This window comes from Colossoma macropomum, unplaced genomic scaffold, assembly GCF_904425465.1.
Source record: "Colossoma macropomum unplaced genomic scaffold, Colossoma_macropomum, whole genome shotgun sequence".
Classification (NCBI taxonomy): domain Eukaryota; kingdom Metazoa; phylum Chordata; class Actinopteri; order Characiformes; family Serrasalmidae; genus Colossoma; species Colossoma macropomum.
The window spans coordinates 42,725-157,806 of NW_023495123.1; the positions used below are offsets into that span (position 1 = coordinate 42,725).

Below are 115,082 nucleotides of genomic sequence, written 5' to 3' on the forward strand. Positions count from 1 at the left end.
CAATACCCACTATAAATGTTTGACATGGTATATACGGTCAATAAACTAAGGCTGCCAATCAGAACCATCTCAAGACCTGCCCCATTTTCATCAGCCCTCCAATCACTTCTTAACAATCATTGCTAGCTGCATTTCAGTGTGTACATTTTTATTTAGGTCAAGAGATGTGCCTGTGTAACATTTAAAGTACACTCCATACCAAGACAGAGGTCTGTCTTCAAAGCCTCAAATAAACTTTAAAAATGTCAGCTTTGGAACGGACTTTGTGGTAAACTTGTGTGGATTCCAGACACACCAGTTTTCGTTTGCAAGTCATTTCATTCGTTTTCGTTTGCGAGACTGAATAATAAACAGTCTGACTGCACATTGGAGTGTGAAAACCCAAAGTGTATTATTCAGCTGAGTTACTGTGTTTATGCAGATTATGCAGAAAATTAACTTTTAAATAGACAAAGTAAACAAACCCACATCAAGGCCAGCAGAGAGTGCCAGTGTGGCTTCAGTGTTGCACTCTGCAAGAGCATCAATGATCAATTATTTTTCATTTTGCCCTTATTAATGTATGGAATGTCTGAATCTAGGGCTACTAAAAATATCCAGGCAGTACATAATAAGTTATCTCCAACACAGCCTAACAAACATTGTTCATAAAGTGATAAATGAGCAGACCCAAAGAACAAGTAATTGAATTTTCCTTCTCAGCCACAGTCTGTTTGTATTAAAAGCTCCAAAAGTCCACATACAGTTGCTAGAGTACCCTGTTAGCGTTGCACTAGCCTGATACTGTGAATCCCATAAGGGGCCTTTTGGAAACTAGCATTATTGCAGTGATGTAAATCAGATAAATAAAGGCTGCTTATGGAGCACAGTTCTGCATTACACATTGCTGTGTGATGACGTGGTCAAAATTTGACTGTACTGGACTCTCAGTGTAAGCAAAATTTACCCACCTGCCAAAACTCTTCTTTTGGCTCTCATTTTTTAAATAACTGTAGGAGCTTGGCTATTAATGGTGTATAGTCACCTCAAACAGAACTAACTTCTTTTTAGCAAGATCACCATCCTATCCTACTGAGGCACACCCCACAGAGCCCTACTGAAGCACGTTCCACAGATCTCTCCCCATAGAAACATGGTGAAGCTGGTCTGGTGGTAGATAGGAAGGAACCAGTTTGCAAAACACATAATATCTATTAATATAGAATATCTATCTATCAGAATAAGTATTAAAAAATGCTAAAATTATTTTAAACATAATTTAAAGTTTATTGAATTATACAGATCTTTTTTGTTTAGTCATGCATAATGTCAGTAGATTAACAGTTGTGTGATGTAAATTAACAACTAAATTTGTTTATGTAAACAAGCGCATTCTCACCATACTAGATTGTATAGAATTATGTATTGTTTTCCATCAGACCCTATAAAGTTGCTTGTGAGGCTTTTAAGCCCTGAACAACATCTCACAGGCTGTTGCACCTTCCAGGCTACAGCCCCCCCTGCTGGAACTCAGCCAATTAATAATAATAATTAATAATAACCACCCTCCCCAGGAATACAACCAATCAAATCACACAAAGCAGTAATCCCGCCCCTAAGAACAGAGCCAATTAAATCACATTAAAGGAACTTCAAGCTTTTTTTTTAAAAAAAATAAGATGGAATTTTCCATTGCAGCACTTAACACTGCATTTGGATTTTCTATACATTCTGCAGGAGTTAGAAGACTATTCTTAGCTCAGGTAATGCTCTGATTAACCAAGCTAACATTTGTTGGAGACTAGTAAATATTTTGTTAGCTTAAGAGCAGTAACTTTTACTTAGCTTTTTTAAAGTCCATTAAGTGCTGGAGATTAGCAAATGTTTGTTTCTTAGCAAATGTTAACTTGCCAACATTTTGGTGTTGTTAGCTGTTTCATAGCTGACCTTTAGCAAGCTATTCGCAAGAATCAATTACAGAAACTCTAGGAGACTTGGTTTCTTGACAATAATTTAAATATGAGCTCTGGTCAGATTTTGTTGTAGCATTTGGAGTTTTGTAACTTTCTGCAGATTATCTGTTGGACTGCCCGCTTCCAGGCAGTTTATCCACTATCATGCATTATGTTATGTTTTGCAGACTAGTAAGGAAGCTTCTAAATAAGTTGAGTAAAAAAGCTTGCTTCCAGGATATTCATCAGCCTTTGTGCTTAGTGTCAGGCCAAACAAGGATGAGGCAGTTTGCTGTGAGGCTTTCAGTTGTTTACAGCCTCACAAACAGATAAAGATGTTGATGCCTCTGTCGATGTTTACTGACAATCCATCCTTCTAGGCTGTTCATCAGCCATTGTGCCAAGAATGAAACTGAACGAGGGTGAGCTAATTTCCTGTCAGGCTGGCAAGTGTTTACAGCCTCAGAAGCAGGTAAAGATGTTTAAGTCTCTACATCTATTTCTTAGCCAAAGCCTCCTTCCAGACTGTTTGTCAGCTATTGTGCTTAATGTAAGAATGAAACACAGGTGACCCCATTCCCTGGTGAAGACGTTGATGCCGCTAATGCTGTTTTTCAGGCAATGTCTCCTTACAGGCTGTTCATCAGCCAATGCGCTTTGTCAGACTGAACAAAGGTTAACTTTTTGTCTATTAGGCTTGCAAGTGTTTGCAGCCTCAGAAACACATAATGATGTTTATGCTTTCAATGCTGATTATTAGACAAAGCCACCTTCCAGGCTGTTTGTGTCAGACTGAATGAATGTTAACTTTTCCCTGTCAGGCTGGCAAGTGTTTGGAGCCTCATAGGCAGGTAATGATGTTTATGCCTGTAATGCTGTTTACCAGACAAGGACACCTTCCAGGCTTAATGCCTCTAATGCAGTTTTTAGACAATGTCTCATTCCAGGCTTTTTTATCAGACACAGTGATTAGTGTCAGATTAAACAAAGGTTAGTCTTCTGCTTGTCAGGCTAGCAAGTGTTTACAGCCTTATAGGCAAGTAATTATGTTAATGTCTTCAATATTGTTTATTACACAAAGACATCTTCCAGGCTGTTCATTGGCAGTTGTGCTTACCATCAGACTAAACTAAGGTCAGCTCTTTCTCTGTTAGTGTTAGATTAAACAAAGGTTATTTTTTGCCTGTCAGGCTGGCAAGTGTTTGCAGTTTCAAAGGCAGACCTGATGTTCTTGCCTCTAATGCTGCATACTAGACAATACCACCTTCAAGGCTGTTTGTCAGTGATTGTGCTAAGTGTCAAACTGAACAAAGGTGACCTAGTTTCTTGTCAGGCTGATAAGTATTTGTATTGTTGTAAGCAAGTAATGGTATTAAAACCCCTAAATTTATTACACAAGCTTTTGTTCCAGGCTGTTCAGGTGAGACAGTTTCCTGCCAGGCTGGCAAGTATTTACAGCCTCAGACACAGGTTAAAGATGTTTGCTTCTAATGCTATTTTTAGACAAGGCCTCCTTCCAGGCTGTTTCTCAACTATTTTTCTTAGTGTTAGGCTGAACAAGGGTGAGCCAGTTTCCTGGAGAAGAGGTTGATGCATCTAATGCAGTTTTTTTCTCCTATCAGGCTGTTTATCAGACAAAGTGCTTAGTGTCGCATTAAACAAATGTTAGCTTTTTACCTGTCAGGCTGACAAGTGTTTGCAGCCTCAGAGGCAGGTAATGATGTTTGTCCCTTGGATGCTGTTTACTAGACAAAGTCACCTTCCAGGCTGTTTGTCTGCTATTGTGCTTAGTGTCAGACTGAACAAAGGTGAGCTTGTTTCCTGTTAGGCTGGTAAGTGTTTATAGTTTTGTAGACAATTAATGATGTTTATGCCTTTGGTGCTCTTTTTTAGACAAAGTCACCCTCCAAGCTGTTCTTGTCAAACTGAACAAAAGATAGCTTTTTCCCTGTTAGGCTGGCAAGTGTTTGCAGCCTCAGAGGCAGGTAATGATGTTTATCCCTTGGATGCTGTTTACTAGACAAAGCCTCCTTCCAGGCTGTTTGTCAGCCATTGTGCTTAGTGTCAGACCAAACAAGGGTGACCCAGTTTCCTGGTGAAGATGTTAATGCCTCTAATGCAGTTTTTAGACAATGTCTCGTTCTAGGCTTTTTTATCAGACACAGTGTTTAGTGTCAGATTAAACAAAGGTTGGTATTTTGCTTGTCAGGCTAGCAAGTGTTTACAGCCTTATAGGCAAGTAATTATGTTAATGCCTTCAATACTGTTTATTACACAAAGACATCTTCCAGGCTGTTCATCAGCAGTTGTGCTTACCATCAGACTAAACTAAGGTCAGCTCTTACTCTGTTAACCTGGCAAGTGTTTGCAGCTTCAGGGACAGGTAATGATGTTGTTTATGCCGCTAATGCTATTTACTAGACAAGGTCACCTTCAATGCTGTTTGACAACTTTTGTGCTTGTGTCAGATTGAACAAAGGTGAGCTAGTTTCCTGTCAGGCTGTTAAGTGTTTATAGCCTCATAGGCAAGTAATGATGTTAAAGCCTCTAAATATGATTCTTATGCAAAGTTTTCCTCCAGGCTGGTAAGGTGAGATAGTGTCCTGTTAGGTTGGCAAGTGTTTTTTAGTCAATGTCTCCATCCAGGCTGTTTGTCAGCTGTTGTGCTTAGGGTCAGATTTAACAAAAGTGGGAATTTCATGTCAGACTGGCAAGCATTTACAGCCACAAAGACAGGTAAAGGTGTTTATGCCTCTAAAACTGTTTATTACACAAAACTTTGGGCCAGGCTGTTCATCAGCCATTGTGCTTAGTGTCAGACTGAACAAGGATGAGAGCTTCCTTTCAGGCTGGCAAGTGTTTATAGCCTTGGAGGCAGGTAAAGGTGTTGATGGCTTTGTAAACCACTCTGCTTAGTCCCAGGCAAACAAAAGTGAGCTGTAAAGTACTTTTTACAGGCTGGTTATCAACCACTGAGCTCAGGCTAGTGTTTGCAGTTCAGAGTCATTATTTATGCCTCTTAGTCTTTTTTAAGTAATTTCAAAGTGTTAATCCTTGTCACATCTTCATACACAACAAAGGTGTGGAAATTTGCTGTGAGGTTAATATTAGTCTCAGTATTATTAACAGTCTACATACATGTCAGAAACATTGCATTTTATTTTTTTTACCAGCAAATGTTTCAGTTTGGCCCAGTGAATTTAACCAGCAGATCATCAAAATTATGGAGGGTGATCTCACTAGAGACCACCTAGATGCAGCTGTTGAGGCCAGTAAATTAAATGCTGAATGCACTGGGGTATTTAAACAGTGTTCAGCAGTGTAATCAATCAGTGAGGTCATCATCATACTGAACAAGGTTGAGGTAGATTCCTGTTAGGCTACTACAGTTTCTAAGCAGCTTTCAAGACAAGAGCACCTGCCAGTGCCTCCAAGGCTACTTATGAAATGAAGACTACTTCCAGGATATGTTTACTTAACTGGCTTAATATCAGGCTTCATTCCAGATTTCTGACAGGCTGATTAAAATCAGTAGATCAGTAGCAAACCTGGTTCAAAAGGGGATATAAACTCATGTGATTTTATAGGTTAAAAAGGCCTAGGCCTGTACTTCTTTTGCTTGTCTGCCAAGTTTGGATGATCATGGAGAGTGTTTTTTTACAAGCAGGAGCTGCTTTTGCTGATATTCAAACCAGATTCAGCTGCAGTTGTTGTAGTTGATAATTTAGAGGACAGTTGAGAATGTTTATGAGCAATTCTCAACTTTTTGGAGATTGCCAAGAATTGTTGAGCGTTTTATGTTTATGTCCTGGCTTATTATGAAAACAACTTTATTTTTTTCTTAGATGCCACCCAATAAAAAGAAGACAGCTGGTGAGTTAATTTTGCATATAATGTCACATTTTTGTGTTTTTCCTACTGTACACACCTGATCCAGCCTACAAGGTGCTTGTTAATAAATTAATGTGGTGAATTAGTGTGCTAGATGACAAAAAACTGCATAATGTGGGGCTGCCATGACTGGAAATGGTAATCATGGCAAAAGAGGCAATGTGTAATTAGAATATTTTTATTGTTTGTTTTCATCCAGTCTGCAGTGCTCAGCCAAGAACAAAGGAAGAGAGGGGCCTCCTCTAATTCAAAAACTCACTCATCTCCTGAAGTCCCACTGCCCATCCCTACTCCTAAAACCAAAAACCCATCCACATCTACAACTCAGACTACCCCACCCACATCTACAACTCAGAGTGCCCCACCCACATCTACTGCTCAGAGTGCCAAACTCATATCTATCTCTCAGACTACCCTACATACATCTACCTCTCAGACTACCCTACCCACAGCTACTTCTCAAACTGCTCCATCTGCATTTACCTCTCAGACTTCCCCACCCATATCTACCTCAGATTACCCCATCCACATCGACCTCTCAGACTACCCCACCCACAGCTCCTTCTCAAACTACACCTTCTGCATTTACCTCTCAGACTACCCCACCCACGTCTACCTCTCAGACTACCCCACCCACGTCTACCTCTCAGACTTCCCCACCCACGTCTACCTCTCAGACTACCCCACCCACATCTACCTCTCAGACTTCCCCACCCAATTTTCACATTTTATATATAACATTGACCGCTGGGACAGGCTCCAGCTCCCCCACGACCAAGAAGAGTAAGAGGCTTAGAAAATGTGTGTGTGTGTATTTTATATATATATATATATATATATATATACATATATATATATATATATATATATATATACATATATATATATATATATATATAAACACTGTATCATGTAAAAATTTAATTTCTATGCTAGGGCTACACAATATGACCTACCAAGCTTTTTATGTCATCTTTCTAACATAAGATACCAAGTGACAGTGGATGAGTTGAGAAGAAGTGTAGGGGCCCCGGAAAATATGTCCACCAATACCCTTGTCTCCTACCTTCGAGTTGATAAGATCAAGAAAAGGGAGTTAAAACAGCGACTTCATGATGCTGGTGTCAGCCCTGGACCTACAACAACTGTGGTGTCAATGTGCTCAAAGTTGACTGAGGGTATACAACTCTGAGCAGTAGCTTCACTTAAAACTATTTAATCAAGCCGATGTGTTCATCAGCAATAGAACAACAACAACAACAGTATAATATAGAACAGTATATAATTATAGATTACAGATTTTACAAACCAAGTAGACATTAAATGCAGGAATAACTGAAAACTGTGATACAATGTACTACAGGTTTCAGTTGGATAGTCAGACATCACGATGTGTCATTCATTTTGTTGTCTTTAAATTTTATTGCATAAGCTGAAGCTGGAGAGCTGGCAGACAGCTTGGGGAAGATGGCAGCTACCTACATTCCCGATGACATCCACTTCATGGACTTGACCAATAAGGATGTTGCTTTGGGGAAACTTGCCTTTTTCAAGTAAATATGAAAACACAAAGTAGAATAAGGAGTATGCTAATGCATTACAATCATCTTCATTTAGCATTTTGCTGCTTGTTCCATGTACAGTAATAATAGACAACATGCAGGAATATAAACTACCAACTTTATGTTCTTTTAGGAAAATACTGAGGGTATTACCAAGAATATTAGAATACTGGGTGCTAGATATTAAAATGAAAGCTGTGTTTTAAGTTGTTCTGTCTAAACATGCACAGTCTGAATGAAGCCAAAACCCAACAGCATGAAAAAGCCTTCAATTTAGTCACTCATGGACTTGGCCTAAAATTGTTTGATGTCTTTTGTTCAGTTTTGGTTACTCTGAGATAAGAAAATGTAGTGCTGGAGACTGAGGCCTGCATTGTATGTTTTGGAACAGTTGAGGTCTTGAATTCGGTAAAGATTGCCAACTCTGAGATAATGGAAACACAGTGCTGGGACTAAGGCCCGCAGTGCAAGTTTTGATACTGTTAACTTTACGAGATTAGTAGTTCATAGTTGTTCATTTTACAGTTTGACATAGTTCATTGAACTATGAACTGAACTGCAGTCTGACCACAGCTTTCCATATATATTTAACTCTGGCACCTCTGTGTTCATATCTCTGACAACTATTATCTGCATATAATTGCACTGGTGGTTACAGAAGATCACAGAACAAAAAACAAAATTAGTGAGTGTGCATCATAAGTTTCAGAAAAATGTCATGTGTACAATTGTAGCATGAAAAGCTCATTACAGTTTTTCACATTGACACACAAATACCTAGCAAACTATTGATTTACTTTAGTTTCGATACATATGTACATATACAGTCATAAGCAAGTTTGAACACCCCTAACAAATGGCATGTTTTATTGATTTTCTAAATGAAAATGACTAACACTTACTCTATAGAGAACAAATTTAAAAAAACATTTAAATATGGCATTTGTTCTGCAAAGTTATTTGCTGGATTAAACATACTGGAAAAAATAAAACAAAATGTGTGATAACTTTTGCACTGCCCATATTTTCTGTTTTATTCTTTATGTATGTTAAATTCAGCAAATAAACAATAGTTGTGTATTAAAATGTACAGAAGTGTGTTCTCTATAGAGGATGTGTTACACTTATTTACACTTAAAAAACATTGCTAGGAGCACCCAAACTTTTGCACATGACTATTTATTCGACACCAGTAGAGACACATACATAACAACAGACATGCATCTATCTGATGGTCCTCCGATTTGCCCTTTTTCTTTTGAATGCTCGGTCACTGTGCTGAGTTCGATGTCTCTTTACCCTTTCAGAAAATGAATAATTGTGCATGTCATTAAGACGTTTCTTTGCCAAGTCAATGTGTCTCCTGAAGTTGTGAAGCCTCTCAATTTTTCTCTTTCTCGATACTGCTGTGTAACTTCCAAATACTAGTTGGTGCACATACTTAACACCTGAATAAACCTCTAGTGATGTTTTATAGTCAGCACTATTACACCAAATGTTCAAATCACTAACCATGTCTTTTATGCACCTCTTTGGCATAAGATGCCCTTCTGAATTGGTTGGCTCTGTGACAGTGTCACCCATATCTACTTCCTCATTGTTGCAAATGTTTCCAGCAATTTTATGTGCCAGATTCAAGCACACACAAACCTCTCCATGACTATTTGACAAACAAGAACACTGCATGCTTTTCACATTCACTATGACTATGTGGCCATTGCAGTGCACCACAATTGTTGATTTATCATGCACATATTCATTCCTAGAGTACAAGAAGTCTGCCTTCGTTTGACGTAACCTGGTTATGCCTACCTGACTGCTTGCTGACACAAACTTTGCAAGTAATATATGTTTGCACATGTTGCCAGGGTTTGCATAATCACAAGTGCATGTAGTGTACACTAAATCTACCACATACATTCGACCAGGTACTGTTTCAGAGGGCACACTGAAAATTCCCTCACACTGCCAGATGACACCCTGGTCAAGTCCACTTGATTTCATCCTCTCAGCTGCCAGATTGCATCTGAAGTCTTCACTTTCAAACATCCCACTGCCTTCAAAGCATCTAGGTGACTGACAAATAGAAATGAAGAGATATTAGCAGTCTGTCTTCTAAATTTGCCTTTTTTCATTCACCACATGTCCCTTAAAAATATCACAGATGCCGTGGTGTATAACTAACCTGTAATATCTAACAACATGGTTGTTAAGAACAAGAAGATCGTCCACTCTTTTATTGGCATATCCAGCAAGGAAGTTATACTTCATTCCAAAAAAAAATCTATGAATATAAAAATATTATTATTCCAACACATAGCTGCATCAATATTAAAAACAGGCAGAAAACTGATTCTACTACTATTTTTTTTTACAATGGACAAGGACATCAGGTGATTTCTGCATGATTAAATCATTAAGATGTAAACAAAATCATTCAGTGTGGCTTCATGGGCTCTGTTCCAGAGTCAGACTTGTTCACAGTGGTGGTGATAGGAACCAGACATCTGAATGTTTGAGGCATCTAAAAACTATATAAAGTGTTTATGAATATGTTGCCTGATGCCTAGGAAATTGTTTTCCCAATAGTGTTGTCAGAGGTTTTTGGCTTAAAACATTTATATTTCCATTGCATTCATGGTAGAGGGATATGTGCCATGTTCTAGGGCAAAATAGTCCTAAATCCAACTGAATTTTTTCCAGATTGACCACTCCTTTCCCCATCATCAACATTCCATATAAACTCAGAAGACTCGTGTAGGTTCACTGGTGGTTCTGGATAGTAAATAAAATGTCTATATTTGTCTTGTAGTCATGGCGACCCCTGGTTCCTATCACCACCACTGTAAAGACATCTGAACCATTTCACACCAAACCACTCTGAATCTCTCTGTTTACATCTCAACCATTGAAATATGCAGAAAATTTTAAAAATCAATGGAATTCCCTAATAACACCAACTTTGTGTGCACAATACTAAATATACTATGAACATCAAAAAAAAAGCAGGCTTACGTATTTATGATTCAATTTACCTTTCCACTACATTGTTGGTCTCACTGTGGTGATGGTAAACTTGGCGGCCAAAGTTTGACCACATGACACCATTTTTAAGCCAATGTTCCTTGAGGTAGTCACACACACGAGCACTTTTTGTCTCATTCTTGATGTCTGCCAGAACCTTTAAGGACTCCTCTTGGAACTCCATCTCCTAGGACATATAACAAGACCACATTAAAAAATAATGTTGCATTTAAGTAAACCCATTGGGCTTAACAGGAACAAAAAACAAACTACAATTATGAATTGCAGTAACATACAACCTCAGGGCTCTTCTGGTGTTCACACCTATTCTGTAATCTCTGATGACAGTCATAAAAGACTATTGTATCACACTGCTTGAGTAGTAAAACTGATCTGAAACATTAATTTTTCATTTAAGGACACTTTTCCAAAAATTAAAGCTATAGGACACTGTATGCACACCCTATTTAAGAGAATGTTCTTAGGCTCTTGTTTTCTTATTAAATCTATTATTATCCTATTATCTTATTAATAAACTTACTGTTTTGCACTGCTTCAGAGACACCATTCCTCTTATCAGAGTGTTCCTTACTGATGGATCTCTAAGATTTCCTCCACCTTGTCTTATTAACCAACAATGTACAGCCTGTAATAAAATGAAGTACAGATTTTAAAGTAATATTTTTATAAGCTGCTCTTTTCATGGAACAACATTTTAAATTCTTGAAGTACATATTTTTATTGATTAATCTGTCAGACAATATTTTCAAGCATGTTAAGTATCTTAACATTTATTAAAAATCCATTACTTACTTGTAGCACATGAAACCAGCAAAGTAACACTGCAGAGTTTGGGAAGACCCCTTTAATTGCCTTTATTTCTTTCATGTCACGGTCAACCATCACACATCTGCAAGACATATTCAAATATGGTTACCATATTCACAATTATGGGCACTGATTTATAAAAAAAAAAGACTGCCACTGAATTACCTTGGTGTAAAACGACCTGCAGCCTCATGCAGCTTCTGAAGGCAAACTTTTAGTATGCCTGAAGACTCCTCACTTACAATGAAAAAAGAAACTGGTATCCCTTGACCGTCTGACTTCTTTACCAGTACAGCATAAAAAGCGAAACCATACTGCGTGACACCTTTATAAGTTGCATCCAAAAATATGATGGTAGGTCCAAATTTCTTGCATTGTTCTAACTGCCAAGGAGAACTATACACAATCACGAGTGGCTGTTTCTCAGCATGTGACAATGGTTGATAATGAAGAATGCTGTCCTGTAAATCTGATTTGATCAATTTGTCCACAGAGATGCAGTCATTGCCATCCATTCGTTGCTCCAAATTAAAGCTCTTTCTGATGTGTCTGATGTCCTGAGGTGTGACATAATATCCTTTATCCAAGAGATTTGATTTCCCATGTTTGGTTGCATATTCAACAGTTTTTAACAGAATAGCACCATTGGGAAGCCCTTGTAACAACCGCTCATAAATAAGCTGGTGTAGGCCTTCATCAGTATGGCTGATGGATTTCTCCTTGTGATTATTAAGATCATGGCCACTGTGTTCAAGCAAAGCTGAAATGACACATAAGCTGGGCAAGAATTTGCGCGAGTTGAATGGTTGGAACATTCACACCTCCACTGTATAACATTTGGTCTGTTCTTCCTGTAAGTAAAGTTGCCCTTGTTCTCGTTTTTTACACACATCAAATGATTCTTCATAAAAGTGTCTTGTGTTTCATTCTTCATTACTTAAATGCTTCGTTGAATTCGAGGATCTTTGTCTTTACGGATTTTTTCCATTTACAGCCTTGACCCAAAACTCATCCATCGTACTCTGAAAAATAAAATGTTATAAACATTAGTCAAGGTAATAGCAATAATTACGCTTCAATGTATTGTGAAAGGCAGTAACACGTTCAGGTAACAGTGAGAATGACAGTAGTGCCTTTAATAATCATATTCTCACTCCAACAATAATGTGACAGACAGAGAAGAATGACATAATAGTAGAGCTGCAATTCTATCAGGCATACCTTGTAATTTTTTATTGAGTACCTTAGGTACCTTGTTACATGTATGCCTCTAAGACAGCGTTTAAGACAAAGTCTCCTTCCAGGCTGTTTATTTGTTATTGTGCCTTGCATCAGACTGAAGAAGGGTGAGCCAAATTCCTATCAGGCAAGCTTGTTTTTGTGGCCTCAGAGGCAGGTACTTTTATGCCTCTGAGGCTGTTAACAAGACAAGACCTTCTTGCAGGCCACTTGTGTATTTGTCTTTAAGATCAAAGACAGATGAGCTCCTGTCAGGCTACTTAGTGTAAACAGCCTGAGAAGTCTATACAAGCTAGCCTGACAGCAATCTGGCTCACCCTTCTTCAGTCTGATGCAAGGCATAATAACTGATAAACAGCCTGGAAGAACGCTTTGTCTTGCCTGCCTTTGGAGGCATAAACATTTTTTTCTAGTTTCTAAGGCTATTAATACTAGCAAGCCTAACAGGAATCTTGCTCATCCTTCTTCAGTCTGAAACAAAGCGCAGTAACATAAGTAGCTTGCAATAATGTCTTGCTTTGTTGACAGGCTAAGAAGCATCAACATTTTATCTGCCTCTGAGGCTGTGAAGACTGTCTAGCCTGACAAGCACCTAGCTCACTCTTGTTCAGTCTTATACAATAACCTGACAAACAGACATATACTGTCAACAGCCTTAAAGACACTGGTGCTCTTTTTTGCCTCTGAGGCTGCTAATGCACTAGCCTTACATTTCTCTGTGTGATGCCTCTCTTCATGGGCCCACTGGCAAATAACCTACCTTAAAAAAGAAATCACCTTATAACATCTTGTAAGAATAACAGCCACAGTTATAAATGTAATGACACAGACTTGCCTGATAAACATTGTGGGAGAAGAGGCTAATAGGCCTGTTTATTTACCAGCCTGTCAGGAATTGAAGATGTTCTTTGAGAGTCTATACAGCACACTGCTAATGTGCCATTCAGTATTGTCTGAAGTGGGACAAAGTTTGAGTATAAATCTTAATGACCGCTAACAACACCGGTTTCATCATTCTCCAGTTTAACTACATAAACCTTAGTGCATGCATCATCTAGCTAATATCTAACAAACACAAGTCTTCCTGCAAGGTAGTCTGAGAGGCAGCACCTGCACTAGATTACAAAGCTCCTAATACTGCTACAAAACCTGATGAGAACTTATATTTAAACTTATATTAAAACTTATAACAGCATTTCTCTACTTTGAGAGTCTCCATAATAATTGTTTTTTCTTTTGTTTGTTTGGTAGAATAAACTTAGGGAATGACTACATTAAACTAGCCCAGTTATTAAGCAAAGATTACCTGTTCTGTGCTGCTTCCACACACGATCCTGTAAAAGCTGTAGAATCGCCAACTGCAGATGAGCGCACTGAAACGGAAACTTGTTTGAAAAAAAAGTCTTCAAACTCGCACCAAGTTCCTTGATGCGATTTGATTGGCTGTGTTCCTGGAGGAGGCGGGATTACAGCTTCTTGCGAAGCTTGGATGTGTTCCAGCAAGGGGGGTCTGCAGCCTAGAAGGCGCGACAGCCTGTGAGACGTTGTTCAGGGCTTAAATGCCTCACGAGCTATAAAGTTTCTCTCTTTTTTCATTTACAGTGAAGCTCAGGGCTGTTGTTCTCTGTGAGTGGTCTGATCTTAACCTAATTTAGGATCTGCCCAGAGACAGGTGACATTAGAAAACCTGATTGGCTACTCTCGTGGGTGGTGTACAATAACATGCACTCTTCCTTATACTGAATTCGCCCAGTTTCACAGAAGCAACGGTCTGTATTGACACTGGTTCCTTACAACAAAGCTATTTAAAAGATAATCGACTGAGGACCCTGAGCCACTTACAATGAAGAAATCAGCCTTGCTTTGTGCTTTCTTAGTGCTTGGTGTGATTCTCCCAAGCCTTGGAGGTAAGTGTAAGATTTGTTTGAGACAAAACAGCCAATACCTAAGTGAAAGTAAAATTCAGGAAATCACGAGAACACATTTTTGTCTGTGAGTGAGATTAGTAATAAGAAAAATAGGGTGGCAGGTAAATTATGAATGATACATAAAGATAGGAAAAGAAGGCAATAGAATATTAGCCATTATATCAAAAGGACTTAAATAACTGTAGTGCAAAACTTTCAGAGGAAGTGAGAGATTCTGAGAGTGTAATGAACTGATGTGCTGTGTGTATGAACGATTCTGACTGATTATAAGTTACTGACTGTCAGGATTATGAAGTCACTATTTGCATTTTTAAGTTAAGAACAACTTTTCAGAGAACAATTTAGCTTTAGACTTATGGAAATTTAAGGCTAATTTCTAGGCTAACATTTAGATGTAAAAGGCTAACATTTAGACGTAAATGTAGATTTAAATTAAATTACATTAAATATTTAAATTAAAGATTGTGAAAAAATGGCCTTTTAAATAAATAGTTGTAGAATTGCAAAATATGATCCCAATTATCTCCTGAAATAAACAGTAAGAGGTACATTTCTTGTAAATGATGGAAACATTAGTAGCACTCCCTAACGGTTGATCCATTCAAATGTACAGATATTAAAGATGTACAGAGTCAGATTTTGGGTAATAAAAAGGGCAATAAACAGTTTCACATCATCCTTAGTTCTATCTGTTTCTTAACAGAAAAGTGCTCATTATATTTAACTTATGTAACGACCATCTGCACTTAAAAATGTGTTTTTGCATGGTTAACTCCTCTTGGACGGCAATTTATGTTCATAGACTGATTTGTATCAAATGTGTAACTATAGTGCAGAGTTCATATTTTTTCATTGAAAGCACAGCCTTCTCGATACATCCGGAAAAAGTGACATGGGGCACTACGTACTAGCTTAGTTTTGAAATTTAAGAGTAAATTTGAACACATCATGGTCCAATATACTAAAATATGCTAATGAGAGTATTATTGCCTGTCAACATGAAACATACTTACGCTGAATTCACACCAGATGTGGCGCAGCATGCGTGGTGATCTGGTAATCTGTGTTATTTTACACTGGATGTGACACAAATAAATGTATCTAAACAAACAACAAGTTTTATACATTACTGTGGTTTACTAAACTGTCCCACTCAAACGTGTCCTCACTCTTATTGGTCTACTATAACTCTTACTTTCATATCACTACTAGTGTATGTGTGTGTAACAACAGATGTTAGTGAATGGCATAGATTCAAAAGCAGAGTTAAACACAAACAAACTTAAAACAACAACTCCAAAAACACTTCACTAACTCCGCCACATACACAAGAAAGGAAGAAGGAAAGAGTGCAGGAAAGCAGCAGATCAAGGAAGATTTCAGTGTCGACAGCATTATGTAGAGAAGGGGTGTACGCCTCTTGTCCTGGAGGGCCGGAATCCAGCACACTTTGGTAATGATTAAACACTCCTGATTCAGCTCATTTGCTAATTGCCAGGTTTAGTGAGTGTGTTTAAGTAGAGGAACTACCAAACTGTGCTGGACATGAGCCCTCCAGGACTGGACCTGATGTTGAGTGTATCTATACACACACACAAAGCAGGCTAATAATGTTCAGCAAGATACAGGGTGGTATCGTAACAACAGCAAAACTCTTTTTGGTACTATATAGAACCATTTAAACCATATTCTCCACCAATTTGAAGAACCATTTCATCATGCTAAGAACCATTTAAGCATGAAATTGTTCTATATGGAACTCATGGTTCTAAACAGAAGCATTGCCTTAATTAAAGAACCTTTAAACAACCATATTTTTAAAGCGTGTAAATCATCTTAACTGGTAGAGAGAGTGTTCAGTGTGATTCTCACTCTACCATTTAAGAATTATCTTTGTTTGCTTTAAATCCAAACATCTGGCAACCTACTCCCCCATGACATGGTTTTCTAGCATGTTCTTGGGTGCTGACATTTCTGTTACCTAAAGGAGATCTTTCTAATTAGCCATCTGAAGAATCAGTAAACCTATGTGGTCTGTATCTGGTGGTAAGGATGGATTCTGCATGCTCTGTGTGTATACTTTCTGAATAATTTTGCATTGACAAGATTTAAATACACATTTCGTCTTTTCAAATAACAAATATGATGCTCAGCATATGGTATTCAAAGGATATCAAATTGCACTCATTTTTGTTTCTTTGATAATCTTTACCATACAGCTGTCTCTGGCCTGCATGTTGTGAAAGAGCACCAGTTTTGGTTTGCCATAAGTACTGCAATACAAATTAAATTACAAAATGAATGTATATTATACAAGTATGTATATGCAGTACAATATACACTATTTCCAAAAGTATTCACTCACCCATCCAAATCATTGAATTCAGGTGTTTCAATCACTTCCATGGCCACAGGTGTATAAAACCGAGCACCTAGGCCTGCAGACTGCTTCTACAGACATTAGTGAAAGAATGGGTCACTCTCAGGAGCTCAGTGAATTCCAGCGTGGTACTGTGATCGGATGCCACCTGTGCAACAAGTCCAGTCGTGAAATTTCCTCACTACTAAATATTCCACAGTCGACTGTCAGTGGTATTATAACAAAGTGGAAGCGATTGGGAACGACAGCAACTCAGCCACGAAGTGGTCGGCCACGTAAAATGACAGAGCGGGGTCAGCGGATGCTGAGGGCCATAGTGCGCAGAGGTCACCAACTTTCTGCAGAGTCAATCGCTACCGACCTTCAAACTTCATGTGGCCTTCAGATTAGCTCAAGAACAGTGCGTTCAGAGCTTCTTCTTCTGGAGGGGGATTATGGTGTGGGGTTGTTTTTCAGGAGTTGGGCTCGGCCCCTTAGTTCCAGTGAAAGGAACTCTTAATGCTTCAGCACCAAGAGATTTTGGACAATTTCATGCTCCCAACTTTGTGGGAACAGTTCAGAGACGGCCCCTTCCTGTTCCAACATGACTGCGCACCAGTGCACAAAGCAAGGTCCATAAAGACATGGATGAGCGAGTTTGGTGTGGAAGAACTTGACTGGCCTGCACAGAGTCCTGACCTCAACCCGATAGAAACACCTTTGGGATGAATTAGAGCGGAGACTGCGAGCCAGGCCTTCTCGTCCAACATCAGTGTCTGACCTCACAAATGCGCTTCTGGAAGAAGGTCAAAAATTCCCATAAACACTCCTAAACCTTGTGGAAAGCCTTCCCAGAAGAGTTTAAGCTGTTATAGCTGCAAAGGGTGGGCCGACATCATATTAAGCCCTATGGATTAGGAATGGGGTCTCAATGTCATATGCACGAGCGAATACTTTTAGAAATATAGTGTATATTATGATGTACTTTGATATACTTGATGAACATTGTCTTCCCTGTGTCTGTTCCAGACCTGCCTATATATGAATTAGACTTACTCCTGTCCAGAGACATCTCTCTTCAGAACCTCTGTGAGTTTGCCGCTAAGGGTGTCCACAGTAATCTGCAGATATACAACCATAATGTGACTAACACGAGGCAAGCTGGAAATGGGATTACTGAAGCCCTACTACGCAGGGAAAGAGTCCAAACTTTTAGAAGAACTATTCGGAGGCGCTTGATGCACCATTTGTCCAGTGAGTCTAAATTCTTCTCACATGCTTGTAAACTTCATTTTGTGATACATACTACTAAGATGTATTAGAAGCTGGTATATTATGTAGCCTTACATTCTTTTGAAGATAATTCAGTAACACTTTCTATAAATTAGGCATCAATAATGCAGTATACACCCATCAGGCATAACATTATGACATTGTTTCCACGCTCATTGTCCATTTTATCAGCTCCACTTACTATATAGGTAAGGAACTATATAGCAGCACTGCTGTGTCTGATCCACTTAGACCAGCACAACACACACTAACACACCATCACCACGTCAGTGTTACTGCAGTGCTGAGAATGATCCACCACCCAAATAGTACTAGTGCATTCATAAAGCTATATAAAGCATTCATAATGCTTTATAATGGTTAATATAAGCTTTTGTAACTGTACATAAATGTCACATACGTAAAAATGTTATAATACCACAGTATAAGGTTTCTTGGCACAAAGTGACATAATGCATTATAATACATATTTTTCCTGTTCTACTCTGACTTGCATACTCTCTGATGTTCCTCACTATCTTCAAAATGAAAATGATTTTGTAAGTGCACATAACATTTAACAAAAACCTACAAGCTTTCTTTACAGACTTTAGGTAAAGTGATGATATTGATCAGCTCTATAAAGCAATTCACGCTAATAAAAGCACATACCAACTTATCAAAGACATTAAGTGAGATTCCCTAAGTAAGAAGGTTAAAACAGCAGAATACCAGATTTGCTAGTTTGTTCTTTAAACAAGGGTTCATTTATTGACAAAAAAAAGAAACTATTCTTTCATTTTTTTCAAACAAATTGAATTTTTCCAGTATAACAGATTCTCTGATGTTACGTTCTTAAAAGTTTACTCAAAACAAAAGTAACTGACACAATCTCAATGCCATTTACTGTATCCAAAATGTATCTACAAACATAAAAATAAATTTAATGCTTTTTTCAATAACCTAATGAGCATTAGACTGCTTGGACAACATTTCTTTTAGCCTGATATTTTTAAATAAAATTAACTTAACAAAACAAGTTTTCAAGACTTCAAGAGAATCTGGAAAACCTGCTCCCTCAAAAAGTTCTGCACATACTTTCATCTGCATGATTTTCTCCTTGATTTCGCCATTTGCGGCCTCTCAGCACAGTACCACAACACCATCTCCAGGACCCATTGCTAAGCCTGACCTAGCAGCACCTGGTGTCTTTCAGGCTCTGCCCACTTTGTGCTACAAAGCCTTATACTGTGGTGTTATAACATTTTATATGTGTGATTTTGAACATTTATGTACAGATAAAGGCTTATAATCAACCATTATAAAGCATTGTGAATGCTTTATAGAGCTTTATGAATGCATTTATACGGCATTATTGATACCTGATTCATAGAAAATGTAACTGATAATTCTGGGAAGATATTGGCCTGTTGTGCTTTTGCTGAGCCTCTCTGGGCTATTAAGGGGTCTGTGTGGGTGGTATACAATAAGACTGTTCCTCACAATGCTCACATTAGTCCCCCTGATTCAGCAATAACAGAATTACATGAAGGCCTAAAGATTACAGACACACATTAATGTAGAATGCAGCTCTTGTAATGCAGCTCATTGTAATGGAGAGCACACTCAATGATTTCCACATGCTTACAATAATACAAACACTGAAATGAAATTTGACAGGAAATTCAAACATGTACCAAGTATCACACAAGTATGAGAAAAGATAACTCTCTGTCTCTCTCCTTTTACACAGACAGCACCACACCTTAAAAGTGCAACATTTATGTCTTATTGAAGATGAGCCAGAACAGAAAAAGGCAGGAGGCATGTACTCACAAAACAAAAAACATTTCAATATTAGGAATATACTGTTTGAAAAAAATGAAACAGTTAATAAATTAGTCCATCTCTATCAAACATTAAATACCCTGAGAGAGAAGAATGTGTTATTTTAAACCATTTTCAAAACCAATAACAAATAAAAACAGAATGTCTGTAAATCATACCATCATTAATCGTTTCAGTCATTCATAGATTTAAAGAAGTTTGCCCCATGATTATGAGGTGTAGGTTATTTCATACTGTATGACACTGATAAATTATATAAAGACGCCGAATAACAATGACTTTGGCTTTATATGGATTTTATGTTTTTACATTGGGTCTTACTGCATTGTTATTGTTGTCCAGTCAAAAAGCCAGATTTCCATATGGTACAATTTTGTTACATCACTAGGTACAATAAACAGGGATACACAGAACCATGACTTCAGTGTGGGTTGAACACTAACGTTAGTGGTGGAGATAACAAATAGAATTTCACACTAAATTATGTAATTGCAGTACAGTAAGAAGGAATATGAAAATAATATTTTATGTTTACACATTTTACCTTGATATGAACTCCTTGTGTGCCTATATTTTCCTCAGATGAACACACACGGAACAGTGTATGGAACTTGCTCTCTAACCGTCGCTCTGTTGAGAACATCTACGAGTTGGTTCATACAGGAACATTCAATCACCAAGGGAGTGACAATGCTGAGAACCAGACTAATGTTTCTACTCAAGATCATGTGAGGAGGAGAAACCGCATAGTCCTAAATGGAACGCAACTGCAGTCAGAGCATCTCTCTGGTAAGTCTCTGATATCTGCCATGTGCTCTCTGACCTGTGCAGTATGAATCCATTTCACTCTAATATATTTAAAGTGTTTATTAAAGTTGCATTTTCTTCAAGATTTATCATAAATATTATTCTTTTAAAAATGTATTATTTTATTTGAGGTCTTTAAAAGTTTGAGGGATTAAAAAGCATGAAATACGATTATCAATCATGCCACAACACAATTTAACAAAGGCTGAAATGAGTACAGCTATGATAGAATTAATGCCTGTTACACTATGCTTTTAAATTAGTAACCGAGACTAGTAGGCTAGAGTTAATAATAAAGAGTTGTTAATAAAGTGTTACTGCTAATAAACTGCTACCAAAGTCCAGAATAATTCAGACACAGGGGTGGCATCACACCTTCAAAATGGTGGGGTAAAATGTAGCTTCTAAACAAAATAAAAAAGGCTAAAGGAACTGCAGCTGAGTGACTGACAAAAGACAACCACAGCACTGACAATCTAACTAAAACCTAAAGCTTTTTCAGCATTATGTATACAGTCACATGGAAGAGTTTGGAAATCCTTGGTCAAATTATTTTATTGATTGGTGAAGTGAAAATTTGTTGTACAAGGAACAAACTTAAAGATGACATTTTTCTGCAAGTGCAAGGCTTTTAATATTGGAAAAAAAATAAAACTGTAAGGGTTGGCTCCAGGGCTAGGCCACCGCCAGCCACCAGGGGGAGTCAACGACCCAAATGAGCTACACCTGCTCAGGGGGCTTTATAAGGGCTGGGAAGAAGACACACTTTGCTGAGTCTTTGTTTCAGAGTTCTGGCAAACAGACCGGCCAGTAATCTCGGGTAGAAGCTCTAGAGAATTTCTCTTGAGCTTCTTTCTCTCTGTCACTTCTCGAACCTATCCTCTTTCTCGAGAAAGAGAAGACTAAATGTAAAGCTAGAGAAGGGACAAGTTTGTCCCTTTCTCCTCCTTCGTGCATTCTTTTCTGTTGGGAATCTGCAGGGCTGCTGCTTGAAAGCCAGGGAACACTGAAGGAGGAAACCCCAACATCCTCCAGGATCCCCAGAGTAACGCTCTGGTGGCGGTAGGTGGGGCTCAGATCGTGCAGCAGCTTCCTCAGCAACCTGGTGATTGGGAGCAGGAGGAGGAGGAGCCTCAAGAACCACCACTGGAGGGACAGCCTGCTGTAGAGTTGCAGTGAGGCTCTGCAGCTGAGTTAGTATTTGTTGCAAGGCCTGCTCATGCCTTCCAATCGCAGCCCCTTGGTTAACCAGGGCGATTTTAACCTGATCCAAGTCCGGGAGCTCAGCTGGGTCCATAGTTTTGGCTGAGTCTTTCTGCAATTTGGCGCCAGAGGTGGGATTAGAACCAAGGCCATCTGGGTGGTATTTCAGAGGCCAGCCTGGTGAGCCAGGACCCAAACGCTAAGCTTCTATGCAATTGGAAGGTATTATTGAGATAATATATTAAACAGCGGATGCCGGGGCTCGAACCCACGCCGCCGCGTTGATAAACCGGCGCTCTACCACTGCACTATAGAGGCCGCGTCACATGGTGTAGGAAGGGTTCACCTTAAAAGGGAAGCCCGAAAATGGGTGGAAAACAAAAGGCAGTATGAAAGCCCACCTACTAAGGCTTAGGCGGGAACAAAACAAAGGACGCCAGGGGAAAGACTGGCTCTCTCAAACACGGAGGAAAGGCTAACTGAAAACCACTTTCCCAACAGAAAAGAACGCACAAAGGAGAACGAAAAGGAAAAAGGGACAGACTTGTCCCTTCTCTAGCTTTAGATTTAGTTCTTTCTCTATTTCATTTTTTTTAAGGAAGAAAGACACGACTCAAGAAAGGGGGATAGGCTCGAGAAGTGACAGAGAGAAAGAAGCTCGAGAGAAATTCTCTAGAGCTTCTACCCGAGATTACCAGCCGGTCTGTTTGTCAGAACTCTGAAACAAAGATTCAGCAAAGTGTGTCTTCTTCCCAGCCCTTATAAAGCCCCCTGAGCAGGTGTGGCTCATTTGGGTCGTTGAGGCCTTGGGCCTAGCCCTGGAGCCAACCCTTACAAAAACATAATTTGACCATGGGCACCCAAACATTTGCAGATAGCCATAAGACATGTCATGGTTTAATACAATAACATGTTGCAGTAGCAAATAAACCTATTCCATATTCCCTGTAACCTGAATCTACATGCACGATTGCTTCTGTAAAAGCATCGTAGCAATGCCAACAGATGCCACATCCAGCAAACCCATTAAAGCATTAAATATCTGTTTGATATATTTACCAATTTTGTCTGTTGTTTGTGTCGGTCTGGCTTATCTGTCCGCTATGTCTTGTTTTTGTTTTTTCCCCCTTTTTCTTCACCACTTATTGTTTTTGTACTTGGGTGTGTTGGCTGGGTACACAGCTTCACCACCACTTGTCCTACATCATATGATATCTGCACTATTATGAACTTGAAAAACAGTTAAATAAAGAAAGAAGTTATTGTTCCTGAAATGTGGTGGAGGGTTGTGGTGTGGTCAATGGATATTAATCCCAGATTTTAAAAAAGGACATTTAAGCTGCTTGAAGCTAAGACCATGCAGACTGAGAGGAGGAGAATTCACTCCACCTTAACTGTGTCAGAAGAACATGCCCCATCTGCAAGGCCCCTACATAAATATAGTACAGAAAGAGATCTGCTGAAAGATCCTATGAGAGCTGAAACACACAAGACAGAAATGGAGAAACTCATCTAGACCAAGATGATATCACCCAGAACAAGTCCTTTATGCTGTCCAAATGCTTGCATCCCATTCCCTGGTTTCACTGTAGCTCAGCTGGAAAGGATGTATACGTTGCAGACAAACCAGACTGTATTGTGGACAGACTCCTCTCACTCATCACTGTCCTCACCTGGCTATGGAGTCTTACCATTACAAGGTTACTGTAAGGACACAAACCCTTCCGTTCCTTCTCCAGAGCCCACTCACCTGGCCACTGATCCCAGTCCAGAATTCTCAGATGGTTCAACAGAGCTGAGAAAGTCTGCATTCTTCTGTATCTGCCGTCTCCAATTCTAAGGAACATGGGAGGATGCAACTGATCAAGAGACTGAAGGTGATTCCTCTTCAAAAGAGGCACAAATGGCAGAACTGCCCCCTGTCCATCTCGACTTTCACAGACCACCTGCTTTCTATTCCTTGGAGATAGACTGTTTCGGGCTGTTGCTTGTTAAGGTTGGGAGATGCACAGAAATGCAATAAGAAATCATTTTAATGTGTCTAACAAAAAGAACAGTACACTTGGATCTTCTTAGCCAACTGGATGCTGACTCCTTTTCAAAAGCTTTGAGGCAGCTCAAAGGAGAATTTAACAAAGGTTAAGCTTCCAAGTCAATTATCCATCAGGCTACACTGTGGAGAGTGGGAGAGTTACTAATCTACAATCTACACCACTGTTGATTGTCCAGCTGAAGTCCTAACAGTTCTTCTGGAAATGGAAGCTTGTCTATATTCTGAGCCATCAGACTATGTTTCAGTTGATATTGCTGCTCAAACGACAATTGAGCAATTGGCCATGCAACTAGATGCTGCATCTTTTCTGGGTCACAGCACGGTGCTATTTTATATATTTATGTTTATTGTGTGGTTTTTCATGTTTAGTCACACTGACAACGTCACTGTGTCACACTGACACAGTCAAGTACAGCCATGCAACACTACCAAAAATCAGAGGAAATTAAAATGCTTTACAGTGACCTCCACTAGGAGCAGAACTCCCAAGAACTGTCACTATACAACCTTAGCAGAAGCCCTGGCTGAGCACTGAGGTCCGTTCCTTGCTCAAAGCCTGTGATGTTGCTTTCTCATTGGGTGACAGATCAGCATTCAGGGCAGATAGAAACAGCCTTTCCACTAGCATCAAGAAAGCCAAGGCTTCATATGCACTGCACTTCATACGTGGCAAGGCATTAAAACTGCCAGTGCCTACAGGAGGAAGAATAACCTTACCGGTATCAATGACACTGCGCTCCTAGGTGCTTTAAACAATTCTGTGCTCTTTTTGGTGAACAGCTCACCTCTCAAGTGGGTTCTAGATGTCTTCAGTAACACACCTCAGACAAACAAGATCCAGAACAGATTGTCACACTCTATCACTCTGAACACTTGAGTCCTCTTATGTACTCCCTGTTCACCCATGACAGCAAAGCCAAACATCACAGTAATCATATCATCAAGTTTGCTGGCCACACTGCAGTTGTAGAGCTCATCTCAAACAATAAGACAGCCTAAAGAGAGGAAGTGAGGCAGCTGGAGTTCGGTGCAAGGACCACAAGTTCTCTCTGAATTGTAGACTTCAGAAGGACACAGATGCCTCACACCCCTCTACACTACTCAAGCAGAAAGCGCTGCAGCGGATAGTGAAGACTGCCCAATTCATCATTGAATCAAGCTTCCCTGCTATTAAGGACATCAGCTCCTAACAGTGTAAAACAAAAATGTGCAGCATCAGGAAGTATCCCTCTAATCCATTCCACAGGCTGTTTATGCCACTCCTATCTGGAAGAAGGCTACGGAGCATCCTGGCCAAGTCCTCCAGACTCATGAACAGTTTCTTCCTTCAGGCAGACTCATTGAAGTGCTGCTTTACTACTAAATTTTATCTGCTGCACTTTATCTTATACACTCACTTCACGTTCAGCTACTTCACTGTGAAATTTCACCTTACTTTGTATGCACAATCACTTTAATCTCTACATTGTCTACATGTTTATTATGTAGTCTTATTACTAAATACTATTGTCAATTATCAGTGTAATGATAAAAAATACATGCAAAACTATTATTGCTGCTGTGGACAACAACTGGTCTATTTTCTTGTCCTTTGCTCAATGGTTGTATAGCAGTAGTTTTTCTGTTCTACAGAGGAATGTACTGTGTCATTTCTGTGTAATTATAATAGTATTGTCTCTATTTACTGTTTTTATTGTCTCTCTGCACTGTTATCTGCTGCTGTGTTTAAATGTGGCATCGTGTCCTGGAGGAAATTATAATAAAGTTTACTTTGACATTTCAGCAAGGTACACCACAGTGCAGACTATCACATCAGGTCAGCCAAATTTGGTGTCAAAGGACAGGACTACTCCCATCCAGTGGCGAGGCTGGTGATATTGCCAATGCTCCTAGCTGGAAAGGATGTTGTCTACATTAGCATAAAATAAGTCGAAATAAGAAGCGTTTTCTTGAGAGCAAATGTGCTCCACATATTTGGGGTCACTATATATAAGACCTCTTGGATAAGGCCAGCACCTTCAGTTACAATATTCATGACTGTTTTTGGCAGTAATATGTTTGCTTTCAGCTAATCAGAAGGGTAGTTTGAGTGCGTAGAACTGAAAATAAATGCTGATGTGTTTTGGACTGTTAAATTGCTTTAGTGTGACTAAAGTGGGTATAACCCTGGAGCAGCTAGGTCTAGGCCTGGAACTTTTAGAAATAGTTAAAGTTCCTCTGGTCGCCATCTACGGCTGGGAAACAGAATCAGAAAAAGGTAACACCTGGCCTCCGCTCTCCCCATCGCACTGCCAGCCCACCAGGCTCCTGCAACAGTGGTTGCAGGACAGAGTGCTATGTTGAAAGATGTGGGGCTCTAATGTAGCTCAACAGAGTCTGGGACTGTGTTGTCTCACAGCCAAGGTTGTGTGAGCCCCATGTCATTTCCAAAACTTTATAAAGGGCAGTGTAGCAGAGCAGCAATGAACGCGGCCGCCAGAGAGAGGAAAACAGTACAGCAACAATAAAAGTAGCTCTTGTGTGGATACAAGACTTTACAAAAAAAAAACACTCAATACCAAACCACAAACACAGAACAAAAACACAAACGCAGAGACATGGGGAGAAGTGGCACTCAGACAGGCGAACGCAAGTGATACTCTTGCCCAGAATTGATGTCATACATGAGACGGACCACTAACAACCTCACAACATAATTAGAATAAAGAATAAAAGAATTATACCAAAAAACATTCCAAACATTGCATGTCAAATATTATATTATATTATATTATAACTTGTAATTAATATGCTTATCATTTGTTGGTAGGGCACAAGTAAGGGAAAATACATAGAGCTACCAAGAAAGTCTCAGAATTACTGTATAGGCTTCTCATTAGGAAACAACAAAAACTAAATATTTATGGGTGTTGCTATGTTGGAACAGAGAACAGACTCCATAGGATACAAGAACGGTTAAACAGACAGCTGATGCTCACAGGACGGAGACCCTGGGGATATGACCCTCAATTTAGATTCCTACGAGACATTGGTAGGTGTATCTCCTTTCTGCTTTTTCTTGGTGAACACAACACTATTCAAAAATATTTATAGTTTTTATCCATTTTCAGCCTCTTAACATATAGTACATTATGTATAATGTAGCTGTATTTCTTTTTTAAATTACTTTCTTTGCGTAACACAGAAAGTGTATTATAATCATAGCTTAAAGCAAAAGATATATAATGCCATGAACTCAAAACACAGCACATTGTGTCTTTGAACCATAAATGGTTTTTGTTTTTCTTCTCTGTTTAAGGACGTTTTGGTTCTCGGAGCAGGTCCCTCCCAAACATCGGTATGTATATTTCCTTTCTGATTCTTACTTGATGAACACATCATGTTTCTAGATATGCAAAATCTTTTATAGTTCATGTGTAATATTTTAGATGGTTTAGTTGATGTCATTGTCATAAATCTGATTTATATGCTAACCAAAGTTTATTCATAAACTACATTCAAATGTCATTCATTGTGTTTCTAAAGCGTTCTGCATTACAGGTGTTCTTTTGCTTTTCTCAGGTAAAGATGATGATGATGATGATGATGATAAATATCAGGGTTTCACTAAGGGCAGATATGGTCGGCAGCTGAGAGAACTGAGAGCAGCTATAGGTGAGATATCACGTGATTTTAATTATTTAATTCACTACAAAATTATATCTGGGTATGGTATGACAAGGATATCATGAGAAAAACCCATTTACAGTGTAAATAAATTAATCAGCGTGACATATTTCTGAACAAGATAAAAAAAATCTTGTCTTCGTCAGCATCTTTCAGTACAACAAAATAAAATATCACATGACTGTAGGTTCACATTGAATAAAATAGCGTCCCAAATGCATTTTTTTTCTTCGTGTAACAACAAAAACACATTCATTAAAATCTTTTGCACAAAACAATTAACTTTTATATCCTACCAAAGTCATTGAAGTCATTGCCTTGATCATTACAATCATAAGGTATTTGGAAATAGTCTTTTCTGGAATGGACTAAACATGGATCGAACCTTTTAATTCTGAGAGCTCTCATTAAATTTAGCATTATAAGGTTTGCTCTGCAAATAAACCCAAACTGGAATGGACACTTCACCGCACAGTTTCAGACACACTATTTCAGTCTCTTATCATAAAAACTTAAAATACTTATACTTAACATAGGTAAATACTCAGCCAGCTGATTAATTGCAATACAATATAATTTTACCTTTTTTTTTTTTTATGTTTCCACATGTTTAATTAGTCATATCAATATCATCAACTTGTTAGTTAAAAAATAAAAATATGCGTCTCAAACAAGTTGAATTCACAGCATGATATTTATATATTTTTATGTATTACCTATATTTTCTATCTACATTTTTGTGTCACATCAGTATGAGAATATGGTACACTATAAAAGGTGGAAAAGGGCAGAAATTGAAAAAAAAGTGTTTTTGTGAGGTTTGGAAAATATTGCTTTTATCTATATATTTGCTTTGCGTGGTATGCTACAAAGAATTTATTTAGTTGAATGAAATCAGTTAAATTGTTTATTTTAAAATTTGTTTATTTAAATAGTTTATTACCACATGAAGTACATTTTTGAATGTTTAATTTAATTTAAATTTAAATTTATTTCCCATAAAATTTTATTTAGCCCCCCCAAATGAATGTACATTATTCTTAAAATTATTCATTATTTCTTCATTTTTCAACTTCACCATTGTGTCTACACATTCACAACATACATTTATATCTGTGCCATCAAATGTCACTATGACCATGACACCTAGACTAAACATGTAAGCACAACTACAGAACAAAATAACACTGTCTGATTGCACAAACCGAGACTGTACCTATATCTATAATCTGTGTATTTGAATGACACATATTTTGCAGATTATCTAAGAGAGAGGGAATAGCATTCCTTGACTGCAGTACCTTTACTGTAAAAAGTGGCTCCTCAGATCTACTTAAAAAAATACTTCATGTGGTAACAAGTAAACTTGTAAATTTAAAGTTGAAAAAAAATACTTAAAAAAGTAATTGTGAATTTTAAAGTAGATCTGACAAGCCACTTTTTACAGTGTTTGCTTGATCTGTGTTTCTTGTCATATTAAGTCATATTAGTTAAATGCTTAACAAAAACTCTGGAGACAGTGTGCCAACTTACACGTCAAAAAGACATTGTTTGACAAAATAGACATTGACGTATGTAGATTTGACATACTTCCTGCCTATTGCCACTCTAAAAGTTAGATAAGATAAAATAAGATAATCCTTTATTAGTCCCACAACAGGAAAATTCACAGTGTTACAGCAGCAAAGGGAGAGCAATGAAAAAAAAGAGAAGTAACAAGAAGAGAATTAACAAGCAAGTAATTAACCTTGATAAGTACTTAACAATGACAATATATATTAAAACTAAACATAAAAAATAAGATAAAATATATAAACTCTTTCACAAAAAAATAACAAAATAAAGAATTATAAATAAATAAAAAAGCTAAGATAATTACATTGTAAGGATATTTTGCCTGAAATTCACAAGTTACTGGTTTATATCAAACATGGGATGGTGAGGAGTTAACAATATAAACAATTATAAATAGAAAGCTCAAGAATATTTACACTATAGAGATATTTAACATTATATTGCACATGGAGTGTTGATTATATAGCACACAGGAAATGGTGATAAATTCCACAGTTTATGTTCTGTAGGTGTGTGAGGTCTAATGGGGGGTGGAGGAGGTTCTACTGGGAGCAGTGCTGGTTGTACAGTCTAACAGCAGCAGGAAGGAAGGACCTGCAATAGCGTCCTTCACACACTTGGGGTGAAGCAGCCGGTCACTGAAGGAGCTGCCCAGTGTTGCCAGAGTCTCATGCATGGGGCGGGAGCTGTTCTCCAGCATGGATGCTAGCTTAGCTAACATCCTCCTGTCTCCCACCACCTGCACTGGGTCTAGGGGGCTTCCCAGGACAGAGCTGGCCCTCTTAAAGAGTCTGTCAAGCCTCTTCCTGTCCGCAGTTGAGATACTGCTGCCCTAGCAGACCACTCCATAAGAGATGGCTGATGCCACAATGGTGTCGAAGAAGATCCTCAGGAGTGCCCCCTGCACTCCAAACGACCTCAGTCTTCTGAGCAGGTACAGTCCGCTCTGGCCTTTCCTATGAAGTGCACTAGTGTTTTCTGACCAATCCAGTCTATTGTTGAGGTGAAAACCCAGGTACTTATAAGAGTCCACTCTCTCAATGTCCCTTCCCTGGATGTTCACTGTGGAGGGAGGTGACTGAGTCTGTGAAAATGCCCCACAACCTCTTTAGTCTTCCCCTTATTGATCAGGAGCTGGTTCCACAGAAACCACAAAGTCCTGGGTCAGTTCTCTGTACTCTCCGTCGTCCTCATTCGTAATGAGTCCGATGATTGCTGAGTCATCAAAGAACTTCTGTAGATGGCAGTTTGGTGAGCTGTACATGAAGTCTGCAGTGTGCAGGGTGAAGAGGAACGGTGCCAGTACTGTTCCCTGCAGGGCCCCTGTGCTGCTGAACACCATGTCAGACACACTGTCCCGTGCCCTCACATACTGTGGTCAGTTGATGAGATAGTCCAGAATCCAGTCTGATAGGTGGTGATCCACCCCTGTGTTCTCCAGCTTGTCCCTCAGGAGCCTAGGCTGTATGGTGTTAAAAGCACTGGAGAAATCAGAGAACATGATTCTCACAGAGCTCAAAGGCCTGTCCAGGTGAGAAAGAGCTCTGTGTAGGAGGTAGATGACCGCGTCATCCACTCCAATGCCAAGTTGATAGGCAAACTGGAGTGGGTCCATAGATGAGCTCACCAGAGGGCGGAGATATACAATGACCAGCCTCTCTAGCATCTTCATCAGATGTGACGTCAGTGCCACCGGCCTGTAGCTACTGAGGTCATTTGGTTGCTGCATCTTCGGCAAACTTGCCTGCTGTTAACTACATCAATGTTTTACTAACTAATTAATATTTTAGTTAATTAACTGAGAAGACAGGCTATTAAACCTGCCATATGTTCTCACATCAACTTCTAAAGGCCACCACACACCAGACTGCAGCACTGTTCTGTAGCAGATACAGTACAAACCACAGCTATGCCATATAAAAACATTGCAGTGAGACCACAGATAAACATTTTCTTGTTTACGCTCTTTTACTACAAATTTAATGGAGTAAAACCTTTAAAATAATTTAATGAATTTATCATATTTGGCATCAACTACCTAACTCTTCACAAACTGGCTGTTTTCAACTTTATGATACGAGGTGAAAAAGACCAGACTGAAAAAAAAGTGTTGCCTTGAAATTATATGATTCAATTGTACATTGATTCCACATCAACACAAGTCTTGTCATAATTAAGTAGAATGAATGACAGTAATCGTGTTGATGTAATACATTTTATTCATGTAGTACCAATGTCCACATTTAAATGAAATAAATTCAAAAAAACATTTTTGTTGTAGCATTGGCTGAGGTAACAGACCATTAATATTCATCTGTTTATCTAAAAGTCTTTACTTTCTTTCTCGGTGATAATTTCAAGTCACATTGTCAATTATTGCTTTTTATGACCTCATTCTGGCTTTAATTTAAGGCCGCAACACATCAGACATGCCACGTCATGCAGCGTCCAAAAAAAAACCAGGTGCAACATTCAGCGTGGATGCAAGGTGGTGCTGGGTGACCTCAACACTGCTTGGATTTTCTGCATGCTGCAGTGTGTCATTATTTTGCCATTCCTACATTAAGTGTAAAAACATTTTATAATGAAACAGATATTAATCTACATAGTAATGCTTGTAACAAACTATAGGGATAAATGTCACAAAGATATATTATACAAATAGTTTTCATCATTACATACTGTAGGTCCCCTCACAGTCAGACTTTCCACCAGGGAACCCCCCCAAGACCTCTGATATAATCCCAACCCTGGATACAAAACACTGCATATTGTGTCTTTGAACCATGAATGACGTTTGGTTGTTTTTTTTGTATTTAAGATCGTTTTGGTTCCAAGATCATTTCTCTGATAGACTTTGGTATGTATCCTTTTTTCTTGCTTTTAATTTGATGGACACAACACAGTTAATCATGTCATACTAGTTGTATTTGTATTTCCAGACATGCAAAATGCGGATAAGTATAGATTTAAGTTTATTTTCTGTACATGTGCAATCTGGTTTTCTATATTGTAGATTCACTTATTCTGTTCATCAGCATTACATGTGTCTTCTTTTGCTCTCAGGTGATCTTGATGATGATGATGATGATGATTTCCTGGACTTCATTAAGTACTCTCAGTTACGTGAACTGAGTCTATTTCAAGGTGAGATTTCAAATCATTCGTTAATGCAAACAAATTCTGGAAGGCTACAGCAATGCAAAAGCAAATTGAGAAACTAGTCTAGTTATTTCTCATTATCCGCATATTCATGCACCTTTCTACAGGTGAATCCAAAGTCTGTTGTGCCAACCTGCATGTTTCTGCATAGCGGAGTGTGGGGCGCTTTGAAAAAGTGACATTGGCACTGAAAAATGCTTCAAAGCAATTGTACAAAGTAGTAACAGCTTATAAACACCCTCTGCAGGAAATAAATGAATAGGCTAAGTGAATACTAAGAGCTGCTTAACATAAAGAGACCAGTTTCTAGGAAAGAAGCTGATGTGTGTGTAAAGTATTTCATGTTTGTTAATTGGCCATTCAAACGCTAAGAGAAAAAACTCTGTCATGTATAAAAGTACCAGACGTAGTACAATACAACTTACAATAAAACAGACGTGCGCCACAGATACAAAACACTGCACATAATGTCTCTGAACCATTAATGACTTTTGGTTGTTCTTCTGTGTTTAAGAACGTTTTGGTTCTAAGACCCTTTCCCTCCCAGACTTTAGTATGTATACTTCCTTCCTGTGTCTTGATGGACACAACACACTCACAAAAATAATACTTATTAATTGATTTATTAATTTCCAGACAAGCAAAATTGATGTATTTATGTATAATATTCCAACCATAACCATTGTTATAAATCTGGTCTTCTACTGTATATCATTAGTTCTGCATTACTGTTCTCAGGAGGTGGTGATTATCTGGACCCAACTAAGGTTATTTGTGATGACCTTCCAGAACAGAGAGCAGGTCTAGGTGAGACATCAACACTTTCATTCATAGGCTCTTCCTGCCTAGACTGTTGGGAAAAAGACCACCACACTTTCATGAAGGTAGCAAAAACTTAGAAATATATGAAAACAGAAACAGCAAAATAATGAAAAAAAAATGGCCACTGTAACATTTTCCCCAGCTGGGGCCTTTTCTCTGTTCTTGTTGTCCTCTCTTCCGTATGTTTTCTTGCTGTGTAACTCTCTCTCGTGTCTGTGTTTGTTCATGTTCTGTTCTCTGCCCTTGGGTCCTCTCATGTCCATGTTTAGCCTATGTCTCCACCCTCCTTTCTCTCTAATTCTTTATTTTGCACTTTCTCCACCTGTTTTCTTCTGGTTCTCTCCACTTTTACTATTATATTAAGTGTTTATTGTAGATTCACTTGTTCTGTTCATCTGCATTACATGTGTCTTCTTTTGCTCTCAGGTGATCTTGATGATGATGATGATTTCCTGGACTTCAAGTACTCTCAGTTGCGTGAACTGAGTCTAATTCAAGGTGAGATTTCAAATAATTCTTTAATGCAAACAGCAATGCGAAAGCAAATTGAGAAACTGGTCTCGTTATTTCTCATTATCCGCATATTCATGCACCTTTCTACAGGTGAATCCAAAGTCTGCATGATGCTAATGTAAATATTACTGCTTCCCATCTCAGTTGAAGTCCTACCCAGGTGTTGTTAGTCCAGGCAATTAATTCTTTACTGCTTTAGAGATTGACACAAAGTAGTATATCTGCATTAATGCCATCAGTTCCTAGTGTTTCTGAGGTGCTGATTTTGAGTATAAAATTACTTTTGTTGTGCCAACCTGCATGTTTCTGCACAGCGGAGTGTGGAGAGCTTTGAAAAAGTGACATTGGCACTGAAAAATGCTTCAAAGCAATTGTACAAAGTAGTAACAGCTTATAAACACCCTCTGCAGGAAATAAATGAATAGGCTAAGTGAATACTAAGAGCTGCTTAACATAAAGAGACCAGTTTCTAGGAAAGAAGCTGATGTGTGTGTAAAGTATTTCATGTTTGTTAATTGGCCATTCAAACGCTAAGAGAAAAAACTCTGTCATGTATAAAAGTACCAGACGTAGTACAATACAACTTACAATAAAACAGACGTGCGCCACAGATACAAAACACTGCACATAATGTCTCTGAACCATTAATGACTTTTGGTTGTTCTTCTGTGTTTAAGAACGTTTTGGTTCTAAGACCCTTTCCCTCCCAGACTTTAGTATGTATACTTCCTTCCTGTGTCTTGATGGACACAACACACTCACAAAAATAATACTTATTAATTGATTTATTAATTTCCAGACAAGCAAAATTGATGTATTTATGTATAATATTTTAGTTTGTTTTCCTGTGTCCAACCATAACCATTGTTATAAATCTGGTCTTCTACTGTATATCATTAGTTCTGCATTACTGTTCTCAGGAGGTGGTGATTATCTGGACCCAACTAAGGTTATTTGTGATGACCTTCCAGAACAGAGAGCAGGTCTAGGTGAGACATCAACACTTTCATTCATAGGCTCTTCCTGCCTAGACTGTTGGGAAAAAGACCACCACACTTTCATGAAGGTAGAAAAAACTTAGAAATATATGAAAACAGAAACAGCAAAATAATGAAAAAAATATGGCCACTGTAACATTTTCCCCAGCTGGGGCCTTTTCTCTGTTCTTGTTGTCCTCTCTTCCGTATGTTTTCTTGCTGTTTAACTCTCTCTCGTGTCTGTGTTTGTTCATGTTATGTTCTCTGCCCTTGGGTCCTCTCATGTCCATGTTTAGCCTATGTCTCCACCCTCCTTTCTCTCTAATTCTTTATTTTGCACTTTCTCCACCTGTTTTCTTCTGGTTCTCTCCACTTTTACTATTATATTAAGTGTTTATTGTTTTTTTAGACATAAATTCAGGGGTGTGTTTCCCAAAGTGTAGTTGTCTAATTATGTTAGTAAGTTTGGTCAAATGTTCAACAAAAACTTACCATTCATGCTAACATGGTCATTTTTTTATCCTTTAGTCCCACAACGGGGAAATTTCACCTCCTCATTAAACCCATCTGTGCAGCGAAACACTACATACACACTAGTGAGCACACACACACGAGGGGGCAGTGAGCACACTTGCCTGGAGCGGTGGGCAGCCCTATCCACAGCACCCATGGAGCAGTTGGGGGATAGGTGTATTGCTCAAGGGCCCTTCAGTCACGTACTGTCGGCTCAGGGGATCAAATCGACGACCTTCCAGTCACAGTGCTGGTTCCCTAAACTCCAGCCCACGACTGCCCCCAAATAATCTAGGTTTATATCAAAATGTATGACTGTCTGTGCGACAAAAAATAAAATGTCTTCAAAGTTCAGAAAAAGGTAGATCAAAGATTACAATGTTTACAATGCTTTGGCTTAATCAGACTAATAGTGTCTCAGAACAGTTATTTGCCTGAACCCCTAAGTGGGCCAGAACAAAGAAGGTTACTTCAGAATTATAGGTATGAGTCTACTAGGTTTAATGAGAATCACTACTGTTCAAGCACAATATTGCATCCATGCCACACTTTTGCAGTTAAGTAATATGGTGAACATACAGACAAGTGACAAATCAAAGGACCAAATTAAAACCAACAAAGTGTCTTAGTAAAGTATTGAGCAACAGTGAGCCCCCAGAACAGTTTTGGTACACTTTGACATTGATTCTGCAAGTTTCTGGAGGAATAGAACACTTTTCCTCCAAAATATATTTCCTCAATTGGTTAGCATACAGACAAAGAACAGATTAAAGAAAAAAAAACAAACAACAAAAAATCTTAGTAAATTATTAGGCCACATTAGGTAATAAATATTAGGTAACTGGTTGGGACGCTTTGCAGAATGTAAATAAAAATAGAATACAATGATGTGCACATCATGTAAACCATATTTTTAAAGAAAAATAGTACAAAGACAACATATCACATGTTGAAACTGAGAAATTTTTTTTTTTTTTTAAATATAGGTTCATTTTGAATTTGACGTCAACAACACGTTCCTAAAAAGTTGGGACGGGGGCCTGTTTACCACTGTGTTTCATCACCTCTTCTTTTAACAGCACTCTGTAAGTGTTTGAGAACTGAGGAGACTCTGCTGTAGTTTAGGAAGTGAAATGTTTTCCCGTTCTTGTTTCATACAGGATTTCAGCTGCTCATCATTTCAGGGTTTCTTGTCATATTTTACACTTCATAATGCATCAAATGTTTTCAGTGGTGACAGGTCTGGACTGCAGGCAGGTTAGTTTAGCAGCCACACTCTTTTAATACGGAGCAATGCTGTTGTAATACATGCAGAATGTGGCTGTACGTTGTCTTGCTGAAATAATCAAGGCCTTCCCTGAAAAAGACGTTGTCTGGATGGCAGCATATGATGTCAAAACCTGTATATATCGTTCAGCATTAATGGTGCCTTCACAGATGTACACGTCACCCGTGCCATGTGCACTAATGCCCCCCCTATACCGTCATGAATACTGGCTTTGAACAGTGCACTGATAACAAGCTGAGTGGTCTTTAGCCCGGAAGGAGTTTTAACTTGCATTTGTGGATGTAGTGATGAACTGTTTTCACAGACAGTGTTTTTCAGAAGTGTTTCTGAGCCCATGCAGTGATTTCCACTACAGAATCATGTCTGTTTTTAATGCAGTGCTGTCTGAGGGCCCAAACATCACGGCCAACAAATACTGTTTTTTGGCCTTGTTCCTTACATACAGAGATTTCTCCAGATTCTCTGAATCTTTTAATGATATAATGTACATGTTATCATGTAACATTATGTAATGTTATTATGTGCATGTGTGTAAATGATGAAATGTAAAAGTCATTTGCTATTTTATGTTGAGAAATTATTTGATCATGCAGTCTTTCACAGAGTGGTGAACCCCTCCTCATCTTTACTTCTGAAAGACTCAGCCTCTCTGAGATGCTCTTTATACCCAGTCATGTTTCTGACCTGTAGCCAATCAACCACCAGGTGTACCATTAGACAACTTTACCAGTCTTTTTTTCCCCCATCCCAACTTTTTTTTTTTTCCCCCATCCCAACATTTTTCAATGTGTTGTTGGCGTCAAATTCAAAATGGACAAATATTGTTCATAAAACAATTTCTCGGTTTCAACATTTGATTGTCTTTGTACTATTTTCAATGAAATATAGGATTTAAATGATTTGCACATCATTGCATTTTGTTTTCATTTACATTTTGCACAGCATCTCAACTGTGAACTTGGGATGCTGAAAATATACAAGTAAAAATAGAAAAATACAGACTTCTCTCTAAAACAAGCATACATGAGTCTTTGCTACACTCAAATTATAAAGAAGTTAAGATCTCTATTATATTATTATTATTATTATTATTATTATTATCATCATTATTATTATTATTATTGATGTTGTTTTGTTGTTGTTGTTGTTTTAGCAGTTACAGCCCTGAAATCAGGGGGTGACCTCTTCAGTGCCCCTACTTTCTGTGTCCCTGAGCATGCCACACACTCAGACAAATCCCTATTCTTTGCGTAAAAATATTCACTGGCCTCTCCTGGCTTTAGCTACTTATACAGCTATATATATGTTTTAGTTTTCATCTTTTTAGGTGGTCTAAGAAAACCATTGTGATGTAAAGAAAGTTGAAATCTATGGATCCTTTATCTTCCTCTGCTCCCCTTTTTACTTCACCTCTCCTTGATATCTCCCTCCTGTTCTGATGAAATTCTCTTTGCATAAAATAATTCAATCTTGGATACTTTAGATGCTCATGCACCCTTTAAACCTAGGCTGATGCCGACCTCCTGGTCTTTACCATGGTTTACCACTGAGCTCCTGGAAAGAAAGCCTCTGGTAGATTCACTCTCTGGCCTATGCAGATCATATTTCTAGGTACAGAGATGGTTTCTGTCCACTGCATAGTTAAGAATGCAGTTTCTAGGGTTACTAATGGCATCTCTTGTTGCTGCTGATTCAGGAGCTCTTAGTATACTGCTGCTCCTCTATCTTAGTTCTGCCTTTGACACATATCTTATGATTTATTACTCTCTCATATGCTTAAAGTTGGCATTATGGAATCTGCTCTTTCTTGGTTTTCCTCTTATTTTAGTGACCGAAGATAGTATGTAGCCATTCAGAATCAAAAATCCCTCACTGTGTTTCTTACTAAAGGTGGCCCCCAGTTTTAGGTCCGCTACTCTTTAATCTTGCAAAGAGAAACAACAACAAATAACTTGAGCATAAGATTTTTTCACTTGTGACACTATAAAGGAGCCTGCTTAGTTATTAAGGTAAAAGCTCTACTTGTGTAACCTCAACTCATTCAGAGCCCATCCCAAGGTGTTAGATGTTCACTGCAGAAGAGTTTTTAATGTGCTTCAGTCTTAGGCTCAGATGCTCTATGATTATACACAACATCTAATGTTTATGAAGTTGAATGCTGGAGAAAGTAATTGTAATCTTTGAACACATATTAACCTTTTCAGTGCAATATATTGTCACTGGACTCAAAAATGTTTTTAAAAGTTGTTAAAGAGCTTAGTTCAGTGTTTGTGGCAAATAACAAGTTATCCTCAATAGCTGGTATAGCCTTGGGGCACTCCCTGAGCAACTGGAGCAGTGGATGACCTCTATGAACCAATAGAGATAAACTGTTGCCTGTTAGTAAGATAGGAGCGGAACCAAGCAAGAGCTAAGCCTGAAATGCCTATGGATGAAAGCCTAGAAATAAGTATATCATGATTCACCATGTCAAAGGCTGCAGTGAGGTCAAGGAGGATAAGGATATTAAGAAAACCAGCATCAGCAGACATTAAACGATCATCAGCCACTCTTAACAGGGCAGTCTCAGTACTGTGCAAGTTGCAAAAGCCAGACTGGAAAGGCTCACATAGATTATTTCTGCTGAGAAAATCCTGAAGCTGAGAGGCCACAACTCTTACCATTACTTCAGACAAAAAAGGGAGATTTGAGATTGGTCTGTAATTGGAAAGTAATTAAGTATCTAACCCAGGTTTCTTAAGAATGGAAGACACAGCAGCTATTTTGAGAGAAGTTGGGACAGAGCCTGAGGAAAAACACTGATTAACAAGATGAGCTATAGGAGAAGAAATAGCAGAGAGACAAGATTTAAGAACAGCAGTGGGGGCAGGGGCAGGCTGACAAGAGGAGGAAGAAGACCTACAAATGATCTCTGTCAACACTTTGAAGTGCAGGATTTAATCAGTGACTGTAATCACATACAATTAGTGCGTAACAGTTGACAAACTGATTAGTGAAAACATTCTTCCCCTTTAAAAGTAAAAGAAAATGTTAATGTTTAAGCTTTGCAACTAGTAAATAAGTTACACTGAAGGAATATACTAACTTAAACCACTGATTGTTCTTATGAGAGGTAACATTGTTTTTGTACTTCTTGTTAATGTGAAATGTACCCCAAATTGTAGAATGACACACAACTTTACAAAGACAAGTAATCCAAAAGCAATGGAAAGTGAATGGATTACATTACTTTGATATAGTAATTCTTTTGGATTTGTTTGCAATTGATTTTTTAACAGGTAATCTGTACTAAAATACATCTTTAAAGGTTATACAGATTCAAAAGTCAGAAAAAATGTATTTTGTGTTTTTCAATGCACATGCCACCTAAACTTAGTTTTTATACTCGTATGCCAGTTTGATTCATAACATATTTTTTGGGCCAAATATGTACTAATTATGTCTGAAACTTGCTGCATTTTGTTTGTTAAAGGCCTGTTGTGCTAATAATGTCTCTACTGCTTCTTTCTATTAGAAGAAAATCAGAACTTCACTCATAGTGATCAACTGACTCAAAACTTTACTGGGAATGCAAGCATTGAGACTGCTGAGCTGAGTCAGAACTTAACTGGGAATGGAAGGATTCAGACTGCTGAGCTGAGTCAGACCTTCACTGAGAATGGACGCACTCGGATGGTCCAGCAGGGTCAGAGCTTCACTGAGAATGGACGCACTCGGATGGTCCAGCAGGGTCAGAGCTTCACTGAGAATGGACACACTCGACCTGCTATTCTGAGTCAGAGTGTCACTGAGAATGGATGTACTCAAACTGCTGATGGGCGTCAGAACTTCACTGAGAATGGAAACACTCAGATGGTCCGGCAAAGTCAGAACATCACTGAGAATAGACGCACTCAACCTGCTTTACTGAGTGATAACTTCACTGACAATGCACACACTCAGATGGTCCGGCAAAGTCAGAACATCACTGAGAATGGACGCACTTGCATGGTCCAGCGGAGACAGAATGTCACAGAGAATGGATGTACTCAGACCGCTGAGCTGAGTAAGAGCATCACTGAGCTGAGTCAGAGCTTTATTGACAATGGACATGCTCAAATGGCCCGGCGGAGTCAGAGCTTCACTGAGTATGGACACCCCCAGACTACTAAACTGAGTCAGAACTTCACTGAGTACAGTGAGACTGAGAATGGACACACTCGGAGGGTGCAGCGGAGTCAGAACTTAACTGAGAATGGACACACTCGGAGGGTGCAGCGGAGTCAGAACTTAACTGAGAATGGACAAACTCGGAGGGTGCAGCGGAGTCAGAACTTAACCGAGAATGGACACACCCGGAGGGTGCAGCGGAGTCAGAACTTAACCGAGAATGGACACACCCGGAGGGTGCAGCGGAGTCAGAACTTCACTGAGAATGGACAAACTCAGAGGGTGCAGCGGAGTCAGAACTTCACTGAGAATGGACACACTCGGAGGGTGCAGCGGAGTCAGAACTTAACTGAGAATGGACACACTCGGAGGGTGCAGCGGAGTCAGAACTTCACTGAGAATGGACACACTCGGAGGGTGCAGCGGAGTCAGAACTTAACCGAGAATGGACACACTCGGAGGGTGCAGCGGAGTCAGAACTTAACCGAGAATGGACACACCCGGAGGGTGCAGCGGAGTCAGAACTTAACTGAGAATGGACACACTCGGAGGGTGCAGCGGAGTCAGAACTTAACTGAGAATGGACACACTCGGAGGGTGCAGCGGAGTCAGAACTTAACCGAGAATGGACACACCCGGAGGGTGCAGCGGAGTCAGAACTTAACCGAGAATGGACACACTCGGAGGGTGCAGCGGAGTCAGAACTTAACTGAGAATGGACACACTCGGAGGGTGCAGCGGAGTCAGAACTTAACCGAGAATGGACACACCCGGAGGGTGCAGCGGAGTCAGAACTTCACTGAGAATGGACACACTCGGAGGGTGCAGCGGAGTCAGAACTTCACTGAGAATGGACACACTCGGAGGGTGCAGCGGAGTCAGAACTTCACTGAGAATGGACACACTCGGACTGCTGAGTTGAGTCAGTGCTTCACTGAGGATGAAAGCACTTCGATGTTCCAGCGAATTCAGAGCTTCACCGAGCATGTACACATGCAGATGGTCCGGCAGAGTCATAACTTGAGTAAGAATAGACGCTCTCAACCTGCTACACTGAGTCATAACTTGAGTAAGAATAGACGCTCTCAACCTGCTACACTGAGTCATAACTTCACTGAGAATAGACGCTCTCAACCTGCTACACTGAGTCATAACTTCACTGAGAATAGACGCTCTCAACCTGCTACACTGAGTTATAACTTCACTGAGAATAGACGCTCTCAACCTGCTACACTGAGTCATAACTTCACTGAGAATAGACGCTCTCAACCTGCTACACTGAGTCATAACTTCACTGAGAACGGACGCTCTCAACCTGCTACACTGAGTTATAACTTCACTGAGAATAGACGCTCTCAACCTGCTACACTGAGTCATAACTTCACTGAGAATAGACGCTCTCAACCTGCTACACTGAGTCATAACTTCACTGAGAACGGACGCTCTCAACCTGCTACACTGAGTCATAACTTCACTGAGAATAGACGCTCTCAACCTGCTACACTGAGTTATAACTTCACTGAGAATAGACGCTCTCAACCTGCTACACTGAGTCATAACTTCACTGAGAATAGACGCTCTCAACCTGCTACACTGAGTCATAACTTCACTGAGAATGGACGCTCTCAACCTGCTACACTGAGTCATAACTTCAGTGAGAATGGACGCTCTCAACCTGCTACACTGAGTCATAACTTCAGTGAGAATGGACACCCCCAGACTACTAAACTGAGTCAGAACTTCACTGAGTACAGTGAGACTGAGAATGGACACACTCGGACTGCTGAGTTGAGTCAGTGCTTCACTGAGGATGAAAGCACTTCGATGTTCAAGCGAATTCAGAGCTTCACCGAGCATGTACACATGCAGATGGTCCGGCAGAGTCATAACTTGAGTAAGAATAGACGCTCTCAACCTGCTACACTGAGTCATAACTTCACTGAGAATAGACGCTCTCAACCTGCTACACTGAGTCATAACTTCACTGAGAATAGACGCTCTCAACCTGCTACACTGAGTCATAACTTCACTGAGAATAGACGCTCTCAACCTGCTACACTGAGTCATAACTTCACTGAGAATAGACGCTCTCAACCTGCTACACTGAGTCATAACTTCACTGAGAATAGACGCTCTCAACCTGCTACACTGAGTCATAACTTCACTGAGAATAGACGCTCTCAACGTGCTACACTGAGTTATAACTTCACTGAGAATAGACGCTCTCAACCTGCTACACTGAGTTATAACTTCACTGAGAATAGACGCTCTCAACCTGCTACACTGAGTCATAACTTCACTGAGAATAGACGCTCTCAACCTGCTACACTGAGTCATAACTTCACTGAGAATAGACGCTCTCAACCTGCTACACTGAGTCATAACTTCACTGAGAATAGACGCTCTCAACCTGCTACACTGAGTTATAACTTCAGTGAGAATAGACGCTCTCAACCTGCTACACTGAGTCATAACTTCACTGAGAATAGATGCTCTCAACCTGCTACACTGAGTCATAACTTCACTGAGAATAGACGCTCTCAACCTGCTACACTGAGTCATAACTTCACTGAGAATAGACGCTCTCAACCTGCTACACTGAGTCATAACTTCACTGAGAATAGACGCTCTCAACCTGCTACACTGAGTCATAACTTCACTGAGAATAGACGCTCTCAACCTGCTACACTGAGTTATAACTTCAGTGAGAATAGATGCTCTCAACCTGCTACACTGAGTCATAACTTCACTGAGAATAGACGCTCTCAACCTGCTACACTGAGTTATAACTTCACTGAGAATAGACGCTCTCAACCTGCTACACTGAGTCATAACTTCACTGAGAATAGACGCTCTCAACCTGCTACATTGAGTCATAACTTCAGTGAGAACAGATGCACTCGGAGGGTGCAGCGGAGTCAGAACTTCACTGAGAATGGACACACTCGGACTGCTGAGTTGACAGCAGCTCAAGGTAAGTGACAGTCCAGTTCTGAACAAAACCCAGGGCATTCATTTTAGGATCAGCAGTAATTATTTAATTTGCACTAATGGGCAAATATTTATGACATAAAACATAACATCAGGCTTCTGGCACTACTACATAGACAAAGTTATAAGGCAGTGTCTAAAACATGTTTTCATGCAGACACAGTTTTCAGTACTATGTGGAGTTAATTCTCATTCTCTGATGGTCAATCTCCACACTGAGCCTCATTCACCAGTATACTCCCAAGTTTTTTCTTTAATTTGTTCTTGAACGAGGTCCTGGAAAAAGTCTACATCAGATTCATGACGTGTTCTTAAAGCATAGAACTGTTCACACCTCTGTGCTCTTGAGTGTGTGTAGATTCTGTTCTTAGCTAAGAACAAATCCCACATAAACATTGGTGAATGTCAGAACCTATGAAAACTGTGTAAGTGGGTTTTAAAAAGAAATTTCTTCGTAAGAACGGTTGGTGCATGAAGCCCATTATGCCCTTTGATTACATTCAATTTGGTTTGCTTTTTCTCATCATTCATTTTGAATAATCATCATCTTTTTCTTTACTATAATTTAACTCTTATTGCTCTTGTTGCAATATTGTTTTGAGATCTGGTGTTTTTCAGAGTAGGATGGGATCTCCTTTAATGTTTCTTTCCTCTCAAGACAGAGCCAGAAACACTTAGCTAAAGAAATGACATGGGTCTCTGTGTAGCTTTGCCTCATTGTTCTCCTTTCATTATCTCTACTAATCCACAGAGGACAAGATAGAGAAAGATCCTTTAGCAGAATTCAGATTTAATTGGATACATGCAAAGCTAAAAATAAAGTAAAATGTTACTCTACCATGCAGAGTAATAATTATCTTTATCAAGGCCTTTATTTCATGACACTCTGAAGCTGTTGTGCATTTTATTGGCACATCATATTCATGCCTTCATGTCTTCAATTTTCATGTTGTAAAGCTAGACTATGCTGGTGTGCAAGTAAACAGAATTGTAAATGTACAAGTCTTTTTACAGTTCTACAGTTTTTACAGTTCTACAATGATGTAAACATTGATTTTATCCAGTTTTTTAGACTAATTAAGTACAGTTTTGTCACTTAATAATCCTCAAAATGCACTAAGCAAGGCATTTATATCTATCATAGACTCCATAGGTTTCACCCAAATCATAAAGGAGCCCACACACTACCACAACCACACTCTAGACTTAATACTGACCTTTGGTGTGGACATAGATAACTTAGCCATTCTCCCCCAGAGCACAGCAGTCTCAGATCATTACTTAATCTCATACAAAATTCACTTCAGTGGTAATGTGCGTTCATCATGTTAAGCGGACTATAACTTCCTCCACAGCTGGTAGCTTTATTAGAAACCTTCCTCATCAACTTCTGTCAGCTGTCCATCTAATCCTACCGAGTTAGATATTATGACCAAGCTCTTAGAGGATAGTTTTCGATCTACTCTAGATAGTGTGGCCCCATTGAAAAGTAAAACAGTAAGGCAGAAAAAACTGCCCCTTGGTATAATGACCACACTCTGGCTTTAAAACAGAACGCCAGACAACTAGAGTGAAAATGGCGCCTGACTAAGCTAGAAATGTTCCAGTCCGCCTGGAAGGAGAGCCTCTTCTATAGAGTATAGAAGAGCACTTGCTACAGCACGCTCAGCCTCTCTCTCCTCTCTCATAGAAAACAATAAGAATAATCCTAGATTACTTTTCAGCACAATCTCTAAACTAACAGAGAACAAAACAGTTAGTGAACCCCAGATGCCATCAGCCTATAGCAGCAACGATTTTATGAACTTCTTTAGTAATAAAATTGAAAAAATTAGGCAGAAAATTCAGAAACACAATTAAACTCTACAAACCTGCTTCCCCTTAATGCCAACCTCAATCTTGAGAATATTATAATCCCTGCAGAGAAGCTGGAATCCTTTACCTTACTCCAAGAAAACGAACTAGTTAAAATTGTTTCTTCCGCAAAATCATCTACTTGTACGTTAGATCTGATTCATACAGGTTTACTCAAGGAAATTTTGCCAGAAATAACCAAACCTATTCTGTCAATAATAAACTCCTCTCTTAGCCTTGGGTGCATCCCAAAATCTCTTAAACTAGCAGTAATTAGACCACTAATTAAGAAAGCTAACCTTGATCCCTGCAAACTATCAAGTTATAGACCCAGCTCAAATCTCCCCTTTATATCTAAGATCCTGGAAAAAATTGTGGCAAAACAATTAAGCTCCTATTTGCATATGATATACATGAAAAATTTCAATCTGGCTTTAGGCCACATCATAGTACAGAGACAGCACTAGTAAAAATTGTAAATGATCTATTATTATTTTCTGACCAAGATCATGTGTCCTTGTTAGTCCTCCTCGATCTTAGTGCAGCATCTGACACAATAGACCACACTATCTTACTAGACAGACTAGAAAACCTTGTAGGGGTAACAGGAACAGCTCTTTCCTGGTTCAGGTCCTGCCTCACTGATCGCTATCAGTTTGTGAATATAAACGGTGAATCATCTGTTCTCACAAAAGTAAAGTATGGTGTTCCACAAGGCTCTGTTTTAGGACCTGTATTATTCACATTATATATGCTACCACTGGGCACCATTATCAGTAAACACAGCATAAACTTCCACTGCTATGCCGATGACACTCAGTTATACTTAGCAAGCGAACCGGATGATAAAATTAAACTTGGCAAGATTGAGGACTGTATAAAAGACATAAAAGACTGGATGTTGAGTAACTTTCTCCTTCTAAACCCGGATAAAGCAGAGGTTCTACTTCTTGGTCCAAAAGCAGCTAGAAACAAACTGTCTAATTTAACACTTAAACTTAACAATTTCTCAGTTGCATCAAGCTCATCTGTAAAAAGCCTTGGTGTCATTATAGACCCTGATCTGTCCTTCGACACACATATAACTAATATTACTAGAACAGCCTTCCTGCATCTTCGCAATATTGCTAAATTGAGAAATGCATTCTCTCTACAGGATGCAGAAAAGTTAGCTCATGCATTTATTACTTCAAGGCTAGATTACTGTAATGCCCTGCTGGCTGGATGTCCCAGCAAAAGCCTTAACGAGCTTCAGCTAGTCCAGAATGCTGCAGCCAGAGTTCTTACTAGAACCAGAAAGTTCGACCATATCAGCCCAGTTTTATCAACCTTACACTGGTTACCAGTTAAATTTCACATCAATTATAAAATTCTCTTACTGACTTATAAAGCTGTAAACGGACTCGCCCCTCAGTACCTGAGGGAACTTCTCTCCCACTATGAACCATCACGCCTACTTAGATCACAAGGTGCTGCTCACTATTAGTACCCAGAATTAATAAAGCTACATCAGGGGGGAGAGCTTTCTCATACAAAGCCCCCCGGCTTTGGAATAGTCTTCCTGTTAATGTTCGGGACTCAGACACAGCCTCAGTGTTTAAGTCTAGGCTAAAAACCTACTTGTATAGTCAAACCTTTGGTAATTAGTTTTCCCTGTCAGTTCTATACCTGCCAGAGTCTCCGCTGCTCTGCTAACACTTTAATCTGTGATCGGTCACCCATTACAGAACTGACACCCATTACAGAACTGACTCTCAGTTCTGTCAGTCACTCATTACAGAACTGACTCTGTGTGTTTCTCCTTTCTTTCTTTCCTTTGCCGAGTTGAACAGCTGCCCATCCTGTGCGTCTGGTGTTGCTGCCTCTTCTGCCTTGATCGGGTGCCACTGCTCGCCAGCCCTCTGGACCGGCTTGACCACCATTTAACTTCCTGCTGTACAACGCTGTGCAAACCTCACCCTCACAACCTGACCCCACTGCTGCTGATGCTGCTGCTGCTGCTGCTGCTGCATGAACTAAACTAATCAAATTAATCATTTGCTCCACCTGTTTTCCCCATTTTTATACTAACAATGTTTACTATCTGGCGTTGACCAGAGGAGGATGGGTTCCCCTTCTGAGTCTTGGTTCCTCTCAGGGTTTCTTCCTGTTTCTCTTAGGGAGTTTTTCCTTGCCACTGTCGCCACTGGCGACGCTCATGGGGGCTCAGACACAGATTTCTTTCTGTAATGCTGATTTCCTTGTAAAGCTGCTTTGTGACAACACCTGTTGTAAAAAGTGTTATATAAATAAACTTTGCTTGCTTGATTTAATACATAATTATTGATTATACAGACTGTAATATTAAAAGTGTTAGAGGAGCAAATATAACACTGTAGCATTCTCCTATTACTTAGGAAAAGGGAAAACCAGTACAAGCCGTGTGCTTTATTGAAGCTGTATCGGCCAAGCCGTACAAACAAGCAAGGCTTCTGTCTAACAACTAGTTTAAGCATAGCTAGGTTTAGGCCTTCCACAAAAAGTGGGAAGAGGCCATGGCACATCCGCACTGCTCAGCTCCTAGCTCTCCACTTCCCAGTTCATCCCGTGTTGAAGCACAAACAGCCCCATACATGGCAGCTCTCAATGCCACTCTTCACAACAGGAGTCCCCAGCAGAGCAAACCCCAGACAAACATGAACTCCTCAACCACGTTACACTAGCCCCTGCCAACAAAAGTCCTCACCCCCTGAGGGCCACAGAGTCTTCAAACCAGACTGGGGGTGGCCTTCTTCTCCTGGGGCACGTTGGGTTAGAAGACTGAAGTGGGACGTGCGACTGCTGCAGCAGGCCTTTCTTTACCTATTCACTAGTCACAGCAATGCATAAGTAGCTCCATGTCCTCCTCCCAGGTGCAGTGAAACTTCTCACAGCTCACAGTGTCAAGTCCTGTGCAACTTTGGCACTGACGGCAGCAATAGTCGTGCTCCTCATGGGTGTCCTGCACCATCTCTGATGTCCACTGTGTTATGCCTACTGGCGGTGGTGTTGCTGTTATGTGCCACCATCTTTAGTTCCATCTACATCTGAGGTGTCTGCTGACATTTTGGGCACAGAAAACTGCATGACCCACAGCACTAGCCTTGACGCTAGCTGGGGCCTGCAAGCATGGGCACCACTTATGCTCTCCCTTTCACCACACTGCTCTCTCAAGGCTCTGGGGCAACATGACACATCCTCATGCCATAGCGCTTTTGAAGACACAAACTTGCGGTCATCCTCTTCTCACACAAACAGACCACCCCATCTCTTCCTTAGAGCCAAGTAGCCTGGCTTAGCTGCTAGCTTCAACTATCTGAGTCTCTCCTGACACCAATTGTAGCATTCTACCACTGCTAAGGAAAAAAAACCTATTGTACAAGTCATGTGCTGTATTGGCCAAGCTGTACAAAGACGCCAGGTTTCAGGCTAAGAGCTAGCTCAAACCCAAAAGGGGGAAGAGTCCACAGCATGTCCTTACTGCTCAGCGCTTAGCTCAGTTCTTCCTATATTAAAGCACAAACCCCAAGCATGGCTCCTTTGCTTCTTTTTAACTGGAACAGTCCCTTTTGCAGAAATCCAGCCTTAATTATTTCTAAAAGCAAGCCCAAAATTCTCTACCAGCCAGACAATAACACTTTTTTATTAATCTCTAAAATAATCCTATTGGTCTATGCCAACCAGACCTATTCACAATTTCATTAGTCTCCAAAATAATCCTATAGTTCTTTACTAACAAAACATAAACACAGACATTTTAATCTCCAAAATATTCCCATAGTTCTATAGCAACCAGGCCTATTCACAATTCACAATCTCCAAAATAATTCCATAGTACGATACCAACTAGACATCTTAATAGTATTATTAATCTCCAAAATAATCCCATAGTTCGGTACCAACCAGACATGAACATATCCTTATTAATCTCCAAAAAATCCTGTAGTTCTACACCAATCAGACATATTCATAACGTTATTAATTCTGTAACAATCCCATAGTTCTACACTAAACAAACCTAAATGGTTTTATTCATCTGCAAAAAAATCTGATAATTCTATACCAGCCAGATCTATTAACAATTTTACTGTTCTCCAAAATAAACCTGTAGTTTTATACCAACCATATATATCTATGAAGTTATTATTCTCCAAAATAACCCCATTGGTCTATAGCAAACAGACCCAAACACTGCCGTAATAATCTCCAAAATAATCACATAGTTCTACCCGATCAGACCTATTCACAATTTCATTAGTCTCCAAAATAATCCTATAATTCTACACTAATAAAATATAAACACAGATTTATTCATCTCCAAAATAATCTTGTAGTTCTATACCAACCAAACACTCATAATGTTATTAATTTAGAAAAAATTCCATAGTTCTATACTAAACAAACCTAAATAGTTTTATTCATCTGCAAAAAATACATATGATAGTTCTATACCAACCAGATATATTAATGAAGTTATTAATCTCCAAAGTGATCCCATAGTTCTAAACTAAACAAACCTAAACACACATCAATTCAACTCCAAAAAACATCCCATACTTCTGTACTAACCAGATAGAAAGATAGATAGAAATACTTATTTATTAATCCCCAAAAAATCTCATAGTTCTTATATATATATATATATATATATATATATATATATATATATATATAAACTTACTGAATGAGATAAAACTATGAAATGTACACATTGTACACATTTCCATATGTGCAGTTAGTGAGTCTGAGGTAGATAATAAATGAGATGCAGGTACTTAAGGATAGGATTAAGGATAGAATACTGATATAGAAATATACCAGATTATACAAGATATGGATAGAAGATGTACAACATGTCAATCTATATGTGTAAGTAAAGATTTGCTAGATTGAAGGTGCAGTAAGATCAGAGCAAGTCTGATGAGGTGTGGATGAGGTATGGATTGTCCATGGAGATCATCATGATGATAACGACTCAGAGGTGCAGTGACAGGCTTATAGACCGATACACCAGCACTACTGGCTGTTCAGCAGCCTGATGGCTGGGGGGAAGAAGCTGTCCGGAACCGGCCGGTTCTGGACTTTATGCTTCTGTACTTCCTCCCGCTCGGCAGCTGTGAGAACAGACAGTGGCTTGGGTGGGTGGAGTCCTTTAGAATCCTCCTGGTCTTCCTCAGGCAGCGGCTGGTGTATAAATCCAGGAGGTTTGGGAGCTGGACCCCGGTGATGTGCTGGGCTGTCCGCACCACCCTCTGCAGAGCTTTCTGCTCGATGGCAGTGCAGTTCCCATACCAGGAGGTGATGGAGCTGTTAGAATGCTCTCCACAGTACATGTGTAGAATATTCTGAGGATGCAGGGATGGAGCTGTGTCTGGCTGAGCAGTCGTGGGTGTACAAGGAGTACAAGAGAGGGCTGAGCACACAGCCCTGAGGAGCTCCGATGTTAAGTGTCAATGAGGAGGAGGTGATGTTGCCCATCCTTACCACCTGGCATCGGCCCGTCAGGAAGTTCAGGATCCAGCTGCACAGAGAACTGTTCAAACCCAGACCCTGAAGCTTAATGTCAAGCCTTGAGGGCATGATGGTGTTGAATGCTGAGCTGTAGTCCACAAACAGCATTCTTACATACGTGTTCTTTTTGTCCAGATGGGAGAGGGCAGTGCGTAGAGTCAGGGCCATTGCATCATCAGTGGATCTGTTCGGTCTGTAAGCAAACTGCAGTGGGTCCAGAGTGGCAGGTAGTGAGGAGCAGATAAAGACTCTGACCAGCTTCTCAAAGCACTTGCTTATGATGGAGGTCGGAGCAACTGGGCGCCAGTCATTTAGAGTATTAACTCTGGCTGACTTTCGAACTGGAACAATGGTGGCCAGTTTGAAGCACGCAGGAACAGCTGAGAGTGAGAGAGAGAGGTTAAGAATGTCTGATGTGCTGATATGCACAATCTTTGAGAGCATATGCAGGTATGCCATCAGGTCCGGCTGCCTTGCGGATGTTAACGCGCTTGAAGGCTCTGCACACGTCAGCCACGGAGACAGAGGGGGGTGTTGACTCAGCGATAGCGGGGGCGGGACTCTTTCCGCGAGCGCGGTGTGATTTGCCTCGAAACACACGTATTCAGCTCATCTGGAGGCGCAGCGCTGATGTTATTCACGGAACGAGTTTCCCTCTTAAAGTCCGTTTTGTGTTTAGCCCCTCCCACAGGCTTCTCATGTTGGTGGTGTTAAACTGTGGCTCCACTTTAGACCTGACGGCCCTCGCAGTTGAGCCATGGCTTCTGATTGGGGTAAACACAAACTGTTTTTGTGGGCACAACATCCTCTATGCACCTTTTGATGAACCCGGTAACTGAGTCTGCATATTCATCAATGTTATTGTTTGATGCGTCATGGAACATCTCCCTGTCTGTGTCATCAAAACAGTCCTGAAGCGCTGAATCTGATTGTGACGGTGGGCGGTTCCCTTTTCGGCTTCTCTCTATAGGTCGGCAGGAGCAGAATGGAGAGATGATCCGATTTGCCAAACTGAGGTTGGGGGAGGGCTTTGTATGCCTCACAGAAGGGGGAGTGGCAGTGGTCCAGCGTGCGTGATCTTTGTATGCTGCATGAAATGTGTTGGAAGTACTTTGGAGCAACTTCTGTAAAGTTTGCTTTGTTAAAGACCCAAAAACAATGGAGACGGCCTCCGGGCACATGGTCTCCCACCTGTTAACAGCCTCGTACAGTTTCCCCGAGCACCAGGTCTGTATCAGCCTGTGGTAGGATGTACACAGTGGTGACAGTGAGCCCTGAAATCTCTCTCGGCAGCCACAGTGGTCTGCACGAGATGATTAGATATTCCACGTATGGGGAGCAGAAAGGCTCGATGAAGTGTACATTCCTCTGATCACACCAAGCATTGTTGATTATAAAACATACACCTCTCCCTTTGATCTTCCCGGAGAGGTCCTTTGTTCTGTCTGCACGGTGCACAGAGAAGCCCACAGGCCTCGTTGGGAATCCCCGCTGATCTCTCTGAGGCAGATTATACAGCAGTTCCGTGTTTCTTGGTGGAAAGAGATTCGTGCACTGAGTTTGCTGATTTTGTTGTCCCAGGACTGCATGTTTGCCAGTAGTATGCTGGGTAGTGGGGGGGCAGTTACAGTCCTGCTCACCATTATTGGCACCCCTTCCTTTTTTGCATAACCTGTACAATATCTTCAGAAATAAATGTAAATATACCAAAGTTATATCTTCAGGATTTTTTAATTGGAGGTCCAAAGTAATACAACAAAAAAAACATTGTTTTTCAACTTGCATGTTGCAATTTTAAAGAAGAAACAGAATAAACAGCATGTGCAGCAATAAAGGCACCCCTTGTTAATATTTGGTTGCACACCCTTTGGCTGTGATGACAGCCTCCAAACATTTCTTGTAGCCATCTATAAGCTTCTTGCACTTCTCAGCTGGTATTTTTTCCCACTCTTCCTTTGCAGTTTGTTCAAGCTCTTGAATGTTTGCAGGATTCTTTTTCCCAATGGCAGATTTCAACTCACCCCAAAGATTTTCAATGGGATTGAGGTCAGGACTCATTGCTGGCCATTTTAAAACAGTCAATTTTTTCCTTTTAAACCATTCCCATGTACTTTTGGATGTGTGCTTTGGGTCATTGTCTTGATGGAATACCCATGATCTTCGGCTCAAACCAAGTTTTCTTACACTGGGTAGGACATTTCGCTCTAAAATCTCTTGATAATTCTCTGATTTCATGATTCCTGTGATACGGTCAAGGCCTCCAGTACCAGACGCAGCAAAGCAACCCCACAGCATTATGGATTCTCCACCATGCTTAACTGTTGGTAGGGTGTTCTTTTCCTTATAAGCTTCATTGCGCCATCTGTAAACAAACTGTTGCTTTGCATTGCCAAAAAGCTCTATTTTTGTTTCATCTGTCCACAAAACATTGTCCCAGAATGATTGTGGTTTGTCAAGGTACTCTTTGGCAAAGATCAGTGGTTCCTTTTTATGTCTTTTCTTTAGCAATGGTTTCTTCCTTGGCCTTTGCCCATAAAGCTCTGCATGGTTTAGTGTGCGGCGTATGGTACTTGTTGAAACCATGACCCCAGACTGTTCCAGGTTGGCCTTCAGTTCTTTGGATGTTTGCCTTGGTGTTTTTTCCACCATTCGCACCAACCTTCGAAGACTTCTCTTGTCAATTTTCCTCTTTCCCCCACGTCCAGGGAGGTTCTTGACAGTTCCATGCTTGGCAAACTTCTTAATAACATTGCGCACTGTTGAAACTGGGATACCAAGGTCTTTGGAGATGGCCTTATACCCTTTGGAAGTCTTGTGTTTGCTAATAATAGCACTTCTGATGTCCTCAGACAGCTCCTTTGTCTTCACCATTGTAACAAATGAACATGGCCCAACGTATGGCTTTTTAAAACCCTAAAGTCATCATTCATTGGCTAATTCATGTCACACGGGCACTGAATTTGTCACAGGTGATTATCATTTGTGATTTACTACAGGTGAGTGAAAATGTGTTTCCATACTAATTTAATGTAAAGGGTGCCAATACCAGTGTCACAGCAAGCTTTAGGTTTTTTCTGTTTTTTCCTCACATTGTTTTTTGTTTTAAATTGTTGTTGATAGTTTGCTCTTTTGTTTTAAATATGAGTGCTCTATACAAAAAAACTGTTTTAGTTGATTAATTTTTTCTGGGGATATTCCATTATATGTACTTAAACTTCATGTGTGCCAATAATGATGAGCAGGACTGTAGCATGCCGTCTCAGCCTGACCAGAACGCCAGCTCTCCTGCCCCTTTTCCGGTGTCTCCTCTGCGGCGTTTCCTCACTGGTTGGCCCAAATGAATTGGGCCTCTTTGAGGTTCCCAAACAATGGATCTGCGTACAGGAACTTAAAGTCTGGTTTTCGGTGAGTTATTGTCGATTTGATTTCCAGAAGTGTTTGTCTGTCGTAAACGGAGGTGCTGGCAACATTTAGTACAAAATAAGTTAAATTAAAAACAAATAAAAAAAAAAACGAACAGGAGTGAGAGGAGGTCGCAACACGGCAGCCATACTCAGTGCCATCTTGGAGATTGTATACAAAAATACAAGGTCTGATAAATTTTTGAAAAAGTCTTACAGTCCACACTTTTATGTTTATGTTTATTGTAACCCATAATAATGCATTTGCCAGATGCATTATGTGCAACATGTACATATTTCACTTTTTTATTAATTTATTTATTTTTTTATTTTGTGTTCTAAGAAGCACTGTTGTGTTTTTAGGGGAGAAAGTGGAATTTTGGGAAAAAATAAGATAACTAAATATGAAAGTTATGTTTGTATTCTTTTTCACAGTATGTTTGAGATCAACCCAAAGAGCTTCATTAAAGGCCAAGTATCCAATGTTTTTTCCTGATGTTCACTTGCGATATTCACATAGAGCACTGCATTTTTGGGATGTGCTGTATGTTGTGAGAGGATCATTACAAAGACAGATTTCAGAATGTTTCCTGAATATGTTTGACACATACAGAGAAAACTGAAGGCTGAATCTTTTGATCTTTTGTCAAGGCTGTGTTGAAGAATATGTTACTGTAACAAACAATTCCAGTTGCTCACCTCAAAGGACCAGATGCAATGTCATAACAAGAATGTCAGGGGGCAACTATGAGAAAATCAGGGCTAAATGTGAGAGGGAATGTAGATTTGAGTGAAACAAAAAGTCTCTGCCAAAATTCCAAACATATCCAATAATCTATGAAGTAGAGATGAAACGGTTACCGGTTTCACGGTAAACCGCGGTAAAAATAATGACGGTTAGTAGTACCTTTTGAACTTTAAAGTATCGTTAAAACCGCGGTCGATTACCGCGGTGTGAAAAACTCTGAGATTCGGAGATATTTCAGCCTTCTAAGAAGACCAAGTCTGACGTTTGGTCATATTTTGGGTTTTATAAGAATGCAGAAGGAAAGTTAATTGAAGATGACCACCCTGTCTGTAGATGACCACCCTGTCTGCAGAACAGGCCGAAAGAAAAATGCGGGGAAAGGGGGCAACACATCAAACTTTACGAGTCATTTCGCGACCACCACCCGCTACTTTTTAGAGAATGCAAGGTTAACTTTAACGTAGAAGTCCGTGGGGACTTCGAAATAGAAGAAATGTCACGGTTTGTGTGGTTTAACTTTTGCTTATGGTTCGTTAATAATATAAAATGAAGCTTTTAGCGTCAAAAAAAAAGAAAAAAAGAAAAACAATCGATGAATCAACTGTGAATCGAAACTAAAGCTTTTAACACGTATTTCTGTGGAGCAGAGTCTCCAAAATGAGCTCTGAGTTAACTCATACACGCTCCGGAACGAGACGCTACAAAGGTTCAATCTGCGCAGCTCCCCTTTCTCGTCTCGCTTGCAGTATTTACTGTCTGAGAGGAGAATAACGGTCTCAAATCACTGTGTCCCCTACAGAGGGCGCTACTGTTCAAACACGATCGTCATTAACAAGCAGCTGAGTTTAAATAGGGGATTCGTAACCTGTTGTTAATGTTGATTATAGATGACTTAGTCGAACATTTCATGATCCTCGAAGTGCACTACATAGGGAGGATAGTGTGCTTTGAGATGGGACCTCGCGCGAGTAAACACTGTGCTGCTTTTAGGAGAAGCAGAGTTTCAGAGATTAAACTTCAGGAGTGTTTCTGCCGCAGCTCAGATGCGCGTTAATTTTAAGTTTTAGTTTTAAAATGCTTTCAGAGAAGCAGCTCCGCAGGTGAAGACACGCTGTGAGTTCTACACTGTCTGCAGCTCACAGCGCGGTCACGCAGTTCCTCTGTGATTTTGGCTGTTTTTCCTGGTGCGCTGTATTGATTAGGGGTTCAGCGCCACAACGGTACACTAATGCTGCGGTTGCAGTTCGGACAGAAACCCCCCGAGTGCAGCACTTCTTAGAAGTAGTAATTTTCCATTAAGACCCACCTCAGAGTTGGTCGAGATTTAATTCTCTATGCAGGGAAATCCCTAGTTATTGTAATTAATAATAATAATAATAATAATAAGAAGAAGAAGAAGAAGAAGAAGAAAAAGAATAATAACAGTAATAATAATAATAATAACAATAATAACTGTAATAATAATACATTTGCTGTTCTTTTGTTTACAGAGTATTACAACTATTGTAAGTAATACAAAAGTAATACTAAAAATGTACTGACCTAATTTTTTAATGTTTATGCAAACAAAAAGTGCATATTGCTGCCAATTCTATTTGTGTTAATATAGAAGTTGGTGAAACGAGTTTCAGTTTGTGTATCAGTATTTATTTATTTATTTATTTTACTTTTCAAAACATTTGAACAATATCGCGATAATATCGATAATCGTGATTATTTTGGTCATGATAATCGTGATATGAAATTTTAATATCGTTTCATCTCTACTATGAAGTAGGAGCTCAAAGCATGGGGGTATGGTGCCCTCATCAACATTGTTCAATGACCAACAAGCCTGACATTAACACATGAATGTAACAGATGTTACAAAACCTTTACAAGATCAAGTCTGGCCCTACAAGGCTATATCGCCAGCAAGACTATGTACAGCGCTGCTCAAAAGTTTGTGAACCCTTTATCATTTTGTGAATTTCTACATAAATGTGACTTAAAATATGATCAGATCTTCATTTAACTCAAGTCAAGTAAAAGTTTAACTTGAGTTAAATGAAGAAACACTAAGAGGAACCAAGACTCAAAAGGGGAACCTGCCCTTCTCTGTTCGACACCGGAAAGCAAAACAATAACGCAAGAGCAAAATGAACAGAGAATAAGGTTTTAACATTAATATAAAACATCTAAAAACAGAAAAAAGGAAAAAAACAGCCTGTCATTGGACAGAAGTATTTAGATTACACAGTGATAACTGATGACTGCTGTTATAGCCATGTCTATGATTAAATAACCTTGAGGTAATAAATGCATGAACTAGCTTTGCTGCATCCTGTAGAGACAGAGTCTTTTATGTCCTTTGAAGTCCTCAATCTTATTAAGTTGAAGTTTATCATCTTATGTGCGTATGTGTTTTTCTGCTTTTGAAATAATCAACACTGACATTCGCCTGTAAAACAGAGGCTTGCAGATCTATTGATGTTACCCTGGGGTTCTTTGTGGTCTTCCAGAATATTCCATGCCTTAATCTTTTGGATGACCACTCCTGGGAAGCCGAGGCTTGGCAAATTTATTTGTATAGCAACTCTCTTATACAGCAATAATTCAAAGTGCCTCACACAAACTTGGAAAAATAAAAGCATTAAATGATAAAGCTTAGGACATCCTGAGAACTAGCACTTCATTTACAAAAAGTTACAAAAAAGTTCAAATTAAAGTGTTAAAGATAAAAGAAAATAGAGAATGAATTAAGGGATTAAAAGAAATAAAAGTGTTGATAATGTGCAGTGCTAAACAAAGGCACAAGCAAACAGGAACATCATTAAACTGGACTTAAAGACAGCTACATTTAGAGTATATCTGAACTCATTAGGACGTTTGTTCCATCAGGTGGCAGCATAATGACTGAATGCTGCCATACCCTGTTTGATTCTGATTCTAGACGCTACTAACTGTCCAGCCCCAAGTGATCGGAGAGGCCTATTGGGTTCATATCAGCTTAAACTTCAATCAGATCAGCAGTGTATTTTCATCCAAGGCCATTCAGAGGTTTATGCAATTAGAAGTGCATTAAAGTTAATTCTGTACTTTTGTGGTAGCCAGTGCAGTGACTGGAGTGATGTTCTCGGTTCTCATAAGTATTCTAGCAGCTGTGTTTTGAATAACCTGTAGCTGTCTGGTTTTGGGAAGGCCAGTTGTAACGTAAGAGTGAAGAGGCTGCAAGTGTGAGTTGTGTTTTTTTAAATGAGATTTAACAGAGTCCAGAAACTCAGTGGCAGAGGTTCATAGAACAGATAAACCCATGATGAGACAAAACAAAGGAAAACAAAACTAAACCAGAAACAAAACCTAAGAGCAGTAAAAACAGCAACAGGGCACAGAAACAATGCAAGACAAAGGGACTAAGCAAACACAGGGGTCTAAATATTCTGAGGGGAAACAAGAAACACCTGAGACTAATAAGAGGGCAGGGCTACAGACTACAGGCAGGTGGAGCAGGTTACAAGGGGGCAGGACCAAGGAAGAGACAGACCAAAACAACAACAACTAAGGCACATGGCACAAGAAAACAAAGACACATGGCAGACAAACAAAAACACATGACACTGGGGAAACCAAAAAGCAAAAGGCAAAAACAGAGAAACACCGAGACAGATAGTGACAGGATGTTGTACCAGTAAAGAGACTGCCGCAGTAGTCCAGCCTGCTGGAGATAAATGCATGAGTTAGTTTTTCTAGGTCTTGCTGTGACATGAAATTTTCAAACCTTGATATGTTCTTGAGATGGTAAACAGCAGGTTTTGTTATTGCTTTTACATGGCTGCTGAAATTCAGATGTGAATCAACTGTTATGCTAAGATTTCTGACTTGATGTTTAGTCCTCAGAGCTCCAGCATTAAAGATGAGCACTGATCTCAAGTCTTTGCTCCTCACTACAAAATACAAATACCTCTGTTTTCTCTTTGTTTAATCGGAGAAAGTTTTCAGTGACAAAGTTTAAATGGTACTGTAGTCATCAGGTGAGGGTGCTATGTAGATCTGGGCATCATCAGCATAGCTATGGTAAGATATTTCATTATTACTAAGGATTTGGCCCAGTGGAAGCATACAAGGATTGAACCATAAGGGCCCAAGAATGGTTTTATGGTTGTTGATAACAATACCTCATATCTTCCAAATATGATCGAAACCAGCTATGAATTATTCTGGAAAGCCCTAGCCAGTTTTCCAGTCTGTCTAAATGAATGTTATGATTGACATCAAATGCAGCACTAACATTAAGAAGCACCAGCACAGATATTTTACCAGCATCTGTGTTTATATGAATCTCATTCAAGACCTTTATGACATCAGCCTCTGTGTTGTGATGTGAACAGAAACCTGATTGGAAGTCATCTTAACAGTATTAATTTAAGAATTTGCTGGGCTGAGTGAAGAATTTTTGTCAATAATTTTACCCATGAATGTAAAATTAGAAATAGATCTATAATTATTAAGGACAGAGACATCTAGATCACAGCAGTTTTCAGGAAAGATGTCTGAAAGGAGTGCCCCATTCACTATTTGCAATAAATCCCCTTTTAGGCAATGGTTTTGCCGACCAATCATCCAGGCGAAGTTTGTCAATTTGTATGGTAACAGGAAAACGCAAAAGAAAATAAAATGGAAACAGCATATGAGTTGCTTTTTACACAAAAGTAAAAAAGTAAAATTGTAAGGGGTCAGGCCACAATGCCGACTGGCAGCAGGGTGCCTGAGCGTTGTGATAGGAGAGCTGCTAGGCACAGCTCCAAAAACTCCCAGAAGCCCTAGTGCTAATCAGTGCTGACCAGTTGCACCTGGAGAATGCTGCATAAAAGCTCACACCAACTGCAGCTCAGCGTTACACCTGTGTAGAGGGGTAATCAGTATAGTACTTTCGGATGGATGGACAAAGAAAGTTAAAAGAAAAAACACTGAAGCTGACCACATGAAAAGAAAAGACACAAAAAGAAAGAGAATCTAAAGGGGGAAAGGTTGAGCAGAGATCCAAAAAAAAAGATAATATCAAGGGAGGTTGGTGAGCTGGACTGGAGAAAGTTCAGTTCTCAACCTTGGTTCTACAAGCTGTGTGCTATCCCCTTTCTAAGTTCATTTTTCCCCTCGAGCTTGAGGGTGGTTTGTGTTTCTTTAGTTTTCCCTTGTAAAGAGGCTCCTTTGTTTGAGCGTGCTGGTACCCAGCATCCACTCTTGCCACACAGTGACACCAAACCCTATTCATTTAATTTTAATTTAAAACCTCATGCTAATTAGTATTTTACATACTACTAACACAGTAATAAATAAACTAGTTACTAAACACCCAAAAGATTTGTGCTGGGGCCAAATACATAGAGTGCCTCATGTAGAGACCAAAAAGTTCTCATTTTCTTTTCTCATTTCTTTTGTTTCTAGGTGGAGTGCTTCCCACAGAATCAGTGCAGCATGTCAGAACAGAGGCTCATCAGAGGACTACACGGCAGCGGCCAGGTTTTGTCTGGCAACTATTTCGCAGACGCATGTTCAAATGTACGTCAACCAATCTTTGCCTAGCTGGGGAAAGATTTTTGGGGGAAAAGCCATGTTGACAAATAACCTACATATCCAACCCACTCATACTCCATGGGTCATTTTGCTTTGCAACAAGCAAAATAAAAATTATAGATCTTTGTAAAAATCTATAATTTTTATTCTGAGTCAGCCAATATGCAGATTAATGCTGTTCAATGTTGTGTATGACAAAAATCACTGGAAGACTGGAACAAGGTGACAGTTAACAAGGACACAAAGTGTCACTGATGCGAAGCACCAGCATGTGTCCCCAAAAATCCTAGAAAGCACTCACTTCTCCTGTGTTCAAATTGCTCAATAGACTCAGCCATTTCAGCTAACACAAGCTAGTTACTAGAGTACCAGTAGCTCCCTCTTGTGGACATCTTGTTAAAAGTGAGTGAGCGAGTGTGAGTGAGAACAAAGTATCAAACTTTGCCCTTTTGGACTTTACTGTGGCATTTGCCGCATTTTAGACAGACTTGAAAATTGGACTGGACTTTCTGGAAATGTACTTAAGTGATTTTACACAAATCTATCTCATAGATATGTAATTTCTTACATTTGGAACATTTTGTTCTGGTGTTTATCCTGGGGCCACTCTTATTTCTGTAATATATGCTACCACTTAGCCACATCAACTACAAAATACAGTTTCCTATTTTACAGTATTATTATATTTCCTACTGGCACATTGAGCCTATTAGCACACTGGTGCATCCTGGATGCCCAATTGCCAAATAATTTGTCATAAATTCTCTTCAGCAGAAATGATGAGCTTAAACATTTGGTCCCACGTTATATTAAGTGTCTAATAACTGTGTAGTGACATGTGAACAACAAATGCAACAGCAATGTAACTACTAATGATTTAGTCACTGTTACAGATGGATTACAGAAATACACCTTGTGTAATTACACATGTATCAACTTCAGTTTTGCCTCATGTAATTACAGTGTATTAAAGTGCATCTTAATAGTTGTAACAGCATATTCTTTCATGTGTAATTGCACAAGAGTAATAACAACAGTAATTACATTTGTAATCAGATTGGAACAGCATTTTTCTAGAAGTTTTTTTTTTTTTTTCCCTAGCAGTGAATTAGCAGGGAATTATGCAATAACTTACATTAAGACAATATTTACACTGTATCTGCCAGCTTTTCTAACATTTAGCTAGCATTTATGTTGCTAGTGCTGTGATACTGTAACCAGTTTCAGCTTTAAACCAGTCTGTAATGTGACAGAACAGCAGACGACCCCTTATGTTAACATGTAACTTTGACATTAATTAAATGTGTTGCATTTCCACCAAAGCAATGTCTACATTACCCCTCCATTATTACACAGTACCTACATAACAACTACACAGGAAGTGTCCACTTATTTTAAAGTGTAGTTAACACTGCACTACAGGAAAGTTCCTGTGTAGAAGATACATGTCACACCTTGCTTGCAGGTGAGGGTAGATATGCTCTGACTAGGTTGTGGGCTGTAAGAAAAGTGATGAAAAACCACAACAGCGCCTTCAGTGCAAGGGTGTTTATTTAGTGAACGGTGCCGAGAAAATAACAAAATGTTGAAGAAATAAACAAAAAACTATTTACAGATTATATTATATTATATACAACAGTTATATAAAACAACAGTTTACCTCAAAATACATCAGCTCAACAATCAACTAACCATCTCCCTCTCTTATTGAAGCGCATTGAGCTCCTTAAATAGACTTCCACTGTTCCACCCCACCCAGCACATACCAGTCATTTTCCTCTGCAGTGGGAAACAATAATAACCTGCAATAATAACTTATGTAATAAATAAAAAACCCAAGAAAAGCATGTTCACAATGGATTGTTGAATCATAAGCTACAAACACACAAAATGAACAAGATCAAAAGAGAAAAAAAAAGAAAAACACTTCAAACTATGTGAACCCCATGAACCCCCCCTCCAATTGGATCACTCCAACAGGGCTCTACTGAGCATGTCTGAATTTTGCCCAGGCATTATTTAAGCACAGCTCAAACCAAGCTTGGGCCTTTTCCCAGACCAGTAAGTAATGCAGCTCATGTAAGTCATGTATGTTCTACACCTGCTGCTGGTATCATGACGTAAAGTACCGAGCTAGCAAAGACTGAGACTGCAGTGAGAAGTGAACAGCAGCATTAGCTGATAAAATGGTGAGGGAGAGTGTATGAACTACTGTAGGACTACAGCAGCGACAGAACGGGACTGAAATAAGGGGGAAATATGTGAGGAAATAGATTTAACTAGGGAGACTGGTTTGCTCGTCCTGTCACAATACACTTGTGTAATTGCATAGGCTGTACTTCTGTAATCCAGCTGTAACATTGACTAAATCATCAGTATTTACAGTGTTGTTGCATGTTATTCATGTGTAACTAAACAGTTATTAGAGACACATAATATAAAGTGGGACCAACCGTTTTATTGTAAGACGTTCTAAAGATAAATAAGAAAACTGATAGCTGCTGAAAGATCTTTGAGATGTAGAAGAAAGATTAAAAAACAAATGTCAAGCAGTTTATTTACCTTAGCTGACAGATTGACAAATGACAGCTGACAATTTTCTGAGACTTAGCAGCAAAACAGACACAGGAAACATTTTTACTACAGGAAAACTGTTGGCTACAACAAACAGCTGAGTTGTACACCAGTAAATTATAAGCTTGTGAAAACTGTTCATCAGTTATTTCGTCAACTATTAAAATAGTTCGTCTACACCTCTTGTACACGTTTGACTGTTAATTGTATATTTTCAACTTGGTGTATGAACATCTTAATTACAGGTAGTGGTTTGTAAAATCTTTAACACTTCATTGATGTTTGATTTGTTTGTGCAACAAAGATATTACACAAGTACCTGACACTTTCTATGAAGCAGTGCTTCTAAACATAGTGTCTGAAAGTCGTTTCATGCTTGTTTCCTAATCAGTTCACAATATAGCAAAAGATATAAAGTGTATAGTGAAAAATTAAGTCAAAACAAAGAGTGGCATAATGAGGCTTAAGGCTCAGCAGTGGAGCCCGGGCAAGAAGGAGCTGGTGTGCATCTGCCTTCCACGCTACGACAACAAGAGTGTCTGGAAGCCGTGCAGCTGAAAGTCGTCATTAAGGACATGTATTGTTAATGTTGTTGCTGGCCGGGTTGGTGTGTGTTTGTGTGTGTGTGCGTATGTGAGTGTATTACATTTTATTGTGTTGGACTGAGGGGTTAATTAGAGTGAGTCTATATGGCATACAGGGAATTACCTGCCTGTTATTTTCGGTTGTTGTGGCCTGTGGTGCTGTTTCTAATAAAAGAGCATTGCTTTGAGCAGAACAACAGTCTCTTCTGCATCACAGACACTTTTTGTAGTAAATTTTTAAAACATGTATTGCAGGTTTAAATGGACCATGACACACAATATTTCATTAATGTGAGTAAATTTTTAATTTATTTATTAACTGTGCTTTTCTATTTGTTTGTGGCTTTCTAGATCAGTGTGGTGCAGATCAGCAAGGTAACCGAAACAATGGAAACCCAAGCAACAGCAACGGTTGACGTTTTTTTTTTCCCTCTCCTCTTTCTGGAATTACATTGTATACAACCCTGTATCTTGACTTTGATTTTTGCCTCGTCCATGTATTATTATTATTTTTTTTAATTCTTATTGCAGTTTTGACCTGACCTTGATTTTGAACTGTCCTTCCAACACTAAAAACAGGGACTGGGTGCCTAAGCACATTGTTTAAAACCATTTAAATACTTTAACAGTTTGGTTTCAAATTTATCCTTGATGAAAAATTAACATGCATAGAATCACTACTTTTTATATAATCAAATTTGTATTTATTACCATGTCTAATATTAGTGCTACTACCCAGATAAATAGCTTTATAAATACCCTGTTCTCCATGGGCTTTAAATTTGCACAGTACTGTAGACATATATACTGTAATATGTAGTGATCTGTTTGACGATTAATCTGTTAAAGATCGTTCAGTGGCAAATCCAGTTAACATGATTTATCACTTACTCCATGTGCACATGTTGAACACCTGTTTGTTATCTGACAATGGGAAATTTTAGACTAATGTTGCCAGCAAATACGGTCACCTTTTTTTTGTGTAGCTACTCCCTGAAAACCTTTTAATAAAATGTTTATGGTGACAACAAAAGACATGTTCTGTGTTCACTGTTTTTGGTTCACTTCTCTCTCATCATCAAGGCAGATTGGCCCCCAAAACCTCCAAATCCAGTCAGAATCACACTCACACAGAGCAAATACAATGTATACACACCTACAACGACTAAGAATTTTGTAAGAATGGTTAATCTTTGTTTTTGTGGTCTTTCATCATTTGATTTGTCATAATTCAGACTGAATTGATTAAGATTGATTTAGCTGTCTGTCCTGCTAGGTCTTAATCATAACATCATAACAGATGGTTATTAGCATAGCAACATATCTAATATTATTTTTACTTGCATGTACTCTGACACTAATGTATATAGTTACAAGAATCATATGTAGAGTCAGAAAAATGTACAACCCCAATTCCAAAAATGTTAGGACGCTGTGTAAAATGTAAATAAGGACAGAATGCAATGATCTGCAAATCTCATAGACCCATATTTTATTCACAATAGAACATAAAACACATATCAGATGTTAAAAATGAGACATTTTACCATTTCATGAATAATATTAACTCATTTAGAACTTGATGGCAACAACACATCTCAAAAAAAGTTGGACAGGGGCAACAAAAGGCTGGAAAAGTAAGTGGTACTAATAAATCCTCCAACAGCTGGAAAAGCAATGTGTAATTAACTCACAAGACTGAATATAAAAGGAGCATTTTAGAGAGGCAGAGTCTCAGAAGCAAAGTTGGGCAGAGGTTCAGCAATCTGAGAAAAACTGTCTAAAAATTGTGGAACAATCTCAGAAAAATGTTTCTCAACGTAAAACTGTGAAGACTTTGAATATCCCACCATCTACAGTACATAATATCATCAACAGATTCAGAGAATCTGGAGAAATCCCTGTATGCAGGGGACAACTTCAACTTTTCCTGAAAAATATTAACTCATTTAGAACTTGATGGGAGCAACACGTCTCAAAAAAGTTGGGACAGGGCTCACGTCCTCTGCTAAAAGCCTTGCATTATGAGGCAGAACCAGGGCCATATTCTGGAGTCACACCCCCACTGTCTGAAGGAAGGAAGTGGCAAAGAACTCTCACTGACCTCCTGTGAAGAGTTGAAGAGAGGAGAGAGCGAGCAGAACAGGAGCAGTGATATGAACCCACTCCTGTCATTAAGAATGTGTCATGATATTCCTTTCACCAATTTAAACATATAAACTGCAGAATTATTCAAAAAATCAGCTCTTTATTATAAAGTGTCTTGATATTTGTCTTGAGTTGCAGGTCATTCTTATCTTAAAATCACTTGAAATGTTTTACAATGTAAACACAATCACAGAACAATATTTTAATGGGCTTTTTTCATACACTGCAAAAAAAAAAATATATATATATCTCAATATTATAAACAGTGTTATATTTCTACAATTTTGAGATTGCTGTAAGAATAAACTGATAAACTTGTGTCTAGACATTTTTACATGGTTTAAGCCATTTAAGTGCAGTGACAAAAATAGACACTTCCACTATACGTGCATTACTTATTAAGTAAAAAAAAATGAAAATTTAAATAATCTTCTGTTCTTGCAACAATGCAAAACTAGAATTATTATATATTTAGACTAGATTTAAGATTTCCAAGATGTAACTTGCTATAATGTAAATGCAACATTTGAAAATGTAAATTGAACAGTTTCTGTTCCTGAGCCATCGGTAAATGCCATTGATGGCGGCACAAAGGTGCCCCTGTAGTTGATAATTGCTGACTGCGTCTGTGACATCTACCTCCTTCCCATCTGCTTCATCCACAGGTTAAACAAGGTCTCTTGCTCCCAGACAGACGTGGTGCAGGGTGACACAGGCAGCAATCACCTGTGGCACAAACCATGGTTCCTTCGGCTCTCTCAGTGACATTAATCCAGACTGTAAGTGACTACACAACAACTGCTGTTACAGATTATGCCATGAGCGTTTTTACTGTTGCCTGTCGTTCCACTGCCAATGTGTTGTTAAGTTCTGTCGACTGGCGTGTATGCATACGTCAGAAATTGCTTTGTGGTATTGGTCATATGCCCCCATCACTGATACTGCATTTAAGTGCAGCACTAGTATAGTGTGTAGTATACACCGTAAAGTGTATGTTATTGTTTGGTTAATGCAAGTCACCCATAGTTGTATCTGGTGTCTGTAGCTTTTAAGTCGATGTATGAATTAATAATGTGTATGTCCAATTTAAAAACTCAAAGCAAATTGAACAGAATTTATTTTAAAAAATGTTTATCTTACTGGCACTTAGCTGTTTGATAAACCTTGTATGTTGTATAGAAAGAGTTTACTGTTGAGTATTTAGTGGAAGATTTACCTCAGATAAACTGTGTAAATCTTACTTGTTCAAGAGAAGTGAGAAGCATTCGTCTCTCTGCATCTGACCACAGCACGGTGAAACTCCTGTCTATTCTCCTGTTTCTCTAAAGTAGATATAATTAAAATGTCTATGAAAACCACAAGATCTGAATCTATGGTGGTAAAACTGAGGTAAGTAAACACTGGTCACGTGCAGCGCTATCTAACTAGAGCATCTCATTTATCTGTGTTATAAGGTTCAATGATGGTTAAACTGGTGCCTATTAAACAGCTGCCTATGTAGACAGTGAGTAGTAAGACTGCTCATTAGGTATTGAGACACACAAATGAAAGTGAAGAGGCACAGAGTTGGGGAGGTCTGTAAAGGAGAGGGGGCAGGTTGGCTCAAGGTTTTTATAGATTTCACAGGTTTTCAATCACCTACCTTCACATTTCTATTAGGGTTAAATTGACCAGTATCCTGATGAATTTATTAAACTCATTAAATTATGAACTTTAATGACTACTGGAACTGTAAGAAATAAGTTTGTCAGACTTGAAAATACCCCATAGGCATACCGTGCTTGGCCCCCATGATCACCGTTTGTGGCTGTGTTATTGTAATGTAATTTGTGGACGGTCCCTTAGAGCTCATAGCAGTAACTAAACACTGGGATCATGTTCTCTACATCCTTAAAAAGCACCAGTTTCTGAACAAAACTAAACTGTAGCTGATTGTATTGTTTACACATACTTACCTTTTTACACCTCCTACTCAAAAACTACTGCAGGAATTCAGAACAAGCAAGTTAACTTTTCTTCTAACATTTTTTAATCCTTTCGGTTTAACTCCACCCTGGAGGAGCTGGAGGAGGAGGAGGAGGAGGAGGGTCTCTCTCCGTGGTCTCCTCAAATCCAGCCATAAACCACAGAGAACAAACGCAGAACTTACATTATCTCCTCTTTTAAGGTAGGAAAGACTCAAAACTCTGTTTATCCTCTCAGAATAGAGCAGTAAACTGTATATCTGAGTGTTAACACGAGTTTACAAGGTTAAAGTCAGAGTTTTAGTCGAGTTAATGCAGGTTATTTTTACTGCCTTTACTGAAATGGCCAGCTGTTCACAACCCCTTCACTTGGATACGTGAATAAATAACATCTATTATTGTTTACTGTATAACGTGCAGAAAAGTCATTTGTGGGTTATTATGCTGCTTTTAAGAGCTAACAGGGCAGTAGATTTCTCAGTTTTCTCCAGGCAGGATCTCAGTTGTTGTCGTGTTCATATTGTTTATGTGGGAAGGTAAATTAAACTGCGTAACTGATGTTGTTGTGGATCCATCTGTTGCTTTTGGCCTGTTTAATCTTGTAAACAATATTAATATAACATATATAATGTTTACTGTCATATTTAGACAAGATGACCAGTGTTTAACACTAATGTAGCAGAAATAATATGTATGTTCTTTTACATTTTAAAATCAGGGGACTATATTTTGGTTTTCTAAAAAGACGACACCAGAGGCTGGAGGGTTAAACATAAGAGCAAAGCTGAATCCTGGACATTTTAGGTCCCAAAGACAGGAAATGTCCTGGAGAAAAAGAAAATCCTTTGAATTTAGTTCATCTCTGACATGAATAACTGTTTTTACAGCACTAATGGATCCAGAACATTTTGACTGAAGTGGTCACAGTGTAGCAAAGACAATAAAGTCAAAGACTTAAAGAGCAAATTTCACAATTTTGTGGGGGGTTCAACATTTCTGCATGTTTAATTGGTGAGAATAGCACATATTCCTCAGTGAGGTTTTCTTACACTGAGAGAAACATCTGTGCTTTATCAGTGAGGAACCTTAATATGGATTTTCTATCAATTTTTAAATTTCTGCAAGATGTAAACAGAGTCATTCAGAGTGGTTTGGTGTGAAATGCTCTGTTCTAGAGTCAGAACTGTTCACAGTGGTGGTGATAGGAACCAGACGTCCACCTCTAAAAGCTCCCCCACAGAAAGTTACTACAGTAAATGGTTATAAATTCACTGCCTGATGACTGAAACACTGTTTTAAGATCCAAAAATCTCATCAAAATGTTAGCGTACCTTCATTATTGAGATGACAGTGATATTTGCCAAAAACTAGGGCTGTAGTGAAGACCACCTTTGTTGAGTACAAAACAAGTGCAAGACCATGACTAGTCAAGACTGAGTCAATAGGGGGCTGAGTCCGAGTCAAGGCCAAGTACAAATGGGTCATTTACAAAACCCCAAAAATGGAGTTCTCTTCAAGTCCAGGCCTTAGTTAGTCTTTATCTCCTTCTAGTACAAATTACTGAAGTACAAAAGAAGAAATTACCTTCAACAAAACAAAACAAATAACTCCATCAAATTCAAATTATAATAAAATACCTCCTCTACTACTTACAAACACAGATGTGGTATGGACTGAAACTTCCAGTGCCCACTCTCACTTAATCCAATCAATCCAACCTGAATTCTCTGAATTAATACAACTCATTCTCAATCGGAATTAATTCAACCAAAGCCTGTATCATAAAATTTCATGAAAATGTGAAAAACAACAGCCTGTTTTTGTCTTGATGATTCAATTAGGTCCATTAATTAACTTGCCTGTTTTAAGTGATCATTTGCTGTTGTTGGACAAAAACCTCGTATCTCCAAAATGGTAACTTTACAGGAGAAGGAAAAAACATACTTCACTGTTAATGTAAGTCAATGGAACCAGAGTTCTTACCAAGTCATTTTAGGCCGTTTCTCTCAGTCCATTCATCATGAAATTTGCTTTTTTCAAATTATTACAAAAACTGAAAAACTCAAAAATGTAGACATGAGGATTTCATCCGACAACAGCACATTATTTGTCAGCTTTGGCATCAGAATTTATATAAAGATGTGTTCTGATGGTCAAACTAAAGCCTTTAAATTAGCAAAATAAAATGGTCCAATCAGTAATGCCACCCATCTGACATCAACAGCATGTGCTGTCCTTTTATCTGCATGGATCATCTGCCCATGTTTTGGGAGAGTAAAGTACAACACAGAACAATAGAGTTTATATAGAAAACATGGGAGATGATTCAGCTCTGTGCAGCACTTTAATGCCAGGTTCAGAACCATCCAGTCCGATTTTAGAAACATGCTTGTCATACTGTAAACCAGCCTTCCTACCAAATATAACATCACTGACTAATTCAGCTCTGATATTAACCTACAAACACTGTTAGCTAGTGAGGTACAGATGAGTGCCTTTGAGCACATTTAGCAACACTTAGTTAACAAAACAGTAGATTAAACATACAAGACTGTCAAATCCAGTAAAACCCATTTACAGGGAACAGTCCATTACTGTCCATTACTGTCCATTACTGCATGAACAAATGATTGAGTTAGCTTTAGCTTTCTCAGTCGTGATGGCTACAGAAACCTCTGAGACAGAATGCTTTAAATTACAGAATTAAATTTTCAGATTTAACAGAATTAATAACAGCACATAACCTGCACCTCTTGATGAGGTATAACAACACTGTAACACACCTATTTACCAGTTTATAACATCACAGAATAGCAGAAATTACCAAACAAGAACTTACAGGGTGGTAGCGGGGCCCCTTGTAGAGGGGGCGTGGTTAAATGATATTTTTCACTGAGGTTAATCACACTGAATAGTTAAAAGGGGTTTGATAAAGATTTTATTATGAAACTGTTTACACCTCCATCAAATTACAGCACCGAAGCTCAGCTCTGTTTACCATTGAGACGAACCAAAGATGCTAAAGTTTCGCTCTGGTTTACTCTGGCCCAGTTTAACCCCTGAGCTGCTGAGGCAGCCCTTTGACCTTTAACAGAAAGAAGATAATCAGACGAGTCCGAGTACAAATGCTGCAAAGTCCAAAACAAATCAGAGATGGTAAAAACACCTTGAGTCCAGACTGAAGTACTACAGCTCCACAAAAACACCACCTTTTCACCAACAGACTAGTGGAAGTGAAACATGGATAGTATTACTTTAAAGGTTAAATACTGTTTTTAATAATAAGGAGATAAATAATAATATGAATGCACCAATATGGGAACTATGGGTGCATGATGATCTGATAGTTTCCATGTACAAACCTGCAGATGTGAAATAAGACAAGACTTTATTGTCATTGTAGTCATACAGAGAAACTTTGTTTGGTAGCTCTTAGAAAAATCAGCAACAATAAAAACCATTTAAAAACATTAAAACATTTACAGGACTGTATTTGTATGCAATCCTGCCTTCCGCCCAATGACAGCTGGGATAGGCTCCAGCACCCACCGTGACCCAGCAGGATAAGCGGTTTAGATGATGTGTGTGTGTGTGTGTGTGTGTGTGTGTGTGTGTGTGTGTGTGTGTGTGTGTGTATTTGTATGCAGTGGATCTGGATGGTGCAGCAGTGCAGAGTAAACAGGTATAAACAGGTATTCCACCCTGTTTACATTCCTGGATGTAATGTGTTCAATGCGTTATCAGCACCTTGGGGAAGGTGGGGGGTAAAACAGGCTGGTCTGTTTGCTCCCTTCAGTCTTCAGTAGCTGTGTGTGTGTGTATAGTGTGTGTGTATAGAGTGTGTGTGTGTGTGTGTGTGTGTGTGTGTATAGTGTGTGTGTACAGAGTGTGTGTGTGTGTGTGTGTGTGTATAGTGTGTGTGTGTGTGTGTGTGTGTATAGAGTGTGTGTGTGTGTGTGTGTATAGAGTGTGTGTGTGTGTGTATAGTGTGTGTATGTGTGTGTGTGTAGAGTGTATGTGTGTGTGTGCGTGTGTGTGTGTGTGTGTGTGAGTGTATAGTGTGTGTGTGTATAGAGTGTGTGTGTGTGTGAGTGTGTCTATAGAGTGTGTGTGTGTGTGTGTGTGTGAGTGTATAGAGTGTGTGTGTGTGTGTCTATAGAGTGTGTGTGTGTGTGTGTGTGTGTATAGAGTGTGTGTGTGTGTGTGTGTATCTATAGTGTGTGTGTGTGTGTGTGTGTGTATAGAGTGTGTGTGTGTGTATAGAGTGTGAGTGTGTGTGTGTGTGTGTGTGTGTATAGAGTGTGAGTGTGTGTGTGTATAGAATGTGTGTGTGTGTCTATAGAGTGTGTGCGTGTATAGAGTGTGAGTGTGTGTGTGTGTGTGTGTGTGTGTATAGAGTGTGAGTGTGTGTGAGTGCGTGTGTGTGTCTATAGAGTGTGTGTGTGTCTATAGAGTGTGTGTGTGTGTGTATAGAGTGTGTGTGTGTGTGTGTGTGTGTGTATAGAGTGTGTGTGTGTGTGTATAGAGTGTGTGTGTGTGTGTGTGTGTGTGTGTGTGTGTGTGTAGTGTGTGTGTGTGTATAGAGTGTGTGTGTCTATAGAGTGTGTGGTGTGTGTGTGTGTGTGTGTGTGTGTATAGAGTGTGTGTGTGTGTGTGTGTGTGTGTATAGAGTGTGTGTGTGTATAGAGTGTGTGTGTGTCTATAGAGTGTGTGTGTGTGTATAGAATGTGTGTGTGTCTATAGAGTGTGTGTGTGTGGAGGGGGGGGTGTAAAGGAGGCTACAGCTCTGGGGAAGAAGCTGTTCGTCAGCCTGTCAGAGTCCTGGATAATGTTGCTAACCCTCTTATGTAGGCGACAAGCGTTAACTGTGTCCAGATTTGGGAGCTTGGTTCCCACAATCCTCTGTGCAGTCCAGGCCAGATCTGGCCGGTTCTCTGCAGTACAGCTGCAGGCTGTGACGCAATGCCAAGAGCTGAGAGGGTGATTTTTTTAAGATTTCTCAAGAAGAAGAGTCTCTGCTGAGCTTTCTTCACCATGTGGGCGGTTTTAAGGGTCCACATCAGATCCTTTGTGATGTGGAGTCCCAGGAATTTAACCCTCTCTACTGACTCATCATTGCTGTGGAGGGGGGATGTTGTTTTCCTGGTTCTCCTGAAGTCCACAGTGATCTCCTTTAGTGGTGTTCAGGACTGGGTTACTGTCCGAACACCACCCAACCTCACTTTGAACCTCCTCTCTGTAGTGAGTAACGTTTCCTGATATCATTCCCACTGTAGTGATGTCATCACTGAACTTCACTGCAGTGTTAGCGGAGTGGACGGGTGTGCAGTTGTGTGTGAATAGAGTGTAGAAGGCTGGACTGAGGACACAGCCCTGTGGTGACCCTGCGTTCAGGATGAGAGTGGACGATGTCAGTTGCCCACCCTTCTGTTCTGTATCTGGATGTACAGAATCCATGAGCAGAGTGTGGTGGTCAATCCCAGGTTTCTGAGCTTGTCTACCAGTTTATGGGGGCTATGGTATTGAAAGCGGAGGTAAAGTCGACAGATAGTATCCTGACGTAAGTGTTAGGACGCTCTAGATGGGAGAGGGTTGTGTGAAGTGCAGTCGAGATCGTGTCCTCATAGTAGTAGGCAAACTGGTGGCTGTCCAGATCAGTGGGGGTGTTGGCCTTGATGTGAAAGAGAACGAGCCTCTCAAAGCACTTCATAATGATTGGTGTAAAGACAACTGGACAACAGTCACTGAGACACCTGACTGCTTGCTTTTTGGGCATGGGGACAGTTGAAGTAGATTTAAGGCATGTGGGGACTACAGCCTGCTGCAGGGACAGGTTAAAGATGTTAGTGAACACCCCTGCCCGCTGGTCAGCACATGACTTCAGCCTGGCACCCTGTCTGGTCCTGCTGCTTTGGTGAGGTCAGTCTTCCTCAGACTGGATCTCAACTGATGGTGCTGTAAGTCAAGTACCGGCTCTGCCCTGGATGGTGTTGTCCTTTGAGTTCTCCACCTTTTTTGATCTGACCAGAGTCAGCAGTCCTCTCTGCTCAGTAAACAGAGCAGTCCACTAGCTCAATAGTGCTGTCCAGCCAAGTCTCTGTGGGTACCATCACACAGCTGTCCATGAAGTAAGGAATCATCCTTAGTCGTATTTTCTACACCTTGTTGATGAGTGACCGGGAGTTGGTTAGGAAGAGACTCAGCAGGGACAGTTTGTGGGGGTTAGCCGTAGCCTAGCTCGTGCGACAGCTCTCTTGCCCCACTTTTGCCTTCTTTTCTTAGGTCACCTCTGCCGCCATGCAGGACGCAGGATCTCCGGTGGGATACAGGTCAGGTTTATGAAGGTGTAACCCTGACATCGATTTCTGAGTTTGAGCAGTTCGGCTCCGTAAACATTCACTGAGTGCTTCAACAAGTAAACTTAACACACATAGAAAAACAAAACTTTATGACTGAGAGATCCGAGCTGCTGTATCCGTGTCTGTGTGCACAGCCATCTTGGAATGATGCATGGTATACAAACAGTATATACTGCATACTGCATTAGTATATACTTTATACTGCATACTGCACCAGTATATACAGTATATAGTGAACCAGTCTATGCTTTTTAAACACTGTGTCCACTCACTGTCCACTCTATTAGACACTCCTACCTTGTCAGTCCACCTTGTAGATGTAAAGTCAGAGACGATAGCTCATCTGCTGCTGCACAGTTTGTGTTGGTCATCCTCTAGTCCTTCATCAGTGGTCAGAGGACGCTGTTGGCTGGATATTTTTGGTTGGTGGACTATTCTCAGAATGCTATGTCTGATCGGTGTATCCTGTATTAGTATGTACTGTATACTACATACTGCATTAGTACTTACTGTATACTGCATACTACATCAGTATATACTGTATACTGCATACTACATCAGTATATACTATATACTGCATACTACATCAGTATATACTGCATACTGCCCCAGTATACAGTGTATACTGTATGCTGCATTAGTATGTACTGTACAGTGCACTGGTATATATTGTTTGCTACTATGGTCAACCAGACCACTGAGTAACAAAAACATCAACACCACTTGAGGGTTAAAAGTGCCATGTCATCCTTCATCAGCCACTTCATTTCTATTCATTAATAAATCATTACCTAAAATAATAATCACTGGCCTTAGTCATTACATTTGATTATTCCATTATCTATAGGGTTAAAAACACACTCTCACACTTTAAAGGGCTATGCTCTTGATTACATCACATCAATTCACACATCCCACTTTTCCATTTTGATCAAGAGAGTACAAAGAAGTTAGAATCTCTAGATGATCCCTTAAAAATCAGCTAAACTGGTTATTCCTAATTATGACTAAATAGTATTGAAATAGTGTTAAAATATATGCTTTGTGAACAGAATGGGTGAAAAATGAAGTTATGGTCCAAACTAGGTCTGTGTGTGTTTGGGGGCGGCGCAGGCCAGGGCTCCTAGATGATGGCCAACTATCTCTGTCAAATTTTCCAATTTATGTTCCAGATGAGGCGGAGTAGTGTTTCCCAGGCCTGGCTGAAATACAGTGAGACAATTTGCAGCACTCCAGGACAGAGCCCTGAGAGAGAGAGAGAGAGAGAGAGAGAGAGAGAGAGAGAGAGAACAAACACAGTATAAAGTCAATAATTATGAAATCAAATCAACCATAAATGTGGTAACAACAGACTCTCCTATGTTTGTGTTTCTCCTCTTAAAGATTTCCATTTTGGGTGACTTTTTACTTTCACTCCACTACATTTCAAAGTCAAATATCTTTATTATGAGAAATCAATATTTGGGTATCTCTACTTTACTTTGGGTACCTCCACTTTAACTCAAGTACATGATTTGTGTACTTTGTCCACCACTGGCAGCAGTATATACTGTATACCGCATACTGCACCAGTGTATACTGTATACCGCATACTGCACCAGTGTATACTGTACACCGCATACTGCACCAATATATACTGTATACTGCATCCTGATACAGTATATACTGCATACCACATACTGCACCAGTGTATACTGTATACCGCATACTGCACCAGTATATACTGTATACTGCACCCTGATACAGTATATACTGTATACCGCATACTGCACCAGTGTATACTGTATACCGCATACTGCACCAGTATATACTGTATACTGCACCCTGATACAGTATATACTGTATACCGCATACTGCACCAGTGTATACTGTATACTGCATACTGCACCAGTATATACTGTATACTGCACCCTGATACAGTATATACTGTATACCGCATACTGCACCAGTGTATACTGTATACTGCATACTGCACCAGTATATACTGTATACTGCACCCTGATACAGTATATACTGTATACCGCATACTGCACCAGTGTATACTGTATACCGCATACTGCACCAGTTTATACTGTATACTGCACCCTGATACAGTATATACTGTATAACACATACTGCAACAGTATATACTATATACCACGTACTGCACCAGTATATTATATTATGTGGCTGGAGAAGATGCTTGTCAAGCTGGCTGAGGAAACAGCTCCAAATCCAAACAAAGACTTAGCCAAGGGGTGAGCACTCTAGCACTAATCATGGCAACCCTATCTAACCTGGCAACCCCATTCTAAAAGTTCTTCTTAAATGATTAAAACTGGCAACATTTCAGTTATAGTTAAATAGTCAAAAATAAAGTTTGTGTCTCAAAATCTTGGTACTTGGACTCCGACGATCGCCGTTTGCGACTGAGTTAATAGTAATGTAATTTGTGGACGGTCCCTTAGCGCTCGTAAGGGTTACTAAACTCTGGAATCATGTTCTCTGACCTCAAAAAGCATCAGGTTCTCACCACAGACTGAGCTGTAGCTGACTGTGATGGTTCTCAACAATGATCATTTACACATGTGGACCTTTTTTCACCCACAGCTGGAAAGTTACTGAAGGAATGATTCACTTTTCTTTTAGGTTGAACTCCACCCTGTTGAGGAGCTGGAGGAGGAGGAGCTGGAGGAGGAGGAGGGTCTCTCCCCGTGGTCTCCTCAAATCCAGCCATAAAACCACAGAAAACAAAGGCAGAGCTTACATTATCTCTTCTTTTAAGGTAGGAAAGACTCAAACTCTGTTTATCCTCTCAGAATAGAGCAGTAAACTGTATATCTGCGTGTTAACACGAGTTTACAAGGTTAAAGTCAGAGTTTTAGTCAAGTTAATGCAGGTTATTTTTACTGCCTTTACTGAAATGGCCAGCTGTTCACAACCCCTTCACTTGGATACATGAATAATTAACATGATCTGTTATTGTTTACTGTATAACATGTGCAGGAAATGCATTCAGGAGTTCTTATGCTGCTTTTAAGTGCTAACAGCAACCTGAACAATAAAGACTTCCAGACTGGCTAACAGTTTTATACCTAAAGCAATAAGACTCCTTAATAACTCTCCAATGCCCCCACTACCCCTCACTAAACATCCCTTCACCATAAGAGTAACTCATTCCATCATAATTTATGTGCTTCATTAACTTATTAATCTATTATTTATTGCAGATATGTCTATTTATTCAATAATTATTGTTCTTAATTGTGGAGATGCTGTGATGTCTTGTTTTATAACAATAACAACAAAGACCTTTGAACCTTGACCTAACAGGGCAGTAGTTCTCTCAGTTTTCTCCAAAGAGGATCTCCGTCGCGTTGTGTTCATCTGGTTTATGTGGGAAGTTAAATAAAACATGCAGGTTGTGCAACTGATGGATCCATCAAGCGCTTTATATACACTTTATAACTGCATTAATAACAATTACAGTCAGATTTAGACAAGATGAACAGTGTTTTAACACTAACACTGCTAACATAGTAGAAAAATATGTAAATCGTACATCTCAAAATTAAAGTGAAACAGGGTGACTATATGGTTAGTTAGCAAACACAGACATAACGTCTCATCTGCACCAGTGTATACTGTATACTGTATACTCTATACTGCATATTCACCAGTATATACTGTATATTGTATACTGCACCCATATATACAGTATACTACACCAGTATATACTGTACAACTGTAAACAGCACCAGTATATACTGTATACTGAGTACTGCATCAGTATATACTGTATACTACATACTGCACTAGTATATACTGTATACTGTATATTGCACTATTATATACTGTATACTGAGTACTGCATCAGTATATACTGTATACTACATACTGCACTAGTATATACTGTATACTACGTACTGCACTAGTATATACTGTATATTGTATGCTGCATTAGTATGTATATTGTATACTACATATCGCACTAGTAGAGACTGTATACTACATACTCCACTAGCATATACTGTATACTGTATACTGCACTAGTATATACTGTACTCTATATTGCACTAGTTTATACTGTATACTGAGTACTGCATCAGTACATACTGTATGCTACATACTGCACTAGTATATACTGTATACTGTGTGATGCATCAGTGTAAACTGTATACTATATACTGCACTAGTATACACAGTATACTGCCTTGGTATATACTGTATACTCCATACTGCCTTGGTATATACTGTATACCACATACTGCATTGGTATATATTGTACATTGTATGCTGCATTAGTATGTATATTGTATACTACATATCACACTAGTATAAACTGTATACTACATACTCCACTAGTATATACTGTATACTGTATAATGCACCAGTATATACTGTATTCTGTATACTCCACCACTATATACTATATACTGTACCAATGTTCACTGCATACTGCACCAGTATATACTGCATACTGCACCAGTATATACTGTTTACTCTATACTGCATCAGTATATACTGTATACTACACCAGTATATATTTAATACCACACCCATGGTATCTTTGCCAAGGGAGGCTGCACAAAGGATTAAATGAAAATGTGCCAAACCTGTGGTGCGCAGAGATTTGGGGAAATATTACTTTCATGACTAGATTGCCAATCATTGTACATCAAATAAAGGTTAGCTTTTTGTTGATATTCTGAATTAAAGATCAAAAGGATAAGCAATAAAACATTTTACAGCTCGTTTTGCTCATGTTTTTGTGGTGTCATTATTTGTGGAGACCACTGTAGACCCAGCTTATTTACCTAGCCCTCCAATCACTGCTTAGCAATCATTACTACCACTTTTTCTACATTGCATTATAACGCGCCGTACATCAGGAAGTAGTGTACTGGAATATTTGGCTGGACTACGTTATTCAGTTATCTTTGTTGTACTGGAGAAATTCATATTGTTCACATACTGCGTCACAATCAGTACACAAGCAGTGAGGAGTTAAGCTGTTTTCTGCAATACCTCTCTAAACTGAAGATGGTTTTGTGTTGGCAGGGCGTCGCTCCAACACACAGGCAGGACACATCAGACTGCATGACAGACTCTGTAGAGGGAAGCAGTGGACAATCTGAATGAAGTCTGGAATGGACATTTAACCACTGTGATAATGGCTCTTTCTTCATATCTGCTTCTGCTCCTGGTGGCTCTCAGTGTTTCAGCTGTTCACAAAGGTACGGTGGAAAAGCTGTTTGTCTACTGAGGTGCAGGACCCTTTAAATATTCAGAGGAAAATTAACCTATAAAGCACATCCTTGGGTGCAAATACTTTCTGTAAATTATACTTTAAATTGGTTTTTGCACAACTTGTGTTATTTTTGTTTACTTGTGTTATTTATTTTCACAGACATGTAAAAAAACACTATCATCAGTGAAAAAACATGTGATCACCTGTTCCAGTTCATGTTGCATGAAAACGTGGTTTTTAGACAGTTCACCTGAGATAAGAGACTTTTCTGTAAGGTCAGATAAACGAATGAGTCTTTTCTCCTCATGTTCGTTTGTCAGAGAAATATACTTCCACTGTTTGTGGACCCAGCTAACGTCAGCTAGAGTAGTTGGTCTGTTACCACCCTAAATAGAGGGAGTAAAAGACCGCGGATGAAACAGAAGTGCAGTTTCCTCATAGATGGCTTTATCTTGAATGAGTAGTGATATATAACATAAAACAAGGCATGTTTACATGCTTCTCGGTTCAGTCCATTGACAATAAAGTAAAGAGTTTTAAATACAGTCTAAGTAATAATTTCTCTATACCATTACAATTAGCTTGAGACAATTACTTAACTGTTCAATCTCTACGTTGCACAATCTACACTTCCTTTTAAAACAAAAACGCCTTATAACGTGCAGAATAAAGCCAATCAATTACATCTCATATATTGTGTAACTCTGATAACATTACTAAAATACACAAAAAAATATGCTTAAGAATTTCCAACTACATCAAGTAAATAAACAGCCCCTGAAAGAAATTAGTTTCATGGACTATATCTATCCACCATTATCGTTATCTAGTTTGGCACGCACATTCCATGCATATTATGGAGGACCAGATTTGCCAAATTGAAAAATAAATAAAATTAAAAATAAATGGCTCAGTAAATTAATCAATAAATAAAAAAAACTAAATAAAGTATATATTGCTTATTGTGGTTGTAATTATATACATATAGCCTTTTTCTGCAGTTATATATTTCTCAATTTATTTATTTATGTATTATTTATTGTTGTATTCATGCCATTTTTATATATTTTTTCTATATCTATATTTTTAACAATTGTTCCCTTTATTCTTTGATTCATGTATTCATTTATTTATTTTTTCATTAATTCATTTATTTATTTCTGTATTTCGTTGTTCAAATGATAATGAGGGGGCGTGTTTTTCACGTTCAGGCTTAGCAATCAAGACCAGAAAGAGAAGAGCTGATTAAACTGCTCTTTCACTCCACAAAAAGAGCTGCAGTGTCGCGAACAGACAGACCTGCTGATGTATAACTCTCGATGGCTTCTACAGGCAGTGTGTGAGAAGTGTGTCCAAATGTCTGAGTTTGATCTGAATTCTGCAGAAAAAGGTGCTGAACCGCCTCCTCCAAAGGTCTGAACAATACAGGGTCGACCTCTGAATCAGCAGAGGCAGCTAAATGGAGCAGACTGTCCCCACAGCCTCCACACGAACGAGTAAACAACCCAGACCTGCATTTTCAGCCAGATCAGCCGAGACTCTCAGATCTCTGACTGTCTTCTGCTGTAAGAAGCAGTTACTGTACTGTCTGGTCCTTAGTTACCGCTGAGAGAGCAAGACATGTACAATCAATCAACCAATAGGAATATTAAGACGCTGTGACATCATTGACTGACAGCCCCTTTATTAGCATTAGGACAAGGAAATACAGAAATAAATAAAAAATAAATTATTAGGAAAACAGAAAAACTGTTAATAAAGAAACAAATAAATAACAAAAAAATAAATACAAAAATCTGATTTATTTTTCATTTTGGCAAATCTGGTCCTCCATAGCATATAGTAATATCGTGAAATGGCGGCGCTGACCTCCTTAACTAACGATTTCCATCATATGCACATTCAAACTACTAGAGAACTTAAAACCCATCAGAATAAACGAATATAACAAAAACATACATCATTCATAGTTGACGATTTCTGAGTGGTTGTTTAACACCATTAGCTCTGTTTTTTTCCATGAGTTAGCTTAATATCTTCACTAGGCATTCCTAGAAATGATTAACACCATTACTGCATTAGCTTATTTATAACTATTTTTAGCTTCAGATGTTTTTACTATAACAATTTCAACAATACTGAACTGTATTTTCTTGGATTCCGACCTAAATAGAGGGAGTAAAAGACCACGGATGAAACAGAAGTGCAGTTTCCTCATAGATGGCTTTATCTTGAATGAGGAAAAACCCGTGGTCGCCCCCTACTGTCTGGATTGAGGCATAGCCAATCGATTGCAAACCACCATAGTAAGGACTACTGGTAGATTTGCTATCTTAAAGAACAGCTAAGCTTTATGTCTTTCAATACTCTACATCATGGATTAACCATCAATTTTCCTACTTTTTACACACAAAATCTCAAATGGCTCCAGAGTTATGAGTTCACCACCAATGAATTTTTGTATTTATAAGCTATTGGTCAACAAAACGTACAACTAAAGTATTACTCTATGTTAAATAAGTCCCCGTATTTTAACTCACCACAAGTCTAGGTCAGTGTTTCTCAAGCCTGGTCCTGGAGGCCCACTGCCCTGCACTTTTTAGTGTTTTCCTGCTCCCAACACACCTGACCAACTAATCAGCTCATTAACAACTCCTCACTGAGTTGAGTGTGTTAAAGGGAGAAAAATGCTAAAATGTGCAGGGCAGTGTGGCTCCAGGATCAGGGTGGAGAAACACTGTTCCAGTTGATACAGCTGTGCTGTCTCTGCCTCCTCAGTTACACCCTGAAGAATGTGTTCTTGGCAACATGCTCACATTCAGACACTCATGTTTCCGAGAAGCTCAGTGTTACATACACAATTAGAAATATGAGCAAAACCTCCATCTTCCCGCGATGAAACATAATACTCAAATAGTGATTTGAGTGCTCAAATACTGCCACCTCGAACGGTGAACCGAGTACTCGAGGCCGGTTTAATCATGAGAACTCATCATATCTCAGTACACGTGTGTTTGTTTACAAGCGGATCTTGACCGTTTCAGTGTGGGGGTGCAGATGTGTTGCCAACTGTGAACAAGACAATGTAGTCACAAGAGAAACCAGTCCAGCTCCTGAAGGCCTAACTTCAGTCCAGCTGATGGAGTCTTAACTATAATCCTCCTCCTCTCTCTCTCATTCCTACACTGGTATTTCCTAGTTTGCCACTCAGATGCGGTAAAAGATTTAATCTGGTCTTCTGGTTTTCTTTGTGGAACATTCAGTTCTACAGTTTAGCTAGAAAACTCTATAACTGTTGATCATGTTAACTGAGCTGAGGTGAGAACAGTGAGCCTCATCCACCAACTGTGGAAGAAATTTCCTCTTAAAACCCACTCAGTTTTCATGATTTCTCATTTGGGATTTGAATCTATGAAGACTTTAGAGCACAAAGGTGAGAACAGTTCTGCGCTTTAAGAACACGTCATGAATCTGATGTAGACTTTTTCTTAGAACCTTTCTCAAGAACACACTTAAGAACAAACTTAGGAAGATACTGGAGAATGAGGCCCATTAACTTTAGCTAACAGTTCATGCAGTTAAAGGTTTCAGGACTGTTGATAGGAGTGGACAACATTAACTCATCTAACATTACTGGACTCTGATGCTTTAACAATGCTGATCAAAGGAACCCTTGTGAAACCTAAGGGAACTGAAGGGAGAACACAGTTGAAGACAGTGTTCATGTGGGTTTATGTGACCTGTGGGTCCAAAAACAGACCCCTGTAGACGCTGCATCATCACACTCTGAAGATCACTGATCTGTAGAATTCTGTGTAGATGCTCTGAATTAAAGAAAGAAAGAAATATACAGTGACTGTCCAGGTTTTTGAATGGAATCTGTATATTAATAACATAAATGTAACACTTTTTGTAATTCAACAATGTAAAAGACAGTAAGTAAAACAGAGAAGAGTAAAGGCTGGACTTGTTCTTATTTGCTGTGGCCTTCCACTCAGTGAAAGTCTCAAAATGCTGAATTTTACCAAAGCAACTTTTTATAAAGTTATTATCTAATAATCATCGATAATCACAGTGAAAAGTGAGTGGATTGTCTGCTTGATTGCTGTAAATATTTTGTGACTGTGATGTTTCAAGCCTTGGAAATACAGTAGAGCACAGTGTGCTAAGAGCTTCAACTGTACAGTGTTTTGATTGTGACCTCTTTTCTGCTTCACCCTCTCCTCCACATTTTAACAATCTGTAACTGCCTCCTCATTTATTCTTGGCTTGAAAGAATGTTGAAACTCAGAAATTTCATTGTTTTTAAAAAAATATACACCCATTTTGAATTTGATGCCAACAACACATTCCAAAAAAGTTGGGACGGGGGCCTGTTTACCACTTTGCTTCATCACCTCTTCTTTTAACAACACACTGTAAATGTTTAGGAACTGAGGAGACCGACTGGTGTAGATTTGAAAATTAAATATTTCCATATTCTTACTTGATACAGGATTTCAGCTGCTCAACAGTTCAGGGTCTCTTTTGTCATCATTTTCATTTCATAACCCTCCAAATGTTTTCAGTGGCAACAGGTCTGGACTGCAGGCAGGTCAGTTTAGCACCCGGACACTTTTACTACAGAGCAATGTTGTTGTAATACATGCAGAATGTGGTTTGACATCGTCTTGCTAAAATAATCAAGGCCTTCCCTGAAAAAGACGTTGTCTGGATGGCAGCATATGTTGCCAAATATATCGTTCAGCATTAATGATGCCTTCACAGATGTACACGCCACCCATGCCATGTGCACTAATGCCCCCCATACCATCATGAATACTGGCTTTTGAACTGTGCACTGATAACAAGCCAAGTGGTCTTTAGCCCGGAGGACACAGTGTCCATGATTTCCAAAAAGAATTTCAAGTGTTGATTTGTTGGACCTCAGGACAATTTTCGACTTCCCCTCAGCCCATTTTAAATTAGCTCGGGCCCAGGCAGCATTTCTGGATCCTGTTTATATTTGGTTTCTTCTTTTTGTTTTAGAGTTTTAACTTGCATTTGTGGATGCAGTGATGAGCTGTGTCCATAGACAGTGTTTTTCAGAAGTGTTTCTGAGCCCATGCAGTGATTTCCACTACAGAATCAGGTCTGTTTTTAATGCAATGCCATCTGAGGGCCCAAACATCACGGCCAGCAAATACTGGTTTTTGGCCTTGTCCCTTACATACAGAGATTTCTACAGATTCTCTGAATCTTTTAATGTTATTATGTACTGAAGATGATGAAAAGAAAATGTTCTTTGATATTTTATGTTGAGAAAGGTTATTCTTGAATTGTTGCACTATTTGATGGTGTAGTCTTTCACAGAGTGGTGAACCCCTCCTCATCTTTACTTCTGAAAGACTCAGCCTCTCTGAGATGTGTTTTTATACCCAATCTTGTTACTGACCTGCTGCCAATCAACCACCAGGTGTTTTGGTTTTTTGCATTACACACCTTTACCAGCCTTTTGTTGCCCCTGTCCAACTTTTTTGGAACGTGTTGTTGGCATAAAATTCAAAATGGCCTAATATTTTTCAGTAAGCTATAAAATTTCTCAGTTTCAACATTTGATGTGTTGTCTTTGAAGCATTTTTAATGAAATATAGGGTTTTAATGATGTGCACATCATTGCATTTTGTTTTTATTTTCATTTTTTACAGCATCCCATCTTTTTTGGAAATGGATTGTAAAAGTTTAACAATAAAATATTCGATAAAACAAATAATGCAGGATATATTTGCAAAAAGTTAAAGAAATAGACTCACTTTCTGTTGAGGTTCAGTTCATGGATGGAATCCCTGAAATTCTCCTATAGAGTTACTTGATACAATTCAGAATTCATACCTCAAATAAAATCATAGAATCAGTGCAAGTAGTCCTGGTCCAGTAGCAGCAAAACAGTCCTAAACCGTGATACTGCCACCACCATGTTTCACAGTTGGGGTGAGGTTCTTAGGCTGGAATGCAGTGTTCATTTTTTTCTCATTTAAGCCATAAAAATCTATTTTTGCCTTATCTGTCCACACAGCATTATTTCAGTATTCTTCTGGCCCATCCAGGTGGTCTTCAGTCCGATTGCATAAAATTAAAATAACAAGTGTATTAAGTGGTTTTAAAAAGAGGAGAACCTGTAGAGGACAAAACTGTAGTACTGTATCTGTTAGACTAAATAATTACTGATTAGTAGGCAGACTGAGCCTACTTTTAGTGTACTTCTGTACTGAGATAGACTACAAACCAGCATTCATTTACATTTACATTTACACAGCACCAGAGCTACTGCAGGCCAAACTGTCCCAGCTGTCTGTGCCAGATCCCATCCCAGTATTTAATATTGTAAATGTGTGTGTCTGCTTTAAAACTGGTTCACATAGTCCAGACTATAATTAGTTGTGTAGGTTGGGAGCTTGATCTGAATCTCTATAACATTTTTTAAAGACAGCTAGATTTTTTTTACATTTCTTAGATCTTTAAGTGGTCTTTCTTTATTCAGACATAAAATTGGAAATGCTTTCTAAGTAAAACCTCTGTGTGAAAGTTAGGGTCTATATGTGACAATACTAGAGGCAGTGTGTTTTATACATACTGCTTCCAACTGAAAATGAACAGCACCTGAATTAATTAATAATTTTTCATACTGAATTTTTGCCTGAATTACTATATTTTCTGTTTAGTATTAGGTGGTTGTTTGCCTCAAGGGAAAAACCCCTCAATGGAATTTCCATTAACCTTTGGACGCTGTGGTAAAGGTGCGTAACTTACATTCAGCTTATTACTTGGTCTAATGTGGCACTTTCCCCCCTCACTGCCCCCTCTACCTTTTCCCTCTGTCTAACAAGATTCATCACTTTATCCACATATGCTCCTCTGTAGCACCAATCCTTTTCATATATGAGTGACACACACAATATGGACAAAAGTACTGGGACAAACCTCTTAATCATTGAATTCAGGTGTTTCATTCAGTCTTATTGCCACAGGTGTATAAAATCAAGTACCTAGCCATGCAGCCTGGCTTTACACACAGTAGTGAAACAATGGGTCTAAAGAGCTCACTGGATTCCAGCGTGGAGCTGTAACAGGATGTCAGCTTTGCAACAAGTCAGTTTGTGAAATCTCTTCCCTCCTAGACATTCCCCCATCAACTGTGAGTGTATTATTGAAAAGTAAAAGCATTTAGGAACCACAGCAACTCAGCCACGAAGTGTCAGACCATGTAAAGTTACAGAGCGGGTCGCAGAGTGCTGAGGAGCTTAGAGCATAAAAGTCTCCAATGCTCTGCTGACTCAATAACTGCAGAGTTCAAACCTCCTCTGGCATCAACATCAGCACAAAAACTGAGCTGGGAGCTTCATGGCAGGGTTTCCATGGCTGAGCAGCTGCATGCAAGCCTTATATCACCAAACACAATGCCAGGCGTCGGATGGAGTGGAGTAAAGCGCCACCACTGGACTCTGGATCAGTGTAAACGTATTCTGTGGAGTGATGAATCAGCTCCTCTATCTGTCAGTCTGATGGACGAGTCTGGGTTTGGTGAATGCCAGGAGAACGTTACCTGCCTGACTGCACTGTGCCAGCTGTAAAGTTTGGTGGAGGAGGGATGATGATATGGGGCTGTTTTTCAGGGGTGGGTCTAGAACCCTTAGTTCCAGTGAAGGGAAATCTTAATGCTTCAGCACCAAGACATTCTGGACAATTATACACTTCCACCTTTGTGGGAACAGTTTGGGGAAGAACCTTTCCTGTTCCAGCATGACTGAGCCCCAGTGCACAAAGCAGCTCCATAAAGGCCTGGCTGGGTGAGTTTGGTGTGGAAGAACTTGACTCGCCCTCACAGAGTCCTGATCTCAACCCCATCAAACACCTTTGGGATGAACTAGAACGGAGATTGTGAGCCAGGCCCTCTCGTCTAACATCAGTGTCTGACGTCACAAATGCTCTTCTGGATGAATGGACAGAAATTCCCACAGACTCTCTCCAGAGGATTTAGAATGGGATGTCATAAAAGCTCCTGTAGGTGTGATGTGTAGGTGTCTCAATAATTTTGTCCCTATAGTATATATTCTGAATTCATCATAGGAGCACTAATACAGTCAGTTAAGGGTCTGATTTTCATAAAACCTAATTTTCTTCACAATAATGTGCAAAATTACTCTGTTAAACCTGTTAAATATGATTCAATAGAAACACATTAGTCCTCAGAAATCAGTCAAAGTGTGAGTACTGGGGGGTCTCTTGTTTCTTATGTACAGCAGGTAAAAGTGACCAAAATAAAAACAGAATGGGCCGAATAATTCCCAGCATGCTAATCTGAAATGTCTAAAATACGCTGCAATTATATTTTCTCTAAAGTTGAGGGACATAAATGTCCACAAAGCAGAAAATACAGAAGTTTCATTAAATTGTTTCCCTTTTATAAGTTGTATTTTTTAATAATTCTTAGCGTTATTTATCTTTAGCTGGACTGAGTCAGTGTAATTTTATAATGTTTAGCTCGACAAAGACTAAAGGCATATTAATGTATATGAAAACTACATCAGTACTTATTTCTGTAATGCAATAACTACTCAGAAACAAGAAAAACTCTGTGCAGACGGTGCAGATTCATAAATACTTAGATACTAGAAAAACTAGGTATATTTCAGTATTTAATGCTAAGAAGTTATTATAGTGGAAAGTACAGTGAAGAGTAGGTAAGTACAGGTGACAAAGGTACTAAACTTGTATCAAACAGTACTGGGTACCTTTTTTCACTATGGCCATTTATTCCATGTTATTCTGTGTTTGTACTAGTAGGTCCTCTGTAATGTGATGGCAGTGTGTCTAAGTTAAGGTGTGTTGTTACACAGTAATTACTACTATACCCCCACTAATATTGGCACCTCTGTTAAACAAGAACAAAATGGGCTATAAAAACATTCTTTATTTCTGATCATTTTGATCTTTCCTTCAGAATATTAACAAAACTCAAACCTTTATTTGAAGTACAATGATTGAAATAAAAAATGAATTAATCAACTAAATATTATCATTAAATAAATATTGTTCTTAAATCAGTCTGTGCCACAAAGGTTGACAACCTCTTACTTATTACTCTGTGCAGCCTCCCTTTGCAATGATAACAGCTCTGAGTCGTCTCCTATAACACTTAATGACGCTGGGGAACACTTGGTAAAGGATCTGAGACTGTTCCTCCATACAGAACCTCTCTAGATCCTTCAGATTCAGAGCTTCACACCAGACTCTCCTCTTCAGCTCATCCCTCAGGTTTTCTGTGGGGTTTAGGTCAGGGGTCTGGGGTGCCCATGGCAAAACCTTGATTCTGTGGTCAGTGTGTAAGGGTTCAGTCCGTGCACTATGGTCCTGGAGGAATGTTGTTTCATTTCACTGTGTACTGATATGTAGCTGAAATGACATTAAAGCCTCTTGAACTTGAATCCCTGCTCAGAGTTCTCTCACCAAACGTGAACTATCAGATACAAGCTCATGCACACTCATCAAAATTAATTACATTATTTATATTCATAAAATCTATATGCAATAAATCATACACTCTTAGTTCATTTAAACCCCATCTGACAGGGTCCACTCCCTTGCCACCTCATGACACAGTGTACCTTTTTGTGTTCATTTTAAGCTGTGCTTTAGATCATTGTCCTGCTGAAAGATCCAAATTATGGCCTAGTTTAAGCTTCCTGGCTGAGCCAGTCATTTTCTGATTAAATATCTGCTGGTACTTGAGGTACTTGGAGTCTGTGATACCATGTATGCAAACAAACTGTCCAGGTCCTTTGAAAGAAACACAGCCTCACAATCATCACAGTGGGGATGACCTACTCTTCTGCAAGGCTATCTTTGTGGCTACGCCAAACCCACCTCTGGTGTATTTTAACAAAAAGCCTTTTTATAAACAGCTGCATACCAACACCAGCCACACATGGAAACCAAGTAAAACTGTAAACTCCTTTATCCAGCTTACCCAGTGACGTCCAAACACAAAGCACTAATGACGCTGTTGATGAGAATCACCACTCTTACACAGAACTCCGGCTTTGTAGCCTTTTTTCTCACCTTTTAATGTCACTTGATCGTAACAGCTCCCTGCTTAAATACTGCAAAGCACACTGACAAAAAATAAACAAATCTTTGTCCTACCTTGAGAAATGATGCAGCCGTGAAGTTGCTTTGAATATCCTCAGTAGTGTCTCTTGCTGTTTCCTATGGTGAAATTTTGTTGTAAGATCCCGTTCAAATGAATTAGCTGTGCAATTTACTCCTTCCTTCTTGCTGAGCTTGCTTCATATGTTAATCCAAGATTCAGTGCTGTCTGTACAGTAGGCTTTGCTGTTAGACTGGAATGATATCTTCCAAAATACTCAGAGGCATCCGAGTTTCTTGTCCAGATCAGTCATTTTGTTAATAGCTGATCTGTTTAGCGATAGTACCCTCGGCCTCTGCTGACTCTGATCAAACTAATACTAGCTATGTGGACAGGTTAAGCTAAATTCAAATATCTTATACTATTGTTTTTAATGAATAGACTGCTATGATTTGTGATGTGGTGCTAATGGTTGGTGGGTGGAACATTGTAGAAGCTAGACAATAAAAATCGAGTTGAGTTGACATCCCAGTTTGCTCATTAGACTGAGGGTGGAAACCTGAGGAAAGGCTCACCAAAGCCCCCAGCATTTGGCAAAAGCTTTTCAGAACCAACTGGTGAATTAAAATCCATGGCCAGACACCACGTTGGTCGGGAATCCATGGACCCTTACCGCGTGCTGTAATAGTAATTACTATAACAATAATCACCATGTTGCCCTGTGATGCGGGCGACCCGGTGATGAAATCCAGGGAGATGTGGGACCAGGTTTGAGACGGTATGGGAAGGGGATGGAGCAAGACTGCCAGTTGTGTTCTAGGCTCCTTGTGTTGAATGCATACCTGGCAGGCTGCTACGTAGGCATGTACATTCTTCTCCATCCTAGGCCACCAGAAGCATCTCTGTAGAAACTTGAGTGTGCAAGTTGCCCCCGGATGGCACATAAAAGGGGATGTTTGCCCCCACTCGAGAACTTAAGCTCGGGTGGAGGACAGAATGTACTGCCGACCTGGGGATACCTCCCTGGATCTGGATCTGTCTGAAGTGTCCCCTAGATTTCGGTCTCCAGCCCCCCAGTGCAAGGGGCAATAGGGGGGCGTGTCCTGCTGTCTGGAGAGCGTGTCGAGCTTGAGATTTTTTCAGCCCAGCCAATACAATAGCACGAAATCAAATCAGCTAAAGAACATTGTCCACCTGGCCTGGCATAGATTTAGATGCTTGGCCTGTTGAATGTAAGCCAAGTTATTGTGACCTGTCCAGACCAGGAAGGGATGCTTTGTGCTCTCCAGCCAGTTTCACCACTATGAGCTCTCGAACCCCTACATCATAATTACGTTCTGCCGGGGTGAGGCAGTGAGAAAAGAATGTGCAAGGTTGAAGTTTGTGGTTGGACTCAGAGCACTGGGATAACACTGCCCTTATGCCATCGCCGGACATGTCAACCTCTACTATGAATGGTAGAGTGGGGTCAGGGAGGTCAGGCGACACTTAAATTCTTCAAAAGCTTTCCGGGGTCCACTGGAACCGCCCCGTGTTTTTTTTCTGTGAGGGCCATCAGTGGGGCAGCCACCATGCTGAAGTTCCAGATGAACCAGCGAAAGAATTTAGCAAAACCCAGAAAGCTTTTGGTGGAGAAGAGGGAAGTGGGGCAGAATGCTGGCTGGGTCCATGCTCAACCAGCCTTTAGATACCACAAACCCCAAAAGTTGACCGATTGAGCATGGAAGAGTGACTTCTCCAGCTTCACATAGAGGTGATTCTCGAGCAAAAACCGGAGAACCCACCAGACATGGACCACATGTTCGTCTACTGAATGTCTGTAAATGAGAATGTTGTCAGGGTAGACGAACATGTAGTGGTTCAGAGCCTCACGCAGGACCTCATTGGTAAAGCGCTGGAAGACCACGGGGGGCATTCATGAGCCCGAATAGCATTACCAGATACTTGTGAAGGGTAAAGAGAGCAAACCCCCCTTTCATCCTCATTACATTCTACAGGGCGATAGTAGAGAGTGTCCTGACCAGCTGTCTCACGGTCTGGTATATCTGCTATAAGAACTGCACAGTCTCTGACCCTACAGAGAATTGTGAGGACAGCTGGGAAGATCATCGGGGTGTCTTTACCCAACACTGACACCTCTTACCACAAGCGCTGCATCCACAACGCCACCAGCATTATGAACGATTCCTCTCATCTCTCTGATGAACTCTTCACCCTCCTACCGGAGGTACCAGAGCATCCATTCCACCACCACCAGACTCTCCAACAGCTTCCTCCCACAGGCAGTCAGATTACTGAATGCACTGATACCCCCAACATGCACCTGGACTAGTCTAGATACACCACCCACCATAGACTAATCACACCCCTTTACAATCACTGTATACTGACACTTTTTGTCTTGTGTATTTACTGTTCTGTATATTTTTTTGTCTGGTGTATTTACTGTACAATATGTGGACAAAAGTATTGGGACACCTACACATTACACCTACAGGAGCTTTTGTGACATCCCTTTCTAAATCTATAGGCATTAATATGGAGTTGGTCCCCCTTTGCAGCTGTAACAGCGTCCACTCCTCTGGGAACCTTTCTACAATATTTTGAGGGCAACTTTATGTATTAAGTTACAGCCCTGTTTCCATCATATTACAGAGAACTTACCAGTAAACATACCATTTCATATAATGAATGTACTAGAGCAGAGGTACTGAGTACTCAATGGAACGTATCATGCAATTTGTACAGTCTTTTGTTGGTCATCTCTAACTGTAACCTACTGTTTTTATGACATAGACATGTATTTCCTTAAGCAGTTACTTAGCAGGTAGTACTTGCCATTACCATGCAACTTTTGCATTAAAAGCTATTAAAGGCTAAAAAAAATAAGATAAAAAATATAAACTCCACAAAAAGTAACAATATAAAGGATTATAAATAAGTAGAGTTTTGTACATGAGGGACTGGTTTATGTTACACATGTGATGGTGAGGAGTTAACAATATAAACATTATAAATAGACAAGAAAAAGTCTTTACTCTATAGAGATAGTTTACAAATATTGCACATGGAGTATTGATTATATTGCACACAGGAAAATATGTAGTGTCAGTACATGCCAGGTACGTACAGCAGTACTCACACAGAAGTACTAATAAATACTCATTTTAATTTCTGTGTACTGCTGTACATACCTGGAAGGTACTGATGTGTAAGTACTACATATTTACCTTATAAATATTAGATATTTACCACACCATAAAATAAAGTGCTCTCTAAATTTTATTCTTCATTTAAAGGTGCAGACACTGAGTTAATCTCAGATTAAATTAAACCAATTATTATTCTAATGATCAAGTAGTTTATCCAGCTGTTCAGTACATCTCTTCAAGAGACTGTTTAGCTCGGCCGTTTTTAAGCAGTTGTTCTGTCTGCTGGGTGATTTATTTACTGTTCTGTGTCTGTCCCACAGAGAGACACTCCTTATACCACACCTACAGCAATCACTCCAACAACTGGATCATGAAGTCCACTGTCCAGTTTGATGGTGTGGAGATCTACTGTTTCGTCCAAAAAAGAACTGGTTCCTGGACGTACTCTCACTGGGGAATAACAATGAAGGATGTGGATTACACATTTCGTAATTATTCTAAAGAGCTCTACCACCATCTAAAAGGTATCAGTTCTAAAGTTTGGTGATAAGTTTGATCATATTAAAACACTCTGAGTATGTATAATATTAGAAATGTATATGGTGAGCTGTGTGTTAAAGACTATAAATAAATGATGTTTGTCTGCATTTCAGATACTGACAGTGACCTTACACAGAGATACGGCTGTGAGGTTGAGAGATCCTCTAGTGGAGCTGTGACCTTACTGAGCACTACAGCTGAATTCAGACTCAATGGAAAGATCATCCTCCGCTTTAATGTTGACAGAGATGAGTGGGAAGTGCTGGACAAAAGGTTCCTAGCAGTTAAAACAGAGTGGAACAGTTTAACCCACTCCAATCAAATCATCAAGGACTATCTGCAGCAAGGCTGTACAGACAGACTGCAGTCTTACCTGAAATTTTATGATGAGGACATTAGAAAAAGGACTTCTAGTGTGGTTCCTAGTGATAAACCAGAAGATTGTGATGAGGGCAGTACAAACAGCACACAGAAGGGGAAGAAAGAAAATGAAGGAAAAGAGGGAATTGTGTTATTCTCAGTTCTCTCATGCATAGTAATTGCCGGTGTTGCTGTTGCGATGGCTTTTGCACTTCTTATGAAAAAAATAGCAAAAGGAAAAGTTGTGATACCTCCAGTTAAAGATGCCCACAGAGGATATTCAGATGGTGAGAACAAAAACAGGCTGTTTATATGTTCTCATACACTGGCAGTGTAAAAGAAATACTCAGGTGCAGATGATACTGATATTCAGCAACTGCTGAAAGCATTTGAATGGATCAATCACTTAATCTGTTGGCAGATAAACACAAAATAACAAAATAACTTGATATGCCAGCAGTTCACCATATCACTCATCCAGTGATGGAGTGGGTTGTTGTTTCATTTGGTTGGGTTTTTCTTTTTTAATTTTATCTGGTGTGTCAGGGATTATTACAAAACAATGTTAAAGCAATTATTTTAACTGCTGTTTATTATTATTATTATTATTATTATTATTATTATTATTATTATTATTACAATTAGATTTTTTTCTGTCAATAGAATTTCTTGTTAACCCAAAGAAAAGACCCAAGTTCTGACCACCACTTCACTTGTCTGTAATCATCATTGTTCCATTTTAATACAGTTTAACACAATTTCAAATACAGTTTTCAATTCTTAAGGGTCCTTTAAATTCACAGCTGGAGCTTTTAATTCACAGCTGGAGCTTTTAATTCACAGCTGGATCTTTAAATTCACAGCTGGATCTTTCAATTCACAGCTGGAACAATCAGTGATCCATTTGTAGACAGATGGTGTTTCATGAGAGGAGATGTTGATGATCTTCTCCCTCTTTCAGTGATGATGAATGATGACCAGGATGGAGGAGATGCAGTTCAGACTCAGAGTGAGTTCAGCTCTGCTACTTTTTATTCCTCTGTTCACTTTACATCACGTATCTGCCCACCACAGCGGTCACTGCAACACGAGAAGACCATGTTTACGATGCAAAAGTTTGAACACTTCTGGTCAAATTCCATGTGTCTAAATATAAATAAATTAACACTTAAATATGACTTTTTTTGCTAATTTCTTTAGTTTATCATATTCTCACAGTCCACATTTTATGTCTTGATGTTTTCCCAGTATGATAAACTCAGTAAATAAACAGTAACTGTGTATTAATATGTACAGAAGTGGATTCCTTAATGTTCCCTGTGTTCACTTATTCACACTCAGACTTTTGTGTACGACTATAGTTGCTGCTTTCTGTGTACAAGAAATGATCTAATCAAAGACTATATAATCTAATTATAATATAATCTAATTAAAGCCACAGTGATAACAAATTAAACACATTTCCAGACTCAGTGTTTCCTCCTGCTGTTCACTGAGCTTTTACTGTTTCTTTACAGAAAGTTTTTCTTCTTCAAGAGAGTTTCTACCTCCGTATATGGGTAATATTGGTTATTTAAATTTTATTTCATTTTCAATATCTAAATCATATAATTATTATGTTATAAATCTGACTGGACACATTTTATATTCTTCATTCAGTGTTATTCCTGCTGTTCACTGAGCTTTTACTGTTTCTTTACAGAAAGATTCACTGCTTCAATGGATAAACTACCTCCAGCTCTGGGTAATGTTGGTTATCTTAATTTTATTTCATTTTCATTATCTGCATCATATCATTATTACGTCATTAATCTGATGGGACACATTTTATATTCGTCACTCAGTGTTTATTCCTGCTGTTCACTGAGCTTTTACTGTTTCTTTACAGAAAGATTCACTGCTTCAATGGATTTACCACGTCCAGATCTGGGTAATGTTGGTTATTTTTATTTTATTTCATTTTCATTATCTGCATCATATCATTATTACGTCATTAATCTGATGGGACACATTTTATATTCGTCACTCAGTGTTATTCCTGCTGTTCACTGAGCTTTTACTGTTTCTTTACAGAAAGATTCACTGCTTCAATGGATTTACCACGTCCAAATCTGGGTAATGTTGGTTATTTTTATTTTATTTCATTTTCATTATCTGCATCATATCATTATTACGTCATTAATCTGATGGGACACATTTTATATTCGTCACTCAGTGTTTATTCCTGCTGTTCACTGAGCTTTTACTGTTTGTTTACAGAAGGTTCCACTGCTTCAGTAGACTTTTCTACAGATCTGGGTAATGTTGGTTATTTTTATTTTTGTTTCATTTTCCGTCTCCAAAATATACAATTATTACGCCACATTGAGGGTCTGAAAGTCTATCAGCTGAATCAGACTCTTTTCTCGCTCTCTGTCAGCTGAGGATGATGATGATGATGATGATGGTCAGAAGCTCACTCAAGTCAGACTGACTCGGACTGCAAGACTGACCACAGCTGGTGGTGAGATCATCACCTGGTCGTGAAGCAAACGTCCACTAAACCCTGAATCCACACCAATCAGAACAAACACATCCACAGTCTGATCTTCTGTAGATCATCTGTTACTAAACTGATCTGTTACAGACATCACTGATCTACAGTCATGTGCAAAAGTTTGCACACCCCTCGTCAAATTCCATGATTGTTGATTTTCTTTTTTATTGCTTTATTTATACACAGGAAATTCCAAGCGTCCAGTGTGATACAGTGTTTGTTTTCTCTTCTTTTCAGCAGACAAATCAAATTTGTGGGCTGAAATTAGCAGATAAATGTCATATTTAAGTTATTCTCTGTGGAGGTTGTTATTTTTATGTTGTGTTATTTTCACTTAGAAAATCAACAGTAACATGTTCTGTAATTTAACCAGAGGTGTTCAAACTTTTGCATATGACTGTACGAGCTCTGTGATCTAACTACACCACTGTGTTGTGCCATGTTTCTGTTTTCTTTTGATGGTGTTATTAATACCTTCTTAATCTGAGAATGTTTAAAAAGCTGTAACAGAAGATTTAGACTAATCTTTTCCACTGTCTGTGGTTCTGTTGTGTCTCTTTAACAGGGCAGCTCCGCTCTACATCCATCTCTCTCCCTGAGTTTGGTAAATCAAATCAAATAATTTCAATGTGGATCAAATGAAGAACATAAATTCCAAACTGCCAGTATTAGTTTATTTACTTTACACCAGTGGTTCCCAAACTGTGTTCAGTCCTATACTCTACAGGACACTGAACTTCCTGCTGCTTACGCCGCCTCTCGCTCCTCACACACATGAATGTGCAAACTGCCACAGTGCATATGTAGATCATAAATGCATATGTAAATTAGCTTTACAGTCATATACTGTTTTCATAACTTTACAGTCATATACTAATGTTTACAGAACTTTACAGTCATATACTAATGTTTTCATGACTTTACAGTGATATACTAATGTTTTCAGAATATTACAGTCATATACTAATGTTTTCATAACTTTACAGTCATATACTAATGTTTTCATAACTTTACAGTGATATACTAATGTTTTCAGAATATTACAGTCATATACTAATGTTTTCATAACTTTACAGTCATGTACTCATCCTCAAATAAACTAGAATGTGACTTTTTTCCATTTTTAGGAAGCTGGAATTCGAGGGCTATCTGGGTGTGATCTGGGTAAGACTCTTCTCTCTCTATTCAAAGTCATAGCGCTGTTGTCAGAACAAAACTTCGTATCTCCAAAATGGTGACTTTACAGGAGAAGGAAAAAACATGCATTACTTTCAATGTAAGTCAATGGAACCAGACTTTTTTCCAAGTCATTTTTGGTCATTTCTTTTGGTCCATCCTTCATGAAACTCATACACAATATGAAGAACAACAGGCATTTCAAATTATGTCAAAAACTGAAAATTGACAAAAAATGGAGGTTTTGTTCCGACAGCAGTGAGAGGTTGGTGCTGTTGTGTAAATCCATGGCACTCACTGACTTTCTCAGATTTGCTTAGTACTTTCAAGTAATAATGTCAGTCAATTCACCCATTTATGTGACATGTTATTTGTTAGCACTGTGGCAGCTCTTTAAAACAGATTTTGTTTGTGTTACTCAAGCATAGCTGTAACCTCTAGTGATACCTGTTATTAAAGGGCCATAGACTAGCCGTCGTTTTTTTTTCTTTTAATAATTTCATAATTACATGTCTCAGTAATAATAATAATAAGATTAATTGCCTCAGTTTGTGTTCATTATCTTATTTCAGTACATTTCTTAAATTCTTTCTAATAATGAACTAAACTCAATGTGTGTGTATTCTACAGCCTTATGACTGCTATGACTCTCAGTGAGATGACTCAGCTGAGGAGGTTGTTACTGCTGAATATCAACACCAGCACTCAGAGAAGATCCTCACAGTCTGTATCTTAAAGCGACTGTTCAACAAAACATCTAGTTTACCCCATTACTCCAAATGTAGTTGATCAGATTATGCTCGGTGTCTGACATTTGATTCTTCATTATTATTATTATTTCACCTTAATTTAACCAAGGTAGAAACACTGGCGTTAGAAATCTCTTTTAAAACTGAGCCCTGACCAAGAGGGTCACACACAACAACCAAGAGGACAATCAACAGAGAAACAACAGCACAACCAACAACAGATAAGCTTAACTTAATCAAAAATCAGTGTGATTATTATAAAAGTTGCGATGCTGTGCAAAATGTAAATAAAAACAAAATGCAATGATGTGCAAATAATTTTAATTCTATATTTCATTGAAAACACTACAAACACATCAAATGTTGAAACCAAGAAATCTTATAGTTTTTTAAAAATATTTCCCCATTTCGAACTTGATGCCAATAACATGTTCCAAAAAAGTTGGGATAGGGGATAACAAAAGGCTGGTAAAACACCTGGTGGTTAATTGGCAACAACTCAGTAACATGATTGGATTTAAAGAGCATCCCAGAGAGGCGGAGTCTTTCATAGGTAAAGATGAGGAGGGGTTCACCACTCTGTGAAAGACTGTATGATCAAATAGTGCAACAATTCAAGAATAATGTTTCTCAACATAAAATAGCAAAGAACTTTTGTTTTTCATCATCCACAGTACATAATGTCATTAAAAGATTCAGAGAATCTGGAGAAATCTCTGTATGTAAGGGACAAGGACAAAAACCAGTATTTGCTGACTGTGATCTTTGGGCCCTCAGGCAGCACTGCATTAAAAACAGACCTGATTCTGTAGTGGAAATCACTGCATGGGCTCAGAAACACTTCTGAAAAACACTGTTGGTGTTGCATCATGGACACTGTGTCCTCCGGGCTAAAAACCACTCAGCTTGTTATCAGTGCACAGTTCAAAATCCAGTATTAATGATGGTATAGGGGGGCATTAATGCACATGGGTAATGTGCACATCTGTGAAGGCACCATTAATGCTGAACGATATATACAGGTTATGGCAACATATGCTGCCATTCAAACGACATCTTTTTCAGGGAAGGCCTTGATTTTTTCAGCAAGACAATGTAAAACCACATTCTGCATGTATTACAACAGCATTGCTCTGTATTAAAAGAGTCTGGGTGGTAAACTGACCTGTCTGCAGTCCAGACCTGTCACCACTGAAAACATTTGCCGCATTATGAAATGAAAAATATGACAAAGGAGACCCTGAACTGATGAGCAGCTGAAATCCTATATCAAGTAAGAATGGGAAAACATTTCACTTTCGAAACTACAGCAGTGTCTCCTCAGTTCCCAAACGCTTACAGGGTGTTGTTAAAAGAAGAGGTGATGAAACACAGTGGTAAACAGGCCCCCGTCCCAACTTTTTTGGAATGTGTTGCTGGCATCAAAATTAGACTTCAAGATGACTACAACTCTGTTTATTTATGATAACGTATGCAGCGAAGTGAAAACGGTACATTTCTGTATATTCTGTTCTCATTTTTATACAATATTATACCTAATAATATCAGCTGACACTTAACATGTGTTTAAACTACAAGAATGAAAGTTAAATAAATGCTTCACTACTTTTTGTTGCATTTATCTCATTGTACATTGTAGTTTCTGTTTTGTTTTACCTACCAGTTTGTGAAACTTTGTGCTTGTCATTTCACAAAGGTCCTCCTGACAGACTCCAACACAGCCAGGTCCAGTATTTGTTATTTTGTTAGCCTCCTAGTTTGCACTTTTGCATTCAGGTCATGTTTTGATTGAACTCAATCTGAATATCAGTCTGTCTCAATATTTAGTGAGTTTCTACATAGGCAGCATTTTTGCTCACTAGTAAAACTGTAAAGGGTATAAAAGTCGATGCTGAAAAATGTTCACACTGTTCAAATGTTTAGCAACCTGATGTTTTAGTCGGCAATAAGAGGCTCAAGGTAGGCATTGCTAATAAAATTGCTAATAAATAATATACCACTGCTTATTATTTTACAACCCCATTTACAAAAAAGTTGGGACGCTGTGCAAAATGTAAATAAAAAAATCATTTAAATCCTATATTTCATTGAAAATAGTACAAAGCAACTGAAGGACACTTTTCCACTTCTCCTCAGTCCCAGAGCTCAGGCCCAGAGAAGGTGGCAGCATTTCTGGATCCTGTTTATATATATGGTTTCTGAGGGCCCAAACATCACGGCCAGCAAATACTGGTTTTTGGCCTTGTCCCTCACATACAGAGATTTCTGAATCTTTTGATGTTATTATGTACCGTAGATGATGAAAAGAAGTTATTTGCTATTTTATGTTGAGAAACGTTATTCTTGAATCGTTGCACTATTTGATGGTGCAGTCTTTCACAGGGTGGTTGTATAAAAGCAATAGAACACTCAAAGGATATTTATATAGTTATCGCTATAACATCATGGCTGTGATGATCTACGGTGACCAAATCACAGCCGTGACGTTATTTTGCCATAACACACTCCCTCTCATGTTCTATTGATTAAATATGTATGTATGTATGTAAGTGTGTGTATGTATGTACATATATTATATATATTTATATTTCGTTGCTACTAAGCAATGACAAAGTTGAATCTGGCTATCTATCTATCTATCTATGAGCAAATAAAGTTTAAGTGCCTCATTAGGAATATTCTGTTAGTGCAACCAAATGCATTTATTCTCATTACTCTTGTTACTGTACCATGTTCAGTGCATTTTACTCGAGTTACTCAAGTAGTTTACCAATAAACCACTTTTTTTACTCTTACTTGAATAATTCTCTTTATTAGTACTTTTACTTGTACTCAAGTAAATTATCACTTTTTTACTACTTTTGCTACTTTTTACACCTGCTTACTGATATGCAGTGTAATTTTGTCAACAGGGTCTTAACTTCTGTTTAACCATCTGTTTCTATGGTTTTTAGGCAGCTGTGCCAGGCAGTATAGTTCACTACTAGCATATCTCCACCGTCCCTCTGATCACCTTCCTGTGTTACTGTTGATGATGAAATATTACAGTGATGGTGGTGAATAATGAGGAGACAGAGCTGAACGTGTGTCTGTTTATTAGGAGGAATAACGGTTGGGAAATGGAGACTGAAACTGGGGAGCGCCGACGCTCTGATAAACAGCAGTGTGCGCTCTCACAGTATTCACAACTTATCACACTTTAGTTCTGTTTTACCTGTTTTACTTTTGTACATCAGTGACATTGGCTGTCTGGCTAACTAGCTTGATTATTTTGATTACATGTTTACGTTTCAGCTGTGCACATATGGTTGGTTGCTAGGTAACAGACATGACGATTGTCGATTTCAATCGAGTAAGTTAAGATTTCTTAACTTGAGATAAGAAAAGATGCTGTAAGATAAGATAAGATGCCTAAATTAAGGTCAGATTTGCTTCTGTAATACAAATTTGTGAAAAATCTTATCTTGACCTGTCAGATCTTAAGTTAAAGGGGAACTCCACCGATTTTGTAAAATTACTTAATCATCAGTGGTTTAGATGTAAACAAAATCATTCAGAGTGGTTCGGTGTGAAATGCACCCTTCTAGAGAAACTTACAGAGTCAGAATTGTTCACCATTATAGTACTAGGAACCAGACGTCTGAGGCATTTTATGGTTCTAAAAGCTGCAGCCTGTAAAGTTATTACACAAAAGGTTATGAATGTGTTTTACACATAATAACCTCCAAGAACCTTGTAGGAACCTTTACTTGTAAGAGTTTACTGTTTCCAGTCTATTCAAACCAGTTCAATTGTAGCCCATTCTGTTCATGTACATTTGTCATACGTTTCTCCACAGGAGTTTTCAAAGTATGTAAGAACAACAAAAATGAAGATACATCTGCATGTTTGCTGTATATTCTTACTCAAATGCCACCATCATATTAAAAAAACAAACATTCTGTACCAGCCATTTCTCTGAGGTCTCCTCCACACTGTCCTGTAGATTCAGGTGGTTGTTATTGCACAATATGCATTTTTTAAGATTTGAGCCACATTAAAAAACACTGAAAATCTATGAATCCAATAATTTGTGTTCAAAATTTTAGACACTGCTGCACTAAATCAAACGAAACTGGACTAAAGAAGCTCTCTTTGTATTCAAACATGCAGTTCTTCGGTGTTTTAAGTAGCGATTATATCCATGATATACTCAGAAACACATATTATGTTGTATTGTGACATAATTTATCACGATAAATATTGCCCAGCCCTGAAATGAACCCACCAGTAATTTAGAGCATCTCTGGACTCAGGTAATCTGAGGAGATGGAGAACAGAATGTAACATGGTTGGTGTAGTGTAGTGGATAACACCTCTAACTTGTAGACTGGGGTTCAATCCCCCACCTACACTATACCAATAAGAGCCCTTGGGCAAGACTCCTAACACTACCATCACCTACCTGTGTAAAATGATCAGAATTGTAAGTCGCTCTAGATAAGAGTGTCTGCCAAATGCTGTAAATTACAGTGATGTACAGCACTCTCAGAATAACTTTGTAGTTCTGCTTCCTCTTCTTCCTTAAATCTTCTTAATTGTCAACACGTTTATATAATTTACTCTAAATTACTTGTGAATATCTTGGGCAGGGATGGATGGGGACTATTCAGAATGACCAGGTCACATGTCTGCGTTCTCTCCATTATATAATCCTGAACATGAACAAACATACAGTAGTCAAGTTGAGAAATAAACAAAAGCATGGACCAATTTCTTAGCATAAGGTCAAACTTGTGCTATATTCCTTAAATGATAAAAAGCAGTTTTAGCAACATTATTAATATGTGGTTTAAAAGTTAAATCAGAGTCCAGTTATGCCAAAATTCCCAACTTCAGTTTTTATTTGTAGAGCCAGATTTCCAAGTCTTTCATACACATTTTTCCTCTTTGCTTCTCTACTGATTATAATTATTTTGGTCTTTTCTTCATTAAGCTTTAGAAAATTGCTATTCATCCAGCTGACAATGCTGGACAGACATATTATGAGCTTTTCTACTGTAGTGACATCATCTGAAGCTATAAATATATATACAGTTATGTATCATCTGCATAACTGTGATGTCATGCTTCTCTATAATCTGAAACAGTGGCAGCATATACAAAGAAAACAGAAGTGGACCTAGTACAGAGCCTTGTGGTACACCACAGAGAATATCAAGCTTATCTGAGATATGTTCACCTATGCTTACAAAATACTGTCTTCCAGTTAAATATGAAGAGAAGCAGTTAAAATCCAGAAGCATAAGTACCAAAACATCACCTGCTTCAGCATTTATTCTCAGAACATTCATTACCTTCACTAATGCTGTCCTGTGATTTAATCTGAAGCCTGACAGGAATTTTTCATGGATATTGTGTTCACTTAAGACATTGTTAAGCTGTGAGAAGACTGTTTTTTTTTTTCAATTATTCTATTTAAAAATAGAAGGTTAGTGATTGGTTAAAAACAATATTCCATTAATAAATAGTGCATAAACTATTTTCAGTAGCCTATATTACTGATGTTTTAAAATGATGTTATTTGTTACTTTGTTAAAATGTTAAAAAATAACTAGTTTTGACTATAAATTAAATTTTTTACACAGTTGTTGTATCATGAGTTGTAATTTAAACATAGTTTAATAATAATAATAATAATAATAAAATGACAATATATTTTTGTACAGTTTTTCATACAATAATTTCAAATATACACTGCAAAAAACTGGTATCTTGCCAAGGGAAATGATCTTAAATCTAGTCGATATATCTAATATATTTCCCATTTTGAGATGGTTGTGCACTTATTATAAGATTATCTAGCTTATTTCTTTAAAAAAGCAAACTTATCTGCCACTATCCTGAGATAAATTTACTTAATAAAATTATTATAACAAGTAAAAAATGTCTAGAAATAAGTTCATCTTCAATTAAGCTTACAACAATCTCAATGAGAAATAGTAGATTTATTTACTGTATTTAAGATCTACGTTTAAATGAAAATTTTTGTAAAAGGTAACAGTTTAGAAACATTATAACAGAATCAGTTTTTGCCTAGAAAGGAATCTGTCCAGAAACCAGTGATTTTCTACTGTAATTGGGGGAGTGAACTTCCCTTTTTACTGAAGAACACACACAGCTTTGCAGCTGGAGTGGGTGCAGCCACAGAAAAGAATTTGTCTCAGCAAAACTTTAACTGTGAACTATCAATAAATTACCTGTTGATGAAGGGGACAGCTAAACTTGTTTTTTATTAATATTTGATTTGTTTTTTATTAATATTTTCATTCCCCCAGGTCTTGGAGGTAAGTTTCCACAACTTCCTTGAAGTGATTTTTTATGAATTTCAGATTCTGACGTCTGTAAAAGGAGTTCAGATGATCATCATGTTGAAAACAGACCCGGCTGTTGGATGGAGGAATTCTGTACATGTACGTCATTATTAGACGTGTGTGTGTTATTATAAATGTGTGTGTTGAGTTGTGAGTGAAATGCTGTAAATAAACTCTTTTTGTGTGGATTTCAGGTGATGGACTCTCTGAAAAGTGTCCAGGTGATCATCACATTGAACACAGATTTGGCTGTGAGGTTGAGACATCCTCCAGTGGAGATACCTTACTGAGCACTACGGCTGAAATCAGAGTCAGCGGAAAGATCACGGCCTACTACAATTTCCACACGGATTGGTGGGAAACAGCAGACAAACAGTTCCTACAAACTGAAACAGAATGGAACAATTCGTCCCAGTCCAATCAGATCCTCAAGAACTTTCTGCTGCAGAATTGCCCAGATAGACTGTTTTACCTGCAACTTTATGATGTCTTTAATCACGTTCACATTGTAAGCCTTTGGGTTGTACCTCCTGAAGACAGACATATACAGGAGCATGAAAATGGAGAAAAGGGGGGAAATGGGGGATTCGTAGTCCTGTGTGTGATGATTGGCTGTGGTATTGTTGTGATGGCTTTTGCACTTCTGAAAAGAAAGCTACTGAAAATAATCTTTGCAAGTCTTACATTTGACGATGCCTGCAGAAAAGCTCTGAAAGGTGAGACCAAAATCAGACTATTTTAGATGGATAAATGTGATGTACTGATGTTCAGCGTCTGTTTCGGACGTGTGTGAAGTGCTTCATTTTATGGATAAGCACAAAACAGACAATGCAATATGTCATATGATCATTCCAAAAACATTTGAGCAGCTCTTTTTGGCTGCCACTGTATTATTATGATTACTGTTATTATCATTATTATTATTAACCCAGCGCAGCAGAGCCAAATCCTGCCCAGTGCAGCTCCACTTGTAGTTAATTAACATTTTTCAACTGTGGACTTTTACAGCATCACTTACTGACCTTGAAGAAACTCTTAACCCACAGCTGAAACAAACAGGAATCATCAGTACTAGATGGAGTTCAGTCAAAGGAGATGATGATGATGATGATGATGATGATGATGATGATGATCTTCTCTCTCTTTCAGTGTTGAACAATGAAGATCAGGATGGAGGAGATTCAGTTGAATTTCAGAGTGAGTATTTTAACATTGTGGTCTGCAGAGAACAGACTTCAGTATTACAGCACTACTTTTGTTTCATTGAGTGGGGTAGATTCTTGAAACACAGAGTGGAAAACCAGCCAATCAGAAATTGTTTCACTCCATGGTATCTAGTTAGACATAGCTAAGTGAGCTCTGCTAATGTACTGTGCCGGGACATTTTTTGTTCATGTAAATGTTCCCTCAAAGTGGTTTTAAGGTCCAGTTGTGGTAAAACGGTGGTTTTAAGGTCTGATTGTGAACCTTAAATACGTTTTTCCAGATGAAAAGTTCGTATTTGTACCTTTTCATAACCGAATGTTTTAAAACAGAACAATAAAATAAAAAGCCTGGAGACGAGACGGGGTGTGTGGAGTCAGTACAGCTTAGAACATATCATTTATGGTACATTTTTCCAGGTAGATTTGAAATTGGTCTGTAATTACTCAATAGAGTTGCTTCTAGATGTTCTTTACTAAGAGAGGCTTTGAACTGCAAAACAATCGGAGAACTTCATACCCCCCATATACATTTACAACTGTTCATTTTTGGGAGTTCTTATGCAAAAACAGAGAGCACAGCGACATCTAGTGGTCTGCAGAAATGATAGGAGCCATGATCTCCAGGCTGTGGATGAAGAATGTGCACAACGTCTCACTGATTTATTCCATAATTAATTTGATATGTGCCTGAAAACACGTGAAGAGTTCATGTTGATCTAATAATCATGATCACTTACTGAAGTGCTGCTAAAGTGCAGTTATTATAACCTTTCATTCTGTTCATTTCTTTATTCATGTGAATGTGCTTAAATAAAAAGTTCAAATGTGTTACAAACACACAACTATACATGATCCCTTTATGACCAAATACATAAAGGGAAGTAACAGTAATAACAATAACAATCCTAAATTAGGTAATTCCAGTAATACTTACAATAAAATTCATAACAATATGATTAAACACTTATGATGACAATCTTCAAAAATAATAATTAACAAACATAATTTGATGAATGGTTCTATTAAACTCAACTTAATTCAATAAAATTAATCCCCAAAAAGGCAGGAATTTCCTTAACATAAATAATGCAGATAATAAAACCATAATAATAAATCAAATGTAACATAAAATATAAATTAAAGCAACACTATTTCAAAGTATATGTAGTTTTGTCTAGGATAAGGGATCTCTTCATTGTTTTTTCCTTATGCACAAACGTCACTGAGACTTGGGGTCACAGTGTGAGGGAGGGTTTAGAGGCATTAAATGTTGGACGTCTGGTTCCTATCAGCACCACTGTGAACAATTCTGAACGACTCTGTTTACATCTTCACCATTTAATTATACAGAAATCAATGAAAAATTAGTGGATTTCCTCTTTAAGATCTATTAGAATGAACTCAGATTTGTCCGTTACAGATGTTCCTGTGTTACACATCAAAACAAGACCACTGTTTCTATCAGTCTTGAAGGAAAGGAAAGATTTATCTCTCCAAAACTGAACAGCTGAAAACTAAGTGAACTGTGGACTCTTCCTCCTCGTTCAGACTGAGGTCAGCTGTACGTTTATTTAGTTCCAGTGAACTCTGTACAAGTGAAACAGCACCAGTGCCTCAGTTTACAACATTACTGTTTACACACACACACACAGACACACACACACACACACACACACACACACACACACACACACAGCGCCACCTACAGGACATTAAACTACACAGCTAAAATGATTTCACACTATAATATGTATGAATGTACATAGGGGGGCACAGTTTTGGCAATTTAATAACAACTGAAATCTTATCTAACAGTTTGTTAATGCTGGATAATAATTATAGATAAGCATAATAATTGATATTTTTGAATTTATTATAAAGTCACAACATTGTAATAATACTATATTTATTGATTAATGATGTTGAAAAGAAGTATATATTAACCATTTAATGATTAACTAAACATTACCAAACATTTGCGCATCACATAATAGTGAATAACTACTTAATCAATTAAAACAATACATAAATTATTTATTCATGGTTATCATGCTTTTATGAAACTAAGGAAAAGCTTAATATTTCATGTTATGAGTATGAAATAAATTACATCATTATTAATAATCTGTCATTCAGGTTTCTACAACTGAATATAATCACTGATTATTTGTAGAACACTCAGTAAATGAGTTGTTGTTTTATGCCTGTTAATATAAAGTTTTTCCCCAGATTTGCATAGAGAAAACATTATTATTAATGTTTATTAGTGATATGAACATTTACATTATGTACATGCACATAATAATACATTAATACACTTTGATCGTAATGTAGTGTACATAACACTCTGTGGTCTGAAACACTTGAAAGAAGTTACTGTTCCACCGAAAGTGTGAGAGTACTAGGACAGGTACTAGATACACTCCAGAAAACAGTGCGTTTTATTTCAAACATGTCAGCTATAGAGTTCCTGCACTTTCAGTACAGACACTACATTTCCCATAATGCCTCAGCATCTTTCCTGTAAACACTTTCAGTTTCAATAGTCAGGCAGGAGGGCAGCTGTGCTCAGCACGGAGTTAGAGGTGAGTACAGATGGACACACGCCTGTGATTCAGAGTATACATATTTAGATAAATACATAAATGGACAGATCACAACATACAGATAAACAAACGTCTGTATATTTACATTCAACAGCTAAATCATCAGTACTACTGTCTCAGCGTCCACATCAGCCGCTTATCAGAAAGAGAGCTCAGCTTTACTGAGCATTTACTCAGAAACACGTTCAGATTCTGACTCTGCATCAAATCTCAACTGCTGAACTGTACAGAAGGGAAAAATCTGTGGAATTCTTCTTTAGGCATTGCTCTGGACTCTCCCTCTCTCTCTCTCTCTCTCTCTCCCTCCCTCTCGCTCTCTCTCTCTCTCTCTCTCTCTCTCTCTCTCTCTCGCTCTCTCTCTCTCTCTCTCTCTCTCTCTCTCTCTCTCTCTCTTGCTCTCGCTCTCTCTCTCTCTCTCAGTTTTTGTGTGAAAGGAGAGAGGACAGAGTGAAGGGACAGAGGACAGAGTGAAAGAGAGCCATATTATGATTTCTGACTATATTAACTCCAGAGAGATGCCCTGTGTTAGTAGCTGTAGTTGTTAGTAGTTGTTAGAACACAGGACTGAGAGCTGTGTTAGAACACAGGACTGAGAGTTGTGTTAGAACACAGGACTGAGAACTGTGTTAGAACACAGGACTGAGAGCTGTGTTAGTGCACAGGACTGAGAGCTGTGTTAGTGCACAGGACTGAGAGTTGTGTTAGTGCACAGGACTGAGAGCTGTGTTAGTGCACAGGACTGAGAGCTGTGTTAGTGCACAGGACTGAGAGTTGTGTTAGAACACAGGACTGAGAGCTGTGTTAGAACACAGGACTGAGAGCTGTGTTAGAACACAGGACTGAGAACTGTGTTAGAACACAGGACTGAGAGTTGTGTTAGTGCACAGGACTGAGAGCTGTGTTAGTGCACAGGACTGAGAGCTGTGTTAGTGCACAGGACTGAGAGTTGTGTTAGAACACAGGACTGAGAGCTGTGTTAGTGCACAGGCCTGAGAGCTGTGTTAGAACACAGGACTGAGAGCTGTGTTAGAGCACAGGACTGAGAGCTGTGTTAGAGCACAGGACTGAGAGCTGTGTTAGAACACAGGACTGAGAGCTGTGTTAGTGCACAGGACTGAGAGTTGTGTTAGTGCACAGGACTGAGAGCTGTGTTAGTGCACAGGACTGAGAGCTGTGTTAGTTCACAGGACTGAGAGCTGTGTTAGTGCACAGGACTGAGAGCTGTGTTAGTGCACAGGACTGAGAGTTGTGTTAGTGTACAGGACTGAGAGTTGTGTAAGCGCACAGGACTGAGAGCTGTGTTAGAACACAGGACTGAGAGTTGTGTTAGTGCACAGGACTGAGAGCTGTGTTAGTGCACAGGACTGAGAGCTGTGTTAGTTCACAGGACTGAGAGTTGTGTTAGAGCACAGGACTGAGAGCTGTGTTAGAACACAGGACTGAGAGTTGTGTTAGTGCACAGGACTGAGAGTTGTGTTAGTGTACAGGACTGAGAGTTGTGTAAGCGCACAGGACTGAGAGCTGTGTTAGAACACAGGACTGAGAGCTGTGTTAGAACACAGGACTGAGAGTTGTGTTAGAACACAAGACTGAGAGTTGTGTTAGAGCACAGGACTGAGAGTTGTGTTAGAGCACAGGACTGAGAGTTGTGTTAGTGTACAGGACTGAGATTTGTGTTAGTGTACAGGACTGAGAGTTGTGTTAGCGCACAGGACTGAGAGTTGTGTTAGTGCACAGGACTGAGAGTTGTGTTAGTGCACAGGACTGAGAGCTGTGTTAGTGCACAGGACTGAGAGCTGTGTTAGTGTACAGGACAGGACTGAGAGCTGTGTTAGTGCACAGGACTGAGAGTTGTGTTAGAACACAGGACTGAGAGCTGTGTTAGAACACAGGACTGAGAGCTGTGTTAGAACACAGGACTGAGAGTTGTGTTAGTGTACAGGACTGAGAGTTGTGTTAGTGTACAGGACTGAGAGTTGTGTTAGCGCACAGGACTGAGAGTTGTTTGTTTACAGAGCGACGCTGCCACCTACAGGAGGACCATCAGACTGCGAGGCGATTTCGGGTGAACTGCTGCCATCATGGCACCTTCCACACGTTTCCTTCTGCTCCTGGTGGCTCACAGTGTTTCAGCTGTTCACAAAGGTAAACAGGCATCACTGATGTGTAAAGACATGTTTAGATACAATCTACTGTGTTAAAGTCTTCAGGACCTGAGGAATCATGAGCTGTTTGAATTTGAATCAGATCAGTAGGTGTTTGTTACTCATAAAACACTAAAATCACAGCAAATACTGTAACTTTAATATAATTAATACTGATTTTACACTTCAAAACATGGTGCCTTGTCAAGTAAAATGATCTTAAATATAGATAAAAAAAATCTAATTTCTCCTGTTGAGATTGTTGTAAGCTTATTTTAAGATTATTTACTTTATTTCTAGACATTTTACTTGGTTTAGCTAATTGTATTAAGTAAATTTATCTCACTAAAGAAATGAGCTTGAAACCAAAATTATCTGCCAGTTTTGTAAGATAATATTACTTGATAAAATCAGCTAAAACAAGTGAAAAATATTTCTGGGAATAAGCTAAACAATCTTATAATAAGTGCACAACCATCTCAAAGAAATATTAGATATATTGACTAGAATTAAGATCATTTCATTTGACAAAATGCCATTTTTTGCAATGTATGTCTGTCAATTTCAACCCACTACTGGAGAAATCCCAGTATTACACACACACATCATCTAAACCGCCTATCCTTCTGCGGTGGGGTGCTGGAGCCTATCCCAGCTCAAGGCAGAAGGCAGGACACACCCTGGACAGGTCACCAGTCCATCACAGGAATCCCAGTATTAATTATAGTTATTTTCCAATACTTGCTTTAATTATTTGATCCTTCATCAAATTAAATCAGGTCTGCTGCTGTTTAAAGGTACCAGATCCATGTGATGTCTGAGAGCACTGATACTAAATTTGAATAAATCAATATAAATGAATAGATCCAGCATTGACTCAAAAGAGAATCTTGATTTCTCTCACAAAGAGGTAATACAGGAAAAACAACAGGCTACAACCTGTGTACATGGAATATTCTAGCTTTAGTGAACTTTTGAACACAGAAAGTTGTATCAGATGAGCTTGTAGGGACAGAGCGGCCTGGTACGAGCAGGATGAGCTTGTAGGGACAGAGCGGCCTGGTACGAGCAGGATGAGCTTGTAGAGACAGAGCGGCCTGGTACGAGCAGGATGAGCATGTAGGGACAGAGCGGCCTGGTACGAGCAGGATGAGCCGGTAGGGACAGAGCGGCCTGGTACGAGCAGGATGAGCATGTAGGGACAGAGCGGCCTGGTACGAGCAGGATGAGCATGTAGGGACAGAGCGGCCTGGTACGAGCAGGATGAGCATGTAGGGACAGAGCGGCCTGGTACGAGCAGGATGTGACCAGCTTTTATAAAAAGGATATTATGAACATGTTGATTTAAGGGTGACCAAGAAAGGTAAATCATTTGAGTATAATCGGGACTATTATTCTATTTCAACTTCCAACCATTCTGTAATGTGACAGTACAGCAGATGTCCACTTATCTTAAAATGTAACTTTTATGACATTAATTAAATGTGTTGCATTAAACGGAATGTCTATATAACTTCTCCATTATTAAACAGTACCTATATAATATATATGTACAGTTTAATTACAGAATGGTATAATCAATATGATGTGATTAGGTTACCTTGTTCAACACAGTTATTCCACAGTAATTACGTAAAAAACATATATGTAATGTTATGTAAAACATACTTCCTTTAACTGCTGAAAAAGACTTCTGATCTGTGTTGTATCAAAAATATACACTTGTGTAATTACATAAGGCAAAACTGAGGTTGATATGCATTTATAATTACATAGGCTGTAATCCATCTGTGGCTAAATCATCAGTAGTTACAATGTTGTTGCATATGTTATTGATACGTAACTACACAGTTATTAGTGACACATAATATAAAGTAGGACAAGCTGTCTTTGCATTTGGCTTCCAGAAACCTTTGCCACTTGATGCTCGAATAAAGTGGAGACCTTTTTCCTTTTTCCATAAAATCTCAGTGTCTGAAGTCTTTTTTGACTCCTTTTGAGAACTTACTTTATTAGTGTAGGTTTACAGTAAGAGTTAGAGATTCAACTATATGTCCAGGCCCTGTGCTGTAGGGAAAGCTCAGGGTCGCGACAGCAATTTTAATGCGAAAAACAAGAAATTCCTGTTGACTCAAGACTCAGCTTGGACTCTCACCTCAGCTAAAAGCCTGAAGCTTTTGCACAGTACACTGTTAAAAATGAGAGTTCAGCTCAACTCAAAATGATTTAGTAACTGATTTCATGGCTCTTCTTGAGTTGACTCAACCTGAGGACACCAGAGTTCACACAACTCAAACTTCTTAGTTGATTCAAAAATTCTCTTAATTTTTCATCCTGCATCTCAGTTTGGTAAATAAAATCAACTGTTTTTTACACTCAATGTCCCCACTAGCCAGGACTCTCTCCACCACACAATCCTGCTGGACATTCTTCCTCGTTTGTACACACTTATAGATGGCTGTGGCATCGCTGGGGCTCAAACTCACAACCTCCTGTTCGGGCGACAGCTTAGTCCACTGCAGCACTCAGGAACAACTGTAGCAACTCAGATTTTGTGTCTATAAATGTTTAATGCGCTGGAGAAAATAGTTGTCTCATCTCATCGCATCATCTCATGTGGTGTGGCTGCCTAATAATCCATCCCAACATCAGGAGGTTGTGAGTTTGAATCCCAACAGTGCCACAGCTGTCCATATCCAGAAGCCCCAGAGGAAAATATGCCAGATGGGACTGTGTGAAAGAATGAGCGCCAGCTAGTGGGGTAAAAACACAAACAGTTGTTTATCTAACTGAGATGCAGACCGAGAAGCAGTAGCTGGGAGAATTTTTGTCTCAACTAAGAAGTTTTAGTTGTGTGAACTCTGGTGTTCTCAAGTTGAGTCGACTCACGAAGAGCCATGTAATCAGTCACTAGACCCCATGTGTCAAACACAAGGCCAGATCAGGCCTGTAGCACAATCCAAACCGGCCCTCAAAGCTATTTTGATTTTCTATTAAAATTAGCCCATTTCACAATCAGCTGCACTACAATGCCCAGCATTTCTTAAGTAAGTAAGTAAGAAGTGAAACTGCAGTGTAATTTGTACTGACTCGCCACTCCTAACAACAATCTGTGGGACAGCAGCGTTTTACCCAGTTGCACACCTCATATCACCAAAAACAGCTGTGTTTTAGTTGCAGTTCAAACAACAAACACAATGAACACTATAAACACTCAGCAGCTCAGAAACCGACCCCAATAATTAATGAACTAGCACCAAAGAAAATATGTCAGGTGTCGAGACCAAGCAGACAGGTGGGCTTAAAAGATCTACATCCTGTGCCCCTCATCCCCACCGGTTCGGCCTCTGTATATATATGTACACCAAAGAGCCAGAACATTATGTCAAGGTCCAGGATCTGTTAGACAGCAAGCCAACAGCTGGTTCTCATAGTCAACATAGACATGGGAGAAATGGGCAGACGTGAAGACCTGAGCAACTTTAACAAGAGCCAGATCGTTATGGCCAGACGACTGGTCAAAGCAGCTCCTGGTGCTTCTGGTCAGCAGCAGTGGTGAGTACCTACCAACAGTGATCCGAGGAGGGACAAACAACGGACCGGTGACCGGTGACAGAGTGCTGGTTGCCCAAGGCTTATCGATGCATGAGGCCCACAAAGGTGATCCTGCCTGTTCTGAACTAACAGAAGCTCTGTTGTGGTACAAGTGACAGAAATGTTTAATGATGGTTACAGGAGGAATGTGTCATAACACACAGTAGACCAGTCTGAGTGCCCATTTATTTTTTCTGCTGTTGAAATCCATTATTTTCTCAGGCTTGAACTGTTATAAGTACTCAGTAGGAACAGCCTGTCGAACTTTATTTAGAAACTACGCGTAGGCAAACATGGAAACCTAAAAACAAACATTGAGAATAGTTAGCCTGCTCACAGAATCCAACACTTTTTATTCTATTTCCATTCGGGGGTTAGACAGTCAACGGGACTGTCCGGCAGGGCGAGGTTTATAAATGAAAACTATCAACCTGAGAATCATCGCTGTAGTCAAAAGTCATTGTACATGAATCAAACCTGTTAACAAGATTTTAAGTTTTCAGTCCAGAGCAACTTCTGTTATCACCTGTTCCTCTTTTTACAGGGCTGCAGGTGGCTTTTTATCCATCTGTTTTCATTCCACCATAAATGATGCAACAGTTGTACAGATGTTAGAATTTAACTGCAGCACCATTTAAGGTGGAAAGAAAAATGTGAATAAGAAGCCAACTTCAGCTTCTTCCTGTTTTCCACAGTGTTCTGTAAGAAATATTGTTTAAAACACAGGACGGAGCAGCGTAGAGGCAGGCATATCAAAATTGTTTGTGTGTCGACTCCAAGCATTTAGACTCGGCTAAGAGTCGACCCCGACCCACTGATGTGTTGGAGTCAGAGAATCGACGTTTGTGGAATTGACTGCACATCACTAGAGATACATAACCATAGTCACTGGCAGACGTGGTTAAACACATGTCGAAAGCAAAAATGCAAACCACACTTAAATGATGTTTTAACGTCTGCATAAATTACCACAACAGCTATGTTTTCCTAATATGT

At 39.1% G+C, this 115,082-nt stretch overlaps 2 protein-coding genes across 11 annotated transcripts; both read left to right on the top strand.

Annotated features, from left to right (window-relative positions):
* The first annotated feature begins 14,220 nt into the window (after positions 1 to 14,220).
* Positions 14,221 to 64,877, top strand: LOC118801020. Of its 6 annotated transcripts, XM_036561196.1 has the most exons (17): positions 14,221 to 14,382; positions 17,792 to 18,016; positions 20,465 to 20,671; positions 26,872 to 26,976; positions 27,244 to 27,282; positions 27,507 to 27,599; positions 32,008 to 32,046; positions 32,253 to 32,333; positions 32,863 to 32,901; positions 33,087 to 33,155; positions 33,597 to 33,668; positions 34,361 to 34,399; positions 34,604 to 34,672; positions 39,976 to 40,334; positions 40,425 to 43,584; positions 60,558 to 60,671; positions 64,196 to 64,877. In XM_036561196.1, exons 1-17 carry the CDS (start codon positions 14,319 to 14,321, stop codon positions 64,258 to 64,260), a joined length of 4,839 nt encoding a protein of 1,612 aa, XP_036417089.1. In that variant the 5' UTR covers positions 14,221 to 14,318; the 3' UTR covers positions 64,261 to 64,877. The 6 variants fall into 6 exon arrangements, with proteins under 6 accessions (XP_036417089.1, XP_036417086.1, XP_036417088.1 ...); XM_036561193.1 differs by having other exon boundaries at positions 39,976 to 43,584; XM_036561195.1 differs by lacking the exon at positions 34,361 to 34,399 and having other exon boundaries at positions 39,976 to 43,584.
* Positions 64,878 to 67,884: 3,007 nt separating this feature from the next.
* LOC118801028 lies at positions 67,885 to 98,705 on the top strand. Of its 5 annotated transcripts, none has more exons than XM_036561217.1 (16): positions 67,885 to 68,159; positions 76,944 to 77,079; positions 79,356 to 79,531; positions 86,247 to 86,321; positions 93,144 to 93,347; positions 93,477 to 94,010; positions 94,607 to 94,732; positions 95,241 to 95,282; positions 95,426 to 95,467; positions 95,612 to 95,653; positions 95,797 to 95,838; positions 95,983 to 96,021; positions 96,143 to 96,226; positions 96,825 to 96,863; positions 97,387 to 97,423; positions 98,066 to 98,705. In XM_036561217.1, the coding sequence occupies exons 3-15, from the start codon at positions 79,468 to 79,470 to the stop codon at positions 97,416 to 97,418; spliced, it is 1,365 nt and encodes a 454-aa protein (XP_036417110.1). In that variant the 5' UTR covers positions 67,885 to 68,159; positions 76,944 to 77,079; positions 79,356 to 79,467; the 3' UTR covers positions 97,419 to 97,423; positions 98,066 to 98,705. The 5 variants fall into 5 exon arrangements, with proteins under 5 accessions (XP_036417110.1, XP_036417112.1, XP_036417111.1 ...); XM_036561221.1 differs by having other exon boundaries at positions 68,040 to 68,159; positions 94,685 to 94,732; XM_036561219.1 differs by lacking the exon at positions 96,825 to 96,863.
* Positions 98,706 to 115,082: the final 16,377 nt, after the last annotated feature.

What these genes read in the sequence shown, in the direction of transcription:
- LOC118801020 (XM_036561193.1), top strand. Translation starts at nt 14,319, where the DNA reads ATGAAGAAATCAGCCTTGCTTTGTGCTTTCTTAGTGCTTGGTGTGATT. An exon ending in GATTCTCCCAAGCCTTGGAG is followed by an intron (nt 14,383 to 17,791) that starts GTAAGTGTAAGA and finishes TGTCTGTTCCAG; the next exon opens with ACCTGCCTATATATGAATTA. An exon ending in GCAGTCAGAGCATCTCTCTG is followed by an intron (nt 20,672 to 26,871) that starts GTAAGTCTCTGA and finishes ATGTTGGAACAG; the next exon opens with AGAACAGACTCCATAGGATA.
- LOC118801028 (XM_036561217.1), top strand. Translation starts at nt 79,468, where the DNA reads ATGGCTCTTTCTTCATATCTGCTTCTGCTCCTGGTGGCTCTCAGTGTT. An exon ending in TTTACCACGTCCAAATCTGG is followed by an intron (nt 95,839 to 95,982) that starts GTAATGTTGGTT and finishes GTTTGTTTACAG; the next exon opens with AAGGTTCCACTGCTTCAGTA. An exon ending in AGACTTTTCTACAGATCTGG is followed by an intron (nt 96,022 to 96,142) that starts GTAATGTTGGTT and finishes GCTCTCTGTCAG; the next exon opens with CTGAGGATGATGATGATGAT.